Raw genomic sequence first — 144,179 nt, 5'->3', positions numbered from 1 at the left:
TTTTGCTCTTTCAGCAGGTCACTTATCAGGTTGATGTGAGTCCCACTCCAGGGACTCAGGGAAAAGATGGGTCCTTGTTCTAGGGGTCCCAAACATGGGGGAGGCTGGCACACAACTGCAGGGTTCCTTTACCATGGTTAGGTCCTGGGGTGGCCCTGCTGAGCAGCAACTGATGTAGAAGCAGGTCTCTGAACCTCTGTGAGGCCATTAATATCTTTTGGGGTCCAAAATTGCAGAGGGCTGCCAGGAGGCGGGTGTCAGTCAACAAAACAATAGAAGAGTCCAGTAAACTGCTGGCAGAATAGTGCAGCTCGATCCGTAGGAGAGCCCGAGACCTGGTGGTGAATGCTGCAGTAAGGGCAAGTGTATCAAGGCGTGTATTGCAGCTGATGGACGTTCCGAGGGCACTGCTATACATTATAACTTGTAGAGAGACAGCCTGCGAACAACTCATCCATGTTTACAGTGCATACGTGGGGAACAGAAGCAAGAAAACAGTGGAGGACCTGCTCCCCTCGTCTAATTGGGGAGGACCAATACACTGCAGTTCAGAGTCTGATTGGCACAGAGGTGAGGTGGGTGTGCTCCTGGGGCTAGGATTTGGTGACAATCTACAGTGGGGCAGCCCAGAGCAAACAAGGTGAACCCAAGTAGCAGCTGGGGCCCAGTGATTACAGTAGTGTGTGGGGGAGTGCAGTATCTGGCAGAGACTGTTGAGTGGGAAGACCCACATTGGGCAGATGTGATTGCCAGGTAATATCATCCCTGACGGGGGACCGAGAGCATTGGTGGCCACTGACCCTAAGGAGGCAGCCACTGGGTGGTGTACACGAGGAGTGTGGGAATAGATCCTGGCAAGGACAACTAGGGCAGTACAACCTGTGACTCTTGGACTTGATACATGTGCAGGACCAGAGGGCAGAGTGCACCTGGTGGGGACTGGGCACATGTCAAGGAACACTAGCAACAGTGATTTGGCAGTAGGAGCGAAAAAGTCCTCGAACAGCGGTGAAGTGCTATAGTGTGGAACAATCAGGGCAGGGGACGCACATCTGCACCTACGCATCAGTAGACCAGATATCTGGGGTGGAGGGGGAGAAGTGAAGAGTGCTTGGCTAAGGGAGGCCCCCCTCCGATCTACATCATGGCAAAGGAGAAAGGCAAGAAGGTGACACAGCAGAGCAAGATTGACAAATTTGCTGTTAACAGCCCCGCTGTTGGGCAGCTGCACAAGACATTATGGACAATCTGAGACAGGTCAAAGCCATTTCATTAAATGATGTAATGTGTGCCATTGCCGAGTCCCAGTCCTCAGTGGAAGAAATAATTGACAGGCTGGGCTCTGATGATGATAATTTCTGTGGCAGGACTTCGAAGGTAGGAGATGCCGAGCAGCGGATATTGGATATGTATGACACAGTGAAGCAGATGGGAAAACAACTAGCAGAGGTATCCCAATAATTCCATGGCCTAGAGAGCCGAGCAGTAGACAGGGAAGGGAGGTTGAGGCTGAAAATTCCTCTGGATGCTGGTGTTTCCGGAAAAAGTTGAGAGTCCCAGTATGGAGCTATTCCTAGAACAGTGGCTCACATAGCTCATGGCACTAAACACATTTTCCAACTTCTTTTGGATCGAAAGGGCGCACAGGATGCCCACGGGTTGCCCTACGCCAAGAGCAAACCCACACACAGTCATTGCAAGACTATTGAACTTCAGAGATAGAGATGCCCTGCTGTAGATGTCAAGGGCCGCAGGCCTGATCACGCACAACTGCTCCTACATAAGTCTTTTCCCTGACAATACAAGGGAGGTGCAGCAGTGTAAATTGGCATCCAGCAGCAGTAAATACACCCTTTTTTTGACCCTCACAAATGAAAGTGTATTATGGGGCAAATTCACTCCTTTTTAACACTCCACCGGAGGTGTGGGAGTGGTAAGGCATCAACATCCAGTAGATGGCTGTGGGTACACAGCAAAGAGAGATGCTGCACCCCGAGCCGGACCCAGGGCACTCGTCGGCCGCCTTGTACTCGCAGGATCTGGTGTCCCTGTGTGAGACTGGTAATGCCCCAGAATAGGGGGAGGATGGGTGAACACGGGATAGATGGTGATGCCTGGACACTGGTGCATTTGTACATCATTAGTTCCTACAGTGAATCAACCTTACAGACTGACAGGGGTCAAGAGACAGGCCCTGAATTGGGTTTTTCGTTAAGTTGGCAGAGGTTCCTCATATGTTTGTGTTGATGGCCCACGTAGGTTTCATTCAGGGCCATGGCGACAGGTACTTCAGATGGGGGAGAAGTACATGGTGGGGGGAGTTGGGGTGGTTTCTATTGTTATTGGTTTCACTTTGCTTGCTGAAGGTGGGAGGATCTTTTGGTACTGTGGCATGGGTGTTTATACCACGATCAGGCGGAAGTACGGCACTTGGTGAGATCCCCCCGAGGGGCTGGGGCCCTGGACAAAGCACTTGGAGGTCAATGGCTTAAGAGGAAGGGGATAATGGTGTCAACATGGAATGTGAATGGGCTATGCTTAGGGATTAAACGGAGGCTTGTACTGCAATTTCTCAATAGGCACTTACCAGATTTCACCCTCCTCACCGAAACCCACCTGGCGGGGTTGAACTGTAAGCTCTTTATATGATCAAATTATAGAATGGCCTTTCACAACGGCTTCACTAGAGGGATACGAGGGGCCATGGTCCTGGTGCACAAAAATGTGCCTTTCTCAGTTATTGAGCAGAGAGCCATTAGGAAGTTTTGTGTGGATCTGGAGGGAGCTGTGGAGGTTCATATGGGCAATTGTAGTGGTTTATGCCCTCCCCAGGTATAATTTGCTTCAGAAACTTATAGTGCCGGGGGAAGCAGAAGTATAGATCCGGGGGGGGGGGGGTGATGATGTGAACGACACAGGTTTGGATAGGTCGCACATAGGTAGAAGAAACTGAAGCTTCTCACCAGACTCTGGTCCTTTGCTCAAACCATGGGTTGAATGGATGCATGGAGATGCTTGCATGTGGGGTAGGTTGGGTAGTCTCTTTTCTGGGGCCCACTCTACTTTCTCCAGATTAGACTATCTTTTCATCCCACTGGGTGATGGCCTCAGACTGATCTCAGCAAAATTCTTGCCCTGGGGAATCTCAGACCACTCCTGGTTGCTAGTCAGGCTTAAGAGTGGGCACGAGAAAACTGTGTCCGTATGGAGGCTGAACTCATATTATTTGGGGCTCTCTGAGTTCACTGAGGCACTAGCGTACACCACACAGGAATACTTTGTGATCAGTGAGGGGTCCGTATATAGCCCTGTTTCGGTTTGGAAGGTATACAAGACAGTTCTCAGGGGGGAGGCGATTTTGCTCGTCGCAGCACATAGGAAAAAACATGCATTGGCGATAGGGGAGGCAGAGGCTGCCTCAGAGAAGGCAGAAGCAGAATTGGTGGTTACTGGGTCAATGGCAGATCAGCTTAAGCTGAGAACAGCACAGGAAGCACTTCAGAATATGGCCTTGGATTACGCAAAACAGGCATGCTTGCTCAAGCGTGGACAGATCCATGAAGTGGGGGACACGACAGGAAAGTTGCTTGCATGGCTAGAGCATAGGGAATAGGGAAGTGGCTATGTGAGTGCCCTACAGAGTGACACTGGCAAAGTCCTATGAGGGATGTGGATATTGCAGAAGTATTGGTCCACAGCCGGGTGAGGGATAGTGAACACCGGGAAATAGATCCAGTAGTTCTCCTGCAGTTATCTACACAGCAGTGTGAGGGGCTAGAGGAAGATATCTTAGAGGAGGGAATAGCCACAGCAACCTCCCAACTACAGTCTTGGAAAGCCCTGGGCAATAAAGGCTTCCCAGTGGAAGTCTGAAAGTAACTGGGTGGGTTGTGGTTGGTTCTCTCCGCTGGCTATTTCTGCAGTGCAGGAGGGAGGGTATATTTCCTGATGATTTGCGGAAAGCGTGAATAGTGGTCAATCCCAAGCCGAACATGCCACCTGACTGTTGTGCCTCTTATAGGCCAATCTTGCTAATCAACGGGAAAGCAAAAATCCTTGTAAGGGATTTGGCGAATCACTGCTGTGTGTTATAGAATGCCTAGTCCACCCGGATCAGTGTAGGTTTATGCCAACCAAGTCTACTCGCTTGAATTTGCCAAGGGTACAACTGACGTTATGCCAGGCTAATACAATTCCACTAGAACTATTGTCGGTGGAATTTGAACAAGCTTTTGATTCAGTGCACTGGGACTCACTTTGGGGATCTATGGAAAGCATGGGATTTGACGTGACTTGCCTGAGCTCGGTGCACCTACTGTAGAAGTCACTTGTGGCGGAAGTGCCGGTCAATGGGGTCTGATTGAGGGTTTGTCTCCTGTGGCAGGGCACGAGGCAAGGCTGTCCCCTCTCTCCTCTGCTCTTCACCCTGGCAGTGGAACCACTGGCAGTGAGGCTTCGGACAAGTACAGAGAGGGTGGGCTTCAGGTGGCCCTGTGGAGGTGAGGAGAATATTTCTCTATACGCAGATGACATTCTGCTATATATGGGAAACCCATCGGTATCCTGTCCCAAGGTGACAAAGATATTAATCGACTATCAGCGCACCAGTGGCCTGAAGGTCGGTCCTCTTCCCCATAGAAGGCGGAGATGCAGTGCTCCCGCAGGATTGCCTGTACCAGAGATCCACGACTGGCTTCCGTTACCTGGAAATCCAATTGGGCGAACATCTCTCGAGGATTCTCAACCTTAACTTATGCTCAATGGTTGATAGATTCAAGTCTTATGTGGTGCACTGGCAGTGCCTTTCTCTGAGACTGATGGGCAAAGCGGCCCTTTTCAAAATTATAACCTTGCCCAAGTTCCTTTACGTACTGCAGAACGCCCCACTACAGGTCTCTAGGCGGGTGTTTGAAGGGATAGATGGGGTCCACAGGGAACTGCTGTGTCAAGCATTGTAAGTTTTATTTATGCAGGTTTTCGGCCTTTCTGTCTGTTTCCTGTTTTATGTTATGGAAAATATTTTTTTAAACTATAAAAAGAAAACATGTTTCCTGTTTTATGTTATGGAAAATATTTTTTTTAAACTATAAAAAGAAAACATGTTTCCTGTTTTATGTTATGGAAAATGTTTTTTTTAAACTATAAAAAAAAAACTTGTAGCTGGCAGAGAGGCAAGTTTTATTTCAATGCAAGTTCAACCCCCAATGATCCCCAGGGATGGTTAGGGGACAGCGCTCACCTTTGACATGGAACACCTGCCTTCACCTCACAACTGGAGGGCTCTGGAAAGGACTGCTCTTTCAGCAGGGACCAGATTAAATCTTCTTCAACGGTTGGAGTAAAAAAGATGATTCAATAGTGATTCAAAGAAGTGGTGGAAGACCCCTTTGTTTAAAGTTAAAGGTCCGCAGGAAATTAGACTAAAGCTAGGCTGACTTAGTGGTCCAATCCCTGTTCTTGAAAGAAGTGTACTTTGCCCTTCTATCATCAGAAACAAAGTGCTTTGCTCCAGAGGAAATGGAAGGGACAGAAAGGAGAGAGAGCCAGAGGCAAACAAGATGGTGGAAGTCTTCCTCCACTGTACAGAGCCCTCCTGTCTACTCTAACCTCACCCCTTTCTCTTCTCACTAGGAACAAAAACCCTTTAGAAATGCAGCACTGTTTTGTGAGGCTACTGAGAAGGAAGGGGGACGGTGGAGACTGCAAATGGATTGGCGAGTTCCTTGCAGATTTGAACAGTTCAGCTGTGTTATTAGTGGCTACAGAGATGCAGGGTTGAATGTGACCCCTCTTGTTGGAATTACTAGAGAAATGGTACCATCTGGAAGTTCCTGGGAATGAAGGTAAAGCAGGATATTTAAGACCCTATATTTTATATGTTACGAACTTGTATTGAACATGGGAGCTTTAGAAACATTGCTTCCCTTTTGGGACCCGTTACTCTCGAGCGTGATCTACTGTCTGAAATCGATTTCGAGATCAGGAGACCTTTCTTCTTTGCCGACCTTGCAGCAACTTCAAAGATGACCGCCCCTTTCCCCAACATTAAGTGGCTTCTCATTGGCTTGTGCAACTGCATGTGGATAGGCCAGTTGAAGTACAAATCAGGCCTACTTTGGACCGGCAGGCTTTAGCCGGCCCATCCCCAAAGGCCCACTCTCTAAGGCCCTGTCTGCTATCCTGTCTGTTGCCTGGCAGGGTCTGTGGGTCCCCCCTTCTACCCTCCATGTGCAATGGAGGCTGACGAGAACTCCACACGCTGAACACACTGAAATCAATAGAGCATTTAACATTTATTTGAAGGTCAGTTCCCTTAACTAACGTCATCAATCCTTTCCTTCTCACCTGGGACTGTCCCTCCTCTCACTTTATCTCATCTGGAATCCCATTAATCTAGCGATGCCCAGTTGCTGCATGTGTTTTTCACCTGTTCTGTTGAAACTCAAATTTAGTTGTGCCCATTTTTTTAATGTGTTTCATCTGTCCTGCTGAATTTGGAATGTAACGTTGCCCAGATGCTGCATATGTTTTTCACCTGTTCTAATGAAATTCAAATTTAGTTGTGCCCATTTTCTGAAAGTGTTTTTACCTGTCCTGCTGAATTTGGAATGTCAGTTTGCCCAGTTGCTGCATGTGTTTTTCACCTGTTGAAATTCGAATTTAGTTGTGCCCATTTGCTGAATGTGTTTCACCTCTCCTGCTGAATTTTGACTGTAACTTTGCCCAGTTGCTGCATATGTTTTTCACCTGTTCAGTTGTAATTCAAATTTAGTTGTGTTCATTTTCTGAATGTGTCCACCTAGTCCTGCTGAAAACCTAATTTATTTGGGCCTGAGGCTGCTTGTGGCTTTACTGGCTGGTGCACTTCCTTCTGTTCCCCCTCCTTTGTGCCTCCTACCACACCCGAACCGACCCCCTTCCTCAGAGTGCATCAGTACTTCAGACTGGTAAGTATCTCCCCCCTCCATTGCAGCCAACCATGTCACTTTCTATCTCTCCTATCCTCTCCAACTGCTTCACTATCTACTATCCTTCTCCTATCACTAAATCTGGCCGGAGGAAACTTAAGAAGGAAATATTAGGCTCCAACCAAGGCCTTCCTATTGCAGATAGCTTGGTCATGGCTACCACCAGAGAGACTATCACTGACATCCTCTTCTTCGTTAACGCACCTGACCTATGGACTCACTATATTGTGGACTTTCTCTCTCCTATCGCCTCTTTTCCCATTAATGGTCGCACTCGCTGGGATGTTCTCCTTGACCTCTTCACTGACATCCTCTTCTTCGTTAACGCACCTGACCTATGGACTCACTATATTGTGGACTTTCTCTCTCCTATCGCCTCTTTTCCCATTAATGGTCGCACTCGCTGGGATGTTCTCCTTGACCTCTTCGCCATTTCCAAAGTCATTGTTAATGTATATCTCAATGGAACCATCATGGTACAGGGTCCTAAACCCAACCTTCTTCTCTTTGCCAGGCTCCTCCCTCATCTCTCTCTCCATCCATGCTCCCTTGCCTCTTGTGCCCTTCTCTACCTCTGTACAGGTGCAGGTGCCCCTGCCTTACTATGCTATCCTGGCTCTCTTGGCCTAGGCTCCTTCGTCATCCTCCACTATTCCCCTGGCCCACTTGCCACCCTCGGGGGGGAGGGGACCACAGTCTCATGTGCCCCCCAAGGAAGACCTTCAAAGATGGGAAGCTGCTCCACATTGCCACCCTCAACACTCGCTCGGCCTTCAAACACTAGTCCTATATTTGCAGCCTCCTCGAACTCATGGATATTGATGTGCTCGGCATCACAGAGATCTGGTTCAAGGAGAGCTCCCTCTTTGCTTTGACATACTCCTCCCTGAAGGCTGCAAAATCCTCTCTGTGCCTAGGCCTAACACGGCAGGTAGGGGAGTGGCGCTTATCTTCCAGAATGGATAGCTGTTACCATCATCCCTACTCAGGCCTACTCCTCTTTTGAGTGCCTTGTTTGCAGACTCTCACTCTCCCCTAAATCTTCTCTCACTGTGGCCACCTTCTATCGGCCAGTAGGACAGTACACTCTCTACCTCTGGGAATGGGCTGACCTGGCCTCTTCTCGACTATCCTCCTCCTCCTCTAAACTCCTCCTGATGGATGATCTCAACATCCATCTGGACGCTCCTGACTCCTCAGGACCTCTCCGCAACCTATGCAACTCTCTCTCCCAATCTATCCTACCCTCTGGTCCCATGCACACCTCATGCCACACCTTGGATGTTCTCATCTCTTTTGGCATCCCGCTCTCAACCCCTCTCACTACCTCTCTCTCTTGGCCTGACCACTCTCTTCTGTCAAACCACCTGACACTCTCCTCTCCACTCTCCTCTCCTTTTGCAGCAACACAACCAGCACTGCCACTCGGCTTCAAAGTCACCAGACCCATGTCAAAAGTGACAGTGGCTGCCTTTGCCTCCCCCTTCCCTCCTCCTCTCATTCCTACAGCTGACTCTGACCCTGACACAGCCCTCGCTAACCTCAAACTATCTATCACCAACAGTCTTGCCCCTGTCATGAGGGTTTGACTGAAGCCTTTCAAAAAGAGAAACTCTTGCTGCGACTCCGGTCTGGTGGGCCTTAAACGCAAATGTAGGGCAGCTGAGTGGAAATGGTACTCATCGGGAGGATCATCTGACAAACTGGCCTGCAGCCTCCCTTTAAAGGCAATATCGGCTCGGCATCTGCTCCAAAAAAAGAGTCTATATTCAAGGCTGCATCGCCGCAGCATCAAACAAAACATCCAAGCTTTTCAAAGTCTGCAAAAAAGTGGCCAATCCTGAAGCAGCCTCTTCTTCTGTCACACCCACCCAGGACCTTTGCTCGGCCCTGGCTGCACACTTCATCACAAAAACCCAAGACATCCTTTCCTCCCTCTCTTCCACCCCACAGCATACACCTACACCGGAGCCTCCCTTGACCCCCCATCCTCTTACCCTCTCCTCTCTCCGCCGCTCACACCTGATGAGATCAGAAGACAAGTCGGTCTATGAAGGGCTCATCCAAGCAGGTGGACCCTGCCCTTCCAAAACCATCAAGGACAATATTGACTCCCTCACCCTAGCCTTGGCTGATCTCTGCAATCTCTCCTTATCCCCTGGAGTTTTCCCAACTGCCATTAAGCAATCCCTTGTGCACCCCGTGCTAAAGAAACACTCTGCCGACCCCTCCGTTCCTGCAAACTACCGCCTATCTCCATCACTCCTTTCTTGGGCAAACTCCTGGAGAAGTTGGCTATCACTCAGCTGACCCTTCACACCTAATCTATTGGCTGCTTCCATGACCATCAGTCTGGGTTTAGAGCATCCAGAGGCACAGAAACTGTTCTTCTGAACACCTGTGAAGACCTGCTCTGAAATCTTCACACTAACATTCTCCCTCTGTCCTCATTCTCCTTGAGCTCTCCTCTGCCTTGGACACGGTTAACCACAACACCCTGATCGCATGTCTCTGTGACTCCGTGGGAATCACAGGTCATGCCCTGGCGTGGTTAATCTCCTTTCTCCCCGATCGCCCATCCCAGGTGGAACTCGGAGCTCTATCAACCTGTGCCATTCCTCAGTGATATAACCTCTCCCCTTGGTTCTTCAATGTCTATATGACTGCCTTGGCATGTGTGATTGCCACTTTCACCTCTAACCTCCAGTGTTACGCGGATGACACACAACTATCTTACATGCTACCCGCAGCCAACTTCACCTCCTTCTCCTTGCTCATATCTGACTGTCCGCTATTTAGTCATGGTGTGCTGCAAACAACCTCTGCCTCAATGCCAGTAAGACTGAGATCGTTCGATTTGGGACCCCTGCTCCCACTTCCCACTTTCTGTCTGGCCAGCCTCCCTTGGCCCTGCGCCTGCACCCACCTGTGATGCAAAAAACCTTGGGGTTATCTTCGACTCCACTCTCTCCTTCTCCTCTCACATTTCTGCCATCTCTAAAAAGCCTAACTATCAGCTACACCTGTGGGGTACATTTACCCACCCAGCAGAATTCCCCTCCATCACCAATCTGCACTTCAGCAGTTACCAGCAGAATGGTGGCGCTGTCTCCTTTGAGCACCTTTCCCTTGCCTCAAAACTGCATTTGCAGCTACAAAAATGATGGCTGCGCTGTCTTTGCCAAGCACCTATTGGGCAAGATGGAACAGGGAACACACCGATAATGGCTGCCAGTGTGTTTCCTTATGTGCACCAACAAAGAGAATTGAAAAGCAGCGCTGCTTGGTTGCTCGCTCAAAATTTCCAAATGTAAAAGGAAATATGTTGCATTAAAATGATGGAGCATGATGCCCTTTTTCATCTGTTCAACAATACACAGTTCGGATCCAGTGAGACCCAGCTATGCCCAGCCATATTCAGGTTGTGCTCCAGCAAAAGAAAGCATTTCTCACTGAATGACAGGCTGTGTCAAGCAAAATCTGTGAAATCACAAAATACTTTACTCCCAGCGTATGGGAAAAAGGCTTCACTTTGCAATAAAGTATCACAGCTGAACTCTTCAAAAGAAGCCCTATTCCTCTGTGCCTATGTTAATATCAGTGGACCTTTGCCGTGAACAGATTGCTGTGTATGAGAAACTGACTAGGGCTGCAAACAATGTTTAGAATCTAGATGGAAGAAAAAAACGCATTGCGAGGGGACAGAAAAAGGAAAATTCACCACGTGTAAAAAGGGTTGCTTTTGCAAATAAGAAAACGGTCTGTTTTAAACGTGTAATGGTGAATAAGGCCCTGTCCTTGCCCAAAAATGTAAGGGGGGTTTTGTTTTAAAACATATATGAGATGTTTTATTTCAACAGACTTGCTTCTGATTCAGGAAAAAAAATAAGTAAATAAATAAGTGCATTTACTGTGGAAGCCACGGAACAGATTTTCCTGCTTGGCTTCAAAGGACATTTGCTTGTTGGGAACATGATTTGCCTTCCCCCAAAGGGGCCAACCCCTTGAAAACTATGAATGGACCAAGAGGACGCATCTCACTCGCTCGTCAGACTTTGTGACTGGGCTTGAGCCTGTTACAATAGAATTCCAGGTGTGCAATTGCAAATAACACCTCCCCTCAACTTCAACTAGGAGGCTTCAAAGCCACCTCCAGAGCAGCCTTGGAAATGATGTCTTTATTTGGGAGACAATGGTGGCCATCTGGATAAAAAGATTATTTTAATTAATACACTTTAAGACTGTTATTTCTGCTGTTGGACAATGCAGTAATGCAAGAGTTTAACAGTTTAAATGCAATTTTTGTGGCTTTAAATTAAGACGTGGTAGCCTTCACTAGCATGTTGGGGACAGAAATGACGGAATATTGTATATTCTGAGGAAAGTGTATATGGAGCCACTTTGAAATTCAACACTAACATGCCTTATGACAATATGTACACATGTCTTAAGTTATAGGGTTGTAAGTGAAATATTTCTCACCAAAAAGTGTGAAAGATTATTAGAAGGACGTAACAATGTCATACAGACCTGGGAGTTGGACTGCCAAGCTCTGTATGAAATATGTCATTTGTCTATGTGATTTACAAGAGTGCCACAAATGTAAGAATTTGCAATTTAGGTCAGAACTGATGTTTGGCAAATGTGACTGTGGGACGGCTCTGTGCCTCATGAAAACACACCCCATAAAACTCAGTCCCCTTCTCCAGTCCAATCTGCTTCTACAAAGGAGGCAACATACAAAGGCTAACCTATCCAGTTGTTAGAGGCATGTCCAGCCTAAGCCTGCCCCAACAATAAATCCTGTGATCTCACCCACCTTGTAAAAGGTGGAAACTCACAGAGACACACTCTTCTGAATTTTCCAGCTGTCGCGTATCCAGACATTTCATATTCATCCTGCAGATTCCAGGCCAGAGCATAGCTGACCCTATCCAGGCAGAACCACCCTTCAGAACTAAACCCATATAAAAATCCCACTAATTTAGGAAGAAAGAGGGAAAAGCTGTGATACCCTTTTTGGAGAGTATCCCGTGACCAGAATGGCTTTTTGCCCCACTACCTGCTGCTGTGCTGTGACCAGACAGGCCCTGCTGTTTTCTGCTAAGAGAGTCCTGTCACGGCGCTGTGACCAGATCCCTTGAGTCCAGAAACCCTGTTGGCTGTCCCAAATCCCAAGCTCCAGCGCTGATTGTGAGTATCCTCCCATCCCATGACAAGACATAGCCTACCCTATCTAGATACCTTGTCTTAGTTCCACCCTTTCAGTAATCCCATCCATACCCTGATAACTTGTTTAAGATAATCTGAATCCTCTTCGTATCAGTTTCTTAATTTCATGTGTTGGTGCCATTCTTTCCCATCCCTTTGGTCCATGGCAAAAGTCATATTTGGAGTAAACTAATTAATTTCCACATAAAGAGACGCGGCATGAAAGGGGTTAAGACGGCCGATTAACCTGTTTCATGGTCAGGGTTATCTTCTTGATAATCTAGTTACAAAGATATAGTTGTAGTAGCACTTGTCCTTGCTTTCCAAACAGATTTTCTCTCTCTACTGCTTTTATTTTCTCAAAACCGAATTTCCTTTAACATTGAAAATCTCATCCAGTTATTCAGCTAGAGTCCCTCTTTCACTTCCCTACTATCCCTGTGACATGCATCTATCACCCAGCCTAGAAAAACGCATTCCGGTTCTATCTACTTCACCTGTTTGTTTTCAAAACCGTTTTGACATTCAAAACTGTAAAAAGAGGAAAATGCAACTTTCCAACTGTGTTCTTACTTTCAAGTTGATTTTTGAACTGTATGCCCTTTTTTGATACTTTGCCTGGTAGTTGCTAGTGTTCTTACATCGCTGATACTGTAGCACTCATATTTACCTCATTTATTCAACTGCACATGTAAATTAATTATTTACCAATTCTGAGTGTCATTTATGCAATTGCAAAGGTTTTCAAACCCGATTTTGCCTCCCATTTTGTGAGGGAAGGTTGGGTTCTAATTCTGTTTGCTACCTAGTATCCCCGATTAATTGGGGTTTGGGGGAGAATCGTAGGGGGAAAACTTAACTTGGGTGCTATCTACCCGAACAGTAAAATTGCTCCTATTCATATGTGCCTTGGATATGTTCTAGTAGAAGGTCAACCAAGTGTATTTCATCAGTTCACATTGTAATTGTCACCCCACTGGTGATTGTGCCCAATATAAAAATGTTGTGATGTTCTTTGAATTTCAAATAAAAATTGTATTCCCACCAACTGGCCTGGGTCATGGTCCATTGTGACCCAGGGTATTTGTAAAAGGGGGTGCAAGGCGGGTTGGGTGTCAGCTCAATATGAATTCTAGGAAATAAAAAGAAAGTATTCTAATTGAGCACTACATCCTAGGCTAAGTGCAAGAGTCCTGGTCCGGTTTGTGGAGCTTGGGTGCTCGTCCAGTATTGAGTAAGTGTTGCCACCCATGGCAGCTTAACACAGCAGGCTAACCTTCAAGGTAGTGATACTTTGTCGCTAGAAAGCTGTGGTCATGCTGTAGAAAGCGCCTCCCCAAAACATACACTCTAAGTACCAGGCCTGTGTGTAAAATTAAAGCAAAATCAACCCCAAATTGGACAAAAAGCAACAGAATACAGGTTAGCCTTATATTAATAAATTAATAAAGAAACAACACTTTCCAAAAAGACCACTGATAAATATGGCCAGGGAGCACCTCGTGCACAAATTATTTGTCATAGGGGAATCGCAGCAGCAAGATGAGGCGGTCTGGCCAGAAGAGAAGATGCAACAGGTCACCACCATGGAAATGGATATGTGGCAGGACGGTGGCCTATTACATCAAGCTTTGAGCGAGTTCTACATGACTCCGAAAATTAAAGAGGAGCAGATTAAAATTGTCAGAATCACAGCCTACATGCTTCTCCATATGGGAGTGATGCAGGCAAACCATGAAGAAAACAGAACCCTTGTGCAAAACCAATCTGAATTCTTAACTCAAATCCAGACTGAGCTAAAATTAGCACAGCAAATATTGCAAAAGAGCCAAGATTCTGAGGTCCAGCTTGAAAACTACGTCAAACAGTTAAAAGACGACTTGGCTATACAACAGCAATAATGCAGACCAAGAGGACCACTTAAATGCCTTAAGAGTGGAGTATCAAGAAAAAGTTGACTCTTTGGAAGAGAGTCAACTGAAATTAAAACAACAAGTGAGATATAATAACGCCAGTGTAGAGCAAATGGCCACTTTACAGAAGCAGATAAAAAAATTGGAAGAGGAAAATAATCAATTAATTATGAAAGAACTCCACTCTCAATCAGAATTTGATGAAGAGCGCCAGAAATTTGACACCATAACACAACAAAGGGATGACCTGGCTGAACAAAGGGGCGCTCTGTATCAGGAGAAAGAGGCCCTATACCAGGAAATGTGCAATTTAAAAACCAATCTGGAGAGAAGGGAGTCAGACCTCCCAGGGACTGACTGGCATAAAAGAAGAATGTGATAAATTAATGGGACATATGAGACAAATGGAACTTGAGTTAGAGCAGTCCATAGAGGATCTAAATGTGCAGAAAAAGGAGGTTCACCTCCTGCAACAGAAATTGTCTCAGTGCTCCCAGACCATAAAGGTAGCGCAAAGAGACAATGAGGCCCTCTGTGCGGAGAACAATGGACTCCACAGGCAGGTGACAGCTCAAGAGCGGGTCATAGAGGCCAGTCAAGCCCAGATAGTGGAGCAAAAAGCTCAGACCTTTGCCTATTATCAAGAGGTAGGGGCTGAGAAGGAGAAACTAGGGAGTTTGGAGAAGGAGTATGCTAGGCTAAACCCAAACTTGAGGGACCCTGAACAAGTAGAGAGGGACAGGGCTACCCCTGATACCAGTGGAAAGCCCTCTGTGCTAAGGCACTCAGACACATTTAATACTTTATGACCTCATGTCTGCCTTATGACTTCATGTCTGCTTGTTTACATGAGCCAGAAGCCATGAGGCCTTCAGAATTAAATAAGCCTAGCATGATGGAGCTGGCAGGTCAGCGCCCCTCAGAAATTGATGAACGGGTGTCACTGTATAGATATAATCTTAAAAATCTTAGGGCTGATGTCTCTAACCAGGAAGCCTCCTATGAGGAGAAAGTCAAGGAATTAAATCTGCAAAAGCACTATCTCCAAAGGGACCATTTGGTTTGAGTTGCACAAAAACACCATGAAATAAGGCCCCAAAAAGCATTCGGAAGACCACCACCCAATCAGGGCAGTGAGGGGGATCCTCTGCCAAGAAGACTACTCCCCTGTGCACCACGGGGGGGAGATAGTAGGCCCCACCATTCTGCGAGCCCCTCACAAGCTCAAAGAATCAGGGTACTCCAAAAGATCATGAGCGGACCTCAAACAGTAGCGCCTCTGAGTCAGAGGGCCAGTGGACTCAGGTAACACTGCAAAATAAGGCAAATAAACAGAGGAGAGTTATGGTGAAAGACCCCATTAGGCAGATCACGGCCATTAGGAATTTCATAACACTGTACCATAAAAATACAAAATATTCTGGTAGGGAGCATTTGGAACTCTATGAACAAATGATGGACACTTTTCCCCTTAAAGATAACCAGAATTGGATAGATTATGCCAAATGGACGTTCTCTCCGGCGTACTCCAGCTTCTTTGCTTGACTGGAAGACCAAAACCATTCAAGATGGTCCACCTACAAGGCGGCCATTTTGAAGCTCTTTTCCGCTCATAGAAACCCCCAAGAGGCTCGCAAAGTGGCCTACGATTTGCAATGCGGAGAAGATCAAGCCCCACAAGAATTTGTGCAGGAGCTAAAATGTGCCTCTGCACAAATCACCAGGAGGGTTCGCACGGATAGCAGGGAGTTCATAACTACCTACGTTTATGCACTCCCAAAATACATCATGACCCAGCTGGTGAGGGATTTTCATGACAAAAGGACCATGGACTGGGTAATAGACCAGGCTACCTGGATCTATGAGGTCCAAAAACCTTCAGAAAATAAAAATCAGGTAACAAACCCCAAACCAACCAACACCCCTGCTGCTGCTAATGGGGTGGAGGTAAAGGGTGCCCCCATTTTGGACCTAGAAATGGGGGAGCCTAAAAATGCACCGACCCAAAACCAGCAAAATCAGAGGCAAAGAGGACCTTCTAACCAATCAGCAACAGGTAGCAGTCAGGGGGGTAACCCCACCAATCGGGCCCCCCCAACTCTCCTGATTATATAAGTCCCAGATACAAGGGCAGCTGTCCTATCTTGGGATATGTTTGGACTCCCTCAGCCCAAGGGGGATCCAACCAGGTAAGTACTGCCTCTGGAAACTTACCTCCTAACTTCCCTCAGGAGGGCAGTAATCCCCCAAATCCTGGGTTGAGTTTCTTTCCTCGGTATCCACAAAACCCCAACCTGCAGGACAACCCTCCTTCCTTTCCGAGCTTTCAGGAGCCCAGACTACCCAATCCAGGAGTGGGGAGGCCAAGGTTGGAGGGTTACCAAAATCTCCAATACTCAGGATATTCCTGGAGAAGGGATAGTTACCCTTCCCTTGAACCCCCTACGTATGAACAAAGACCCCCGTACCAGCCAGAACAGGTATCCCAACTGGAGCGCCAGGTCCAGAACCTCACGCAGGACCTGAGTCGCATTTTGAGGGCTCAGTAGAACCCTCAAATTAACATGGCAGCTCAGAACCCTGCAAACCAAGGTTCTGGTACCCCAGAACAAAGACGGGGAGAGAATCCCGACAACTAACCGTTCCAGAGGAGGAGGCAGAGGGGAAAGGGGGTGTAAAGCGCAAGTCAAAGCTTCCTTCCTCACCCGTAAAAAGCCCCTGGACACATCAGAACCGGAACTAAAATCTCTTGCCTCCGAATATCTGCAACCCAGGGAACAGAGGGTGGGTAGGATAAATAAAAACCTCAAGAAGGCCCATTTTGTGGAGGAAGTTAGTGTCCTCCAATTTGAAGGGGAAGAATCCTTAGAGGATTCTGGGAGAAAAATCTTCCTCTTCAGGAATGGGGGAATTCCTCCCAAAGAAAAATGGGTCCGAAGAGATCTGAATGAAGACTGGGTGGGTGTGGGCACTGATTCAGAGCCACCCCTCCCAGAATTCCAGAATTGTCACCCTGAGAGAAAAAATATTAATGGAGGGATCCTCCCCACAAACTGGTTCTAGTCACTGCCTACAGGTAGGAGGGGGGAGCCCAGAGCTAAGGGAAAGAGGGGATTCTGAAATCCCATCTATTTCAGGATGTTAAATTTTTATTACAGATTCCCAGGCTCCGGCACAGAAAATTGTCCAAAACTGAACCATGTCGGAGTCCAAAATAAAGAAATTGAGGGGGCGCTGTTGCGTGTCTTTAGTGATGGCCACAGCCTGAGAGAGCTCCGGCAGAGGCTCCAACATATGGTCATATAATATGCGGTCTTGCTCCATATCATCCAGTGGAAACTTAGTCGTACTGCACCTGAATATTTGTGGCACACTGTGATACAGGTCTGGGCATTCGGGATCGAGTGGATTGCTGGAACTCGCCCTGTCTTCTGTGGGGCCAATGGCTGGGTTGCACGGCAGCCCGCGGCTGCCTGGGGTGGCCTTTCTCGTTCCCTGCCCAGGCCCTCTCATCAGAACCCACAAGGAGCGGGTGTGGGGCAGGCTGGTGTGATTCCTGGAGCCCCGTGGCCCCTGACAGCTTGACATGGAGCAGAGCCCATTGTTGGTTGACTCTCTGGCCTCCTCCGCTTGGCTGGCTTGCCAGCTCCCCGCACCAGACACGATTCGCCTGAGCCTCCCAGTGAGGATCACCCTGACAGCGGCCACCACTCGGGTTTGAGGAGGGGCCCCTTCCCTATACGGGACCACAGATCCATTTCCCGGGCCCCTTCACCCTGCTGCGTGTTCCAGGCCTCTGGGGATCTCTGTGTTGGGCAGTGCAGCTCACTCTTCTGCAGCTCATTCTCATGTCTCCTCCCGGCCCCCGGAAAGAGAGGAGGCACCTTCAGCATATAAATATGGTGAGTCAGGGGCTGGGAGGGAGCAACCCCATCTGCTGCTGGCCTTCTCCAGTACTGCTTCCTTTGAAACTTTTTGGGCATCAGTCACTTCTTCGGGGTCCTGGGCACCCCCCACGTGCATTGTGACACAGGGCCTTGGGGCAGTCATCTCCTGCATAGCAGCGGCCTGCTCCATTAGCCGGCCCTGTCCCCAGCTCTCCGTCAGAAACTACATTTTTTCCAAACCCTGCTTGACTCATCTGGAGAGTCGGTCTTGTTTTCCTGTTCCTTCGTCTTGGTCGGGTCGCGGCCCCATGGTGCACAGCGTGGGAGTGGGAGTGAAGGCCCAGCTCCCATTCCAGAGCCAGTTGCTGGGCTCTGTATGGTGCGGGGGTGGCCCCTGGGCCCCTCCACGGCTGTTCAGCGTCCCCTCCCGGGCACTCTAAACTCACTGTGCTGCTTGCTCTGGGACAATCTTCACACCCGCTGTGTCCCCCTTCTTACGTGTGTGCTCATTCTACCCCTTGGGGTCCAGCCTAACACCATACCCCACGTCCCTCCTCTTTACCACTGGACTACCCGCCTTGGTTACTTGAAAGTCTCCATCCATACGGACCCTACTGGATGCCCCCTGGAGAACTCTGAGATACCCCCCTCATAACCCGCGGCTCCCACGGACTCTGCATCTTATCCAACCATGCTTCCAGAGAAGATCCTAGTAATGGGTAACCCAAAGAAGCAGGCGAAGATGGATCAATACGCCAGATCTGACCAATTGCAGCAGGGGGACGAGCCCAGCACCTCCAAATTTGACATATCAGCGCTTAATCAAACCTTGTTAGCATCACAAAATAGCACAGACAGCCTAGGAGCTAAAATTGAAGTGCTAACATGTAAAGTGGATGTATCTGCAGTCCAAATTGAAAAACTGTGCGGTAGAATGTCGGAGGCGAAGCATTGGATTGGGGACGGAGAGGGAAAAATCACCAAGCTCCAACGGGAGATGGTGTCCCTCCAACAAACGGTCAAAAAAGTGGCCACGAAGAACGATGACTAAGAGGGGCGTTCCAGAAGAAATAATGTAAGGATAACCGGCGTTGCTGAGTCTACACCCATTGATAAAATGGAACTCTTCATGGAGAAATTACTCAAAGAGGTCCTGGACGACCCCCCTGTCTCAGCCTTGTTCATGATGGAACAGGCCCATCGCTCCCTCGCGACCAGACCTCCCTCGGGGGCCCCGAAGAGAGCTATCATTGCTCGGTTATTCAATTACCGGGACCGGGACATCCTGATCTGAGTAGCAAGAGAAAAAAAAAACCTATGGTGGGGCTCAGCAACAATAAGACTTTTCCCCAACTTCAGCCAACAGGTCCAAGATCTGAGGAAACCCTTCCAATCAGTGAAAAACATCCTGAGAAAGAAAGATATTCGATATTCGATGATGTACCCCGCCAAACTCAGGGTTATCTACGAGGGGAAAACTTTATATTTTACCTCGCCTGACTCGAACGATTCCCTTCGGAGGTCCCTGACCCAGGGTCCTCACTCCACCGTCCATCCTGATCAGTCCATGGTGGCTCTTATCTCTTCTCTTGGCTGCAGTCTGGTGGCGGCCCCCTCGTGTCTGGCCTGGGCACCCGCTAGGCACTGTATGGAGCATTTGCTATATTTGGTATTGTCATTAGAGTTAAAATGTGGAGATTGAGCATCTCGCCACTAGGAGTTACGGAAGCCGCCAGCACCCCCCTACGCCCAGTGGCACTTGGATGTGTATTAGTTTAATGGTTGGAGTTCGGCAGGTGGGGGGTGGGCTATAATGGCCGGTAGGTTGGCGTTTCTGGGGTGGGTGGTGGGTGGGAGTGGATATTTGCTGCTCGGCACTAGGAGCTGTTCCATGTTTAGTTGGGTCGCACACTTAATAGTCTCTAAGCACCTAAACTGCCCTGGTCCAGACGGTAGGCTGTCCATTGCACACCTAGCTTTCATGAAGCACCTAAAAGGCCTTAGTCGAGGTGGACCACTCACGCTTCAGCCATTAGGCAATGCCCACTTTCTGGACATAACGTGAAACCCTCTCAGGGGGCACACATTCCTATGAACACAAACATTACTCTTGTCACATGGAATATCCGGGGTTTCAAGAATGGTAAAAAGACACGCCTGATCTCTAACTATGTGAGGAACCACCTTGCAAATGTTCTCTATATGCAGGAAACTCATCTGGGAAGGGGACACATGCTCCCAGTCTTTCCAGGATGGGGCATCCATAGATACGGCTCATCATACAATACTCAGTCACGGGGCGTTGCAATATACATACACCGCTCATTGGAATTTAAATTGCACAAACAAGTACCCGATGTCGAGGGTCATTTTATCATGGTGGCTGGAGAAATAGGGGGTTGGTCCATCCTTTTCATAAACGTATACGGTCCCAACTATGACTCCCCGGAATTCTTTAAGTCGTGCTCCGAACACCTATGTACTTTTCAAGGTTATGAAATCATTTCAGCAGGTGATTTTAATCTCGCTCTATCACTATCATCAGACAGATCCATCACGTCGCAGTCATCCCTCTCCCGAGCGTCCTTAAAATGGAAATCCATTGTAACTGACTATAACCTGGTTGATATTTGGCGTTTGTTCCATCCCAACAATCGTGAGTACGCTCGAGTGTGCATTCCAGCTCCTCTAGAATAGACTATATCCACCTATCTCTGGAGCTAGTTCGGGCCCGCTCCCCGCTCTCTCTCTGACCACTCCCCGGTCTTGGTACAATCCACCGGTCCGACTTCTCCCCCTGGACAGCCTCGTTGGAGGCTTCGGGCCCGGGTATTGGAGGACATAGCATTCTGGAAGATATGCGCCAGGCAATTCTGAATTTTTTCTACTAAATATGGAATTTGTCCTGGACCACGGGATTGTGTGGGAAACTTTTAAGGTATATATTCAGGGCTGGTGTATATCACAAGAGGGTGGGGTCCTCAAAAGTATCCGCAGGGCGATGGCCTCCAAAGAATAAGAAATAAAACACTTGAAGCTTAGGCAGACCCAGCAGGACACCCCCCAGCTTCAATCTACCCTGTTGGCTAGGCACCGTGAGCTGTGCTTGTTAATGGATGATGAGGAAAGATTCCTCAGGAAGCCAGTCGCAGCCTCTAGATACAGGGAGGGTGACCGCCCGAGAAGGGCCCTGGCCAGGACTATCAGGCAGGAACGCCATCTGGACCCTATAATAGAACTGGAGACACCCGAGGGCGAGTTCATTAGGGACTCGGGGAGGATAAACCCAGAGTTCCGACAATACTATGAGACACTGTATACATCCAGGTGTACGGAAGGTCACGACTCCATTGTTCGTTACCTAGATAGGATTGCCTTGGGTTGGCTGGATACGGAGATCGGAGCTCTTCTGAACGACCCCCCTACAAATGAGGAGTTTCTTAAGGTGATGCGCTCACTCCCAAATGGCAAGGCCCCCGGAACAGACGGTATGCTATATAAAGCCTATCCGATCATACTTATTCCCCATTTACGTAACATGTACGAAGTGGCTATCACCTCGGGGGTTCTCCCCGAGTCCACCAGAATGGTTTGGTAACTGTACTGCTTAAACCAAATAAAGACCCTAAGAAATGCCCATCATACCGTTCCCTATTGCTGGTAAATACCGATAATAAGATTCTGGTGAAGCTTCTCACCGACAGACTCCTGCCTCACATGCCCGCTCTGGTCCTCAGGACTTCAGGACCAGAGCGGGCATGTGAGGCAGGAGTCTGTCGGTGAGAAGCTTCGCCAGAATCTTATGCCCTCCCAGAGGACCAGAGCGGGCATGTGAGGCAGGAGTCTGTCGGTGAGACCAGGCAGGCTTCATTCCGGGACGCTCAACACAGAACAACCTTCGGAGACTATTCACCTTGATGTATAATATAAATCCTGAGATTCCGATAGTTGTGGTCACCTTAGACGCTGAAAAGGCATTTGATTCTGTTGAATGGCCTTTTCTGTTTGAGGTCCTCTGGGGTACAGGGGTGGGCAATTCTTTTTTACACTGGATCAAGCTACTTTACACAGCTCCTCGCGCCTTGGTCTACACAAATGGGATCCAATCAGCACCTATCCATCCAACCCGAGGCAACAGGCAGGGTAGCCCCTTTTCACCCATCCTTTTTGCCTTGTCGATCGAGACGATCGTTAATGCACTGAGGGTATTTCACGCTCACAGAGGGGTAACAGTTTGCTCTCACACGTCCATCGTGTCATTGTATGCGGACATGTTATAAAACATCCCCAGACAAATCTAAATCTGGTGATGGAGGAAATCACCAAATTCAGCGCCTTATCTGGCCTACAGATAAATTGGTCCAAGTCTGAAATACTTCCGCTTACACCTGGTGTCTCTCCACAGGATATTGAGGGCACCTTTGCCTGGTCCCCACAAGGGATCCGATATCTGGGAGTCCTGGTGTCGATGTCCCCAGCTCAATTATACAAGGAGAACTATGTTGCAGCCCTGCGGTACCTGGAAGACAGAGTAGACATGTGGGCTTGCCTCCCCATCTCGCAGGCAGCCCGTATCTCTTTATCCAAGATGGTCATTCTCCCGAAGTTGTTGTACATTTTCAACAACGTCCCTACATGGCCCACTGTGACCTTCTAGAACCTTCTGGAACCGTTTAAAGAGTATGTTGGTCAAAATTATTTGGGCTGGTAAGCAACCTCGTATCTCCCTGCACACAATGTCACTCTCCTGTTCTCAGGGGGGATTGGACGTCCCAGATTTTTTCCTGTATTATCTAGTGGCCCAGGTCCAATATGCAGTATGGTGGTGGTCCCCCACAAGTGATCTTCCTCATTCGTGCCTGGAGGCGGCCATAGTCAGACCCGATGACCTTAGGGGCCTCCTCTTGGCAGCTCTGGAGTGTCATGTGTGGGCTGAGGTACAACCCCTAAAGTCGCCCTGAGGGCGTGGAACTGTCTGATGAAGAGAGTGCGCATGGACCATTGGTACTCCCCATCCATGGCTATATATAACGTTCATGGTATCCCCGTCACACATGAATCCATTTTTATACAGCACTTTACTAACCTTCACATTTACACATTGGGGATGTGTGTAAGTGATTTCAATCCGGCACTTCACCTAAGTCAACGCCTAGCGTGTAATGCACAACTGAAATCCTTATTTATTTATTTGTGTCTAACAGTTCTTTTATTCTGAACGATGTACCACTTATATCACGCTCCTCTCTTGGAATGACCCCCCACCGCCCCGGTCACACTGAACCAGGAATCAAGCTGGTTTGCAAAGTTAAAATATTTATTTATTTATTCACAATATAATCACACTATTTTCAATGGGGATACAATAATCACCAATGGGGAGATGTCGCACTAAGCAATCTCTTTAAACACAAGGAGTAAGAATGAGCAAAAACAATGCAGCACAGCAAGAATACATTTGTGGGTGTGTGTTCAAATCAACTAGCAATGTGGATACTCTTTCCCCCTGCACACCCCTTAGCCCCCCAATATGCAATGTAGAGAGATAGGAGGCGAGGGAACAGGTTTCAGGAATGCAGAATTCAAGCAAATATATCAATCCCAATTTCCATCCAGCAAACACAAGAGAGAAACAGAATTGATTGGCAAACTGTCAAAATGGTTTAAAAGTGATCTGGAGGATCAATTGGGTAAAACACTAAATATGGCTTAAATCACTGAAATTGTTTAAATTCTAATGGGAGCTACTTTATCTGGTTGCAGACAAACACTAGCAATGATTTGATAGCGAGAAGCAATGCGAAAACTGAAAATTGAGGTCGCGTGCAATTAAAAGCTGCTTTACACGTTGTAGAAATTTCTTAAGGCAAAATTTGCGGCAAACTTTTCTGTTTGTGGTAATCGCAATCATGGGAGAACTATATGGATTTGGAGTGTCTTTGATTCTATGGAAAGCTGGGAATGTTAGCTACAAGCAGACGTTTAAATTTAATTTCTAGCATATAATTTGAAGAAGTTACGGACGTTTTAGTGGAGGTCATTTTTCTGAGATAGGCGAAAGAAAGCAAAGACAGGGATGCGCTTTCAAAAGACAAACAGGATTTCTTTACACTAGGGAATTACTATGAAGAAGCAAATACTACATGGAAGCACATCCACTAGACCAGGACACCTCTGGATCAAGTTTTTGCCTGCCGAGGAGCTTGCCTTCTTCAGATGAAATATATCAGCGCAAAGATATGTTTAACAATACTATTACAAAAGGAAGGTAGTAGGGATAAGATGAAGAGTTCAGGCAATTCAAAAATATTTCTAACCATGCAGTTCTGAAGACAAGATAGGATGGATTTGGATATGGATTGCTATGGACAGTACTTAGGCTAGTGACAGTCCTATACTATGGATACTCACTATATAGGTTTGAACAGAACAGTCAGGAATTCTGGCAGGTCAGATCAGGGATTCTGCTCAGAAATTCTGCTGGGCACACCGGACTGGGAGAGGCTGCTGGGCACACTGCACAACAGGACTGGGCAGGATTGGCACAGCACGGCACAGGATTGGGTTTAATCTGCCCTTCTCGGATCTGAAGATACTTATTTAGCAGGAAAGCAGTTACAGCACAGCCCAGCTGTTCTTTGGTTCCCCTTAGATGTCTGGGGTAAATTCTGGTTTCTGGAATTTTAAGGCCATCTGAGAATGGTTCAGCTTTAGAGTGGGCCTTTCTGCTTGCCAAGTTTCTGGAGTCTGGAGCAAGGAAGATTTCTGCTCCTATCGCAGAGTGCTCTGCCAGCAATCGGTTAGTGGGTGAATCTGTGTGTCTCTCTAAGACCTTAGCTTTCTCTATTTATGCATTTGGTAAAGGGGTGTGTATGCTGGATTATCCTAAGTGTGCCTCCTTGACTGGCTATAGGTTAGAATCTCCCCTCTCCCTTGATTGGAGGAGAAAACAGGGTGTCACCATGATGATGTGGGTGTATGAGTCAGAGATTCCTCCCCTTGGTCCTTCGAACATGAAATCTACTTTTAGTATAATACATATTTACAATTTTACAAACTTTATAACAATAACATATCTAGATCACATATTTTGTGGAGCAAATGCTCTTCCAAGCCCTGTCATTGTAGGATCTTGTGCCAGCTTTTGACAGAATTCTGCCCTTTTGGGCCGCCGGAACACAATGGCCCTCATTACGACCCTGGCGGAAAGTGACTGACCGGACCGCAACAGCGTAAATAGCGTTTCCGCCATTGCACGAAGGAGCAAAGTGCGGCTAATTACGACCCATCGGGCACGAGCATTACGCCATGGCGGAATCCGAAAGGCTGCGATGGCGTAAATGACCCCAAAACGGCCCTTACCGCCGCCGTACGCTGCACCAGGTGCAATACCGCCACCCATCTTAGCGGTCACCGTAATGAGCGGTCACCGTAACGAGCGGGCACCGCAAATTACGGGCACCGTAAATATACAGAAACGGAAGTAAAAGCATGTGGCCGGAACGGGAAACAGCACGCCGCACAACTATAAAAACCGAATCCCAACACAACCATTAAAAATCCGACCCTGACACACATCCCAACCCGTTAGCAACCCCAGTTAAAAAAATAAATATGGGAAAGGTAGCCAAGAAAGCGTGTGACCGCAAGCGGCAGGTACACTTCTCCCGAGAGGAACTGACCGTGCTCACCGAGACCCTCCAGGAAAATGCCGCCGTCGTCTTCTCCAGTCAAATGACCAGGACGGCCCTTGCCAACAAGAAGGCCATATGGGCCCTGGTGGCACAGCGCGTAAGTGCGGTGGGGACAACACCCCGCACGCCACAGCAATGTCGCAAGCGGTGGGACGACCTGCGGATCCGCGTACGCAGCATACTTTCTGCGAACAGGAACATCGCCACAGCTACCGGGGGGGGTTCAGAGTCGCCCATCAAGTTGACCCCCTGGGAGGATATCTGCGCCTCCACCATAGGAATGGAGAGCATAGAGGGAGTCGGAGGGATGGAGAAAGGAGTGCCGACATCCGGAGAATCAGGTAGGTTGGCCAAGAGAAACAATGCGAAATCCACAAACCACGAACATGTGCAGTACCATGTGACCCCATAGTGCAATACATACTTTGCCCTGACAGCGCCCTCTAAAAGTCAGAATGAATAAACAAATCAATCAAGATGCCATAAACAACCCCTACATGTGCAGCATGCACCCCCTAACTGCAGGCAGCCAAATGAATGCATCCTCAATCCACACGAAAATGAGACCACCTCCAAGGCCCAGTCCCAAATCAGCCTCATGTACCACCCCAATGCATTTGATACGTTGCCATTCCAAATCCGACAGACCCATAACTAACGCTCGCCCCTCTTTACTCCACCACAGGGTCCGATACCAACGACGAGCTGCAGGACACCCCTACCAGCACGCCTGCAAAGAGGGCCAGGACCAACGTCCCAAGAGCCTCCACCTCAGGTGCAAGGATCAAGACACGGCAGCAGCAGGAATCAAGTGGCAGCACACTGGAGGGGACTGCAACAGGCACCCCAGCAGCCAGCAAGTCCACAACCCCAGCACCACAGGTCCCCCCAAAGAACGTATCTGATGGCACTGCCTCTGGTGGTAGCAGCACCATAGGTGACACAGCTGTCATGCCAGCATGCTCCGACACGGAAAACAGTGCTGGCGACGTAGGTACCATCCATGACCTTTCCCAATCCCCCTGCATGTTCCATCCCCTACACCATGACGAAACCACGCAGGGGCACCCTGAAGACGACGACTGGCCAACCCCCACAAGTCCTGTGCCAAGGCAACATGTGATCGAGCAACAGCAGGAAGTGTCCACGCTACTCAAGGACCATGCAAATGAATGCGGGGGTTCCAGGGCAGCCATGGAAACATCCACCGAGACACTCAGGGCACAAATAGAGAAAAGTAGTGAGAGCCTCAGGGGAGAAATGGAGAAAAGCACCGAGAGCCTGAGAGCACAAATGGAGAAAAGCACCGAGAGCCTGAGAGCACAAATGGAGAAAAGCACCGAGAGCCTGAGAGCACAAATGGAGAAAAGCACCGAGAGCCTGAGGGGGGAACTGCATGCGACGTCCAAAGACGTTTGTGCTGAACTTGCTGCTGTGCGCCGTGTGCTCTCGGAGCTCTCACAAACCCTCAGAGACATGCATGGACGCGAGCAGGCAGAGACATCATCCGTGGCAAGTTCCGTCCAGGGCAGCCCCCAACGCAGATCTGGCAGGAACCTGCGCTCCACGGGCAGGGGTGCCCCTGATACCCGTAGAGGGGGCTTGCAATAGCGTCCAACCACGGACAGCATGCATATTTGGACACTGGTGTTGGGGGGGAGGTAGTAGGGTGGAGGGGGTGTGTTGGGCTTCACTGGGTGGCGGGTCCATAGGGTGTATAAATCAAATCACATTAACAATACAGCATCTCATTATCATCCAATGACATGTGTGGACATTGATATTTGCGTACGAGGCCTTCATAGGCGTACAGTCCACAATGTGCCTGTACTACACACACACAGTGCCACAGGTCCCCTTTCCGTGTAATAGGCACCATGCGTGGTTGCTAGAAGCATGCATCTATGATGCTCTGTCGGATTGCACGTGCATCCTGTGCCTCATGGACTCCTTGAGGTGCCTCCACATCCCCACCCTCATCATCATCATCATCTTCAGGTGCATGCAGTACAGCGTCAGGGGGCATGGGCACATTCCTACGTATGCACATGTTGTGCAGCATGACACATGCCATGACCATCTTAGAAACCTTCTCATGGCTGTACATGAGTGCCCCGCCAGACCTGCTGAGGCTGCGGAAACGAGCCTTCAGTAGGCCGAATGCCTGTTCAATGACCACACGGGTACGTGAGTGGGCATGGTTGTAGTCCTCCTCATGCTCGTTCTGTGGGTTCCGGATTGGTGTAAGGAGCCATCTCTTCAGTGGATACCCGGCATCACCTGTATGAGACGAATAAAGGGTGTCAGTGGAATGATAGTGCTAAGTAGCCCCCCCCCCTCCTGCAAGGTCATTGACGCATCAAATGGGCCACGATGTCATGCATGGAATGAGACTCACCGAGTAGCCAGGATCTGTGCCCTGCGTGTCGCTCCATGTAGCGTGGTATTCTTGTGTTCCTCAGGACCATAGAATCATGGGTAGATCCTGGAAATCTGGCACAACAATGCGTAAATATCTTGTTGGAGTCACACACCATTTGCACATTGATTGAATGAAATTGTTTCCGGTTGCGGTACTGGACCTCCATGGCATGTGGGACAACCAATTCAACATGGGTGCAGTCGATGGCACCAATGCAACCCGGGATGCCGCCAAGTGCATGGAATCCCACTTTTGCGTTGGTAATCTCCTGGTACGTGCGTGGTAGTGTGATGTGGTCGTCGGCGTGCTTCAGGAGGGCATCGTGCACTTGGAAGAGTGTCCGTGAGAACAGTGGCTGTGAAATGCCATGCAACTGTCCCACTGTGTGCTGGTAGGTGCCTGTGGCCAGGAAGTGGAGTGCAGACACCACCTTCAGTAGGGGTGGGATGGCGGTTGGGCTATCTATCATGCTCACGAGGTCAGCATGTGTCATGTCCACAATGGCGATTATGGTGTCCCGGTCCAAACGGTAGAGGGTGTGGATCTGCTCAGCAGTGAGGTTGAACGGATCGGCTCGGAGGCGTGGGATTGCGGGCCGCCTGCGTGGTGGTAGTGGCAGTGCTTGTGGGCCTTGCTGACCCTGCCTTGCCCTCCTCCTCCTCCTTCTCCTCCGTCTCCCCTGTGCGCCCGGTTGTTGTACCTGTTGTTGTTCGTCGTCTTCTTGTAGTTGTAGCACTTGCAGTGCTATCTGGTCCCCCAGGCCCAACATCGCTAGTCCTGCCGGTAGCATTTTGGAGTGGGAGTGGTTGTGGGAGGGGTTTGGGTCTGCTATATATGTGCTGTCGGCCTGTATGGCCTCCACCTGTGCTGATTGAATGAATCTGTGGCAGATGCAATCCCTTCTGGCCGAGCACGTCCCGCACGTAAGGCTGCATTTGGCCACATGGCATCTTGGGATTGGAATCATGTATCAAATCCCGATGGCAGTGTGATGTACTTTGACTGATTTTCATGCTATGCTCCCATTGTTACACATGCTATGATTGCAGCCGCTTACATACCTGTGAAGAGTCAGTGGTATGTAGGGCTCGATCGATGGCCGACCCTCATGCAGCACAGTAACGTACTTCACCGACGGGCGTGGCGTCCCATTTGTGATTGCAGCCAGTTAGCATTATGACACACAGCCGCACTACATTGATGTAATTGTGAATGCAAGCGTTCACAGAAGCCTTTTCGACGTAATGTTGCAAGTGAGGAATTCGAAGGCCAGCATTTTTGGTTTTGAAGTAGCGGCGAGGATACGCCCACAGGTCTGGCTGGAAATGTAACGTTCTATTGTAGAATGTCCTTGGGACATGGCCCATAACGAGCAGGCAATGAATGATATGAATTGAATGGGATGCGCAATAGCGTAGTGGACGATAAGGCAGGACGTTCCCAAATCCATCTTGCTTCACAACACTACAGATCCGGCCAGGAGCACAGTGGTTTTTGCAGACTGCATTACGCACAGACGCGATGGAAGTTTCACATATTATGTGAGTGAATATTCATGCGTTTTCATTGCGGGATGAGGGAATGATGAATGGATGCATGGACTGATGATTCCGTTTAGGGTCTGCCATGTACATGGGTTTTTTGAATCACTCCCCTTCCCCTGCGCTATGTGATGCAAGGCTGCCATAGTGGGACTTACGTCTATCTGCCCTTGTCGGATCCTCCCTGTCTCGACGCGCCTTCATACACTTGTGTCTAGGCACGTTACTAATCCCATGTCATGGGTTCTATCTTGACGGACGCATGCACAGTAACCGACGTTGCCAATGGTGTATTTACCTCGATTGATTTCGTTATGATTCGATACTGATTTAGGGGTGTGTATATTCCTTTGGAGTGGGCTAGCATGCATATGGGTGTGGATTTGGTGTGTTGAATGAAGATTGTAATGCATCATGAGTCCCGTAATGCAATCGGTTAATTTGTGTTTCTTTTGGGTGACAGGTATCTCCTGCCCTATTGCAGATGCCATCTCTACGCCACTCCTCCAGATGGTTTTTACTCTCGACTCCTGCAGCTTCGGGTGAATCAGTGGAGCACCATTTCGATCTTATGGGACGATCGCCAATGGGCCACATGCCGTTACGCTGTACTGGTGGCTAGGTGCAACATTTCGGCCTTTCAGCTCGACTAGTGCCTGCCTCATGGGACGGACCTGCGGTTCTTGCCGCTTCCATGTTGCCTTTTGGAACGTTGATGTAGGCCCTGTGTGCCATGATGGTACAGGGCGTCACACAAGTGGAAGCTGGTCAATTATTGCAGATGCAGCCCTCGGTGATGATGGTTGTTTTGGTGTTATTTTGCAAATTGCTGTGGGGCCTTTGTCATTTGGATGTGCATTTAAATTGTATTCCGATATTTGTCGTGTTGCGTTGTTCTTTGCAGGTGATGTGGCGATTTTCGATTTGTGGCGGTATGTATTGCGAGATGATCTGCATTGTGTTCCGCCTTCTGAGTTGAGTTGTGTGGTACAGTACTGGCCGCGTTTGCCTACGTAGCACAGTATGGTCACGGATAGGAGCTGCCATTGTGACTGTTTACATGATGTGCTGTTCAGGGGCGGGGGATTGGCTTTTGGCCGACTGGTGCCTGTCAGCCAGGTCGATTGGTGGAATGATGGGATGTTCAGAATGTGGCTGGTCACAGGTGACTGTGTTTGCGTGCGTTTGTTGGAGGGGGACTGGGGTCATGTCCATTGGAATAGCTTCTGTATTGATGCCATCTGTGCCCTGCAGCTCCCATCGGCCCCTCTTGGGATGAGCCTGGCTGCTCAGTCACTCTGCCAACTTGTGTGGTACATGCTTCTGCTGATGGTTGGTTTGTTTACTGGCAAGAGTACAGGGCTGGTGCAATCCCCCTCAGGATGATGTTTTGGATGTTGCCTTGCGCTGGTGGCAAGCGATGGGGGACTACTGTTGTTTTGTGTCATGTGTTCTTGATTTTCATTTTGATGTATTGTACCTTCACATGCCTGTGCTGCATCAGTACGGCTATGGTGACATGCCGTACATGGATGCCCACTCACGGGGCGCTTTGAGCCCCTGCATGCTTTTCTACGTTGGCATGCATGGGTGAATTGTAGATTTCACTGGTTGCATAGTGTGAGTACATTGCGCCTGCCAGGAGTTGTGCAATGTGGCCAGGGAGTGGAGTACAGGCACTCAGTGGGCCATTTACGGTTGGTTCACGATGCCGTATTTCTCGCCATGGCGGAATGGTACTTTACGACGTGCTTGATGGCGTTCAGTACATGTCCGCTAGGGTCAGAATTCGCGTACCGTTGCGCCATGGCGGTGATTCCGGTTTTGCAAGGCGCGCGTGCGCGTACTTGGTGCAGTTAGCGTTGCCGTTCACTGCGGTGTCGCTAATGGCATCGTACTTTACGGTGACGGGTCATAATCGCAACGAGCGGTGTTCGATGGCGGTATTGCATTTCCGCCATCATTTTTCCATTTCCGCCAGGGTCGTAATGAGGCCCAATATCTAATTTGTCCAAAAATGTGTACAACTGTGCGCATTGTATCTGGGCATAAGCGTGTGAGGTTTCATGCTTTTGACATAAATACATTTGCTGAAAAAACCATAATTTTCATAGTTACTTCCCAGAACATAGCACAGAGTTCTGGCTCCTCTTAAAATGTGCAGCCAAAAATTTGGTTCAGAATTCCGGGGTTTACATATTTTTTACAATTGTACACAGTAAATTATCAGTCTTTTTAGAAATATGCTTTTTGTCCATTGTGAATCAACAAAAGTTGTCTGTCCCCGCCTCCTTCTCCTTCTTACAGCTCAGAAGCAATCTCCGTCCCCTTCCTTCTGGCAGAGGCCATTTATGATCCTTCATGATTAGCATCTCCTTGCCTTGGAGGAAGTCCATTGTGCTCTTTCCACATCAGCCCAAGTTCCCCTCCCCTCTTAATCAACACAAGGGTGTGAGTTCCTGGTTCAGAGAGCAGAAGGGAGGTGCCTGGTCCTGTGGGGGAAGTTGTTTGTGATTTGGCTTGGAGTCAGGCTTAAATTTAAATGTCATTTTGTTGCAATTTTCTTTGTTTAAATAAACTTGTAATTTTAAAACAAGCAGCTAGAGCACTGATTCCAGACTCTAAACCATAATATTTAATTAGTTACAACCTAGGTTACTCTTGATAACAGGTCACTTAGATTTCAGACATTAGATCTTAATGGTACAAGTTTACAGTTTTAATTCAGACTTTTGAAAACAGTCATTCAGGCGGCCGCTGGTACTGCGCCCAGATTTTGACAGCTCCCACAGGCAGGCAAACTTGTGCTGTGGGTGTTTTGATGACCAATTCAGCTTTCCAGGATATTGCAATTTCACAATGATTTCTTGAATTCAGTAAAATGTGACACCCAGCAAGAAGATTGGATGTTTGTGGGTGTTTTGGACCAGCTTCTGTATTTTCAGAAACCAAGAAAAGATTTAAAATGCAAGGTTTCGGATTTCTTTCAGAAAGCACTGCTTTTCATGCGGTCTCCATTTTTACTTGTCGGGCGGCCCAGTGACATGTTTCAGGAGTGCGGTCTCCGCTCCACCACTGACAACATGCATTGTAGATTTTGCAGCCATCTTTTATTGCTTTGTAGAGCGCGATTTCCATAGGTTTTGGCACGCATACGGGTTTTGTGGCCATTTTGATGATTCTGGCACCACCAGGACACAGGGATGCCTCAGGGCAGAGCATAAGTGGGTTAATACATCCCACATGTGGCCCCAGGGGGCAAGTTCATAACATGAGAAGAACTCAAAACCAGGGGCACATGGTCTTCGGGAGGTCTTGAAAACCAGCTGCCCAGATTTCCTGTATGCACCACTCACATCCCCGTTGTTGACGTTCATAACATCGCTGACATCTACCAAGAAATTGATGTCTGCTCTATACGGTCTGACCAGGAACCTAGGACCTACACCCCCAACCCCATACAGGGATAAGTGGGAGGCCTGCATGGAAAGGGCACTCTCAGATGACCAGTGGGGCTTAATTCTGAAACCAGGCCAAAATGATATCTATCAATAACAGATTCCGCCTGATACATTTTACATTTTTGTATCAGATATACTATTCTCCCCAAACCCTACATAAACTATTCCCACTTAGATCCCCTAGATGTAAAAGATGCCTCCAAACCTCAGCATATTTTTGTCATGTGGCTTGGTCCGGCCCCCATATTCAGCCCTTCTGGAGGTGTCTAGCAGAGGTGATGGCCATTATGGTGGATGACCCAATCCGGACCGCCCCTGAGGTCTAGCTACTGGCGCTGGTTAAATTGAAATCTCGTAGCGAGAAGTGCCTAGTCACCATGGCCTCCGTAGTGGCCAGGTCCCTGGTAGCACATTCATGGGGGCCTGCTGGGGCACCCATGGTTCAAAACTGGCGCAATCTTATGTCATTGTGTGAGCGCATGGAGACACAGTACAATTCAACTCTTGCCTCTACCAGTAAACCCAAGGACTACTGGATTTCCTTCAGGAGCTATATTTCTAGGGAGCTGGACTCAGAACCTGATTGATCTGCTCAGAACTCTTCAGGTGGAGCACCCCCGAACCTCCCGGTATTCAACACCCCGGTTAACCCCGGCATGTCTAATTCATGAGATGTTATTATGTTATCGATGAACTCATACCATGTGAACAAGGTTCCTAATACTAGATTGTGTACATCCTGGGTGGCCCTTCATGACAAGGTGTGCACTTTGACTCTGTGAGATGGAGGGAAACTGGGTAGGTGGGGTGGAGGGGTATGTTATCCACATGAGCTTCTTAATGCTTATGTTTGTTGTTCTAAAAATCAATAAAAACACAGTTTCAAAAAACAAAATAAAGAAATTGACCACCCAGCTCGCCCAAAAAATGCCCATTAGCTTTGCCCGCTTCAGGAGAAGGAGGGGAGATTCTATGCCCTGTTTGAGTGCAGGAGCAATGTGCATTTTCAGCACTGGTGGACACTGGATCCCAAGCCGCTCTTCTGATAAAAAGGGCCTTTGAGCAGCTAAATTCAGGAAGGGGGAAGAGACACCAAATCCATCTCACCCCTCTTCCTGGGCAACTCCAGAACTTCGAGGGGAATGAAATTCCTGTTTAGGGGACTGCAGATTTGGAAATAAAAATTGGGTGACGTAAGGTGAAACACCCAGTTATAGTTGAGACTCCAGAAGGTACCCCCTGTCGTGTCAACCATGTTAGTTTAAATGGCAAATGCCACATGTTTGAACAGAAATCTGATCATATGGAGTTTCATTTCCAGAATAATCAAATACCCGACATTACAGTGATTGCTGTAGTACACCAAACTGGTGATGGGAACTCCTCTCCATTCCTGAAAATCATCCTTCCTGAACTTTTGTACTGATTCACAATGCGAAAATCCGAATTCTATAGTCAAAAGTGAAGAGAAACCAGCTCAAAGTTTAGCTGACATTCAGAAAATTTGAGAATAGTTGTTCCTCCCTATTCAGTTAAATGAGGGGAAGGAGTCTGTTCTCGCCAGAGTGTGCGTGAACAACGGAAAGAGCTTTATCAGCGAAGCCATGTTCAGAAAGATCCCATAAGATCGAGCCATTCACGCATTTAAATTAATTGATAATTAGTAAATGGGCCTGGAAACTCCCAATTCCAAACATCTCCTGCCTAGCAGGTGTATGCTGCTCAAAATTTCTATAGGTGACAAAAGCATAGAACATCATTGTTGGGTTGTGCGAGTTGTCCCTGTTGCATTCTATTTAGGCAGTGACATTCTCAATCGGTTTGAAGTTAATTTGGACCTGATCAATTACAAGGCCTGGTCCTGACTAGGGGGCAATCCAATGGGTTTTGATGATTCAGAAAAAGCATTTCAGTCAGCCCAATTGCTGCCGTATGCGGTTGAAGTTCAAAGTGGAGAGGAGGTCACCATCCCAGGATGGACCATGACAATTTGCACCTGAATTAAAAATTAAAAGAGGACAGAACATGTCCATGTACATGAATGTGTACATCTCAATGCCCATCTCCAACAGCAGGTGTTGGGGTTAAACCCAACACCATAAATCAATGTACACCGCAACACCATTCCAATATTAATGTATAACAGCGACCCTAGGAGCATCACTTTGGGCACAGGCACCATTATTGGAATGGCGGTTGATGACCGACATTATTCCATGGATCTAGGAAACAAACTGATAGGACCAATCCCCAATGACTGCTTTGACAATGACAGTGACAATGACATACCTGTCAGACAGGATCTTCACCCGGCAAGGGGGACATTTCCTAGTGTATTCTTCCTGCCCTTATGGGGAGGAGGAGGTGACCTGTGACATCAGGCAGGATGAGGAGATATTCCAGGTCCACAATGACTGCCTATCCTACCTGAATCCTTCTGTCCAGGTCAATACTCTAACCAGAGACCTGTCCACCCAGCTGGAGGAGGTCGCTGAAATAGCAAAACCTGAAGTCTTTCTAGGATTCAGGTAAATGGTTGAAGAGCGAGTCAACCTCGCTGATGCCTGTGAGAGTGAGGAGCAAAGGCAAAAGTTGAAAAAGGTGTTCTTAGATTTTCAAGATCTCTTGCTCTGGACTCGTACGACTGTGGTCGCACTGAGGTCCATACTAAAATAATTCCCACGGACTCTGGAATGATACCTTTGTTTGTGAAGCAAAATCGCTTGCCTCTCGCATCCATGGAGTCCCTGACAGAAATAACCAAAAACCTTCAGTCCCATGGGATAATTCGTCCAGTCCACAGCACCTTTAATAATCCGGTGCATGGGATTTTAAAACCAAATGGCCAATGGAGACTTTGTGAAGACCTTAGGGAGCTGCAAAAACGGGTTCATGTGTCCTGATGGCCTCTTCTCTACATTGACCAAGGGTTGGCCCAAATCCAGGGGTCAAAGGTATACACTGCCATTGACCTGACAAATGGGTACTGGACCGTGCCCGTCAGTAAGGAGGACCAATGCAAGCTGGACTTTACCTTCGGTGGGCAGCAGCACATGTGTGCCCAGACTCCCATCAGATACATAAACTCCAGCAACAAATTCAACATATTCTTACATAAGGGCATGCCCGACTTGGGTCAAAGGTGTAACCTGGCCTATGTGGATGATGTCTTGATAAAAAGTTCAACTGTGGAAGAACACATAGCAGAAATTTGTTATGTTCTGACCCAGTTGAGGGTTGCGGAGGCAAAACTGTCCTTCCAAAAGGCACAGTGGTGCAGGACCCGTGTCAACTTCTTGGGACATGAAATAACTCCTGAGGGTTTCCGTACCCAGAAGAAGAAAGTTGAACTACTTCCAAATCTAAAAGACCCCACAACTCTGCCTGAGCTAAGAAGCCTCCTTGGACTGACTAATTACAGTAGGAAGTTCATTGAGGATTACGCAGCGGTCACAAGACCCCTGATCCATCTGTTGAAGGGGGGGTCAAGTGGGAGTGGGGTCCAGAACAAGCTTAGGCAGTAAAACAACTCAAAAGAAGTCTCTCACAAGCACCTTCTCTAGCTTACCCTGTCAAAAACAAGGAGTTCTTCTTGGAGACAGGGTTCTCTAATACATGCTTGACAGCAGTATTGTATCAAAAGCATGACAAGTTAAATGAAGTAATCTCCTATGCAAGCAAGTTTTTATTCTCTGTGGAGGAAAAATTCAACAATTGTGAGAAGGCACTCCTGGCAATGGTGTGGGCATTGAAGAATTACTGGCCGTTCATCCAAAGAGAACACATTCTGTCAAAGCAAGGCTTTCCTGTGGCAGTCAGATATGGCCAAAACAAGAAGAGTTCCCTCGCGCAAGGTCTGGCTGACTTGCATGATTGTGCCAGAAAAAACTGTCTCAAGGATGAAAGTCTCAAAACCCAGGACAACATGGAGGCGTACCTGAATTCCACGCACAAAGTCGATGAAGAAAACAAGTGCAGGGGATGCCCACGGTTTATGTGGATGGGTGCTCCTACCATGTTGACAACAACGGGGAAAAGGAACTGGTGGCCGGAGTTGGGATTACCTAGGTGATTGAGGCCCCAGAACCCTCTGCTGGTTACAAAATGGGTCCCCACTGTAGTCAGGTGGCAGAGTGGATGGCAGTTCATCAGGCCAACGTGTATGAACAAGCGTGCCACTAAATACAGCTACCCGCCTACACACATGCTAGGTGTGACTAGTTGCACCAAGTGTTAACAGATCGTGTTGGTTTATAAATCCAAACAGGAAAGAGAGATAGAGATAAACATATTTTAATCAGTACATAAGAAAACTCGACATGTTAAAAAAACAACAATGCATTTCGTTTACACAAAACATAAAAACATGGTTTGAAAATCAGCGTGTATCCTAACCAGAAAGACAACAACTGCAAACATCATTTTTAAACAGTGTTGTGAGGTTAGTACAAGTGTGGTATTGACAATTCGCATATCCTCAATGGTTGTTATTATTATTTGTCCTTGATTCTGTCGACACAGAGAAATGTGTTTCTGGGTTCCAGCGGATGTTGTTGGAAAGAAAAACTCTCTAGCTGACGTTAGATTTCTATGAGACGTGTGCTGGACCTGTCTTCAGGACAATACTTTGTAGGGCCACTGGATAAATCTCAGGGGCACAATGGTAATGCTAAAAACCAAAAACACAGAAAAACGTGTTAGTGGTACCTTAAAAACGAATTGAAAATCTCTATGGGTGTACACGTGCAACTGTTAGCACTAACCTTGCAATTGCTTTGTAGCTGTGTGTGTCATCGGATTTGGTGACCATGTAGACCGAATTCGATAGTAGTAACTGTGAGAACTCACAGTGAGAATGACTGAAAAGGAAAAATGAATTTTAGCTGTTTGTTTAAACAACATTTATTTGTATTTTAATTATCACATTCTGTGTGAAAAACTGCACAAACCCTAACTGAGCAACTTGGGCTATTGAATTTTAATTCTTCGTGGACTATCCGTTTGTTTTAGTGATAGTCCTATGATTAAGAAATTGAAAAAGGCCTACATATTGACATGCAGAGTTTTACAATCATGCTGGTAACGATTATTACCTTCATGCACAGGCCAAGGTGTGCCTGTTCGTGGATGTTGATCGACACGGTGTTGGCCGAAATGGTGCGGCTAATACAGAGTGCGCCATGTGGCTATTTCTTTAAAGAGAAAAGGAAAAGCCGATAAATGCCTTGAAGCGCTAGTGTGAGGCCTGGTGAAAGTGTGAATGTTCTGTCCTCTTACCTATTCGGACACCAGAATGAAATGCCGAAGGATTGCAGGCTGTCACAGTGCCGAGTGCTGAGTGAAACACTGGAGGATACAGATTAGGTGAAGCCATATTTGAATGCTTGAGAACTAGACCATGAGTGTGCTACCAGAATGGATTAAATTGGACGCCATCTTGGATGAACAAAAGGCGGATGTTGACGGAACTGAAGTAATCATGTGCCTGGATCCCTCTATGAGGGTGGACTGCATGATTTATTTTTAGTAGACTAGGCGATATGATAAATGTTGAAATGGTCACACTGACACAAAATAGTTGGTTGCATGTGGATAGTGCCTGTGTCCAAACAAAAGAGGTGAATCATTTGTGAAGGAATAGACTCCATTCTATCCCGATGTTTAAGCCAGCTTGGACAGTATTCAGTTGATAAATCCATTTTTGCTCAAGCTGTCTTAATTTTCGGTCTCTATCTCCCCCGCGGCGATGTCGTGGTACTGTTTGAAGTATAACCCACTGGATGTCTTTGACGGTATGTTTGGCTTTGACAAAATGAGCCACTAGTGGTTTTTCAGGCACTGCGTTTTTTACACATGAACGATGTTCGCAGATCCTTTGTTTTATAGGTCTCTTAGTTTTGCCAATGTATATAAGCCCACAAGGGCACGTGATGGCATAAATGGGCCACGGTGTGTTACAATTCGTAAACTTCTTGAGATACCAGGTGAAACCATTTAAATTGACAGATTTTGAATTGTCAGTTAGTTCACATACCGAGCAGTTGCCGCATTTAAAATGCCCAGCTACTGGCGGTAAATGCCATAATGTTGTTTGTGATGTAGTTGAAAGTGTATTTGCAACCTTGTATGTATGTACTAGTTTATCACGTAAATTGGGCATACGTTTAAAGGCAAAGCGTGGTTTCTGTACAAAGAACTCCTCAGTTTCTATTAGAGACCAATTTTTCAAGATGCAACGGCGCAAGTCGTTGCTAATTGGCGAGAAAGTGGACACACAAGTGATCTTGTCCTCTTGTGCCCTATCTTGTTTTTCTAGGCAACGGGATCTGTCGGTGTTCCGGGCCCTTTTCATAGACCGTCTAATGATATGTGGAGGGTATCCTCGTTCTTTTAATCTAAGAGACAGATTTTGACTGTGGCTGTCAAAGTCTTCTTTAGTCGAGCAGTTGCGCCTAATTCGTAGGAATTGGCCAAAAGGGAGACTTTCCCGCAGAGATTGCGGGTGGAAACTTTTGAAAGACAACAAGGTGTTTTTGTCTGTGAGCTTCTTGTATAGAGTGGTGTTCAAGGTACCCAAGGTTGTTTTATACATTTCTAGATCTAGAAACGCTATTTTCTGATCATTGTGATTCATGGTGAAACGTATACATGGGTCTTGTTGGTTTAACCATTCTAGAAAAATAGTCAGAGATGTTGAATCCCCGTGCCAAAGTAAAAACACATCGTCTATATAGCGATGCCACGCGATGATTTCTGTTTTGAAGGGATTGTTGGCGTGATAGACTGATTTTTGTTCTAAGTCATCCATGTATAGGTTGGCTAGATCGGGTGCAAAGGTGGCCCCCATGCTTGTTCCATGTAGCTGTTGAAAAAATGTATTGTCTGCCATGAAAAAGTTGTTGACCAAAGCTATCTTTATGCATTCACATATAAAGCCAGAGGGAACTGACAAATCCACTCTTTTTTCGAGATATGTGTGTATGATCTTAATGCATTCTAACTGGGGGATACTGGTGTATAGAGATTCTACATCCAGAGTGACCAAGATGTCGTCAGGGGAGGTCACAAGGTTATTGACAATTTTTATCATATGGGTGATGTCTTGAACATATGACTTCATTTTGAGCACAAAGGGTCTAAGGAAGGAATCTGTGTAAATGGACAGTGGTTCTAGCAAAGAACCAATGGCAGCCACAATGGGGCGAGCTGGTGGATCAAGGGCATTTTTATGGATTTTCGGGAGGCAGTATAGAGCCGGAATGATGGGGTGACTAGTGGTGAGGAATGACTTTTCCTCGTCATCAATCCACCCTTCGTTGGATGCATTTGACAGAAGACTGCTGATCTCGTCTTGTATGCTGTCAGTTGGATTGCCTTTGAGTTGTTTGTAGAACTTTTTGTTCTCCAATTGTCTCCTAACTTCATTATCGTACTTTTGAGTGTCCCATAAAACCACACCTCCACCCTTATCCGCTGGATTAATTACGAACAGATTGTTGTTTTCCAAATTGGTAAGGGCTAGTTGTTCTTTTTTCGAGAGGTTGCTTATACATCTGTTTTTTGTTTTTATAAGGGTTTTCATTTCTCGGAGCACTTTATTTTCAAAACTAATGATTTCGGGTGAAACCATTGATGACAGCGGTGTAAAGGAGGAGGGAGGTTTTAAACCTGTTGTACTGGATGTTGTTCTAACGTCAAGGGGTTTATCTCAAAAAAAATATTGTAATCTTATGATGCGGAAAAAATTTCGCATTTCGATTTCAGTTTGAAACAGATTGGCACTACTGCTTGGTACGAAAGAGAGACCTTTGCTTTAGAGGTCAGTTTCAACTGGTGTTAAAATGTGTTGGCTCAAATTGAAAATTGGAATTCCCAAAGTGGGAATTACCAAATTGGTGGAGGCGGTTGCCACTGGCGGGTGCGCATTCCATGGTTTCCTGGTTGCCACATTCTGCCTCTTTTGCCCCGTCCTTGAAAAAACTGGCCTCGTGGAGGATGTCCCCCTCTGTTGATGGGTACATTATTCACAGATCCCGAATCACTACTGTTGCTTGAGTTCGAAAAAGAAACACATTTTTTGTAGGGTCTTTGCCAGTTAGTGCCCCGAACAGGGCCGTGGTTGGCATTCATTGTTTGGAAGAAACCGGGAACCAAGTATGGGTAAGTGATCTCCTCTTTATAATTTAGTATGTCTTTTTTCAATTTCCATATTTTTTTGTCTAAGGTGAAGGTTTTAAATTTCACCATTTCTTCGTGTAATTTCTCCAGTAGTGTTTTGGTCTCTGGGATAATGGATTCATCTAGAATCTTTTTTTCTAGGATGGCGAGTTCTTTCTTTTGTATTTTCGCCTCCTCTTCTGCCGTGGAAATCACTAGAATAACCCAGTCTCTGTAGCATTTGTTGCCCACCCCACTGAAACCCACCATGAACTTTGGATTGTCTAAAAACACTCGAGGGATGTTCCTGACATGCAGCCCTTCTGGGATAACTCCCGCCTTGAGGTATTCGACCATTAATTGGCCGTGTGACTCAGTTCGAATGAGTTTCTTTTTCTTTTGTGTGAGCAGGTCCAAGTCATTAGTGGTGGGGGGGGTGTTGTGCAGCAGTAGCACCAGGTGTGGGTGCATCTAGGATTGATGGAAGGTCAAAGCATTTTCTGTATTCGTCATCGGTGAATGATAGACTATTTACATTCTCCATTGTGACTTGTTTTGAGCTCTACCAACCAAAGGCGTTGTCCAAAACTAGTAAATCAAGTGTTTCGAGCTAGAAAAGTCCTCTTTTTTAGGGGGCTGCATGGCTGAGGACAAAATGCAAACGTGTATGAACAAGCGTACCACTAAATACAGCTACCCGCCTACACACATGCTAGGTGTGACTAGTTACACCAAGTGTTAACAGATCGTGTTGGTTTATAAATCCAAACAGGAAAGAGAGATAGAGATAAACATATTTTAATCAGTACATAAGAAAACTCGACATGTTAAAAAAACAACAATGCATTTCGTTTACACAAAACATAAAAACATGGTTTGAAAATCAGCGTGTATCCTAACCAGAAAGACAACAACTGCAAACATCATTTTTAAACAGTGTTGTGAGGTTAGTACAAGTGTGGTATTGACAATTCGCATATCCTCAATGGTTGTTATTATTATTTGTCCTTGATTCTGTCGACAGAGAGAAATGTGTTTCTGGGTTCCAGCGGATGTTGTTGGAAAGAAAAACTCTCTAGCTGACGTTAGATTTCTATGAGACGTGTGCTGGACCCGTGTTCAGGACAATACTTTGTAGGGCCACTGGATAAATCTCAGGGGCACAATGGTAATGCTAAAAACCAAAAACACAGAAAAACGTGTTAGTGGTACCTTAAAAACGAATTGAAAATCTCTGTGGGTGTACACGTGCAACTGTTAGCACTAACCTTGCACTTGCTTTGTAGCTGTGTGTGTCATCGGATTTGGTGACCATGTAGACCGAATTCGATAGTAGTAACTGTGAGAACTCACAGTGAGAATGACTGAAAAGGAAAAATGAATTTTAGCTGTTTGTTTAAACAACATTTATTTGTATTTTAATTATCACATTCTGTGCGAAAAACTGCACAAACCCTAAGTGAGCAACTTGGGCTATTGAATTTTAATTCTTCGTGGACTATCCATTTGTTTTAGTGATAGTCCTATGATTAGAAACTTGAAAAAGGCCTACATATTGACATGCAGAGTTTTACAATCATGCTGGTAACGATTATTACCTTCATGCACAGGCCAAGGTGTGCCTGTTCGTTGATGTCGATCGATACGGTGTTGGCCGAAATGGTGCGGCTAATACAGAGTGCGCCGTGTGGCTATTTCTTTAAAGAGAAAAGGAAAAGCCGATAAATGCCTTGAAGCGCTAGTGTGAGGCCTGGTGAAAGTGTGAATGTTCTGTCCTCTTACCTATTCGGACACCAGAATGAAATGCCGAAGGATTGCAGGCTGTCACAGTGCCGAGTGCTGAGTGAAACACTGGAGGATACAGATTAGGTGAAGCCATATTTGAATGCTTGAGAATGAGACTGTGAGTGTGCTACCAGAATGGATTAAATTGGACGCCATCTTGGATGAACAAAAGGCGGATGTTGACGGAACTGAAGTAATCATGTGCCTGGATCCCTCTATGAGGGTGGACTGCATGATTTATTTTTAGCAGACTAGGCGATATGATAAATGTTGAAATGGTCACACTGACACAAAATAGTTGGTTGCATGTGGATAGCGCCTGTGTCCATACAAAAGAGGTGAATCATTTGTGAAGGAATAAACTCCATTCTATCCCGATGTTTAAGCCAGCTTGGACAGTATTCAGTTGATAAATCCATTTTCGCTCAAGCTGTCTTAATTTTCGGTTTCTATCTCCCCCGCGGCGATGTGGTGGTACTGTTTGAAGTATAACCCACTGGATGTCTTTGACAGTATGTTTGGCTTTGACAAAATGAGCCACTAGTGGTTTTTCAGGCACTGCGTTTTTTACACATGAATGATGTTTGCAGATCCTTGGTTTTATAGGTCTCTTAGTTTTGCCAATGTATATAAGCCCACAAGGGCACGTGATGGCATAAATGGCCCACGGTGTGTTACAATTCGTAAACTTCTTGAGATACCAGGTGAAACCATTTAAATTGACAGATTTTGAATTGTCAGTTAGTTCACATACCGAGCAGTTGCCGCATTTAAAATGCCCAGCTACTGGCGGTAAATGCCATAATGTTGTTTGTGATGTAGTTGAAGGTGTCCTTGCAACCTTGTATGTATGTACTAGTTTATCACGTAAATTGGGCATACGTTTAAAGGCAAAGCGTGGTTTCTGTACAAAGAACTCCTCAGTTTGTATTAGAGACCAATTTTTCAAGATGCAACGGCGCAAGTCGTTGCTAATTGGCGAGAAAGTGGACACACAAGTGATCTTGTCCTCTTGTGCCCTATCTTGTTTTTCTAGGCAATGGGATCTGTCGGTGTTCCGGGCCCTTTTCATAGACCGTCTAATGATATGTGGAGGGTATCCTTGTTCTTTTAATCTAAGCGACAGATTTTGACTGTGGCTGTCAAAGTCTTCTTTAGTCGAGCAGTTGCGGCTAATTCGTAGGAATTGGCCAAAAGGGAGATTTTCCCGTAGAGATTGCGGGTGGAAACTTTTGAAAGACAACAAGGTGTTTTTGTCTGTGGGCTTCTTGTATAGAGTGGTGTTCAAGGTACCCAAGGTTGTTTTATAAATTTCTAGATCTAGAAACGCTATTTTCTGATCATTGTGATTCATGGTGAAACGTATACATGGGTCTTGTTGGTTTAACCATTCTAGAAAAATAGTCAGAGATGTTGAATTCCCGTGCCAAAGTAAAAACACATTGTCTATAGAGCGATGCCACGCGATGATTTCTGTTTTGAAGGGATTGTTGGCGTGATAGACTGATTTTTGTTCTAAGTCATCCATGTATAGGTTGGCTAGATCGGGTGCAAAGGTGGCCCCCATGCTTGTTCCATGTAGCTGTTGAAAAAATGTATTGTCTACCATGAAAAAGTTGTTGACCAAAGCTATCTTTATGCATTCACATATAAAGTCAGAGGGAACTGACAAATCCACTCTTTTTTCGAGATATGTGTGTATGATCTTAATGCATTCTAACTGGGGGATACTGGTGTATAGAGATTCTACATCCAGAGTGACCAAGATGTCGTCAGGGGAGGTCACAAGGTTATTGACAATTTTTATCATATGGGTGGTGTCTTGAACATATGACTTCATTTTGAGCACAAAGGGTCTAAGGAAGGAATCTGTGTAAATGGACATTTCTCGGAGCACTTTATTTTCAAAACTAATGATTTCGGGTGAAACCATTGATGACAGCGGTGTAAAGGAGGAGGGAGGTTTTAAACCTGTTGTACTGGATGTTGTTCAGAGAAATGAAAACCCTTATAAAAACAAAAAACAGATGTATAAGCAACCTCTCGAAAAAAGAACAACTAGCCCTTACCAATTTGGAAAACAACAATCTGTTCGTAATTAAACCAGCGGATAAGGGTGGAGGTGTGGTTTTATGGGACACTCAAAAGTACGATAATGAAGTTAGGAGACAATTGGAGAACAAAAAGTTCTACAAACAACTCAAAGGCAATCCAACTGACAGCATACAAGACGAGATCAGCAGTCTTCTGTCACATGCATCCAACGAAGGGTGGATTGATGACGAGGAAAAGTCATTCCTCACCACTAGTCACCCCATCATTCCGGCTCTATACTGCCTCCCAAAAATCCATAAAAATGCCTTTGATCCACGAGGTCGCCCCATTGTGGCTGCCATTGGTTCTTTGCTAGAACCACTGTCCATTTACACAGATTCCTTCCTTAGACCCTTTGTGCTCAAAATGAAGTCATATGTTCAAGACACCACCCATATGATAAAAATTGTCAATAACCTTGTGACCTCCCCTGACGACATCTTGGTCACTCTGGATGTAGAATCTCTATACACCAGTATCCCCCAGTTAGAATGCATTAAGATCATACACACATATCTCGAAAAAAGAGTGGATTTGTCAGTTCCCTCTGACTTTATATGTGAATGCATAAAGATAGCTTTGGTCAACAACTTTTTCATGGTAGACAATACATTTTTTCAACAGCTACATGGAACAAGCATGGGGGCCACCTTTGCACCCGATCTAGCCAACCTATGCATGGATGACTTAGAACAAAAATCAGTCTATCACGCCAACAATCCCTTCAAAACAGAAATCATTGCGTGGCATCGCTATATAGTCCAGGTGTTTTTACTTTGGCACGGGGATTCAACATCTCTGACTATTTTTCTAGAATGGTTAAACCAACAAGACCCATGTATACGTTTCACCATGAATCACAATGATCAGAAAATAGCGTTTCTAGATCTAGAAATGTATAAAACAACCTTGGGTACCTTGAACACCACTCTATACAAGAAGCCCACAGACAAAAACACCTTGTTGTCTTTCAAAAGTTTCCACCCGCAATCTCTGCGGGAAAATCTCCCTTTTGGCCAATTCTTACGAATTAGGCGCAACTACTCGACTAAAGAAGACTTTGACAGCCACAGTTAAAATCTGTCTCTTAGATTAAAAGAACAAGGATACCCTCCACATATCATTAGACGGTCTATGAAAAGGGCCCGGAACACCGACAGATCCCGTTGCCTAGAAAAACAAGATAGGGCACAAGAGGACAAGATCACTTGTGTGTCCACTTTCTCGCCAATTAGCAACGACTTGCGCCGTTGCATCTTGAAAAATTGGTCTCTAATACAAACTGAGGAGTTCTTTGTACAGAAACCACGCTTTGCCTTTAAACGTATGCCCAATTTACGTGATAAACTAGTACACACATACAAGGTTGCAAAGACACCTTCAACTACATCACAAACAACATTATGGCATTTACTGCCAGTAGCTGGGCATTTTAAATGTGGCAACTGCTCGGTATGTGAACTAACTGACAATTCAAAATCTGTCAATTTAAATGGTTTCACCTGGTACCTCAAGAAGTTTACGAATTGTAACACACCGTGGGCCATTTATGCCATCACGTGCCCTTGTGGGCTTATATACATTGGCAAAACTAAGAGACCTATAAAACAAAGGATCTGCGAACATCGTTCATGTGTAAAAAATGCAGTGCCTGAAAAACCACTAGTGGCTCATTTTGTCAAAGCCAAACATACTGTCAAAGACATCCAGTGGGTTATACTTCAAACAGTACCATCACATCCCCGCGGGGGAGATAGACACCGAAAATTAAGACTGCTTGAGCAAAAATGGATTTATCAACTGAATACTGTCCAAGCTAGCTTAAACATCGGGATAGAATGGAGTCTATTCCTTCACAAATGATTCACCTCTAGTGTTTGGACACAGGCACTATCCACATGCAACCAACTATTTTGTGTCAGTGTGACCATTTCAACATTTATCATATCGCCTAGTCTGCTAAAAATAAATCATGCAGTCCACCCTCATGGAGGGATCCAGGCACATGATTACTTCGGTTACCAGTCAAATGGTCGAAAACATTTGGTCGACAGGACAATTGGTCGACACCATTTGGTCGAATGCCAAATGGTCGAATTTTATTTATTTATTTTTTTTTACCCATTTTTTGGGTTTTTTTGGGGGGGGTCCCCCCCCCAAACCCCTTTTCTATCTTTTTTTTTTTTTTTTCCCCACACGAAAACCCACAAAACACATATATATATATAAAAAAAAAAAATTCGACCATTTGGCATTCGACCAAATGGTGTCGACCAAATTGCAGTCGACCAGTTTGTTGTCGACCAGTTGACTGGACACCGATTACTTCAGTTCCGTCAACATCCGCCTTTTGTTCATCCAAAATGGCGTCCAATTTAATCCATTCTGGTAGCACACTCACGGTCTAGTTCTCAAACATTCAAATATGGCTTCACCTAATCTGTATCCTCCAGTGTTTCACTCAGCACTCGGCACTGTGACAGCCTGCAATCCTTCGGCATTTCATTCTGGTGCCCGAATAGGTAAGAGGACAGAACATTCACACTTTCACCAGGCCTCACACTAGCGCTTCAAGGCATTTATCTGCTTTTCCTTTTCTCTTTAAAGAAATAGCCACACGGTTCACTCTGTATTAGCCCCACCATTTCGGCCAACAGCGTGTCGATCGACATCAACGAACAGGCACACATTGGCCTGTGCATGAAGGTAATAATCGTTACCAGCATGATTGTAAAACTCTGCATGTCAATATGTAGGCCTTTTTCAATTTCTTAATCATAGGACTATCACTAAAACAAACGGATAGTCCACGAAGAATTAAAATTCAATAGCCCAAGTTGCTCACTTAGGGTTTGTGCAGTTTTTCGCACAGAATGTGATAATTAAAATACAAATAAATGTTGTTTAAACAAACAGCTAAAATTCATTTTTCCTTTTCAGTCATTCTCACTGTGAGTTCTCACAGTTACTACTATCGAATTCGGTCTACATGGTCACCAAATCCGATGCCACACACAGCTACAAAGCAATTGCAAGGTTAGTGCTAACAGTTGCCCGTGTACACCCATAGAGATTTTCAATTAGTCTTTAAGGTACCACTAACATGTTTTTCTGTGTTTTTGGTTTTTAGCATTACCATTGTGCCCCTGAGATTTATCCAGTGGCCCTACAAAGTATTGTCCTGAAGACGGGTCCAGCACACGTCTCAGAGCAATCTAACGTCAGCTAGAGAGTTTTTCTTTCCAAAAACATCCGCTGGAACCCAGAAACACATTTCTCTGTGTCGACAGAGTCAAGGACAAATAATAATAACAACCATTGAGGATATGCAAATTGTCAATACCACACTTGTACTAACCTCACAACACTGTTTAAAAATGATGTTTGCAGTTGTTGTCTTTCTGGTTAGGATACACGCTGATTTTCAAACCATGTTTTTATGTTTTGTGTAAACGAAATGCATTGTTGTTTTTTTAACATGTCGAGTTTTCTTATGTACTGATTAAAATATGTTTATCTCTATCTCTCTTTCCTGTTTGGATTTATAAACCAACACGATCTGTTAACACTTGGTGCAACTAGTAACACCTAGCATGTGTGTAGGCGGGTAGCTGTATTTAGTGGCACGCTTGTTCATACACGTTTGCATTTTGTCCTCAGCCACGCAGCCCCATAAAAAAGAGGACTTTTCTAGCTCGAAACGCTTGATTTACTAGTTCATCAGGCCATCCTCATTGCCATCCAACACCAATTCCACAAACTGGTCATAATCACTGATTCAGATTATGTCCAGAACGGGTTCGTGGAGCACCTGGTTAATTAGAAAACCAGAGGCATGCTGTGTGCTAATGACAAACCACTCAAACATGGAAAGCAAATACAAAATATTGATGATCTGGTCACTTCTAATGGGATGACCATCTATTGGAAGAAGATGAAGGGTCATTCCAGGATAGAGGGGCCAGTCAAAACTGGAAATTACCTAGCTGATCAGCTGTTCAAAACCAGAGCCATCCAGGAGGTTCTCCTCGAGATCGAGTCCCTGTTGGGGGAAATCCAAGTCAGTGCTGTCACTAGGTCCCAGACAAATGCTCACAATGAACTCTCAACTGCCCAATGGAGTAAGGAGACCCCAGATGCTAATTTAATCACGGCACAAAAAGGGGATCCAAGTATTGGGAAATGTTATCAACGCATTGAGGACCCTGAAAACTTTCCTCTGACGGATACTGACTACATTGGGAAACAGGGCCTCAGGGTGTTGATGAAGTGTCCAAAACTGTTCCAAATCCAAGATGGTTTGTTGATAAGGAGATGCATCTCTGGTTGTGACCAGTGGGTGGTACCTACCTCATTCTGGAGTCTGATGCTAAGTCACACCCATGACACGGCCAAAGCCGGTCATCGGGGGTTTCACACTACTCTAGAAATCTTGTGGGAGCTTGCATACAGGCCACACATGGGGCAGGATCTCAACCAATATTTGAATGGGTGTCTTGTGTGTGCACAATATCAGCCAACTTCGCTGCTTTAGTCAGATTTACAAGTAGATTTCATCGTGTCCGTCATTCGCTCCTCTAGGGGGAACAAGTACATGTTAACAGTAACATGCTTGTTTACCAAATGAGTGGAATGTCTTCCGGCCCCAAATTGCAAGGCAGAAACAAAAGCTGCCCTGATGATCAACCACATCTTCTCGCGTTTTGTCCTACCCGAAAGGATTGAGTCAGACCGAGGAAGTCACTTCACCAGTGAAGTGATGACAAAGATGTGGGAGATACTTGGGGTAAAAAGGAAACTTCACATTGCATACCACCAGTCCTCTAGTGGGGAGTTGAAAGGTACAATAAAGCAATTGTGAGAATTCTAAAAAAGTTTGTGGAAGATTCTGGGCCAGGTTGGGACATCCGATTACTGCTTGTCCTGATGGCCATCAGATTTACACCATCTTCTGTGACCAAGATGTATCCATTTGAGCTAATGACTGGATGAAGGATGGTGATACCTCAGCACCTGCTCTATAGAACACAAGAGCAGACACTGATAAACGCCTCCACAACACATGTGTATGTTGAGAATCTAAGAAGACACCTTCAACATGCTTTGCATATGCTCAGCTGACTCTGGAAAAATCGGCAGAGGGGATGAAGACTCAATATGACTTAAAAAAAAACAAAAAGGAATCCCAAGTAGGAGACAGGGACTACTTGTACAATTTACAAAGGAACCAGATCAAGGAGTGGAAATTTCTCCCTAGCTGGCACGGTCCTTTTGAAATTGTAGATAACATTTCACCTGTCGCCTACTGAATCCGCATCCCCAAATGAGAGTTGGCAGAAGAGAAATGGCTCCATATTAATCAGTTAAAGAGTTGTCACCCCAGACACACAATGGAGCTGATTGAGGAGCCAATAGAAAGTCAAATACAGGAGACATCTGGAGAATGAGAACAAGAAAAATAAGAACCAGAACGGAACATGTGGGTTTATAGGTATATCTATCAAACAGAGAGTTTTTTTTTCTTTGTCAGTGCAAAAGGATATCACCAAAAGCCCTAGTAAAAATATAAATAGTTATATTTGTCTTGTTAGGAATAATTTGTTGTTATTGTCTGAGTACTTGAGTGACCGTAAGGTATGTGTGTCCCACTGCTGTCAACGTTTCGGGAAGAAAGTTGGTCGGAAAATGTTCTAACCTGTCTTTATTCATCCATTAGATGAGTACTGATTCCACTCCTGATTACCAAGCAGGACTTGCACGGGGACCTGGTAAAAAAAAGACCGAAGGAAAATCTGGGGGTGTTGCTCCAGACTCCAAGGAAAGACTGAAGGAAAATCTGTGAGTGTCGCTCCACACTCCAATGAAAGACAATAGGAGGATTGTGTCGTACCGCCCCTAATGGAAGAAGGAATCCACCTGATGAATCCCACTTTGTCCTACTCTTCCTCAATTAGAAGTCTCAAGAGAGTCAGGGGGAATTTGTGGGGTACGTTTACCCACCCAGCAGAATTCCCCTCCATCCCCAATCTGCACTTCAGCAGTTATCAGCAGCTGGCTCCTTTCAGCGTCATTCCCTTGCATCACAACTGTGTTTGCAGCCACAAAAATGATGGCTGCGCTGCCTTTGCCAAGCACCTATTGGGCAAGATGGAACAGGGAACACACCAAGAAAGGCTGCCAGTGTGTGTCCTTATGCGCACCAAAGAAGAGAATTAAAAAACAGTGCTGCTTGGCTGCTTGCTCAAAATTTCCAAATGAATAAGGAAATATTTTGCATGTCATTTTTCATCTGTTTAACAATACACAGTTCTGATCCAGTGAGACCCAGCTATGCCCAGCCATATTCAGGTTGTGCTCCGGCAAAAGAAAGCATTTCTCACTGAATGACAGGCTGTGTCAGGCAAAATCGGTGAAATCACAAACAACTTTACTCCCAGCCGTTTTGAAAAAAGGCTTCACTTTGTAACAAAGTATCACAGCTGAACTCTTCAAAAGAAGCCCTGTTCCTCTGTGCATATGTTATCAGTGGACCTTTGCCTTGAACAGATTGCTGTGTAAGAGAAACTGACTAGGGCTGCAGACAATGTTTAGAATCTAGATGGGAGAAAAAAACGCATTGCGAGGGGACAGAAAAAGGAAAATTCACCACGTGTAAAAAGGGTTGCTTTTGCAAACAAGAAAAAGGTCTGTTTTGAAAGTGTAAGGTTGAATAAGGCCCCATCGTTGCCTAGAAATGTAAGGGGGGGTTTGTTTGAATACAGATATGGGATGTTTTATTTCAACAGACTTGCTTATGATTCAAAAAAAAAAATAAGTAAATAAATAAGTGCATTTACTGTGGAAGCCACAGAACAGGTTTTCCTGCTTGGCTTCAAAAGACATTTGCTTGGTGGGAACAGGATTTGGCAACTCCCAAAGGGACCAGCTCCTTGAAAACTATGAATTGACCAAGAGGAAGCATCTCACACGCTCGTCAGACTTTGTGACTGGGCTTGAGCCTGTCCTGTTACAATAGAGTTCCTGGAAACTTAGGTGTGGCATTGCAAATAACACCTCCCCTCAACTTCAACTGGGAGGCTTCAAAGCCAACTACAGAGCAGCCTTGGAAATGATGCCCTTATTTGACAGACAATGCTGGAAATCTAGCTCAAAAGACTATTTTAATTAATACACTTTAAGACTGTTATTTCTGCTATTGAACAATGCAGTAATGCAAATGTTTTACAGTTTAAATGCAATTTTTGTAGCTTTAAATTAAGACGTAGTAGCCTTCACTAGCATGTTGGGGACGGGGATGACGGAAAACTGTATATTCTGACGAAAATGTATATGGTGCCACTTTGAAATTCAATACTAACATGGAACAAAGAAATGGCAGAACAAGTCACAAGTCCACAGCACTTGTAAAAGAATATAAGGGATCAAACACAAGGCTGCAGGTATCTGGATGGTGTGGGTACACTGCCAATGTACATCCACAAGGTAAGTTAATGAAGACAAAAGTGGTTCCAGTCTCTCTGCGGGCAATGCCAGGTAAATGTCTCAGACTGCCTCGCGATTGCAGAAGGCGCGACGATCGTACGTATGTGTCTGCTATCGCGCGTACGATCGGCGCGCCGTCCGCAATCGTGAGACAGTCCGAGACATTTACCTGGCATTGCCCAACGTTAAAATTATGAAGACCTTGCTGTAATCCAAGCCTCTGACGAAGAGCTGCACTCAGCTTGAAACACGTGTCTCCCCTTGTATCTCCAATAAATTTCAATTGCTTGGCGCAGAGAGACTGGAACCACTTTTGTCTTCTTCAATACTAACATGCCTTATGACAATATGTACACATGTATACAGTTATAGAATTGTAAATGAAATATTTCTTACCAAAAAGTGCCCCAACAATAAATCATCTCATGTCACCCGTATAAAAGGGCCAAGATCACAGAGACAAAGGACACTCTTCTGAATTTTCCAGCTGCTGCGCATCCAGACATTTCATATTAGTCCTGCAGATTCAAGATCCACTGCCAAGCAAGAGCATAGCTGACCCTATCCAGGCAGAACCACCCTTCAGAACTAAACCCTTTAGGAAAAATTCCACTAACTCAGGGAGATAGGGGAAAACGCTGTGGTACCATTTTGGAGAGTATCCTGTGACCAGACTGGCCTTTTACCCCACTATCTGCATGCCACTGTGCCGTGACCAGACAGGCATAGATGTTTTCTGCTAGGAAGGTCCCGTCATGGCGCAGTGACCAGATCCCTTGAGTCCAGAAACCCAGTTGGCTGTCCCAAATCACAAGCTCCAGCACTGATTGTGGGTATCTGCCCATCCCATAACAACACATAGCCTACCCTATCTCGATACTTTGTCTTGGTTCCACCCTCTAAGTAATCCCACCCATACCATGATAACTTGTTTAAGTTGGCACAATTCTTTCCCATACCTTTAGTCTATGGCATAAAACCTTAGTCATATTTGGAGTAAACTAATTAATTTCCACATAAAGAGACACGCACCATGAAGGGGGTTAAGACGGCTGATTTACCTGTTTCATGGGCAGCGTTATCTTCTTGATAAACTAGTTACAAAGATATAGTTGTAGTAGCACTTGTCCTTGCTTTCCAGACCGATTTTCTCTATAAACTGTTTTTATTTTCCCAAAAATGAATTTCCTTTCACATTGAAACTCATCCAGTTATTCGGCTAGAGTCCCTCTTTCACATTCTTATTATCCCTGTGATATGCATCTATCACCCAGCCTAAAAACCGCATTCTTATTCTGTCCATTTCACCATTTTTATTTCCAAACCAGTTTGACATTTAAAACTGTAAAAAGAGGAAAATGCAACTTTCCAACGTTTGATTTTGGCTGCACTGTGTTCTTACTTTCAAGTTGATATTTGAACTGTATGCCCTTTGTTGATACCTTGCCTGGTAGTTGCTAGTGTTCTTACATCGCTGATACTGTGTCACTCATATTTACCTCATTTATTCAACTGCACATGTAAATTATTTATTTACCAATTCCGAGTGTCATTTATGCAATTGAAAAGGTTTTCAAACCCGATTTTGCCTCCCATTTTGTGAGGGAAGGTCAGATTTAATTCTGTCCGCTGTCTAGTATCGCTGACTCCTTGCTGCTCCTTTCTATCCAACATTCGGTTAATTAGGGTTTGGGGGAGCATTGCAGGGGAAATCTTAATTCGGGTGCTATCTACCCGAACCAAAAAATTGCTCCTATTCAAATGTGCTTTGGATATGTTCTAGTAGAAGGTTAACCGAGTGTATTTCATCAGTTTACATTGTAATTATCACCCCACTGGTGATTGATGCCCAATATTAAAACTTTGTGATTTTTGTTGAATTTCAAATAGATACATATTTTATTCCCACCAACCGGCCTGGTTCATGGTCCATTGTGATCCAGGGTATTTGTACAAAAGGTGTAAGAGACAGGGCGAGGTGCCTGCTCAATCTGAATTCTAGGAAATAATGAAAAAGTATTCTAATTGAGCGCTACATCCTATGCTAATGGCAAGAGTCCTGGTCCGGTGTGTGACGCCCGATTAGAATCCTTAACAAGAGGTACTCTTCCTTTTCTCACTTTCCGCCATTTGCTCACTGTCTCCAGAGCCTTGGTTCTCACTAGGCTGGACTAGTGCAACAGCCTCTTCCTCAACCTCCCTTATTCTGACCTGCACCCTCTGCAACTCATCCAGAACAGAAAAGCAAGCCTTATCCTTGGCCTCCAGCCCAGGGGCCGCATCTTTCCAGCACTGAAATCTCTTCAATTGCCCCCCGTGGCTGCAAGGATGAAGTGTAACACCCTCTGCTACCTCCACAAGGCTTTCTGGGGCCTGGGACCTACCTACCTGCAATGCTGCCTACCCAAATACTGTCCCCCATGAGCCCTCCGCTCATCTACCTCCAACCTTCTGCAGGTGAGATGGTTATCCATGCAGAGATTTGGAGAGAGATCCTTATCCTCAGCATGTGCCTCCCTCGGGAATAGCCTCCCTGCTGCCCTCCATCTTGAGCCTGACCTTCTTTTTTTTAATAACAAATTTTATTGATTTTGTAACAATCGTACAACATACACACAAGTTCCCCACCACCGCCCCCCCATTAGCCTTGAGTAGGCTCATCGAGCCGTTCTTGTTGTGCCACTTCATACTCATCCTTGTAGCTGTATAGTTCTTGCTATTTTCCCTAATACAGTCCCAAACACCCTCCCTCCTCGTGGCTTGGGTTCTCAGTTTGCACCCACTTCCCATTTTCCCCAGATCTTGGCAGCCTTTGTCGGGCACCCCCGTGCTGTATATATTCTGTGTTCATTCACAGCACAAATGTCCATTTCGGCAGACCATTGAGCCAAGGTCGGACACTCCGGGGCTCCCCATTTCTGTGCAATGTCTTGCTTTATCAAACCCAATGCTGTGTATAGGAAGATACCCTCCCACTAGTTTGGGGTGTTTTCATCTGGGACCCCTAATAGCAGTATCGCAGGTTCTAATGACACTGTGCGACCCAGCATCCTTGTCAATGTCTGGCAGCATTGTGTCCAGAAGATATTAATCTGGGGACATTCCCAGAGGAGATAGATGAAGGTGCCCTCTTCTCCCCGGCATCTTAAGCAGTTGGGATCAGTAGCCTGCTCCTAGCCGAACAGGGCCACGTGGGGATAGTACACCCAGTGCAGTATTTTGAGCTGTACCAGAGCCTGACCTTCTTAAGTTCCAGAAACTCCTCAAGACCTTCCTCTTCCTTTGCTCTCCCTCTACCCTGCTAACCTAGCCCTCTGATCTCTCCATCTCTCCCTCCTCTTCCTTACAGCTTTCTAATGGCTGCCTGGTGTACCACAGAGTCTCACCAGTCCCGGGCACCCCACCAGTCCTCTCTCGCACTTGCCTCAGGGCCCTATCCCCACCCACCTCCACTGCACTTAGAATAACCCAAGAGAGCGGCTCTATCTGCGCTTACCCCAGTCTCTGCCGATTGGGTGCACTTGGACCTTCCCGTCCCTGTGACCTCCTATGCAATTGAATGACCCATATGCAACGTGCCTACTGATCGTCTGTCTGTTCTCCCTTCTCTTCTCCCCTTAATTTCACTGGTAAAACTGCAGAATCACGGTCAGGCCTATTTGCTTTGTCTCAACTGTTAAATGTATTCTATGCACTTACTATGACTGTACAGACTATTATCGTCTCAGAAGTTCTAAGGCTCTGAGCGACTTTTGTTTTTCCCCTTGCTCCCACCCTCCTTGAGCGCATTGAAACACTTTCTTGTGTATAGGCTCTATATAAATGAACAATGCAATACAACACAATTGGCCGACCTGCTTCCTTACCAATGGTCCATCCCAGGTGCACCTGGGCCCTTGGTCCTCCCCTACCACTCTCTCCACATGTGGTGTTCCCCAGGGCTCTATCCTTTCGCCTTGCCTTTTAAAACTCTACCTTGCCCCTCTGGCCCACCTGAACTCCTCCTTCTCTCCTCATTTCCAGTGTTACACTGATGACACTCAACTCTCCCTCAAGCTCCCCTCTACCTCTACCTCTTCCTCCTCCCTCATTCCTGATTGCCTGTCTGCTATTCAGTAATGGTGTGCTTCCAACGATCTCTGCATTACTGCCAGTAAGACCAAGAATCTTTCTATTGGGACACCTGCTCCCCATTTCCCTCCAGCTCTCTGATTACCCAATATCGGCCCTCCTACTTCTCCTTCTGCTGAGGACAGAAATATTGGGGTCATCTTTGCCTCCTCTCTCACCTTTATTCCTCACCTGTTGGACCTTGTCAAGAAGGTCCACTTTCAGCTTCACCTTCTCAGAGGCATTCTCCCTTTTCTCGCCTTCCCCCAGAAGCTCAATGTCTCTAGAGTTGTTTTCCTCTCCATGCTGGACTACTACACTAGCCTCTTCCTTTATCTGTCCCTTTCCTCCCTTTGCCCCTTCAACTAATTCAGAACAGGGCTGCAAGACTTATCCTTGGCCTCAAGCACAGGCACCATATCTCACCCAGCACTAACATCTCTCCACCGGCTCAAAGTGCCTGTGAGGATCAAATTCAAGACCCTCTGCATCATCCAAAAGTCTTTCTGGGGCCTGGGACCATGCTATCTACAATGCTTATCTCCAAACACTCTCCTTCTTGATCTCTTCTCTCTTCCAGCTCCAACTCTCTGCTGATCAAACATTTCTCCAAGCAGAGAGCTGGAGGCAGATCTCTCTCCTCGGCTGGTGCCTCCCTCTGGAGCAGCTTCCCTCCCCTTCTCTATCTGGAACCAGAACACCTCAGGTTTCATAAACTTTTCCAAAAAATGTTTTCTCTACCTCCTTCCTTCTCCTCCTCCCCTGCTAACCTCCCAACAGCCGCTAAGATTGGTGGCCTGGTCCCACATGAGCTTTACCTGTTATCAGGCCCTCTGAACAGTCGCCACCAGCACCTCCCTCAGCACTGCCCTCCGAGCCTACACTTGACTCCTGGGTGACAGACATCTCTACCCTAGCAATTAACCTGTGGCCTCCTCCATGGGCTCCCATTTGGCACCCTGTCCTGCCCCCCCTCTGCCCATTTCCTGTCTCTCCTGCACCCCCCCTTCATTGCACTTGCACGTTCCAATTTTCACAAGGACTAGTAGGACAGTTATTGTTTTGTATTCTTATTAATCCATTGTATTGTTATTGTTACTGTTTTATTTATTCCCCTGTTACCTTTCCTTTTTCATTTTGGCACCTGGAAACACTGTCTTTTTGTACAGGCACCATACAAATACCCAATACATAAATAAAATATGTGGATGATTATATAGCCTCCAGTAACCTTAAGCATTCAAATCACTCGAACCAAGTTGACTAATGGCACTGTATACCAATACATCTAGCAGCTAGGGACGGGATCTGTAACAACAGATGTGACCATCTAATATTCAAATACCCATATGTATGTATCCATAGAGAATATTTATGTTATGAGAGACGGAGCTCCAACTCACTGGTTGCTCACTTGAAGTGTAGCTATCTCTCCTAGCAAAGTAACACGGGTAATGTTGAACATTTCCACTGTAACCTTCATTTCTGGGTCTCCACTACCCTTGATTCTGGTATTTATTGACCTGGAACCTAGGAGGAGGATGCGTGTTTTAGAAATGCTAATATGGAGGGGGTGCTGGATGCATTTCCCATGAGAACTCTTGATTAGGATTTCCGCCGGGAACGGTTCCTTGATTCCTCCCTATTGTGGGGGAATGTATCAGTCTAGAAACCATGTACCATGGACTTATATATGTACTGGCATCAGACATTCTCTATTTTGGAGCATTGGTTGAGCATTGCTCGATTGGGACTGCTATTCTGTTTTGTAGAAGGAGGAGCATTCTTCGACCCCACTAACTCCAGATCCAAAGGAGGACCGCTCTTTGACTATGTTGGCTGCTAGAGCCCTTACTTTCTGTACTATAATCAGCAGTGCTTTTAATAGTTTCACTTATGGAGTGAACTTCCTTTCTGGCATCATGTAGACATGTGGAATATATACCATTTTCTAGGTCCAATCGAAATATTGAGTATGCAAATACATTCTGACCTGGAAGTAATGTTATTCTAAATCTTCATCAGTATTCCTGTCCTGACGAGAAGTGCTTTGAGTAATTGTATTGAGAATGTGTTCAATAATGTGTGTATCCTATGTTTACAAGTCTGATGGATAGAAATTCATTTTATATTAATGTATAAAGTTGTTTTTACCAAGGCTGCATAGTTTGTTACATATGCAGGAGCATTATGTAACCATTCCAGAAATGCTGAATGAGTTTCTGTGTGTAAGGATTCTGTAAGTGTGCAATGTTCTAGAAATTGGGAGGAGAAACCCCTCCCTTCATCTGGAAATTATAACTCTAAAAATGTAACCTGTGTTAGTGCGATCGTTGAGTTTTGAAATTTAATGCATATCCCTTTGAAACTGATTTTTCTATGATTAGATCCACCTCCTCTGAGTGAGTTTTCAAATAATCTTCTGTACAGTAGATATTCTTTATATACTGCCAACAACTTGGAATGCCTTCAAATAGCTTATGTATTTACCTTGAGACTGATCCTGGGCAAATTCGTGTAGTGCAGTGGAATTTCTATAAATCAATATTGTGCCATTGGTAGGTGAATGTAATGTGTATGCCTGTCTGTATAAATGATCCTTCATATCTAGACCAGTTTTGTATTTACACCTCTCACTCAAAATGCCAGATCTGTGTAGATTGTCAAATGCCTCCGCACAAGTGTGTTCATTGAATACTCTGTAGTCTAGAACATAATGATATGTACCACCTGAATTATGGGCATAATGCATGGACCTGCATGTTCTATTTTAACTCGTGAGTTCAACAATTGATCTACTACCTTATGAGTGGCATGGCTTGTGCTTTGATGGGATATTGCTTCTGAAGAATTGATGTTGTGTAATCTAGTATTTTATATTGCATGAGTTCAATCTGATGCCCTAAACGGTTTTTAAATGGTGGAATGGCTGCTGGAATACCTCAAAAGTCTACACAAGTATCCACCAAGTGTTCTTGAACTTCTTTTGGAAAAGCTGGGTTAATAACATTCCCTTTCCTAGAAATGTCTCTAATATCAAGTGGGTGCCAACCTTTAGTTGGCACACAACCATCCTGTTTTATATGCAACATTGGATAATAAAGTACTTTAATTTATTTTGGTTGTCCCCCCCACCATAGGTGAAATTTGACTAAACAAATTCCATTGCTTTTTTACTAACATCCTTGTGGGAGTTGTTATTTCTACTAGCCTCTGTGCTGATATATTAATTCAATGTTGTTTGTTTATTTACTATTTTTTTTAATTGTCTCACTTAGAATCTACCAAGACCCCAATCCAGTCACTGGGTTCCTTAAGTACTTGAATTATCCTCTGGGCCTGGTACTTGTGCATTGCTTTCTTGTAGAACTGTTGTCTGTTTTTTTATCCCTTCTTTTCTGCCTTTCTCTAGGGTTTCCAATCCAACTTGGATGATGTGTCCTGTCTGTCTGTGGGTGAGAGAAAGTGTAATATTCATCTCTGTAACTTTATGATTCTCTTTGCTTTGTTCTATCTCCAATATTATATAACATTTTAACTCTAGTTTGTTATTTTCCCCATGTACGTTATTCAAACTTGCTCCTTGTTTAGGAATGGAGATTTCTCTTTCAGCAGATTTTGGACTGTCACAGTTAGTTGCACGAGGCCTATAATCATCCTTTGCTATATTTAGCAGGCTTGAATTTTGCTGCCTTTCCCTTAGAGGTGTTTCTGGTTTTATCAGATTTCCTAAAAGATGTTCCTGCGTTATCCTGATTATTCACTTTTGGTTCTTTTCAAGATCCTTCTCCTGGATGTATACCAAGATGGTCTCTACCTAGAGGATTGTTTGTGGATGATTTGGTTTCCACATTAGACGTTTCTCTCGTGTTCATTGGATAGTAAAGATACTATCCTGGAAACATCTAGTCTGACAGGATCTTCTTTAAGTTATGACATGATTGCCCCTCCATCATTCAATGGTTCCGCTCAGTAATGATTAATCTTAAATTCATTGCTAAGGTTGCTCCTTCAGTGTTTCTTATTCCTTCCAGAATATTGGTTATTGTTGTGATTGATGGAGGGCTTAGCCATTTGTAATGGAACCCTAGCTATCACAGTTTTACATTGAGCAGTTTTGCACCTTGCATACATGTTCATGGTGAGCCATCTATGCTGTAGTGACCTGGGGAAATGCTGCCTCAAGTTTATTTAATTTAATGGAGTACCTCTTTGGTATCTCCTCTTGCTTTGCTGTGTATGTACCCATCAGAGCTTTGAGGGAACAGAGTGGGAGCCCTCTTCCTCTCTTTCTTAACCTGGATCTGGTGCTGACACAGCTCATAATACTGCTTTCTCCACAGCTCACGCTCTGACGGCATCGAAGTGTCTCCTTAAGATCACATCATGTGATTTAATGTAGGGTCAAGTACGTCTCTATTTGGAGGAAACATTATTATGTGTTCCAGTGGCATCTCTTCTAATATGCAAAGGTCAATATCTAGAAGCGAATGCAGGATGTGGAATTGTCCCCAAAACAACATTGATGTTCACTGTTATGTAATAATATCTCAGAATATCTATTGTTCTAAGCACTTCTTCTGTGAAGGCTTTCAAATAGGCCCCCTAGATGTCTTAATTGTTAAATTTGTCACCGTTTATTACATGGCACACGCAAGCCAGGGATCTCCTTCCCCTACAATGAGTGTGGTGCACAATAAAAAAGGCTTGCATTTTTTATACATCAGATCCTTTTTTTGAAAAGACCTCCAACCCTTCTTGCACCCAACCTCCCCAAACACCCTGTGTCACAATGGACTAGGAACCAGGCCGATGTGTATCATAATAATATTCATGAATTTATTATTTAATGTCAAATGAGAATAAACAGGTTACATTAGCCAACAATATTGTGGCAACACAAAAACTAAATATCCTGTTTGATGAAGCAGTGCACTGAGATAACTCAAAATATAAAATGACAAGGATTTACTTTGACTTCTTTCACCACTACAATCAGAGAACACTTCAAAACCCACCAAGACAATGAATGCAAACAAACAGGGAAGTGCATGCATGCAAAAGGATTCTTGAGTCCCAGCATCCTTCACCCCCTCTACATCCAGTAGACTTGTCAGTTTTAGATGGAAGGCAGTGGCAAGGAGTGGAAATTCAAAGGTAAAATCGGATTTGGGATATAGTTCACAGAAACAATATGGGGAGCAAGCAAATAATGGGACAATTTATTTTTAGAGCACAATGGAAGAATGTTTTTTAATTATTTATCACAACTGCTATGGGAAAGAATAGAATGGCAGGGACATTATTTTGCTTATGCTTAGAAAGACAGGAAGGGCTTTTAGAGAATACTAGTCAGCAGACAGGGGGAAAATCGGTTTTAGGATATTCAACAGATGGCCAATGTGAAAGAAAATGAAAATGGAAATTTGTTTTGACCTCACAATGGGGAAAGAGGAACGGAATGGGAAAATCGTATTTTGGGATGTTGAGCACAATCTCGATGGGAAAGAAAATGACAGGCAAGCTAAGGGAAATGGGGTAGTTTACAAGAGGAACATTGGTTTTGGGTTAGAATGACAGATGCAATGGGAAAACACAGTTGCAGATGGAAATTCGTTTAGCAGGGCACAATTGAAACACAGGGACAAATTCGTTTCTCAGGTCACAATGGGATTAATTTTTTTTGGCAACACTTTATGACTATACAGTTCCCGATACACTGGGAAAATTTGGTTGGTTTTGAATTCCAACAATACAAATCCTGTGAAATAAATGGAGAAATTAATTGATTTGTTTAGAAAAGTACACTGAGGATTTACACAGGAAAATGTGGATTCATCAATGGGGCAATGACTGCAATACATAGGCAAACAGGGGAGGGGTTTTTCAATGGGATCATCTCTAATACAATGCTGAAAGAATATAGGGTGTACACAATCTATGGCTTGGGCTATTTCTACTTACAGGAGAGGTCTGGACTGGACATCATGGATCGTCAGAGCACCACTGTTGGGACAGCCAATGGGGTCAGTCAATGATTCCCTCTTTCCTCCAAGCGGTCCCAAGTCAGCCTGCAAGTACTGGGATTTTCCTCCAGATTTCTGACACAGCTCCGCTCAGGGGTTAGTGGAGAGAGACCTAATCTGAGGTGGGGTTACTTAGTTATAGGGCAAATGACATCATAAATTTGTCATAGTTCCCGCAGAAGGGATTGGTGGAGTGTCATTAGTCCAGTCCCATCTGTGTGCTGATAGGTCCCGAAAATGTGGGAGTGCTTTGGGACACCAGGGGAGGAGACCCATCCATCATCTTACTTCGACGGGGGGGCTTGGTTAGGTTCATGGACATAGAAATTTCACTGCATGAAAAGTGCCCTTAATCTCCATATTTTGACAAATATGAAGGCTTTTTTAACACTATATTTTTTCAGTGAATCACCGAAGCCTCTTCAGGTGTTTGTAGGTCATTCCTTTGCGGAGCCAGTTTTTCCTCATTAACTCCAAAATTATATCAGTGAAAACTATGGCCGTTGGTGGGCAGTATATGAATCATATTTTGCATGTTTCAATCAGCTTTTCATAGCCATCAGCTACACAAGTAGGGCCATATTATGTTTTCCTAAATAACTTGGGTTGTGTAGGTCCCACAAAAATTGTTTTGGGACGCCCATATGGAGTTAGCAGACACCTTTCCAAAAATCCCACAATGACTAATGTGGGGTAAATACAATTGATTTTACGCAATGAAAACCATTTCTCCCATTTTACACAAAGGACAGCCACAACCACTCCCTAGCCTTGGCCCCCAACTTCCCGGAGCACACGACATCATCAGATAGGTCTGTATTAGGTTAGCCTGCACATTCCAAAGGCAAATGACCAGCTCAAGCATATTTGACTGCGGCTTGTGGGACCTGGGCCATAAAACTGGAGAGCAGACCTGCCCTTATCTTGTCCACAGCGTGAATTCGATTTCTGAGCCTCCTATTCTTTGTGTAATTAAGTTACATGTTCTCTAGGTTTCCAGGACAACCAAAGAAGGAATTCATTTTCACATTTGAAGAAATCACAAGCAAAAAAGGACCCATGGCCTTCCCCCACTTAGCCAAAATTGACTTTTAACTCACATTTCACTTTAAAATGACTCTTGAAACGCGCACAATTTTAACATGTACTGGTGTCACTGCAAAGTTGTTCCCTGCATACAGGGTTTAAATGAGGGCATCACATTACAATTTTAAAGGCTTTTGTGCACATCTGGCTTTGCAGCTTGTCAATTTGGAGGCAATATCAAAATGTCATCTTGGTTGATTTCAGCCTTGAAAGGCTTTCATTCTGCTGCAGTGGTTTAACCCAGTTTAGCATCCCCAGTATTAACCCTGTGCATAGTTGTTTTCATATGTGATGGGCTCATGATAGACAGCAACCGAGTTCATATTTTGAAAGTCATGTTAACAATTTGATGAGAATTGTTTTAGTTTAAAGGGAAAAACGGATATTCATGCATTTATTCTTTCACAGTAAAAATGCCTAATTTTGCTGCGGAGGCTTGAAACACAATCTCTGCATTTCATTTAACATTCTGGACACTGCTGTTTCTGAGAAAGTTACTTCAGCTCTGCAATAGTTTTTTCAAACCTTGCCATGTGCCTTTCCTTTAAACCAGGCAGTTGGCATTTTTAAGTATCTTTAGGTTTTGAGGCCCAATTTCACTCCTTTTTGCTTTAATTTCCTAGGCCTCATTATTTCAGGGCAGTCCTTTTTACTTAGGGGCATGTCCCCCATTGACTCTGGCATTTTTCTTATGGCCTCTGGGCTATTTCACCCTACATATCCCCCTATTGGCTCTTTGATGTATTTATGCAGAGAGAAGAGCTGGGAGAGAGTCGGGTGTCCATTTCACATTGTCTAGGTTTGTCCCAGGAATTTCCTTTAGAGAGCGCCTGCTCTTGGGTTTGTTCCAGGACTCGCCTTCTGTGCATGTCTGCTCTTTTCCTGGTCCTGATGGAGTGGTGCTATGGTCGGTCCTCCACTCTTTTCAGATTTTTATTTTCCCCTTAGGTTTTTTTTGTCCTGGGTCTCTCCCATTCCGGCTGCTCCCCACTGGCCTGTAGAGGCCATGAGTTATTTAATCTGCCAAGAAGAAAGGAGAGATTAAGTATTTCATACAATACTATTTTCCCAGGTAGGGATGTGAAAATTGACAACAAAAGAAGAAGAGACACCTCACAATATATACATTACAAACATTTTTGTTACATGCCAATCACTCGTGATCACTTCAAAATAAGGATAATTGTTCTACTCTCTGTAAATGTATTAGTTTCTTCATCCGGGTTCCAATTATTTTACCTTTACTTTTCAGATGGTTCCTGGGCTCTACCCTCACTGGGTTCTTCAATCAGTCGCAAGCTCTGCCTGGGATGACAGCTCTTCAACTGATTGATGTGAGACCATTTCACTTGCATTTGTTCTCCTTTAAGGATGCAGATCTTACAGGCAACATGTGAGATTGTATCTACAATTTCAAAGGTGCCACACCATGAGGGGAGGAACTTCCGCTCTTTGGTCTAGTTCCTTTGAAAATTGTACAAGTAGACCCAGTCTTTGGGGGCAGAAGACATTGCACCCACCTGGTAAACAAGCATGTCATGGTCAGCATGTACTTGTTTTCTCGAGAAGAGCGAATCACTGGATGAAATCTACTTGCACATCTCACCAAGGCAGTGTCATTCCCTGTTTCTGTAGGGGAGCTCTGTGTGTGATGGAACTTGGCTGAAATTGCTTACACACAAGACACCACTTCAAGTATTGGTCGAGGTCCTGACCCATCTTTGGCCAGTATGCGACCTCTCGCAAGATTTCCAAAGTTGTATGAAATACCCTATGAACGGCAATGGCCATGTCATAGCCGTTACTTAACATCAGGCTTTGGAATGAGGTAGTTACCACCCACTGGTCACATCCAGAGATGGATCTCCGTACCAACAAACCGTCTTGGATTCAGAACATTTTGGAAAACTTCATCAACACCCGGATATCCACTTTCCCGATGTAATCGGATTCAGTCAGAGGAAATTGACAGGGTCTTCAATGTGTTGATAATATTTCCCAATAATTGGATTCCCTTTTTGTGCTGTAATCACATCAGCATCTGGGGTTTCCTTACTCAACTGGGCAGTTGAGAGTTCATTTTGGGACCAGGTGACAACAGTCCCAACAGGGAGTCGATCTTTATGAGATCCCTGTGGATTGCTTTGGTTTTGGCCAACTGGTCAGCTAAGTCATTTCTGGTTTTGTCTGGTCTCTCGATTCTGGAGTGACCTTTAATCTTTTTCCAGTAGATGGTCATCTCATTAGAGGTGACCAGATCATCAATTGATTGTTTTAAATTCCCATGCTTGGGCAGTTTGTTATTTGCACACAGCATGCCTCGGTTTTTCACATGAATCAGGTGCTTCACAAACCCATTCCTGACATAATCTGAATCAGTGATTATGACCAGTTCATGGAGATGGTGTTGCACGGCAGTGAGAATGGCTTGATGGACCACCATCAACTCTGCAACCTGACTACTTTGGGGACCGATCTTGTACCCAGCAGATGGCTCTAGGGCATCATTCACCCAGGCATTCTCAATGCCAGCCACCAGTTCTTTTTCCCTGTGGTTATCAACATGGTAGGAGCACCCATCTGCATAAACTGTGGGTATCCCCTGGCACGTGTCTTCCTCATAGACTTTGTGTGGGGAAGTAAGGTACGCCTCTATGTTGTCTTTAGTTTTAAGACTTTCATCCTCGAGACAGTTTTCTTGAGCACAATCATGCAAGTCAGCCAAACCTTGCGCGAGGGGACTCTTCTTGTTTTGGCCATATCTGACCTCCACAGGAAAGCCTTGCATGGACACAAACCAGGAAGTAATTGTAGAATTAATCACGTTCCCTGTTTGGATTCGGTCACTTTGAAGATATTTCAAGGGGTGTTGAGGAGTCTCAACAATGATGTGCTCACACAGGATGAACTGGCGGTAATTCTTCAATACACACACACCGTTGCCAGGAGCGCCTTTTCACAATCGTTGAATTTTTCCTCTACAGAAGCCAAAGTGATGCTCACATACGAGCTGACTTTGTTGACCTTGTTGTGCTTCTGGTATAATACTGCTGTTAAGCAAGTATTTGAGAACCCTGTCTCCAAGAATAACTCCTTGTTTTTGATGGGGTAAGCCAAGCAAGGCACTTGGGAAAGGGTTCTCTTGAGTTGTTTCACTGCCTCTGCTTGTTCTGGACCCCACTCCCACTTTACCCCAGCCTTTAGAAAATGAACCTAGGGTCTTGTGACCTCTGCATAGTCCTCTATGAACTTCCTACTATATAATTACTAAGTCCAAGAAGGCTTCTTAGTTCACGCAGAGTCGTAGGGTCTTTTAATTTCAATAAGGTTTCCACCTGTTTTGCCTGAGGACTGAGGCCCTCATGGGTGATTTCATGCCCTCAGAAGGTCACCCGGGTCCTAGACCACTGCGCCTTCTGGAAGGACAGTTTTGCTCCAGCTTTCTTCAACTGGGTCAGAACATAGCGTATTTCAGCTATGTGTTCCTCCGCGGTTGAACTTTTGATCAGGACATCATAGGCCAGGTTTCCCCTTTCGCCCAAGTCTGGCATCACCGTATGCAGGAAGATGTTAAATTTGTTCCTGGAGTTTATGTATCCAAAGGGGGTTTGGGTCCATGTGTATTGCTGCCCCCAGAAGGTAAAGGCAAGCTTGTGCTGGTCTTCCCTACTCACGGGTACTGTGCAGTAACCGTTGGTAAGGTCAATGGCGGTATGTACCTTTGACCCTTGGATCTGGGCCAGTCCCTAATTGATGTAGGGAAGAGGCCATCGGGACATGTGTACCTGTTTGTTTAACTCCCTATGGTCTGTGCAAAGTCTCCATTGGCCATTGGGTTTGAATATCCCCAGTACCAGGTTATTAAAGGTGCTGTGGACTGCGCAAATTATCCCATGGGATTCTAAGTTCTTTATAATCTCTGTGAGTGACTCCATAGATGTAGGAGGAAAGGGATATTGCTGCATGAATTTGGGAGACATCCCAGGGTCCATTGGTATGAGGTGGAATGTATCTCGGTGTGACCACAGTCGTACGAGTCGATGGCAAAGATGTCTTGAAAATCCCAAAATACCTGTTTCAACTTCCGCTTTAGCACCTCAATCTAACAGGCATCAGGGAGGTTGATTCATTCCTTAAACATCTGCCTGAAGCCTGGAAATACCTCAGGTTTTTCAATGTCTTCGGTATACTCCAGTTGAGCGCAGAGATCGCTTGTTAATTAATTAATTAATTAGAACCAAATTAATTGCGAATCGATTGAGAATGCCACTGCCTAAGTAAAAGGCAGAGGGGACATCTCTCACAACCGAACAAGTATGATCTATGCTTTTGTCGCCAATGGACATTTTTAGCATGTACCTGCTAGGCAGGAGATGTTTGGAGTTTGGAGTTTTCAGTCCCACTTCCCACTTATCAATCAACTTAAATGTGGGAATGGTCTGATCTTTTGGGAGTTTCCTGAATAACGCTTTGCTGATTAAGCTTTTTCCATTATTCAGGCATACTTTGGTGAGAACACGCCCCATCCCTCATTTACCTGAATGGGGAGGAACAACTGTTCCCCCTTTTTCAGGATGTCAGTCAAAGTCTGAGCTGGTTTTTGGGGTTTGGGTTTTCTTCAGATTGTGGATCAGTATAGAATTTCAGGGTATTTCCTTCCAGTGTGGATTGCCACTTAAAACTGGGAGGAAGGTTGATTCTCAAAAATGAAGAAGGGATCCCATCACTAGTTGGTTCTCCTACAGAGATGACTGTGATGTCAGGGACCTGATTGTTCCTAAAGTGAAATTCAATTTGGTCAGATCGTTGTTCAATCATGTGTCATGTGCCATTTAAACGTACATAATTTGTGCTTTGTTTCAATTTTATTGGCCGGTTAGTCTGCGTTCAGAGGACCTCGTTCACACAGTCAATCAGGGGTGATAACCTCTGGAGGAGGTAATTCCCCAGGAGACAAGGTGTGCCTTCTGGAGTGATGACTATCACCAGGTGTTTCACCGTATGTCACCCAATATTGATCTCCAGATCCGCAGTCCCCTCGATCGAAATGCCATTTCCGTTAAAGTTTTGGAGTCAGAAAGAGGTGTGAGGGGAATTTGGTGACTCTCCCCACTTCCTGAATTCATTTGGTCAAATGCCTTTTTGGACAGAAGGGTGGCTTGGGATCCTGTATCCACCAGTGCTGAACATGCACCTTGGTTCTGTACCTTGACAGAGGCATAAAATCTCTCCTCAAGGGGGCAAAGGAAATGTGCATTTTGGGCCAGCTTGGCAGTTCATTTCTTTATTTTGAACTCCAACACTATGTGATCTTGGCAGTTTTCTGTGTCAGAGTCTGGGAATCTGTGAAGACAATTTGGCACCCGGATATCTGTGGGAATGTGGAACCCCCCTTTTCTCCTGATTCTCTGCTGTCCCCCTTTTCCTGGAGACAGTCATTTGAACCGATTTGGGGAAGGATCCCTCATTTATTTCAGAGTCCTCTGGTTGACATTTTTGGGGTTCAGGATTTGGTGGGTCTGGGTTAGTCCCCATACTTACCCAGTCTAGGTTAGGGTCTTTTGGGACCCATTTTTCCTTAGGAGGTATCTCCCAATCCCTGAAAGAGAAGATTGCATTCCCTGAATCCTCCAGGGATTCTTCCCCTTCAAACAAGATGACGTGGACTTCCTCCACAAAATGGGTTTTAGTTGTCCCTTGGTTTTTCCTACTCCTCTGTTCCCTAGGTTGCAGCTTTTTTGCAGGCAGGAGATTTGGGTTCAGAGGTTTCTACGGGTTTTTCATGGGTGGAAAAGGAAGTTTCCTCTAGGGCTTTGCATCTCTCTTCCCCCTGGGCCTCCTCCTCTGGAACCTGTTGGTTGTCAGGGTTTTCTCCCCATCATTGGTCCGGCGCACCAGACCCTGGGTTTGAGCTCTTCTGGGCAGCCATGTCCATTTGAGCATTCCAGTTGCAACATCCTTTCTGGTTGGTATGGGGGTCTGGAGTCATACCTTTTCTGCTCTCGGGAAGGCTAGCTCTCTGTTCTGCCAGAGTAGCTCAAGTATTGAGGGTTCCCCTGGTAGCCCTCCATTCTTGGTCCCCCTCCTCCCTGATTTGTGGTTATGGAGTCCTGAAAGCGGGGAGAGAGAGGAGGATTGTTCTGAAAGTTAGGGTTTGGAAGGTACCTGGGAAAGAAACTTAAGTTGTAAGGTGGAATGTTTCTTCCCTCCAGAGGGAAGTTTTGTGGGAAGTTTGGAGGGGACTTTCCTAGGGCCATACTTACCTGATTGGACCCCCCCAAGCTCAGGAAGGCCTTTATTGCCTCTGTGGACCAGCTGAAACGTCATTTTTTTTTCATAGAAGAGATGTGATTGGATAAACAATCTGAGAAAATCCAGGTATGAAATGGCGATAGAAGTTCACAAACCTGAGAACACTCTGGACTCCTTTAACGGATGATGGTGATGACCAGTTGAGAATTGCGTCCACCTTTCGAGTATCCATTCGAATGCCTTGTGGGGTGAGTATGAAACCCAGAAATTCAACTTCCGTAGCATGGAAAGAACATTTTTCCAGTTTGGCATATAGCCAATGTCGTCGCAGTTTCTCAAGGACAGCACAAACAGGGGCGACATGGTCTTGTTTTGTGGCGGAGTATACCAGGATGTCGTCGATGTATACCAGTGCACAGACATCCAGCAGCTCCCGCAATACATCGTTCATAAAAAAACTGTAACGCAGCAGGGGCATTGCAGAGCCCAAATGGCATAACCTGATACTCATATTGGCCATACTTTGCGCGAAAGGCAGTTTTCCATTCGTCCCCCTTTTCAACTTGTACCAGGTGGTACGCTCCCCCTGAGATCCAGTTTGGCGTAGATCTGGACATCCTTGACTTGGTCCAAGAGGTCCGGAATGAGTGGTAAGGGGTATCGGTTCTTAACCATTATCTGATTTAGTGGCTGATGGTTAATTCAGGTCCTCAGATTCCCCTGCTTCTTTGGCACGAAAAAGAGGGGCGAGGCTGAGGGAGATTTGGATGGGCGGATAAACCCATTTGCCAGATACTGGTCGAGGTAGGTTTTCAGGTGGATGTTTTCTTGCTCAGTTAGCGCGTAAATCCAGCTGCAGGGAATCTGAGCACCTGGCATGAGGTCTATTTGACAGTCGTAGGGCCTGTGTAGGGGAAGAGTATTCATCTGTTCTTTGTGAAAAACATCCTGATAATCGAGGTACTCCGGTGGTAATGTACCTGTTAGACCCAGCCCTACACCTCCTTCTGCAACAGGTTTTCCTTGTACTCTGGGGAAGGATCTTACACTATAGCAAGAACGAGCACACTCATTTGAGAAGGTTAGAGCTCTTGTGCGCTAGTCGATCTGAGGATTATGGGCCCTCAGCCAAGACATCCCCAATATCATCCGGGAATGGGGGGCACTAATGAGGTCAAATTTTCGTTCTCCATGGTCTACTCTCATCATCAAATCCTTCGAGCATGGCCAATTCCCCTCGTACTATGGCTGCCTGCAGCTGTAAGGGAAACGTGTCATAGGACCTGATGATAGCTGGGTGCCATCGACTGCCGTGAAATGTTCTGTTGTCATCTTTTGACGGAGGTGAAGGCCTAGCCTGCTTGCCAGGTTCTGGTCTCTGTAGTTACCAATCGCTCCACTGTCTATGTACGCCTCCAAGGCATGCATCTTAGATGGTTGTTGATGGCCGATCAAGATTACTGGTACAACTAGGTGCGAGGTCTGTGTTAACTTCTCTATGCTCGTCAAGCGGACCCCTACGCTTGCCGGGTGTTGGAGTTTACGAGTTCAGATCAGTGTTCTCCTTATCCACCGCTCCTACCATTTTCCTTAGCAGTTTTACGGGACACTCACGGAGGAAGTGACCAGACTTGCTACAATACAAGCATAGGTGCTGTTGCCTTCTCTTTTCTCTCTCGGCTTTAGTGAGCGGCTCCGCAAGCCCCCGATCTGCACCGGCTCAGAGTGGTTCTCTGGTTGTCTAAACTGGTTTTCTTTTGTACGTACATAAACAGTCCTTCCTTCTGATCGAGCTTGGTCTGTCTTTCGGTCCTGCAGCGCATGGTCTAGCTGGACAGCCAAGTCGATGAACTCTGCAGAGCCTTCAGGAGGGTTCACCACTTGGGCTAAGATGTCCCTCAGCTCCCCTCGCAAGCCGCGGTAAAAAAGTGTGGTCCTCTTTTCCTCCGGCCAATTAGCTTCAGCAACCAGCTGGTTAAAGTTGGCTATGTATGTCAGTAGGTCCTGATTGCCCTGTCGGAGCGATAAAAGCTTGTTATCCAGGGCCTGACTTCGGGTGTGACAGGCGAACAACTTCTTGAGTTCTCGCTGAAATCCCCGGAAATCTCGAAGCAAGGGGTCATCCCGGTTTACCAAGGGAATTGACCAATCTGCAGTGCTACCTCCAAGATAATATAACACAAATGCGACCCTTGACTGGTCATTGTGGAATGCCCCAGGTCTACAGAGAAAGTGTGAATGGTACTGGTTCATAAAAATAACATATTTGTTTGGATCACCAGAGAAACATTCGGGCGGGCCCAACGGGACCGCTCCGGGCAGAACTACCTGCACGGGGGTGGACTGTGGGGCAGCAAGAGGTGGGTTGCTGCCGGGCAGCTGTGCTTGACTTGCTTGCGTCTGAAGTAGCTGTCTTGCCAGCTCGTCAGTACGATATTTGTTCTCGATTAGCTCTCTCTGCAGGGCATTGGTCTCCTGCCGGGTGGCATGCAGCTAGGCTTGTAACTCTCCCAATAGTTGGGCTAACTGATCAGTATCTTAAGTCTCCAAGACGCCCAGGCAGAGGTTCAAATAAGGGATTCACGTTCTGTTACATTCACCTTTTCTCTGCTAAGGCGTCTGGTGCTGTTGTGCGTGGGCATCTGCTCAGGGCTTGGATCAGCAGTGACGCTGCTTGATCTGCTCCGGGACTGCACATATAATGAGAAGATTGCATTATATGAGGATTGGCTATGCTCCTCAACTCCCCCTTCCCTGTGTTCCAGTTCTACCGGTGTGTTGGGTTTTCTTTTCCCTCCCCGGACTGCTCCTCACCTTATGTGCTTTGTGGGTAAGCTATTCGTCCTGCTTGCTCTCAGCAGGGACGCAGTTTCCGTATGAAGAACCAAGTTTCTCCACTGGTTCATAGAGTTCAAGCCCAGACCAGCTACGGCAGTGACTCGGTCTGTCCTTTTGTTTGCTTTCTTGCCTTGCACTGTTTAAAGTCTTTCCTTGCCAGGTTAACAGTCTTGTTTGAATGCAGTTCCATTCTTGCTTTGTTGTGTTTCCCTGGTTCGAGTAATTGTCTTCTCTTTGTTTTGCAGGTTTCGGAGTTGGCTTTACAATGGTGGTTGATGTGCGTGCCCCCGGCGCGGATGATAAGCACAGGAGGATACAGTGTGCTGGATTGCCATAAGTATGCGTGCGCTCGATCTTGTAGCAGTTAGAGTCCGATGTCTCAGAGCACTCCCTTATCATGCTTACTTTTTTTTCTTGTTTATAGGTTGCTGGCTGCTCTGTGGTGCCATGGGCCGATGTTGGGGGTTGCTGAAGATTACACTGCGGCGGATCAGAACAGTTCAGGTAAGTAGATTCTTGGCTGTGGTTAAGCAGTAGCAAGTCCTAACACTTCTGCTTCTTGTCTCTTTTGCAGGTTGCAGTTCATGGATCGTTGCAGGTCGCAGATCATGTCCGAGATAGTTGCAGGCTGCTGATCCCGATGGTGAGCATTCCTCTGCTATAGGCAGAACAACGCAAAGCACGTGGCAAGGCAGGGGTGTGGCTTATATATCCACAGCCACCCCAATGGACCAGCCACACCCATACACTGGTCTGCATGTGCAGATAGAGACAATGACTCAATGCTCCACCATGTTGAGTTACCAGGAAGTCAATGTTCTTTATACTTTCCATGAGCCTGGTGCACCCGATGCCAAAGGTGCCAGGACAAGGTACAAGTAGCCTTTCTCTGCATTCGATGGGGTCAGTAGGGGTGGTGCCCAGGGCACACATTTTATGTATTAACCCCACAACAGTATGGGAGTGGATAGCCCATGTTTGCATGTGTCTGTGTGTTCCCGGGCTACTGACTGTGACAGCTACACAGCAGTATTACGCAGTGACTTACACAGTGACTCTGATGTCACCAAGATGCCCTGTTCCATCATAGCTGATATAGTCTTAAAAATGCCCTCATCTGCCTCTTGAGACATTGAGTACTGCCTTGCTTGAGGTAAAATGGCTCCTGGTTAAATCTTAATCTTATCTTCTCCCCCCACACTCTATAGGCCTGCGTCATAAGGGGGGCCTGTAGTCCATAAAGAGGTTGGCACTTTTTCCATGTCTTCATCAAAAAATGCAGGGAGCTACAGCACTATCACCATTCGCTGTGTTATTTCCCTTCTCTCTATTGTGATCCAATATGTAATACTCATCTCATATATCAATTTGTCTGATGGATCATCCTTAAACACATCTTTGGCTGTGACGTCAGTCAATCTATACCCTTCCCTAATGGCAATTACCGTTCTCCATGGTCTACTCTCATCATCAAATCCTACGAGCATGGCCAAATCCCCTCGTACTATGGCTGCCTGCAGCTGTAAGGGAAAATTCTGTCCCCCCTCTTCGTCCATGGGTATCTGTGGCCTGAACAAAAATGCATCAGGTATTCTCATAATCTTTCCCACTGAGCCGGTTAGCCACATTAACAGAATGTGTACCCCATAAAGAAAGACTTCTGGCTCTAATGGCATTCCTCACAGAGCTATCTGCCCCGTAAACACCATGATAAATTCACCCACGTTAAAATAATGTATCCATGGCGTGGAACACACCATGCCTTTGTCAGTAAAAGAACTCATCATGTTTAGCTTTGTCATAAAGTCTTAACCCAGAATATTAACCGGTGTCTGCGTTTATTACAATAATGGTAAAGGCATATCACAATTCTCCTATAGAGACTGGTAACTCATCAGTAAAAAGAACTCTACTTGTAGCTCCAGGGAAGCCTTGCACATTCATGGAATTTCCTGATAACGAAAATGTTCCCTCTCGTATACATGAGCGTGTTGCCCCAGTGTCTACTAAAAAAGAAGAAAATGTGCCTCCTATGGTCACATCAACCCTTGGTTCCCCTTGAGGATTTGGTGTCACAGATAGTACTGAACACATCAAGTCACCCTGTGAGCTGTCCTATTGTGGATACATGCTTATTCCCGTGCCTGTAAAAGGACTTCCTCCCGTGAAAGTGACACCCCCTACTCTAGGAGTCAACAAGTGTCCCGTGTTTGCACTCTGCTGTATCTGCATGGGTGTGTGCTGTGACTGCCCTTGTGGCAGATTCAATGGTGCTTGCAGTTGTTGCAAAGCCTATTGCGTTTGCGGCGCTTGTGCTTGATACACTGTCTGATCTTGAACAAACCCATCGCTACTTTGTGAACTATATGCTCGAGGATAAGTTGTTCCCCTCTTGAGAATCGCCCATTCTGTACATACCCTTGGCTCACCCAGGTTCGCACCATGTGCCCTGTCATACGACATGTCCAACATATAGGAGGGAGTCTTCTCATTTGCCCTCCTTGCGTATTCTGATTGTCATTCTGCATATTCTGAAACCAGCCTTATTATTCTGGAAGCCACCTCTTACCCTGAAACCCGTTCCTCTGCCTCTTTGCACAAACCCATTCCCGCCTTGATCCGATTGGCATTGATTATTCGCCTGTGGCATAACCACTGCTTGCGTTCCTAGCCCTTCTCCGCTTGTTAGTACTGCATCCTCCATGGTGTACTTTGACAATTTCTTCTGAACTAACTTAGCCTCCTCAAGCTTCTTAGCATCCTCCTTCTTCTTATTTTCTCTTGCTGCAATTGGCAATGATGCGCGATAGTCAACTGTATTTCTGCCCATGGCTTTGCTTCCATTCCTGCTAGTTTCGTCAGCTGTCTCTGTACCCATTCTGCCAATCCCTGACACAAAATGTGGTACAATAGTTGCACTCATTTCCCCCACGGCTCTCGAGGTTCCAAGGTCAACCGTTCCTGAAAATGTTCAATTCATGCAAGCAGATCCTCATCATCCTTCCTCTTAAGTGCCATAATTGCACCCATATCAGATGTATCAGGATAATGTACCTTGAGCACTTTCGAAACAGCCACCCTACAATTATTAAATGGCGCTCTGTCATGAGCTGTGTTCTGTGCCGTGACACTCAAGTAGCCTGCTCTTGTCCAAATGTCATCAGCTCTTTCCCCAAGAATGGCTTCTAGGAGACCCGTAATGTCCCCTATAGCTAATGTATTTCCTCCTGTCATATTTTCTAGCTCATAAATCAATTTTCCCGCACCTGCCATTAAACTAGGAAGTTTATATCCTAAATTATCCTTGACCTTCTGGGGCTAAGGGATATACTGCGGTCTGACCCATCCTTTCTCTAATAAGGTGAACTGCAGGCGCCCAAATCTGCAATTGGCTCCCATCGTCTGCCTCTACATAGTGGAGACAATGGTTCCTGATTGCCTTCTACCTGGCAATGATCTCAACCTGTCCACATGTCAGTCCCAAACAAATCTACCTTGGGGGTTGTGGATCGCTATGCCCCCCCTGCTCGTGTATCTCAGGGCAATTGTGCACTGTGTTACTCCTAAATTACTCCTAAATTACTATACTATGGACACACTAACATAAGACACAAATAAAACAGATGAATTGATTCAACAATAGAAACACTTTTATTCATACACACCAATGCATTATGCCAACACTACTATAATGCAAATCTCGAATTTGCACCTTTTATACTCTGGGTGCAAATCTACTAGCATCTGTTAGTAACTTATCCAGTCCTGCTGGATCTATCATGTCTAATACAACCTAATACAAGTGTCAGCACTCAGAATTCCTCTCCAATCCACACCAATCCTTCACACTCTCTCTCTAAGTCAATCCCTGTCTGATTACCCCATCTATCATGTCAGCCAAAGCTCTGTGTGAGTGTCTGTCCTAATTCCCCATGCATGTCTTATTCAGATCAATACTCTCCTTCTTGCCATGTGCAAGCTTCCCACTCTGCAACCAGCCAGTCAGTGAAGGCCATGCCTCTCAAAGGTCTGGTCTTCCTGCCAACTCGCCAAATCGATCTGCATCAGCTCTCATTAGAATGCTTCCCCTCTAAGAGTGATCTCCATCTAAAACACCTCTCCTACGCCACCACCAAACATCTCTCTTCAATCTCAGAGAGAAGCTCCATCCAAAATGCCATCTAGAACTTCATCTAGAGCTAGAAACTCCAAAAGCCTCACCTCTGGTTATACTGCTCAATGACGTACATACATATCTATGGTTACATGTCTCTATCTAAGCTAAATTGCCTCTCTGTCTATCTGTCAGCATTTCTAAATCCGAGCAGTGCCTAAAAGCATGTGATGCATATACTTGTACTTGTTCAATTTCAGCGTGTTCTTGTCATCATGACATTTCAGCCAATCTTGTTCATACTATCAGTGTTACGTGTTACCATACCATCCTTCTCTCTCCATATTCCTCTGTTCACTCCACTAAAATCCCTCTCTTCTTGCATGTCTCTCTGTGCAAAACTCCTCTCGCTCTCTGCTGCCTGCCCTCACCTTTTCTGTCTGCAAACACCAGCCAGGCAGGCCTGATAAGCCAGCCCTTCTCCGTGTACTCGGACAAGGGTCACGTTATCTGTGTCTGAACAACCAAACTGTTTACGCATTCCAATCTTTCACAGTGTACCATAACCAATTCGAACAGAACCAAGTGGCGCTTCTCTTCTGTCTGTCTCATTCAGGATGGCTTCAAAATGCCATAGGCCTCATGCTTTCTATTCTCGAATGTAGTGCCTAACAGATTCATTCATACCAAGCACTATACTCAAAGCTCAATGCATATTCTAAGTGCACACTCATGCGTGCTGTCTATACAATGCATACATAATACATATAACATATATCTCTACATGCTCCTACATGTCTCTACAAATATAACATGTGTAAGGCACTTCAAATATAACAGGCCTCATTCTATAGCAAATGCAAATGCATACAAAGTGGATGATGGATAACTAATATCACACTAATTAGAATGATGGATAATGAAATCCCTAAATGGGTAATGATTCTCTAATGATAACAAACCAAGCTTCTCCATACAATATGGTTTCACACACATATGGTGGCGATTCCCCACTCTCACTATGCAATCGTCCTTTAGGTCACTCTGGGTGCACCATGGGGTCTGGCGTCCCATCTTTAGGTTGGTCTAAATCTAACCATCTCACTTCCTTGTCCGTCTGCAGACATCCCTCAGGACCTCATGCACTCTCTCCCTCTTCCCCAAGGAAGGTTTCTGTGTCTTCGTCTCACATATCTATTCACCAACTAGTGTTGCTTTCATCTTTCTCATCTCTGTTTAAAGTCAGCCTGTCTAAAGACAAAGCTCTATGCTCGAGACTAAACAGGCTTCCTTCTTTGCCTCGTGACTGAACACCTATGGATCGATCTTCTTTTCCCTTGCTTGTCGATTCACTTTTTGTCCTCCTCTTCTGATAAACTTTATCAATCCTATCACTGATGCTTCCTATCTCAAAATTCTCATCTAGGTTTACCCTAGAAGGTCCTGTGTTGTTCTGTCATGATCTCTGCTTCCAAAAGGTCAGGGTTTTCCCAACTCCCTTGGAAGCAGATCCATAACCCAGGTTCCGAGGGCCAACCAGTCCCAATTGGGACCTTTTGGACCCAGTCCTGGCGCCAGTGGCACCAGGCTCATAAATATGCCCAGTCCCAGCGCTGGAAGCGCCGGGCTCATAATGCTTGGGTGGATTTACCTGCAGCAGACCATGCTGCTTACTTGCCTGCCAGCTGAGCCTCTGATCCTCTTCTGTTTGGAACTACTTTTCCTGTTGGGTGGGGCAGGAGCCACTCCCTAGATTCAGAACACTGGAACTCTTCTGGAAAGCAGGAACTCTTTTCTTACCAAGGCGTGGCTGTGGAAGGAGACACCTAAGCACTACAGGAGGCTATTTAAACCACACCCGGTGGATGAATCTTGCTTTGCGTTATTCTGCATCCTCTGCAGCAGAACGCTCATCGTGTCTTCTGCATCGGACCTTGGGCCTAAGGAAAAAGGCTTACCATCCTGAATCCAGTCTTCAGCAACACCTATAAAGACAAGAAAGAACAGGTTAGCATTCCGGCATCTGAAAGACAAAGGCTTACCTACTCTTCGTGCGCTCCGGAGGTCTTCACACTGCATTCCGGCATCTGAAAGACAAAAGCTTACCAACTCTTCGCACGCTCCGGAGGCCTTCGGCGCTGCATCCTGCATCTGAAAGACAAAACAAGGTGCGTTTAAAGACATTGGGGAACTTTAATACTCACGTGCCATTACTCTAACCCAGTGGGTATTCCGGCACCCTGCAGCCGCTCCAAACTCGTACCTGCAAAATAAAAGACAGTTAGAGCGCATCGTGAAGCAGGCAACAAGCGCTTACTTACGTGCTTCCAGGCGCTTCTGTTCATCACACGGACTCCATCTTCAACTCACTTCAGCCCGTCATCCGCCATCGCCGGAACCTGCAAAACAAGAGACATCATTACTAAAGACTTTAAAGACAATAGAATTACTCGAAACTTACTGTTCGTGCAGTAACCGACGGACAGCAGTCCTCTGAAGTCAAGAGGCCTGCGCTACCGATCCAGTGAAGAAACTGGTTACAGCACCCTGCCCCGAGGCAGATGGAGAGCTCGGCATTCACTTACCTAAGGTGAGAGCGTTAACCTTTGGGGGTCTACAGGAGAGCAAAAAGGAAAGAGATAGGGACACCCCAATAACCCCAGTTCATTAATCCCATATTTTTTATCTGCAGACATCTTACTCTTGAAGTCAGGCATACAGTGCACAGAGGTCCAGCCCAAAGAGCCAACTGGGTGCTACACATCACCTTTGAAGATACGGTAGTCGCCCAGTCAAGACCGGCGCCTCTGCGAGAATCAGGTGAGCGTTACAGAACGCAAAGCCTACCGCAAAACTCTCGCCCAGGCGCTATGGAAACCTCAGATACTGACCACCTAGCCCGGTTACTTGGGGAACTAAGGGCGGAAGTACATGCAGCTCGTCAGGAAACGAATGCTCTAAGAAGGGAACTAATTATTTCCAAGGAGAGAACAGACGGTCTTGCTAGACAATTGCTACAGTCACAAGCCGGACAAACCCCGTTACCCGCATCAGGGGCAAATCTTCCTTCAACATCCTCTATGAATCCAGTGCAGATCAACCTACCTGGGAATGTACCTCTGGCTCCGCCCGAACGATTTTCTGGTGACCCAAAGAGGTTTGCAGTATTTATCAATCAGTGCCGGTTGCACTTCTTATGCCGGCCAGCAGCCTTTCCAACTGATCAAGCTAAAGTAGCTTTTGTACTTTCGTACCTTAGTGGCAATGCGGCAGACTGGTCGATCCCTCTAGTTAATCAAGATGATCCGGTTCTCCATGATTTTCAAGCCTTTCAGCTTAGTATGGAAAAACTGTTCGCAAGACATTCACAGGGGCAGGCCTTGGACAATGAGCTTCTTTCGTTGCGACAGGGTAATCAAGACCTTTTGGCCTATATTGCATCTTTCAATAGACTAATAGTGGAAACTCAATGGCCTGAGGACAAAAGGATTACGCTGTTTTATAGAGGTCTACGTGGAGAGCTCAAAGACGTTTTAGCCCAAGTAGTGAATCCCCCACAAGACTGTTCGGATTATATAGACTTGGTCGTTCAAATAGATCATAGACTGCAGAACAGGAAGGCCGACCGTTCCAAGTTTGATGCTCGAGTATTTTCCAAACCGCCAACTCCTTCCAAAGGAGTAGACTCCGGGGAACCCATGCAAATAGGGGGTCTGAAAGGTCCTCTAACACAAAAGGAGCGGGAAAGGAGAAAACAGTTGCAATTATGCCTATATTGCGGAAACTCAGGGCACTTTCTTCGAGACTGTCCGGTGAAACCTGCCAAGAAGGCAGTAGGAGCTGCAGTTACCAAAGTTACAAACTCTGAGCAGGGAAACGACCTCGCCCGACAAGAATAGAGGTCCTCTTGCCGAGCGTGAAAACCAGTTCCGTGACCTCGCATTTCGTGATACCTATGGTCCTCATTAGCCCTGATAATCCGGATCGATTACATGCAATTGAAGCTTACGTCGACAGCGGTGCCATCGGCAATTATGTGGATCATGAAATGGTTTTGAGGATGAATCTAACTCTTTGTCCCAAGGCTGTAAAGGACGTCATTACTACAGTGGATGGTACGGAGATAGCCTCCGGGCCTGTAACGCATACCACTCAAGAGGTGACGCTAGTAAGTCAAGATGGACACCATGAGAAGATCGTGTTCGATGTGATCAAAGCCCCTCAGTTTCAGATTATTCTAGGAATACCTTGGTTAGAGAAACACAATCCTCTGATCGATTGGTGAGCAAGAACGGTCCAGTTTCCAGAATGTGTCTCTACTTGTCACCCTCCACCTGGTGTTGCACTGGCAGCAATTTCTTCAGAGACTCCCCAGTTACCTACCGAATACCTTGAATACCAAGATGTTTTTACGGAAGGATCAGGCTAACACTCTACCTCCTCATAGGTCTTATGACTGCCAGATAGACCTGATACCTGGATCTACTCCTCCTTGTAGTAGAATTTATGCCCTCACCGAGCCTGAGAACCTTCACCTTCGACAATACCTGGATCAATACCTGGCGAATGGGTTTATTCATCCTTCCAAGTCCCCTGCTTCTTCAGCTTTGTTCTTCGTTCCAAAAAAGGAAGGAGACCTTAGAACTTGTATCGATTATCGCTCCCTGAACCAGATCACCGTTAAGAATAGATATCCGTTACCTTTGATCCCTGAACTCCTGGACCAAGTCAGAAAAGCATGCATATATACAAAGCTGGATCTTAGAGGAGCTTACCACTTGGTACGAGTAAAAGAGGGCGATGAATGGAAGACTGCCTTCCGCACCAAGTATGGGCTATTTGAATATCAGGTCATGCCCTTCGGACTTTGCAATGCCCCGGCCGCCTTTCAATATTTTATGAACGATGTCCTCAGAGAGCTCATAGATGTGTGTGTTGTTGTTTACATTGACGACATCCTCGTTTATTCTTCATCGGAATCTGAACATCGAAAACACGTGAAAATGGTCCTCGAAAGATTGCGTCAACACAAACTTTTCGCTAAATTGGAAAAATGTGTTTTCAACGTGACTGAAGTTGAATTCTTGGGATTCATATTATCACCTGGCGGAGTACGTATGGATTCAAAGAAGGTCGATGCAGTTCTCAAATGGCCATCACCATCCTCCGTAAAAGGTGTGCAAAGCATGTTAGGCTTCGCTAACTTTTACCGCAGGTTTATCCCCGAATTCTCTCGAATAGTCCAGCCCATCACTGCCTTGTTAAAGAAAAACAAACTTTTTGAATGGTCTACCGAGGCGGAGCAAGCTTTCCAGGATTTGAAGACTAAATTCATCTCCGCACCAATCTTAAAGCACCCTCGCCCCGAACTCCCCTACATCGTGGAAACTGATGCTTCAAGCCTTGCCATGGGGGCAGTTCTATCACAAAAGGACCCGGTAACCAATCAGTTGCATCCCGTGGCATTTTGGTCCCGCAAATTCTCGCCTCCTGAAATCAATTACACGATTACTGACAAGGAACTTCTGGCTATCAAGTCTGCCTTTAAGGCTTGGCGGCATTATCTGCTGGGGGCCCGACACACCGTTACTGTGATTACGGATCACCGAAACCTGCAATATTTGAAAACCGCAAAAGCCCAATCCTCTAGACAACTCCGTTGGGCATTATTCTTTGCCGAGTTTGACTTCATAATTACCTATCGACCTGGTACAAAGAACGGTAAAGCTGATGCCCTTTCTCGGATGGGAGTGGAAGAACACTTGATCAACCCTAAACCTGTACCAATCATTCCCGAACAAAGAATTCTGGGTGTAATCGCCACAGAATCCATAGAGGAAGTTAAGGATAAAGCCAGGCAATTTGTAACTCCAGCAGACATACAGAATTGGCATCTGCAGGGAAAGGACTTTGCAGTAAAGGACAACTTATTGTATTTCCAAGAACGATTATACCTACCCAGCACAGATTTACAGAAAAAAGTAACCTCCTGTTATCACGATTCTTTAATGGAAGGTCATCCCGGTATGGCCAAGACCTCAGAAAAGATCAAGCGCTACTTCTGGTGGCCGTCTTGGAAAAAAGATATCAGAGACTTTATAATGTCCTGTGGAGTATGCGCCCAAAACAAGAGTCAAAAGGAAAGACCAGCAGGCCTCTTACGCCCTATTGACATCCCACCTCGCCCTTGGCATACGCTTTCTATGGACTTCATCACCGATCTACCTCCATGCTCCGGATACAATACGATTCTAGTAATCGTGGACTTATTCTCCAAGATGGCGCATTTCATTCCGCTCAAAGGCTTGCCAACAGCAGCAACTCTGGCCCGAGAATTTCTCGAAAACATCGTCCGACTACACGGTTTTCCTTCGGTTCTAATTTCGGATCGAGGTAGTCAATTTATTTCTCATTTTTCGCGAAGTTGCTGTCGGTCGGCTCAAATTGATGTGAGACTATCGACCAGTCACCACCCTCAGACCGACGGACAAACCGAGAGGACCAATAAAACTCTGGAACAGTATTTACGCTGCATGCTGCAACAAACTGAAAAAACTTGGAAAGACATCCTTTGGATAGCCGAATATGCCTACAATAACTCTGTCCATTCGGGAACTGGGAAAACACCTTTTTTTTCTTTTGTACGGCAGTCACCCTCGAACCTCGGAGTTGGATCCCCTCCAGGATCTTGAAACACCAGCAGTAGACTACCTGCATTCTACAATCACCCAAGCCTTTAAGGAAGCTGTTTCTCACCTTCAAAGGGCTAAAGAACAATACAAGAAAGGAGCAGATCAACATCGGAAGGAAGCCCCTCAATATCAAGTAGGGGACCAAGTCTGGTTATCCACCAAATATCTACCTCTAAAAGGGCCACGCACATTCAACCCAAGATACCTTGGTCCCTATTCCATCACTACCATAGTAAACCCAGTAGCGGTCAAGTTGGACTTGCCCCCGCACATGAAGATACATCCGGTCTTCCACGTCTCTCTATTAAAACCCGTGCAACCTCAAACCCGACTAACTAAATCTCCAAAACCCATCCTAGTTGATGGAGAACTCGAGTTTGAAGTCAAAAGCATTCTGGACTCCAAGATCTCCAAATCTAAACTATTTTACCTAATTGACTGGAAAGGCTACGGCCCCCAAGAGAGATCCTGGGAACCTGCTGAATATGTCCACGCTCCTCGCCTAATCAAAAGATTTCACCGAACATTTCCTGACAAGCCAAAACCCCCGGAGAAGCCCGGTTTGGGAGGGCCCTTGAGGGGGGGTACTGTCATGATCTCTGCTTCCAAAAGGTCAGGGTTTTCCCAACTCCCTTGGAAGCAGATCCATAACCCAGGTTCCGAGGGCCAACCAGTCCCAATTGGGACCTTTTGGACCCAGTTCTGGCGCCAGTGGCACCAGGCTCATAAATATGCCCAGTCCCAGCGCTGGAAGCGCCGGGCTCATAATGCTTGGGTGGACTTACCTGCAGCAGACCATGCTGCTTACTTGCCTGCCAGCTGAGCCTCTGATCCTCTTCTGTTTGGAACTACTTTTCCTGTTGGGTGGGGCAGGAGCCACTCCCTAGATTCAGAACACTGGAACTCTTCTGGAAAGCAGGAACTCTTTTCTTACCAAGGCGTGGCTGTGGAAGGAGACACCTAAGCACTACAGGAGGCTATTTAAACCACACCCGGTGGATGAATCTTGCTTTGCGTTATTCTGCATCCTCTGCAGCAGAACGCTCATCGTGTCTTCTGCATCGGACCCTGGGCCTAAGGAAAAAGGCTTACCATCCTGAATCCAGTCTTCAGCAACACCTATAAAGACAAGAAAGAACAGGTTAGCATTCCGGCATCTGAAAGACAAAGGCTTACCTACTCTTCGTGCGCTCCGGAGGTCTTCACACTGCATTCCGGCATCTGAAAGACAAAAGCTTACCAACTCTTCGCACGCTCCGGAGGCCTTCGGCGCTGCATCCTGCATCTGAAAGACAAAACAAGGTGCATTTAAAGACATTGGGGAACTTTAATACTCACGTGCCATTACTCTAACCCAGTGGGTATTCCGGCACCCTGCAGCCGCTCCGAACTCATACCTGCAAAATAAAAGACAGTTAGAGCGCATCGTGAAGCAGGCAACAAGCGCTTACTTACGTGCTTCCAGGCGCTTCTATTCATCACACGGACTCCATCTTCAACTCACTTCAGCCCGTCATCCGCCATCGCCGGAACCTGCAAAACAAGAGACATCATTACTAAAGACTTTAAAGACAATAGAATTACTCGAAACTTACCGTTCGTGCAGTAAACGACGGACAGCAGTCCTCTGAAGTCAAGAGGCCTGCGCTACCGATCCAGTGAAGAAACTGGTTACAGCACCCTGCCCCGAGGCAGATGGAGAGCTCGGCATTCACTCACCTAAGGTGAGAGCGTTAACCTTTGGGGGTCTACAGGAGAGCAAAAAGGAAAGAGATAGGGACACCCCAATAACCCCAGTTCATTAATCCCATATTTTTTATCTGCAGACATCTTACTCTTGAAGTCAGGCATACAGTGCACAGAGGTCCAGCCCAAAGAGCCAACCGGGTGCTACACATCACCTTTGAAGATACGGTAGTCGCCCAGTCAAGACCGGCGCCTCTGCGAGAATCAGGTGAGCGTTACAGAGTTCCTTGCGATGGAAGAAACTTCTCTATGTCGCCCAATGTTATTACTGGACTCAATTCCATCAGCTCTTTCTGAATGTAATCAATGTCGCCTACCCTCTGTCTCCTTTTTTTCCGCTCCATTTCTACATATAATTCCCTTTGCTTCTTCACTTCCCATCTAAATCTATCCTCCTCCTGTCTTTTCTCTTCCCTTTTTTGTTTGCTCTACGCACTTCTTCATCTCTTCGTCTTTGCATTCTTTTACCTCATAATTTCTGTTCTTCTTCCTCTTCTATCTTGTTTTGTAACCTTTCTCGTTTTTCAATTGCTCTCTGTCTGCTGTCATACTTTCTCTGTTATTCTGCCCTTTTTTCCTTTCTTAGTTTCTCCTCCTGATACTTCTGTTCTCGCCTTGCTCTACTCTTCTATTTAGGTTCATCCTCTTTCAATCGTTTCTCTCGTTCCCTGTCTTTTCTACCCTGTTCATCTTGATCTTCTGTTGCCTTACTTCCTCGATGCTTTTCCCATCAAGCTTGAGCATTGTCTGCCCACCCATCCATTCGATCTGTACGAGATCAACCTCGTCAGCTTTCTCCTTTTCTCCTTTCCATCTCTTAATCTCCCATTCTATATATAAAGATACATTTGGTCGTTCGCTCTTCTCCTCTTTGTCTCGTAGGACCTTAAAGGTCTCCCCCTTTCCTTTATCCCTTTCTCATTCTGAGCTCTCGTCACTGATATAAGCAGGTGGTTCATGTATCGGATTACTATATCCTGTTACTTCTTTTAGTACCCTTATTGGATACAATCCTTCATCTTTTGTACTATCACCATTTACTTCAGATGTGGTAGGGGGAGCAGAGGCTCAACACCTTCCTCCCTGCACTGATTAAGCATTCAATACTCAGGAGGTGGCTCTTCTCATTTCTCCTGGTACATTTTCCAAAGCTCTAAGCTAGCTAACCTTTTCTCCAATTTCTTCCCTGTGTATGCAGCATGCACGTATGTGGTCATGTGTTTCAAAAACTCTTTTGACAATTATTCGCCCTTGTGGCCCTGGCATGAAAATGTTGTCTGCAGTACCCTTAACCCATTCCGCACTATATTGTTTAAGCTTCGGTGCATGTTTTGGCAGTTGCTTGCAAAGATGCATCAGTGGAGTAACATTCCCCATTGTGACAAGTCTTAATTGACTGTCAATACTTACCATTGCTTTATATGAGCACACACCAACAGTCGCAGCTCAAAGCCTCTACTTCAAAACTTACTCCAATCTACCTTTTTCAGCCAGTGCCGACAATGACTGAACAGATAAAAATACCTTTTAGCGCTAATCAACAAAACCTATCCTTGTCGCTCTTCGACACTTCACTTTTTTTACTACATAAAATACACAAACAGACAAAGTAGTCGACTTCGACATGTACTTCCTCAGCGCTCTTCGCTGCTATTTCTTGCCCCTAAACTACTCGGATGGGAGTTTCAGTTATTCCCTCTAACTCACATTGTCTTTGTGCCACCTAAGTACCAATTTTGGGTTTTGGAAAAACTCCTTCTAGATGCTCCTTGAGCGTAGGACTCTGGGCTCATCTAGACACATCTCGTCTTGATGCTCCTCATCATATATTTACTAAACCAATCCTCTGTTACTCTTCACTATTACCACAATCCCCTGTTCCCATATTATTTGCCATTCTCCTCAATCCACTCACCATTCACCTTTGGGCTCCTGACACTCGCGATAATCTCCTCCTCCAAACGGCCACCTCCACCTTCGGTCCACTCAGTACCTGTAGAAACCAGGAGGGATTTTGTGATAGAGGGGCACGTCCCACCTGTATCTTCTTTACTTGCACGTTTTCTATATTGGCTGCTCTCCAAAGGATGCTTCGCGATCCTTCAGCTAAATGGCGGAGGATGTCCGATGTTCTGTAATCTCTAAAAGCCTACCGGGTCGAAGGGTCTTTCAGTAACCATCATCTCTCTGCTACCAAGTGAACTCGGGGATCGGGTCCTTTAAGACGAGGTAACAGTATCTGAGAAGGATGGGAATGCAGATATTACTCATACATCAATAATCAGACCGACTCAGGAAGTTTGACAAAAGTCAAAGCTGTTTTAATAACAAGTCTTTAAAACAGGGAGTACAACAGACATCAACGGACACCGCACAGCTCGCTCAATGAGTTCTCAAAAACATATCATAAAAAACATTATTTTATACTAAAAACTGTCAGCTATGTGGGAATTAGGAAAACCTACTAGGGGTTGTGGTTGGTCAACAGGGAACATCTAAGTATACTTTCTATGGGATACAGGGACATTATTGGGTCTCTAAAATCAGTGGACACTTAAGCCCACCCAAGTGCAAGTTATCTCTGTGTCAGACTAATGAACAACATAGTATTGGCTTCTCAAACCAAAGGGCTCCTTAATACATGGCATTCTATAATTGGTTGGCACGCTTGTACCCTTCTGGAATATTCCACTTGCTAGCAGCATGCAAGCTGGTATGCCAGATGCTGGGGGTTTGGCCTGGTCATGCCTCCCCACCCAATTAGCCCAACCTCCATCATCACTCATGTGGACTGCCATTCAATTAGTTTCATTTTTGCTGAGGCTCACTGTGCCTGAGAATAAAAGGGAGTGTGGCTTGGCCTCATCTTCCGGTCTCGGTGTAGCTCTCTGCAAAGTCTATTTTCATCTGACCATGTGACTGGAGACCACGTTTTTGAGCTCTTTGTTGTATTTAATACTATTAAATGAAGAAATATTGGCACCCTCAGTGGTTTTCATTAGACCTCAAACAGGTGCTTTTCACATTATTGTATCATCTCAAGTAGATAACTAGGCTCTCAGCGGCCCCGACTCTTGACATTGGGCCAGGCAAGCCTTTCTCGAATCTTCCTTCACCGTCAGCTATTCTGCTGCGCCACACTTCAAGCCCTTTATTCACAGGGTTCAAGTTTGCTAAAATGCATTGTGGAACATCCAGATTCTGTACATTCCTATATATATATATATATATATATATATATATATATATATATATATACATTGGCGCATCACCTATCACCTACAATCTATTCACTACATAGCCATCCTCATTTGTAAAATGGTTTTGCATTTTCTTCAATGCTTCTCCGCACGTGCAATCTTCATTTCGCCCCCGAAATGTTCACTTCACTACTTCGTCATCAGATTCTATAAGGTCTATATTCTTTCTTCATTGGCACCTCTTCTGGGCACTCATATCTGCTTCATGTGACGTCACCCTGCCTCTCTTTCATTCGTTTTCACACTTCTTCTGGAATTTCCTTCAGGAAACCGTCATTTCTTTGTGGATACATGCAGGGTTTTCTCAATGGATACCTTGTTTCAAGGGCTTTTCGCAAATAAAGGCACCATTATTTGCTATGCGCATGTCGCAATTTCGGGTTGCCAACATACAGACAGAATAAGGGCCAATCTTCCGGTAGAGGTACTTGGCTCCCGCTCTACACTTGTATTCAGCAAAAGGATATATAACCATACTTCTCTCCCTATGAATTGACTACATCTATGAAAGAAAACCGAACATATGAAACTTATTTTCTAAAAGAAAGCTCTGGAAAACCTTTGCCTTGAAAATAGAAGAGGACAGAAATTGAAATAGTGTAATTGTAATGGGTTATTTATAGCGTGCTTAATACCCAGAGGTTTCTAAGCGTGGGCCCGGGGATCAAACCTGTGATGCTCTGCGTCATCTTGCTTCCAAGACAAGCACATTGCCCCTGAGCTATCCTCCCGAGACAAAAGGATTGAAAAGAAAAATGAAATCCAAAAGTAATAACACCAAATAAATTATTCAGACAGAAGAGACTGGGAAAAATATTTTGCAAAATAAATGATCCCATGTAAATGGAAGAATTGTTGTTTCTAATGTGGTCATGGGCATCAACATCCTGCGAACGCACTATTTTTAAGCAGTTTATTTTAAATGTGTTCACTGATCTTTCTTTTTTTACAATGAAAATTTACGGTTTGAAAAAGGGAGCTGCAGCTATCGCAAGACGTACATGTGAGCAGAATGTAATGGACATAATTGGTATAGTCTGTAACTCAAATAAAAGCAGAGGGGCACATTTACAAAAGAGACGTTCCCATCGGTACAGAATGATAGAAACTCATTAGAGTTAGTATTCTAAGTAGGAAAAATGGTCCTTCCCATAGGCACACAGTGTGAAATTCTTCTTATGATCCCTTACAACCTTTTCAAGTGTTTAAGTGCCACAGTCTGCAGCATCAACTTTTGATTAAGTTTCCAGTAATTATTACATGGTTTTGGTTTAATTCCAGCTGAGGTTTTAATGGGAGTCATTCTGACAAGATATAGGATTGCATCCCAATAGATGCTCATTTGGAAAAGGGCCACTTGCAATTACCAGTGTGCAGAGCTGTGCAAGATTAAAAGCCCAGGCAGTGTAATTCCACCTTGTGTCCCAGGCTCTGCGGATTTGTTACTCATCCAGGCTGTCCATCTGGGGAGCAAACAGCATGTACTCCTTGATGAGAAACTCTGGCCAACCGACCAGCTGTGAAAAAATAGATTACTCTTGTCATTTTTTCTCTGAGGTAATTTGCTGGGAGTAAAAATATAATTTCTTTGAAGGTGTGCAGTTAAAAGGAAATTCTAGGGATGTGTCTGATTTATTTTCAAAAGTTCACCACGCTTTTATTTGCCAAGGCTCATTTTAAAACCATGCTGCTGTTATATGATAATAGTATTTCTTGTCACATTGGGGGCGCAAAGGTGAATTTCTCCTCTTTCAAAATTTACCAAGTGATGGGAAAAACATGTTCTCAAAGACATAGTTCCCTCCAAATGCTCTGGTGCACTCTATAAAAAAAATTACTTTATTAAAGGGTTATTAACAAAAAGCTAGGGAAATAGATGTTCTTTGCCACAGAAAACCGTGAAGGGTTCTTTCCTGTTAATCTAGGAGCATTAGGCTGCTGGCGAGACATGTAGTTAATCCGGAATTATAGGTTAATCGTAGGTCAATGGCCAACAGCTACTTTGAAAATTCCAGTGCTGCTGGCATCCCACGTAGGTGTAAAATGATAATGTTCTAACTGGGATGCTGTCTTTATTAAGGGGTCAAATAATTAAGCCTTATCCTGGTCATTGATTTGACAATTACAAAACCTTTTAAATGCAAGTGCGGGGTAAAAGAGGCATACATAAATGCAGTTTTACATTTTAAAGCTCCACGTGGCAAACTGAATTGATGCCTAAAACTTGAAGATAGTGGATAAGTAGACAAAGCACATGGACTCTACCATCTGGCAACCCCATCCCTCTTTTCAAGTGCAATTTAAACCTGCATAGGTCAAATCATTAATGTACCACCCACTGAGAAAATAGAACATATATAGCAATTTCCCCCCCTTTCTTTGAATGCTGACTCTAAATTAAAGCTAATTAGCTCATGTACTCGGGTAGAGAGTAGAAGATCAAGTGATATCTCCAATATTGTATTAGACGATTACAGTTACATTCCGGATTCAATCCCCACCGGACTCTCTGATTCCCCATTACTCATCATTAAACTGGCTTAAAACAGTTCTCGGGTCCACATTAGACCTCAGCAACTGTGCTTAAGGCATCTTGTGGGTCAATTTATTTATTTGTTTATACCGCACCACAGCCCGTAGGCATCATGGTGCCAATACCAGACTGCAGAGTTTCTTATAATCATATGTTGCATCAGCATTCAGTACCACAAGTATTCTTAGCACTCAGTCAGACGCGTTGAACCACTGAGGGTACACTATAGTGCAGTCAATCAGAGACAAATAAAATCAGAGAGTGGTGGTTGGTTTCAGGTTCTTTTAAGGGCCCATTGCAGTTTCTGGTCCTTTGCGGGTATTGCAAGGCTTATGGAGGGTACAACAGGATTATTCTGTTCCTGCATGTTTTAGCACATACTGCACCCATATTTATTCTTTTTTTCCCTCAAGTTCACTTTTTTCTTTTCTTGGGGCAGCCTTAATGTTGTTTATGTCTTACTTTTGTATTTGAGATTGCAGAAGTTGGGAGTAGGTAGGGAGATAGAATGTGATGTTTTTTCTCCTTCTGGGATCTGTTTAGCTCTTTCGCTTTTTGTTGACAGAGGCACAATTTGGATCAGAGGATGGATGATGTGATGAAGATTTAACCAGCCATATCATTGAGACTGTGAGCTCAGTGCAGGTGTGAGATATGTATGAGCTGCTGAAGAAGGAGGCTGCAGTGGAGGTTCATGTTGAGAAGGCATGTCTTTTTTCTTGTAGGGTAAGGTTGGTTACTCTCAGAACATCACCAGAAGAAGAAGACGAAGGGGAAGGGTCTGGTTATCCAGGAAGTGGTGACATAGGATGGTCTGCTTTAGGTGGCGGGGGTTAACTGAGGTGCTGCTTCAAATGGATTTTGGGTGAGGAAAAGGGATTGAGGTGATGGGTGTGTGGCTGCAATGGATCTGTGGTGAAAAAGCAGAATGCAGTTCTAAAATGGTAGGAGGAAGTTACTGCTCCCTTTCCTTTGTACCATGTGCCGCTGTTCACCTTCTGCCTCTTCCTCCCCTCTTTCGCTTTTTTACTCCTGCAATGTATGAACATCATTGAAGGGGAGTCTGCCAGGGGTACGATCAGAGCAGGGTTGTAGAGCGTTACAAGTGCACACACCTCCCCATTTTGGTGGCAGCTGGGTGTAGTGTCTGGACCCAGAGGCCCATCAGTAATCCATCACTACCGCCATCTCTTTCTGCAATGACATGATGCTTATGATCTTCCCGCAGCCAGTGTTCATCCCCATTATGATTGTCCCTGTTGCTCTGAAACATAAGGAAAGTTGTTTGAGTGGCTTTATACACATAAAGTGAACCATTGCTTCTTTTGATCCCCCTCCTTTCCAATCTTGCTAATCCCGAATGTGTATCATGGATGTGACGTAAGCAGAATCTGAAAATATATTAGCTGCATGCCCTTCCATGATATTTAGCACACTAATTACAGCCACTAGCTCTGCTGCCTGTGCAAAATATTGTGATGGTTATCCTCTGCTGGGATGCAACTACTCAATCCCGTAGCATACAACTGCCACCCCAGAATGTCGTCTCTCAGTATGGGGATCTGTACTTGACAATCAGTCAATGAAGACCATGTCAGCTCCCTCTATTGCTTCCTCTTTTACTGTGATGTTCCTTTCCATTCTGACCATATGGGCTGCACAGTCATGCATGTCATTCCGTTCCTCTGCAGGTTTTGCTGTGAATGTTGCTCGGTTGTCCACATGGCACCTCCCTACCTTGATGGCTGTGTTTGTCAGTATAATCTCATATCTGGAACCCCTCTGTGCCATCAGTGTACTCTTATTTTTATAAAATGGCAAATAGTGAATGCTCCACATACAGTACTACTGGACAACCAATTGAAATTGTCACTGCCTTCTCTATTGGAAATGCTGCAGCCGCAAGCGCTTGTTTGCCGGGGAAGTGCCCCTGCATCCCATGAACTAGGACACCGCTAAAGTAAGCCAATGCTTCTTTTAGCTTAGCAAAATTCTCCTTAATTTCTAATGTCCATTTTATCTCCCTTTTCTCCTTTTGGGCTTCTTTAAGGGACCATAGTAGAGGCTTCATAAATGGGGAGTAGTCAAAAACACACGCCCTATAGTAGTTGCATCTCTTTCACTGTGTATGCGCACTCAGTCATATGAATCACCTCTACCCTCTCCTGGGTTATTCTGCACCCTTGGATGGATATCATTTTCCCCAAGTAGACTTCTTCTCATCATTATTCTAATTTCTCCTTGTCTACCTTTTACCCTTTCTCTGCTAGTAGTGTCAATATATGCACTGAATCATTCCTGCACTGTTCCTCAGTTTTGATGCACACCAGAAAATCACCAACGTACTGTTTGTACAGTGCTGGTCATTGTCCATCTGTATCACTCTGTTAAATATACTGGGTGATTCACAATACCCCTGGGCAACCTAGTGTGTTCAAATCGGGTTCCCAGGTATGTAAAGGCTGTCAAATATCCAGAAAAGAAGGCATTTTTCAGGTCAATGACCGTGACGTATCTTACCTTCTCTAGAATATTTCATAGCATTGTATCAGGGTTCAGTACCAGAGGGAACTCTGCATCAACCACATCATTAAAAGGACGCAAATTGGGTAAAAATCTTCACATCTCTCCCTTTGATTTAATTATCAGGTATATGGTCGTGTAGAGGAGCAGCTGAATGCCTCTGCAGGAAGTCCGGCCCCCCATCCTTCCTATATGTTGGAAGCCAGAGATTATGACATGCACAACTCCAGTGATGGTGCCTATTCCATGGAGAGACTTTGAGAAAATGTATTAATTGAGAAGAGCCTATATAATGTATCCCCGCACAGATGACAATCTCTTGGAGGAGATCACTGAAGGAATATGAAGATGAGAGAAAGAGAAGTTGGTGATGTCACAAGAAGTGTGACACACTGAGAAGAGAGCCCGAAGAAGAGTATGTATGGACTGTATAGAATCTGATGACGAGATAAAGAATCAAAGGAACTTTCATATGCAGAATGAAGATTGCACGTGTGAAGAGCGCGATAAAGTGCAAACCATTTCATAACTGTACAGATGCAGCAACGCAAGTAGACTAAGTGATCCTAAAGCTAGCTATACGTAGTGAATAGACTGCAGGTGTGCTGCCATTATATAGAATTCTGGACATCAATGTTACATATTTAGTAAGCTCAGACCCATGGAGAAGGAAAGATCGGAAAGCTGTGTCGCAGCAAACATGAAGCTAAGAGCATGGAAAGGCCTGAAAGAGCTGTCTGGCCTGTGTCAAAGGATGGACAGGCCAATAGCTAGTTATCTATCCTTAAAGAACAGTGAATGTGAGAATCTGAATCATTCCTTGTTAAGGTACAAAGAAAGAATACCATGGGTGCCAAGTTTATTAATTCAAGATAATTAAATGCTGCAAAATAGGCCAAAATACGGTCTCCTCTAAGGTGGGAGTTGGATGGAAATAGAAACTGTGCATGTGGCACCAGACTTGAGATAAGCGCAGGCTCACACTCCCATATATTCTCAGGAGCAAGGATACTTTGCAAGGTCAAGTTCAAAGACATTCTGAATGGCAGAAGGCATGTGCGATGAGAGATGTTGGGTTAACTGGGTGGGGAGACACAGTCAAATCCACCCACTGACAGTTGGGGTTCCAGCATATGTGCTGCTAGTTTGAGAGCCAATGATATACTTTGTACTTAATAACTGTTTAAGGTGACTTGCACTAGAGGTTGGCATAAGTCGTCCACCTGACTGTAGCGACCCAATCACAACCCGTTCCTATATAGAAAGTATACTTATATGTTCCCCTTAAGTCAACTGTGCGACGTCCGTTGATGTCCATTGTAACCTCCCTGTTTTAGACAATTGATAATTAAACAGTCGGATAAGAATTATGTTGAGTCAGTATTATCATTTGGTGTGAGAGTTATTCTGCATCCCATCCATGCATGATGTCTTACTGATTTAAGAACCGCTGGGTTCAGTAATGTTGTATGGTGATGTGAAGGTCTGTATTATGCCCTGCTGCAACAAAGCATGTAGCGTTGAATATAACCCCTCATCTACTACTGTTACGCTCACCTGGCTCCACCAGGGGCGTCAGTCGGTCCCAGACTGTTGCGGCCTCCACCCACGTGATGCGTAGTGCAGCGATGACTGACTGGATCTGCCCTCCAATTCTTGTCTGCCTGACCCATAGAAATATTCTCCTATAAGTGGAGAGATGGATTTAGCCACTTGTGGATTCAAGTGATAGCACCCCCACTGTCCTCCCCTCTAATCACCTCTGAAGTGCCCTCTCAGCAATCTCACCTTATATTCTTGAAGGATGAACCCTCCATCCTGCGAAGTATGCAGGGGCGTGTTGATGACCAGTTACTTCACTGGCCTGAAGATATTGGAAGAGTTGTAGACGAATCCTGACTCCAAAAGGTCCTGGCGAAGAGCCGTAAGTATATAGTTAGTAAGAGTTCAAAATGTCTGGAATTCACTCCTGTCCAATTCCTCTTTTATCTTGCAGCTTTGACCCAATAAGAAGATTGACAACTGAAAGCGCTCCGGTAAAAGTCTGAGTTACCCAACACTGTCTGGTAAATAATGCCCAGGGTTAAACTTGCTGCTTTCTCCTTTTCTCACAGGTGCGCCATAAGAAGAGGTGGCGTGCTGATGAATAATACCTCCGGCGGTAAAATCAGGTAAGCATATGGCGGCTAAAGAGATTGTCTCTGTCTGTTCTCTCTGCTCACCTTGTTGTTTCTTCTCCCCCTTAGGTGCCGGAATTCGGCGATGTAAAGATGGAGACAGCACCGGATCGAAGTGATGCTGCGTGGAACGGTGAGTATGAGTATGGTGCAGCGCTGCTGTTGGCGATGCGGCGCGTTTAAAACAAAGTCCTAACATTACTGCATTTTCTGCAGCTGTTGCATGTGTTTGCATTACACTTGTGAGTGCCACTTCTCCATCCATCAGCCCCCTTGGGTTAGTCGCAAACCATGGAACAGGGGTGGGCGCCCCTGCTGCAAGTGTGCTGTTTGAGTCTGCACCAGCTGTGACTGCAGCTGCGCCACAACAAACCCTTGCTGCTTTGCCATTTGTATGGCCCATGCCTGAGCCTGCTTTCTGAAAGAGCAAGTGTGTGCAAAATACCCTATGTTCCCACATATAAACCATTGGCCATTTCCCTGTAGCCTACTCCCCTATATCCTCCTTCTCTTGCTCGGTGTGGGTAACCTCTCCCCATCAAAAAGAGCCCCCGGGGCATATAATTTCCCTGCTGTGGAGTTCCCCATTGTGATGTATATAATAGTGGCATGTTTCCCCATGTGGGAGCATGTTCCCCACAGGAAACCCTCCCTGTTGAGCTGGCACCATGGCAGCAGCATCGGGTACAAGCATTGCCCCTCCAGGTGTATCGTGCTAGTTTCTTTTGCACCCGTTTATTTTCATCCTTTGCAGCATTTTCAGCTACTTGCCTCTCGCTCTCGTGCTTCCTTTAACAGTGGTGCACTATCATCACCGGTATCTCAGTCCATCCCTTCACTTCTATTCCTACAATCTTGTCTAATGACGCCTGGACTTCGGCTGGTAATTCTTTTACTAATATATGATGAAACAGAGGTATACCTTAATTACAGGGCTTTTGCGTCTCCAACATCCAAAGGTCTTGGACCGGCTTTAAATATTCTGCTGGGTCCTCGTCAGGATTCATCTTGTGTGCTATGAATGCCCTTAAATCTGAACTATCCGAGGTACATGTCTCTCAGGACCTTCCAAACGTTGGATCGGCGGTGGTTGAATGGAGCCCCATCATGTGCTTTGGTACTCAATTTCACCCCGTAGTACCAAACCTGCTCCCATATTTTATCTCCTCTTTCTCCTATTATGGCCACAAATAAGCTTTTCATGTCCCCTATCACCATGTCACCCCAGCTGTCTCTTTCTAGAATGCATATATCCACTTGCTGGCCCCTGCCACGAGGGAGGGCAAGCTGCATATCAGGTTGTCCCGGTCCATTATCTGCCATGGTACATAGTGTGCATCCCTTGTCCCCTTCTGTAACAGTGGCATCTGCGTCGCTATGGGTCCCATCTCCCCTCACATGTGCCAGTCCTATTTTTACCTTCTCCTTCCTATTACAAAGGGAGGTCGACCAGTCCCTCCTGGGCTCCTTGTGTTGCCCCCGTCTCCTTTCCTTTCCTCCCCTTTGTTTCTCCCTGTCAGGGATCCATTGCTTGTATTTCAATCACATATATCCTCACCTACTTCTTCTTCTTCCTCCTCCAATGCTGTACTACCCTTGTGCTCTCCTTCTGTCTCTTCCTCTCCCTTTTCCTCATTCTCTGAATTGTATCGTTCTCAACAGCCATTCCTTTCTGTCCTTCTTTCCCCCTCTCGACCTGTCTTTTCTCTGCACCTCTTGTTCAATCACTCTCTCTGATTCGTTAAATAATGCATCTACCTACTGGTGTGTGCTCTTCTCAATGTCTGCTAAATATTTCCTCTCTCCCTTTATGTGTGTTCTTCTCTATCTCTCTTCTTCTCTGTCGCCCTTCCCTCCCCCTTTGGCCATTCCTGCTATGGGTTGGTATAACCTATGCGGGTCGTAAGGAGTGGGCGATGCACTTGGCTGGTCCCCTTCCTCAGCACCTTCTCCTTCATTCTTCAGGGGTTCCCCCTTCTTCTCCTCATACAGCCTCCAGAGTCCCAATATATTTTGCCTACTCTTTAGCTTGGACCCTTTATATCTCATTAATAGATGTAAGAACATGTTCTCTATTATTTTACTATCAAACGTTCCCTCCCTGGTCCATGCATGGAAACACTGACCTACAGTCGCCTGGACCCATTCAAATTTATATTTAAATATTTTATTGAAATACTGGGGCAATTTTTGAAACATGTGGTTGAGGGAACTGTCTCGATAAACCACTATCTCCCTGTTTTTTAGCTATTCCTTTCCTATACCCTAACTACCCCAGACTTCTACTCCCACCCCTCTTTTCACCCTCCCCCTTATACCCTTTTCCACTCACACACTGGCCACACTCACTCTCTCTCTCCCTATCTATCTCTCTCTCTCTCTCTCTCTCTCTCTCTCTCTCTCTCTCTCTCTCTCTCTCTCTCTCTCTCTCTCTCTCTTCCATTCTGGCTTTCTCCACAGGCCCACCCACCCACTCCAGGTTAGTAATGTAACAGCCCTCTCCACGGGCTCACCTCTTCTTTATATTAGTGCAGGTAGGTTCCAATCCACCTCTACTCCTCTTGCCCACCTCTAGAATGCCAAGTGCGTTATTATACACCACACTCTTCCACCTTGGTCAATACAGCAAAAAAACCAGCACTTATTGCCACACGTGGGTCTCACCTCTCTCCTTCAGAGAACATCTTCAATGACAACATATTAAAATGACACCCTTTACCACTAAATGATGCAACTATATAATCACTGGTACTACGCACAACACCTGTCTAACAGTGTTCACCTCTCACTACGAACCTTACCTGCTCTGAAGCAGGCGTGCCCACACGCACACACATCCAATCCCTATGGGGTGGCATGTACTAAAACCTACTACTACTATGGCCATTCATCCTCCTACCTTGAGGATGCATCCCAAACACCATAAAACACAATCCCACCCTCTAACATGGGCATGCAACCACAATACAACAGTTCTTGACAGGTTTCACTCGCGTGTCCTGGAAATCCTCAATTCCACCCGGCACTGAGCCTCTCCTGTGGGCTCACTCTTCCCCTGAGCACGTGCAGCGCTCGGTACCAGGAATACCTTTGTGAATTCAGCATCTGCAGGACCTCATTGGTGTTGCGTGTGTAGCTGGTCTGCAGACGCCAGACCCGTGCCTCCAGGCAGATCCGCCGGAATACCCTCAGCTGCCCAAGCGAACTGAGAATCTCGCTGGGGCTTCCAAAAATGTATTAGAGATCCTCTAACAGCATGCAATCAACAAGTAATCTAGAGTAGCCCAAGAAGGAGCAGCAGTCAATAAGTAACGCTGTTTATTATAGCTGGACAAGCACAAATCAAACAGTACAGTGGAATAGAACTGGTTGGTGAGAGCTGACAAATTGGCTCACCATGAACAATACTTTTTATAATACTAATACAATGGGCCTCATTACGAGGTATGTCGGTAGCTTCCGGCAAAACCGCATCCGTGTCCGTGTCCTCGGAATGAGGACTTACTGGACCATTCCGAGTTCAGATGGCCCGGTAATTCCTCACTCAAGGACACAGACACGGTTCATCCCCATTCCCATTTCAGCCCCCATAGGGCTGAATGGGAATGGGAGAGGGAGCAAACAACGGGCCATAACGAGATGGCCCGTTGTTTGCTCCCTCTTCCCCTCGCGGGACCCGGTATGCACGCCTGGTTTTCCCAGGCGTGCTTAACGTGTCCCGCGAGGGGACCTCGTAATGTGGCAGAACGGGTTGAACGGCGCCGCAGCCTTTTACGGCGCCGTTTCACCCGTTGCGCCAGGGTCGTAATGAGGCCCAATGTGTGTAAAGTTAGAAACAGTTGCACTACAAACTTCATGTCTTCGCTGTTCTCACAAACCTGATTGGTTAGACTACATCTTTCCCCTGAAGCTAGACATATGTTAGTTATGAAATGATATGATATGGCATTTATAACGTGCCTATGCACAAGTGTTTCGAGGCATGACAGGGCAACAGAGGGGGAACAGAGGGAAGACAGACAAGCGATCCTACTAGGCCAGGTGTCATTCAGATCATGCAAGTGCATGGAAAGGCAAAGGAGGGAAGTGCAGAGGGGGAGCGGAGAGGGGACAGTGCAGTACATGGGATAATAAGATAAATAACAAGTAAAAGTACAGCCAGAAGGTGGCAAGTGCAAGGGTAAGTGCAGAGAAAAGGTGTCAAGTGCTGGTAAGGGACTGTAGCGATACAGAAACAGTCACCAAGTGCAGGGGATGCCAGGAGGGCAGTGCAGGAGTGCGACTGGTGGGGAGGGGGCCTGGGCACGAGATCAGCGGGAGGCCAGGTAACCAGTGCAGTATCAGTGTCCGCAAGGAAGTCAGCAGAGGAGAGGAGGAGAAAAAGCAGAAGCAAAGGGAAAGGTTTTGAGGTACGTCCAGAACCAGAGATGATTCTCCTCAAGTTTCATGGAGGCAGGGAGGCTGTTCCAGAGGGAGTCCCTAGCCGAAGAAATAGATCTAACACCAACTCGTTGCTTGGAAAAGTGTCTGACCCAGAGCGAGTTGGAGGTGGATGATCGAAGAGCTTGAGAAGAAAGATATTTAGGAAGGGAGAGTTGAAGGTATTGAGGCCCCAGGCCACAGAAGGCCTTGTGGACAATGCAATGAAAATAATTGGAGAAAAACAAACCTACCCTCTCCCAGTTTGTTCCCCCCTCTCTGAGGCACCAGATTGCCTCCCGCTCTACTCCACAAAATATCTTTGATTAGTTAGAACATAATTACGCTGACCTCTGGAAGTCTATTCATCTGCTATTGGTCAGTGCCAGAGAGGAAGAAACACGAGGCATCACAATCTAGTGGGAAGGGGAACATTCACACGGCACCCACTCAGTGAGAACCCTCGCAAACATTGTTGCAGTCATACTTGTGCATTTGTTGCTTTTCAGGGACACCAAAATGTACTGTCTGTTTGGCTCTTCTCTGAGCGCCCCTTTACTCCACATCCTGGTTCCCATCCTTACCAACCAAAGGGCGGTTTGAAACCTCCTTTGGTCTTATGCAAGTGCTTCCCCGGATAAGGTCAATTTCTCCAGCTGCCACAAGTTACCATGGGTCTGGCTCCCCAACCTTGATTGTATTGTCTGCTGCTGCTCCCAGCTATAGCAGTCTGCTCAGGACAAGCTACCAGAGTTCAGCTTCCCCCACCCGTCAGCCACAGTGTATTTGTGGTGTGTTCACTCTGGCCTGCTGCGATAGTGTCCCTCTATGGTGCGCTTACCTGTACTGCGGCCTATTCTGCACGTACACCTCAAGATTCATGTGTTCATAGTGAAAAGTATACAGAGTGTCCCCCCTTGATACCGCCCAGACTTGGTCCCTGAGGCTGGCTGCAACATTCAGTGATTTTGTGTCCCTCTCTTGGGGGTGCCCCTGTCTGTCCCTGTTAATCACGCAGTTGGTAGGTGCGCCCCTCTGTTTGGTGCTGAATCAGCACCTTAATTACAGCTTGATGGGCTGACCAAACTTTTTAGCAAAATCATAAATGTGTCCAAATTCATAGTCAGTTTTATCACATTAAAACTTGTTTTGTTTATTTAAACATACCTCGCTTTCTTATCCTTCAAAGTTCTCCTCCATTCTGGGTACTCTCTTTTTACATTCATCCCCATCTGTAGAATTGTACAGTGCCTCTCGTTAAGTTTTTCAATATCTTTAACCAGTATTGCTCGATACAAACTGGCACATTTTATAAGTGTCTCTATCATCTTGATGGAAGACAAATTAGTGTGTTCAGTCCATTCAGCTATAAGCAATGGGTAAATGTCTTCATAAATTGGAATTGTTAATATATGTAGACCTCTGGGGATTCACTTGACCTCCAGATACATCTGTAGAGTCATAGCCTCTCACCATTTGCTTATCTCTTTTTAATCTTCTCCAGGTTTTCCATTCTTTGTTGTACTGTTAATACTGCTAAAGAGATGTGGGGTAGTGACGTGCCATCATCCCTTTCTAATCATTTAAAATGGACCTGTGCCGGCATTCTTGGCTTGCTCTGCATTGCTTCCGCCATATTCTCAAATAGCGCAGTGTTAAATAGAACAGCTACCAATATAACACACCTTTTAAGCAAGGGATACACTTATAGAATTCCCTGCTCTCTCATGAATCTGTAAAAGACTCAAAAATGAAACAGATTCATGTACCAGTTCCCGCTGGGTAAATTATAAACAAAATTAAAAAAATAACATTGGGCGCTGTAAGGTGAGTTTTTCTGTGCACAGGCTGGTTCCCCATGCACAAAGAGGTGCTTAGCTCAGCAATAAATAAAATGTCAATCTATACCAAATGGATAGTGCTCACACAAACGCAGTGAGGCAGCAATCCATAATGATCCATAATGAATAGTGCTGTGGTCGGCTATAGTCAAGGTACATAGGAAACCCAAAAAATGAATTGCTAACAACCTTTGACCCGCATGATGGATTTGGCTGAAATTGTGCAAACAAAAGGGCTGTCATATTCCCCCCTCCACCCACAAATCCCCACCCCCAGACTGGAAATTTTGAGAACTATCTATTAAAAAAAATAAAAAGATTATTAAGAAAGTTAAAAAATGCTGTTTCACTGTAGTCCCAATTAATTTTTTGCATAGAGAAAAAGTCAACATTTTTCTCCAGCACACAGCCAAAACCACTGGACGGATTTGGACCAGGTATGAAACAACCCCAGATTCTATTGTAAATAACTTTTGACTTGCTGGATGGTTTTGCATGAAATTCTCAAAACGGGTGACAAGCCACACCACCGCCAAATGCAAATTTTGGTAACAATACATTATAAAATGAAAAAGTTATTAAGAAAACAAAATACCACAAGTTCACAATTGTAAGTCCCTTCAGATTCCCATAGAGAAAAAGTGCAGTTTCGGAACAGCCGCAGTACAAAAAATGCTGGGTAGATTTGGAACAAATAAGAAACAACGTGAGCAAAAAGCATTGACATACATTTCATGACTAGTTTAGCGGTAAATCCATCCAGTAGTTTTTAAAATATTTGACAAAGACGGGGGTACCCCATGTTTCTTAAAAGCTTTATATCAGCATTAGTGCTTTTTATAGCAGAGAGGCTGAGTGAGGCTAATGACTTTTGACTTGCTGGATGGATTTGGATGACATTTTCCCAAAAACACTTTATCAAGAGCCCCACTAAACTGGATGGTTTGGGAGTGATTTGTTGTAAAATGGAAAAGATATTAAGAAAACAAAAACAGCTGTTTTCAGACTACTCACATTCATGCTCCCATAGAGAAGAAGTGCAGTTTTTGAATAGCCATAGCATGAATACCACATGGCACATTTGGACCAATTAAGAAACAATTCGGGCAGACAATGTTGACTTAAATTCCTTTAGCAGTTTGTGGTAAATGGATTCAGATGTTTTTAAAGTATTCAATGAAGAACAGGGTTTCTCCTGTGCCTTAAAACCTTTATATTGGTATTAGTGCTTTGCAGCAGAGAGGCTGAGAGAGGCTAATAACTTTTGACTTGCTGGATGGTGAAACTTTCTAAACCAAGAGATTGTCAAGCGCCCCCCCCCCACCCAACTGGAAATCTGGAAATTGTGGGAGCAATTTATCATTAAATAAACAAGTTACTAAGAAAACCTGAAAACACTTTTTTCAACCTTCTCACATTAATTTTCCCATTGTGAAAATTGTGTACAGCTATAGCATGAAAACCAATTGGCAGATTTGGACCAAATAAAAAACAATTTGGTCACAAAGCATTGATTTCATTTCTTTCACTGGTTTTTCTTAATTTCCATCCAGTAGTTTCTAAAATATTCAAAAGAGACATGGGGGTTACCAACTGTTCCTTAAAACCTTTATATATATATATATCAGCCTTAGTGTTTTAGTGTTTTGAGAGACTTTTCAGAAATGAAAAGCGGCCTTTGTTTTTTTTTGCTTGATGTGAGTAATTCCAATGATACTACCACGGGAAGCCACAAATGAAACAAGTAAAAACGCTATTTGTATCAGGAAAAGGGTTGCCATCAAACTTTGTAATTAACTCCCCCAATCCCCCACTACCTTACAGAGTCTAATAATGTTCTCTACTTGTAGTCACCCCTATGGCAACACTCATTGTTTTGAACCACAGCACTTACATGACCTTGCAGTAGGTGCTATATAAATACCAACAGCAATAGCAATCACATCAGGCTAGAGGTTGGGAGTGAAAAAGAAGACACCATGTGATTTACAGATTTGGGTGTGGGTTGGGGAATCAGTTATGGGTAGAACAATTTTGGTTTATCAGGGGAAGACCGTGGGAATCTTAAGAAATTGCAGCAGCAACACTGCAAGACATGCTCAGAATAAATGTGCATTACATCAAAGATGATTGATAGGGCTAATGGGAGAGGGCTAGGGATGGAAAAAACAAGGGGACACATGTTGAGTGCATGTGAGGACACCAAATAATTTTGAACTCTGAGCAATTTTACACGTTATCACTGGAATCAGCAAACTGCTAATCTACTGCAGGAATTTCTGTTATTGGAAATTATTACAGTGAAATTATCATGGGAATAAGGGGTAAGAAAAGATTAACATCTACAGTGCTTACATCTGCTGGGCACGGGGCAATGTGAGTTTGGTAACAAAGTAATGGTTTGCTATGGCTAGTTGCCAGTGGGCCAGAAATACATGTAAAGTTGGCCGTGGCAGCCTAGTGCATCCAAAAGAAAACATACTGGGGGAATAAGACCAGAGGACATGGCTAGTGGGTGGCCCAGTAATGTTTTAAAATATACAATGGGCACGGCTGAAAGCCATGCTCACAGGCCAGGGACGAAGGCCCAGGGCAGTGGTCCGAAGAGCATATAGCGTGGCCACGGCCAAAGGTTGTGGCCACCTAGTGGGTCCAAAAGAAACATATTGGGAAACATGTACAGTGGCACAGTAGCGTTTTAAAATATACACAGTGGACACGGCTGAAGTCCATGGCTTGTGGCCCAGTAGCATTTCAAAATATACAAAGTCATGTATAATGGCCAAAATCGAAGGCTGTTGCAAGCTAGGGACTTCAAAAGTGGACCAGACTGAAAGCGATGGCTAGTGGCCCATTAAAAAGACTATGGTATAACAAAACCCTTGAAATTCACTGAAAAAAAAAACTTAGTTATAGTGCAGTTAAGTTGCACAGATTTGACAAAACATAACCCCTGAAATTCAGCAGGTGTGGGAAGCCCATAAGCTCATACATGTTATAAGAGAAGGGATTAACAATGACATACAAAATGGCATTATGGGGGACAAAGGATTATGTGGGACATCAACGGGAGTGCGCAGAGTGAAGTTGGTCATGACTTCCCACATCTGCTGAATTTCAAGTGCTTTGTTGTGTTAAATATGTGCAACTTAACTGCACCTTAACTAAGGTTTTTTCAGAGAATATGCATATTCACATATATGCACATATCATTGGAGTGTGTGTCATGGGAGCGTGCATAATAACAGTGTCACTGAATCACAGGAGTGCTGTAAGAGTATGCCATTGGAGTGAGTTGTAGAGGCCCGTATCAGAGGCACCCATGTTGCAGGTGGTCATGTCGGAAGTGTGAGTTCCGTAGGTGTGCGTCCCATACGTATGCATGTCATAGGTACACATGTTTTAGGAGTGTGTTTCATAAGAGCATGGGCCTCATTATGGGTCCAGCGGTAACCCTGCCAGTGCTACAGTGCTACATCTTAACCTGAACTATACTTAGCATATAAGCTTTCCCTGACTACTTTCCTAGCCCCTGACTACTTTCCTAGCCCCTGAAATGCCTATAAATGAAACCCCAGTTTTATACCTTCATACACAACAAATAGATCTGAGAGGCAGAGCTGAAGATGGTTTGCTCTCTGCCTCATATCAATGACAATGGGTTTGCCAAATTATTATTTATTATTATTTTGTTTATTTGTTTAGTTTTAAAAAAAACTTTACAATATTTTTTATCAAAAGATAACCCTTATTAAAACACATTAGAAGATGTCAAAACACATACTAAAATCTCTTATAAAACACATGTAACTTATATCTTTAGCGAATAGATTGATTTTACAATTTCTATTGCGTACATCATTGAGCTACTACGAGTGCCTCGTCAAATATTTCATCCGTTGCACTGAAAAACATTTGAATCATTTAAAAGAAGTATTTTAAAACCTTGAGTTTATAAAATGAAGACTAAGTTTCTCACCACACATTTACTGTGTATTCGACATCCTCTCGTTTCATATTTTCTAACCTATCTATTATCTCTCTTATTCTCAAGTCTTTATTATAGCAACTTTTGCGTTCTCAAGTTTTGTTTTGATACATTTCCACACTTGGTTTAGACTTATATGTACTACCTGTGATTCCGTATTAAGGCAGTATGTCCAAAAGGAAAGGTGGAATTGAGCATGAACATGTTGAAAGCTTTGCAATCACTACAATTTAGAGAGACTGGGGGTACTTATTTACCGGCCACTTATAAACAACCCTCCATTAGGCTATAGTTTGAACAAAAAACATTATGTTTAAAGGGTCACTTGCTTCCCCACTATCCCTTCTTGGTTGTACCTCTTATATATGCTTTCTGATCATTATATTGTCATATATCAGACCAGACCAGTTTGTATCAAAAATAGTCATGTATTATTCTTTCTTTGAACACATTATGTAAAAAACACTTTTTAACAATTTTCTTTTTTTTAATTTATTTTTTATATGCAATTGTCAGATAGCTCCATACAGTTCATTGTCTAAACAAATATTGCGATGATTTTCAATTTCACTATGCGCATCAAATGATCCTTAGTAATACATTCTTTCACAATTTTCTTCAAGATAAAAATTTCATCAAGATCTGTAGTTTGCTCTCCTCTCTCATAGAGAAGTACATCCCAGTCTATAAAATATTTCACTCTATGTTCATATCACCCATGCTTACCCTCATACTGCATTCAAACCATACCCTGCAATCTACAGCCTAAAATCCACACAACTATAAACAGGTGAGTACATGGAATGCTTCAAAACATGGATAAGTTTACACTCAGCCTTGGCTGGAGGGGTTGTGGAGGGGTGGGCACATATCTTCGAATTTGATGGCAATGCCCCATTTTGCAAATTACTTTCATGGGCAAACCTCTCTGGGAATAACCTGATGTATGCTTTTCAGGAAGACTGGTGTGGCACTTTTTCTTTTCGTGATCAGGCAGGCAGGCAGTCTCAGTGCTTTGGTGTACGGAACACATGATGTAACTCAGAAATTCGGTTTAAAATATTTGGATCATTCTCATATTTGAGAAATCAACATACATGTTTAAAACTTCTTTGTCAAAGTTGTTTCTGTATTGTGTGTGCCTTTTGGGGTTATCATTCAGCTGCTAGTAAAGACATGCTCCACAGGGGTGCAACCACTGATCCTCATTGTCTGTAATGTGCTCTGTGCCATTGTTGGGAGAGGTGACTGTGATACTTCCCATGCCTTCTGTAATCTGGGAACATGTCATTGGGAAAACATGTGAGCAATAGCTTAATACCATTGGAAACGTTATACCGTGTGGTGTGATCTAAAAGGGTGTGTGGTCTAAATTTATTTTGAAAGGAAATCTAAACATAATACACGTTTTTATACTATTTAATGGTTTAACTGAAAATATTATGCTAAGATTTTAAAATGCATACGTTTTCAAAATGAGCAACGGAAAAACACACATAGAGCTTGACATAACTTCTACATAATAAAAGACACTCTTTCACTTTAAGTTAAATAGGCTGCCGAAAAAGGTATGCAATGAATTCAGTGCTCAGATAACCATATACAAAAAAACAACATACAGAAAGAAATACCTGCACAGGACAGGTTTCCACCTAAGCCTCCAAAAACAATCTACTATGTACAACAAGACTACTTCATACCAACATTTATGCTCAAACTGGAAGACAGGAGACAATCAATTCAGGGTCACACAGCCAGAAAAATTGACAGAATTTGATTGGTTATGAAGAAGGACCAGGGATGACCGGCTCTAATACAGCAATAGCGAACCTATGGAATGAATACCCTTGGATTTTGGATATCATCCAGCACTGACACAAACATGGCACTGATAAGGACATGCCATCAATATTCAAAAGAGAAACGAGGAGTTAAGAAACCAGATTAAGTAAACCCCTTTAATTGCCTATAAGAAAAAGTCAAATCTAGCATGGTCCCTTGCCAGAAGTACATTTCTACCTGATCCAGAGAAAATATCTGTGAAATGTTAGGAGATGGAAATCCTGTCAACACATCTGCATGGGAACAGTCATAACAACCCTACAGATACAAGAGACATACAACTGCAAATCATCCGATGTTGTATTCTTCACCCAATGCAAGAAATGCACACATGGAAAGTATGTGGGTGAGACTTTCTATGTGAAAGTATTAACCTGCATAGCTACAGTATCTTGAACCAGAAAACAGAAATGTCAGTGGAGCAACACTTGATGCGAATGAGTACACATGGCAGAACCTGTCAGTGACGGTACTGAATGCTGTCCTCTCAAATACCACACAAATAGGAGCTAGCAAATGGTGGTCTGTGCATAGGTTTATGAGACACTATGAACACTTTTGATCATGGAACTATGGTGGCGACCAGATTGAAGGTGTTAAAAGACAAGCTGTCGGTACCATCTGTCATGTACAGGCGTTGTACACATTGTTATAGAACGTCAAATAAGAAAGCACACCAGTATCACAAATTGCAACCTTAAATATCTGAGCTGAAATAACTGGTTGCCATTTTAAAAGCATGAGTTCGGTATTTTTTATATTTTTCACTTTGCAAGTAACGTAAGGCAATGTCAATCATAAACCATGGTAAGGTAAACCGTCACATAAACTTTGTGAACAGGTGTGCATTTAATTCATCATATGCAGGCTGGTAGGAATAAGCAACTCTGATTGACCTGCTGTACGACCCTAGCACAGCAGGGAGACTGAAAAAACATGCACTAAGCTCTAAATTGTTTAGTTTCAACACACTGTTGCACTGTGTGATTCTTCAGCGGCCAGTTTGGACATTGCAATAACTAAGGTGATTGGGTGTGCCAAGAAGATGCATACACACGTATTTGGAAAAACGGAAAGCTGTTTGAAGCATGCGCTTTTTAAACCTAGCAAGAAAAGAGAGAAAAAGCAGAGGAGCAGCAGGACCGCACTCCAAGGACTTAAGGACACAAAAATAGAGGCAAGTCTGTGAATGGATTGTAACACAGAAGTTGACAACGCAGGGTACAAAGGGTAAACAAAGGATGACGCTTTTGCACTTCCTGAGTGTTCGTTCACACTGAGCTCATGTGACCCAAGGGGCTATTTGAAACTGGATAGTCCCTCTTAACTGTTGTCAACAACCATATTGGGTAATGTGAAACATGCAAGGCAGGCAGACATATTGGAATAGGCAACGGACTATAGTGAAAAAGCCACATTACGAACAATTACGGAATTGTGTGTAAAACCAAACTGAAAATTATGTTACTTTGAGAATTGATTTTCAATTCATGCAAATATGAAGTAAATTGACAATTAAACAACCAAAGTGGTTAAAATGACTAATATCCTGCCTCAGTGGAAAAAGAGAGAACATGATGGATCCTAAAGTGCAAATCAAATACTTGGAATGACAATAATACAGCCATGAGACTGAGCATGCTATAGTGCAAAAGTTAAAGTGCTAATGCAATAAATACCAATCACATGCTGTGCAAATGGGCACCGAATATGATAAATACCAATTGCATGCTGTGCAAATGAGCACCGAACATGGACTGAATTAACCCAAAATGGGGAAAATAGGTCTATTGCACAGAATTAAACATAGAAAACATCACAATTTGAATGGTTAATACGCAAAATAAAAGTATTCAAGAATGTAAAACAGACACGATCCATCATACATGTGAATTAAATATATAACACGGTCCAAATAGAGATGATGAAGTGCAAATGTTCATAGTTGCCTAAGTATACATAATGAAGTGCAAATGCTCATCTCTGTCTAAGAAAAAATTATGGATCCTAACGTGCAAAGACTTGAAATGGCAGCAATACACCCATAAGGCTAGGCATGCCAAAGTGCAGAATTTAAAGTGCTAATGCAATAAATACCAATCACATGCTGTGCCAATGGGCACTGAATATGGACTAAATGAACACAAAATAGGGAAAATAAGTCTATTGCACATAATGAAACATAGAAAACATCACAATAGCAACATGCAATACTCATAATTATGGTATTCAAGAATGTAAAACAGACAAGATCCCTCATACATGTGAATTAAATACACAACATGGTCCAAATAGACATGATAAAGTGCAAATGCTCATGGCTGCCTAAGTATACATAATACAATGCAAATGCGCATAGCTGCCCAAGAATAAAGTGCTATTGCCAAAAACACTCATGAGACCACTTCAGAAAAGTTAGTGGCAATTATATCAAAAGCATGTTAATGGAAATTGACAAGCAATTGACCAGAATAAAAAAGAAGAGGCAGGATGAAAAAAGGAACTTCAACATACAGTATGAATAACACAATCCTCAAACAAAAAAAATTAAGCAAACGCAGTAACCAAACATGATGTAAATACAAAACGTGAAGAAAGGTTTCACCTAAAGAATATTCAAGCAAATAAAAAATGAGCAGCAAAAATGACCAACAATCAATTACAGGATGAGAGGTGGGAACCTGTAGGAAAAAAAGTCACAGATGGTAAAACAGGTGCATTTAGACCCCAATAAAAGTGCATAACTCCTCATCAATGTTATGACCAAGCAGCACTTTAGTGTCAAAGTCCAGAATGAACGTGGTCTCCAGCTGGCACAGTCTTAAGGTTCTATCTCCACCTCAACGATGAATGGCAATGTGTGCAACTCCAAAACAAGTTAACAGCTGTGCATTGTTATCATGAAATAAAATGCTTTGCCATCAGATAAAATGAATCTGGAGTTTGTATAGCTCTCAAATGCTGTAAAATCAGAATATTTAACTTATATGTAGTGCTGTCCACGTACCATTTGTTGCATGGACAGCACAATACATATACAACAAAAGTATTGTCCCATGTAATCAGGTGTTGAATCATCCAGGGTAAGGCAGTAATAGAATGTTCAGATGTTTTCCATGCGGTAGCATGTAAACAAACCTTCCACTTAAAACATTTCATAAAACCGACAGGCAATATAGATAACTAGGAGGCCTGAGTCAATGTTTTCACCTTAGGCTGAAGAAAACTCAACACCAATTTATCCTTATGGGAGGATGTTCATCTAAAAATTAGTGTGAGTCGCGATGAAAGCAATGGCATTAAGGTCCTGATTCACAGAGCATTTTCCAATGGGGTTTTGCCATTATAAAAAGCTTCTGTGAATTAGGCCTTAGGTCTTTATCCATCCGAAGTACATGCAAGTACTTTTGAATGATCTTCCTAATATTGCATGAGGAAGGACCAAAAACGTGGATCATCATCAGTCTTTTCAATGAAGGATCTGTTGCTGTTGGCCTTAACATATGCATTCTCTATGATACCTTTGCATAGCCACGGAATAAGGAATTGTGAGATGCTTGTGAGCGCAGCATTTCGCAAATTTGACCAAACCAGAGCAATTTCTGCGGTCACGCACAAACCCACTGTAAGGAATGCTCCTCTTGCAAATATTGGGATGACTACTTTTAGAAAGTAATGGAAGACTTGAATTGGTGTTTTTTGTAGACAGTGGTGTGTAGCCCATTTTTGTCCAAATTGACTTTAACATCATTTCCGAAGTGCTATGACATTCAGTAAAAGCCAAATGAACACTATTTTTCTTGATCCTTCTGACAAAATCAACCAAACTCAACTAAGACACTTTCCATAAAACAAAGACATTATGAATATAGCCGCACCAAACAACAATCTGATCATTAAAAAACTCAGATATGATTTTAGATAAAATGGTTGCTTCCCACCTTCCCACCGTCCCATTGTAAGGTTGGCATAAGAGCGGGAAAAGCAATACACATGGCGGATCCTCGCACTTGATGGACAAACATTTCTTCAAACAGAAACACATTGTCAGTTAAACAAACGTCCAACATTTCCAAAATCATAATGCTGTGCAACAACAATTTTAAACCTACTCTACATAGTGTACATATTTAGAAAGTTTGGGAAATGCGTGAAACTTTTTAAACTTTGTCTTTAGATGTTATATTGTGGAATTTCACTTCAATACCATCAATGCTTTTTGCTGAGTCCTACTTATTTGACTCGTTTTACTTATGTTTTTGGATAAATTAAACATTAGTTGAAAAACAATGGGAGAGTTACATGCACCTGCTTAAAATGTAATTTACCAGCACTGGTTTTCAGAACTTGTTTCTCTTCCCAAATGTTTTGACCTCTAGATAAAGGGATCATTCAAGTACCAAACTGCTTGGATAACTTTTACTGCAATCAATGGAGGTTAAAGAGAACGATACACTTTTCCTTTATGTAAAAGAATATGTGAAGCTCGATGGGTGTTTTCTGTGTTGCTAATGTTATCATGTGGCCACCATCTATTAAGGAAATTTATGGGACTTTGAAAGCTCATGCATTTTAGCACTCAGGATAATATTTCAGTTAGTCTAATAAAAGACTGATTGATTTAAAAACTGGTTTAACATGGGATCAAACTTTTTTATGTACATTATAATGACAACAACTAGAATAATATGATTTAATCACAGGCTGGACTCATGGGATGTAATTGTCTTCCAAGGTGTAAATTGCTTGCAGGGGACCACTTACATTGTGTGCAAACAGGTCCCCTTCTGGTACTTTTTCAGGGACGTTATTTAGGGGTCACTAGAGATCGCAAGTGCGACCTCTGTGGTCTCCCTTGCGACCTCTATGGTCTCCCGTTCGACCTCTAAAAAAAAAGTTTTTTTTTCTTTTTTTTTGTAATGTAAGCTCCATGTGGCTCTTTACTTCTGCAGTGGCTGGCTTTCTTGTTCAGGCCCTTTCAAAAAAAGAAGTAAAATAAGAACAGGAGCGCCACAAGTGTAACACTTTCAGCACTGACCCTAAATAACAAAAATTAGGAATACCAAATAATGCGTCTTTCTGGAATTCTATACAATAATTGCTAGACTCATTAAAGGTTTATTTCCGGCACACTTCAGGGGGTGAATCACTGATTTAGTCTTTTCTTAAATGCCTCAACTCAGCCTTTCATCCTTCTGAGGTCGATAAATGGGTACCAACCCAGGTTGGGTGATATCTGGTGTATATTTTTCTATATAAAGCGCTTAAGCGTAAGTGCTATATAATAACACATCATTGTCATTTGGTCATGGACGTCTGCTTGCATTCACAGTAATTTGGTAATATGGGCCTATACACACTGATCTTAACGATACATATGGCGATCCATTCTTGTATGAAATGTACATCACATTATTGTGATATTGTAACCATATTTTTCGTAGTGTACAATTCTATGTGATGCCTCCTTTTTCTTTCAACGGGTGAAATGTCATGTTCCATCCCTTCCTGCGATATCACTTTGGGGTGGGGTCAAATGACATCACTCCCTGTGATGTCATCAGGGGTCATGGGTTGTGTGATGTCACTTCCACTACCCTTGGCATTTTGGTGAAATGACGTCCCTGCACTTTTTGTCATTTGCACCGCAGAGTGTAAAGAGACCACCTCTTTACACATCCCCTTTGCCCTTGATAGAGCAAAATGAGTAAACACTACCTGCCATGTTTGCAGGGAAGGCAGATTTTACAATGCTTCCCCGTGTAATCTGCCTGCTTTTTTTCTGGTGTAAAGCAGGCGGATTACATAGTAAATCATAGGTTTTACAGTAGCAAGAAAATATCATGTGAAATCTGTTCATGTAAAAGGGAGGCAGTCTGCCCCGTCCTCCACCTTCAAAAACAACGAAAATGCAATGGAGCATAAATGGAGGTGTTAGGGCAAGTGTAACACTGTTAAGTCACTTTCATTCACGCTCTAGGGACTTTGAAAATTATCTCCATGATAGGAAACATTGTGTGGTATTCGAAACTCTGGCTATGAAAAAGTCAAAGTTCATCAATAGAAGCTCTGGTTTTCAGCTGTTCTACTAGGGTTCCTCAGGTAATAATCCTCAGGTAATAAGGATGACACAATTCCCACAGGAAAAGGTGCTGAACCAGAGAAATTCAAACTATTGAACCTACGGTTTGGTGCTGTATTGCTGTTTGATGTTGGTACTTTTATGGTACCAGTAACATGAGGTTAGTGGCCAGAGGTAATAGTTCAGGTAAGGACCTCTGGTCTCTTGAGAAGTTGAATATCTGCAGATGATGGCAGAGCTTCACCTGTGGACTGGTCTTGGCAAGATGCAGCAGTATGGTGGTCTCACTGGTCTACTTGGGTTGGTGTAATTTTCTTATGCTTTGGGATTCATTCAAACGTTAGTCAATTAAGGGTTTTAAGATACATTTTGATTAGCATGTTAATATTCAGGTTCTTCATTAGGTGGACACCCCAATGTCATATTCCCTTAAAGGTGGTTTGCTTAAAAGTCAAATTTATTTAAAGTAAGAAATAGGTTCAATCACAGCAAAGTGGGTATCCAGCGTTATGCAGAGGAAGACACAACAATGCTACAGAATCACAAACAGCTGAAAACGAAAACTACCTACTGCATTTATAAACACACATTAGTCATTGCCATGATCAATAATAAAATTATATTTAGTTCTGAATAACACAAGACATACTAATTCTTCTATGGTTAACTTTGCCTTCCCCAATGACACCAGTACATCCTAGAATCAAACAACCGTTTCAGGTTTCCTACTTCTCACATACATGTGGTTCTGTGGGCTCTTAACATGTGTGCATTTTACACAATGCTTACAATAACTTGAATCTTCAGGTTTTGGATTATAGAAGTTAGGTTTACAAATTAGAATGGCCAGTGTATGTTGGCTCACCAACCCTACCTGAGCCAATGTTTCTTAGATTGTATTGAACAGTTATAACCACCCCTTCCTTCATGATTCATATGCTTTTGAAGCATGAATGATCTCTTGTTTTTCGAACAAATCTAAATTTGTATTGTTTTCCATGTCTCACCTTTTTTCTCTAAATGGTTAGTGGACGCTAAGATTCCTGCAGCTTTTGCTAATACTGCTACATATTTAGGGTTTGTGTTGGACCCATACTTATCTTTTAACCCCCTAATCAAGATGAAAGTGAACTCTCTTAACTTTGATTGGCTCTAAGATCAGGGAACCGTTTTTTTTTTATGAATGTTCATTTTAGACTTTTAGTGCAATCCCGTTTCTTTTTCACGGTCTGAGTATGGGATGTTTATCTTTATGAGCCTTCCTCAATCCACTCTGGAGCCTTTGAAAGCTGTGCTCCATACTGTTTACCGTTTGGTTTTTGGAGCAATGGCATTCGATCATGTTACCCTGGTTTTAGTGGCTCTTCATTGGCTTCATAATGTACACATTTTATTCACGTGACTATATATAACTTGCAAAGCTGTCCATGCAAACCCCCCTTTATTTGGCCCAAGAATTGAAGATCTCTGTGGTTCTGTGTTCTTCGAAGTCATGACTTATCGCACCTAGAATGTCCCCACTTCTGTTTTTTCTGCTAAACAATCCTTTTCTGGCCCTGCTGTGGCATCCTGGAACAGCCTACCTACTAACATATGCAAGAGTCATGATTACCTTCATTTTAAGGTAACCCCGGAAGCATGGTTATGGAATTCTATATTTAAATACTTTGTTAAGCTCCAGTTTGTGGTGCTATTTAGGTGTTGTTTTCCTCGGTATATTTGGTATTTTTTTTTAGGTTTCATGGATATTTAACTTTTTGATTAGATATGTTTCAGACTTGTTTTTATTTGCATGAACGGATAGTGTACTGTTTTTATGTATTTAGTGAAATCAAACTTGTTAAAGGGACGTTATGGTTAAGTTGCACTAATCAAAATTTATGAAGTTAATTGAAAGACACTTTGTTAAAGGGATTTTATGGTTGTAAGGTAAAATAAAAACAAAACCCAGATATCTGCCAGTTGTGGTAAGCTCTACAAGCATAACCTTTGCCACTGATATACACTGCTCACACAAACACTCAGGACATCAACGTTGATATCACGGATGACATCACATACACAGGGAAGTTATTTTTGTTCAGTGACAGTCAGAATTTTAAGCACAGGACTTGATCTGCTCTTTGTGCCTTGAAAACATGATACACATACTGTAAAGGTGCTGTATATTTAGACCATAAGCTTGTGCTACGTTCTTAAGTTACTTTTCTTAGGGTTTGTCGTGAGCTCATGGTGAACAATAAGTAGGCCCCAGATAGACAATACCATTTGTATACATGATGATGAACTCTCTTCCGATGAACTCTCTTCTTAGTGTCGTTGGGACTCATTACAAGTCCGGCAGTAACCCTGCCGGTGCAGATGGCGGGTTGCCCCCGGACTTGCAATATTTACCGGCGCCTGGCTTCAGGGAATCACTGGGGGATTATGACCCTGGTATTCTGGGAAGTCAGGTGCTGGTAAAAGTTAATCCCCATTCCCATTTGAGTCCCGTATGACTGAATGGCAATGGGGACCACGGAAGCACCGGCACTGTTAATAACGGTGCCAGTGCTTCTGTAAAAATCTGCGGGCAGGTGCCACTCCGCCCGCCAGGTCTGACCCTGGCAGGTGGGACGGCACCGGCCTGCAGATTCATAGTGTGCCAGTCCGGTAACAATGACGCCGGTAGGCTTACCGGCACCGTTGTTACTGGACTGGCACACTTGTAATGAGGCCCATTGTCTGGTCTTAGTATTTGTTTCCTCCTTACGAGAGTTTTCCATGTAGGGACGGACCTCTAATCACCTTTACCCAAAGCAGGCCCACCACTTAAGAAGCGAGTGCATGTTTGTAAATAAAGGAAGTTTATTGTACAATTGTCCGGGGAGGAGCTAGAGGATGCTGTAGAGTCAAACTAACCCGAGTCTCTCCGCACCACGCAAGTTGACTCAGTAGATACATTTTTGCTACAGTTAAAACACTCCCATATATTTTATTACAAGCCACCATCTCATGTGATTGGTCAAAACCTATGCTAAAGAAATCCACTCTTTCTCCAATTCCCCATTCTCATTGGTCACAATAATCTTAACTACCATCTTCAGACCATGTGTACAACACATCCGATTTTAGGATTTGTCAGTGGTAGGTCATGTCATCATCACATAGTTACACTTTGACATACAAACATGATTTATTACAAGTCCCAGCTGGTCTGAGACCCCCTAACCCTAACCGTAAATGCACATGGTTTGCATGAATACTTCAAACAAAATTGAGGCAGGGAAGAATAAACAGGTTCCCTTTGAACTGGTGATAAGCATCACATCCACTCTGACTTGTTCGTGTCTTTGGAAAACTCTAATCTAAATGACTACCAATATAACATGCATGGCCTCTTGTCACATCCTGAGAAAACAATCGAAACCCACAAAGTATCAGTCACTCTGGCCTCCAATGTCACTTCACCCCAAGTTTATTGTTGGTCAAAACCAAATGGCCATATCTCTGTGAACAATAAACAACAAGATTCCATGCACTTAAAAAGATTACATATTTCTTCTGCGATACTGCCAATCCATAAAAACCCTGGCCAGTTTGGCTGACCAACTGTTTAATGTGGCTGTTAATCATTGCCTCTTCTTTGACCTCCAACCCTGCAAAACCAGTTTTTCCCAGTCACTCAAAATACACCTTGCAAAACCTGACTGCAGAGTCTAACTAATTTATAAAAAGAGCATACTGTGTTTAGATTTGTATATTCCCCATGCGTGTACATCATTGCATGCATGTTTAATAACTATTGTGTGTCTTCTTCACAGTGGGTTCTCCATGATGAGCCCACTTCCTCGCATGTGCATTATTAAACTCCTTGTGGCCCAGCTTCTAGGAACTTCATAGCACTGCATGTCCAGATCATGCTTATATTTCATTGGTGATTTTGACATTTATCTTACTGCATGCATGCAAATATAAAATTTCAATATTATTAATATAGTTACAGCACAATAGCTTTGTATATACAACATAAATCACAAAATAGTCACAACACCAATACACATCAAATATTTCATCCAGTTAAAAACAGTGATTTGTTAAGAATAATACAATTCTATATACATACATTCACATCATTTCATCAGATACTACCGGAAATAGAGCTAGGTCAAGACCAAAAAAATGTGCACTTCGTAGTTGATAAATTTCAAATATTTCAATAAATTTCCTATAAAATCTGATCATATAAAACATACAATTCACATCATTACCATCCATAAACATTTTCCACAAGAGTTTGGGATCAGCACAGTTAAAACTGTTACAGTAGGTTTTCATGCATTGATTTCTAATGAGATGCAAGCTAGAGCATTCAGTCATTATGTGCTCAAGAGTTTCACGCGTTTTTTCTCCACATAACCTGCAATTACATCTGTAACAAGGCCGGTGGGCAAATATAAAATGTATCAACTTAAACACAAGTTAACATTTAAAGTAACACATCCCATTCATATTAACTATGCTGGATACATATAACATTGCAACATGGTGCAGCTTCACCACACCGATTGTCACAAATATGGCGTGAACAGCGTGAACCCCTCTTTCTCATTGGGACCTTTCCTGACCACCCCAACACCCTATATGTGCCTCAGATGTGTATGCATTATTGTTCTACACCTCACTGATGAGGCCCAACAAGGCTGAAACACATGTATGGGGTTGCTGTTGGTGCTCTTGTTCAGAGAGGAATTGCCATAGCATTTTGGTGCTGGACTGCCCATGTGGGCGGGACAAAGAATGATATGCAAATGGATATTTCCCATCTGTGAAAGGTACAGTGTGCAAAAAGTGTGTGCTGGAAACTCTCATCTCAGAACAGGTTATCATACGATGTTGTTTAGCATTAGTCAAGATTCTGATAGACATGAATGTATAATTCTACTGTCCAAATATACTAGATTTTTTATTTTTTTTATTTTATTATTTGTTTTGGTTTATACATACCTTTACAAAATTCCAAATACAAAATGTATAGCATATACAGCAGTAAAGAAATGTCAATAAAACAATGTACACATCGTTTCTAGCTAATTGAATATAAAACATACTATTTACATTAGAGGGAGCTGTACCAATACCCCATTACAAAGAAAGAGGTTTGCATCAAACAACCAGTTTCTATACATATACAAAATGTTTTGCCTGGAACCCTATGACATTGCAATATTGATCCTTCCCGACATTGTAACAAAATATGTCTACCATATAATTGTAAACAGCACCATACACTGGGATTGTTGGTGATCTTCCAATAGCTTTAAATCACCCTGCTGCATGCGCACTTTACTCCCTTTAGTCTTTTAGATATGGATCTCCTTACAGGATTCATGTAAGAGAGCATACTTTTTGTAAACATTAATTCACTTTCAATTTTAGTGTTAAGGACTTTCCGTGAAGCATTTCATACCAAAGTTTATCACTGTCGACATTTGATGTGTCATTTACAAACTTTGCAAAACTATCTATTCGTTTATACAATAGATTGGGGCAGTCTAATAGTAGATTTCAGAGATTCCGTCACTCCAGTTTGATTACAGAACCTGCATTCATTGTTACCCCTAATGCAGTTCCCACGAATAGTTAATATCTCATTCGTATTCAAGACATTGAGGGGCCGATTCATGGAACAAATGTGCGGCGAAAATCAGGGCACACGCTGGCACAAGCGTGAAAAAGCAAGTGCACGTGCATGCGTGCGATTCATGCAAGTGCCTGCGCGTGTTTACTGCGGGATGTTTGTCAAATCCTTGCGTGGCGCACACAGGCGCACACGTCATTCTAACACCCAGAACGCTGTGCGTGACGCTCACAGCGATAGTGCACTACAACGGCACACACACCAAAAAGGCGGCGGGACACGGGGCGTAACACGCGGAATGGGAAACAACGCATGAAAAAGAAGGCGTAACTGGGGAAGTACTGCAAGGAAATACACGGAACACCCACACGCACACGAATAACACGTATTCATGGAACGAATACGGGAAACCCGAGCACGTGAAAAGATGCGCACAGGCGTCAACACGTCCGCCACACGAAGGCAGGCGGAAGCGTCCCCGCGCACAGTATAAAAGTGCACGCAGCAACAAACACATATATACAGCTACGATGAATGCCCCATTTGTCGCAGCACTGGTCATGGGACACCGCATGAGGAGGAGAATAGCCAGGCCCTGCATATTTTTGCCCCAGACCAGCCTTTTTGGGATGCCTGATGACCAGGTCTATGGCAGGTATAGGTTTCCACCTCATATCATCCTAGACCTGGTCAGGGAGTGGGAAGATGACCTTACATCCCCCACCCTGTGCTCCCAAGCATTGAGCCCCTTGGAGAAGGTGCTCAATGGCCTGAATTTTTTGGCCACTGGGTCATTTCAGCGGACAACTGCCATAGTGGGGGGGATCTAACAGGCCACGCAGACATGCTGCCTACACCAGGTGTTGGCAATCATGACTGCACGCCCCTCAGTCCGCAGGCACATATACATGCCCAGAACACCCGCAGAAAGGCAGGCCGTGGTGCAGGACTTCTACAGGGTGGCACACTTCCCCAAAGTGCTCGGTGCCATAGATTGCACCCATGTGGCCCTACGTCCACCTAGGGCCACTGAGCACATCTATCGAAACCACAAACACTGGCATTCCATCAACGTGAAGGTTGTATGCGATGCAAAGGGAATCATCACCTCTGTCTATGCAAACTACCCTGGATCAACCCATGACAGTTTCATATACAGAATGTCCACCCTGAGCCCTGGAAGATGGGAAGCATGGCGACACATGGCCCCTAGGTGAGTACAAATGCCTGTGATCATGCATGCATGTCACACACAGACAAATACACAAACCCAACTAATCACAACCATTACGACCTCCCCAGGGGACAGTGCCTACCCTCTGAGCAACCACATGATGACGCCAATCCGAAACCCCACCACACCACCCCAGGTAAGATACAACGCTAGCCATATTGCAACCAGGGCCATAGTGGAGCGCACATTCGGAGTGCTCAAGTCACGCTTCTGCTCCCTTGACCGCTCTGGCGGCCAGCTACTATATGCACCCCCAGTAGTGTGCAGGAACATTCTGGCAGCATGTGTCCTGCACGGCAGGGAGTACCGGTGGACATGGTGGTGCCCCCACATCCCCAACCACAGGCACAGGCGCTGCCCAAGGGAGGGGAAAGGGCATGTGGCGAGGCAGCCCGGACCCAACTTGTGGCCACATTTTTCACCTAAACTCCCACCCCTGCAGAGTGCACACAGGCCTGCCACATACCAGGTGACAATCGATGATGACAAAGAGACAGTCAACTGTCATAACCTTACCACCCTGAGGATGTTGCCATGGGAGGGCTACATTGTGTGCATACCTAGCTACTTAAACATAACCAATCCCGTGTGACCAAAAGGAACACATGCACGCTGTGTATCACACACGCCCGCAAAACAGGCCATGACAATCCCTGGCATGTCCCCCAAACCCTCCCAAAACACATCACCCTTGTCTGCCACACCATGGCATTGCATGCAACAGCAAAAGGCCAACACATGACCAATAACATACAAAATGACATGTGATGAATGGAAAGTGGCCCAAGACAATGATGCCTGACATGGAATCAGATGAAATGACTGACAACAACCTCCCACACATACCAAGTCATACACAAATGCTGTACACCAGTGGTAGCTTCAACACAGCACTGAATGCCTGTTCACATGCACATTGGGCAAGTAAAAATTGCCACTCCCAAACCCGTGTGCTGTGTGTGTCTCCTGCTACACACTGCTCAGCACAGAGCACAGTGAGCAGCCATTGTGTTGGGGGTACACCTTGATCATCACATCACATGGACAAAATAACACATTTTCCCATTGACGCATGTCCAGGATCCCCAAATGGTAATTGATCATGCGCTGTAGGGACACAGCGTGCCTGAGAAGGCAATATTTGTGCAACTGTGAGCATGGAAGGGTGGTTGTATGTGTGGTGGAGCATTGTGCAACTGTGTGTGTCAGTAGGGACATGCACTCAATATATGCATGCCAAATCAAGTGACCCTCAGTGCCCTATCCATATCACATGTGAACATAGCCCATGTGTACGCCCCAGCATCTCAAACCACAAAAATCCCCTGACACCTGAAAAGTAAATCCAACACAGGAACAGCCATTGACCAGCAGAACACATCATGTACGTAGTACCCCACAATGACATTGTCAGAGAGTGCCCAAACACCGTAGTCCAGGCTTACTGTCCAACAACAAAAGTCCCTCCCTCATTTACACATCACCATGACCTTCAGAACAACTGTGTCTGGGGTATGTAGCTTTCTCCATTTTAGTCTACCTGGCTACAGGATCCCCCTACCCCTTGGTCTTCATATTCCAACTTGCGTGTAAATAAGGTACAGCACCCTCAGAGGCCTCCTTGACTGGAAAAAATACCAAATCGCAGAGAACTCCAAGGAGCCAAACCCCAAACCATGGAAAAAGCCTCTCGGCACAAATAAACCCTGGAAGAGTCTCCAGTAGATTACTCAAAGTGGAAAAAAAAGTCATGGCACATGTACAAGCAGAATGATCGAATTACCAAGGTAGCACAGTACAACAATGGTTCAACAGGAAGGGTACCTTTTTCCGGAAACAACATACAATGAGAAGCAACAACTGATGGGTAGTGTCACAGCTCTGGTCTCCAGGCGCAGGAGTGGCACGAACCAACCACCCCCTCCGTGGTTTGGGCGCCTCCAAGGTAAAACTTACACAGGCCTCCGAGACCGCGGCGGGGAAAGAGGGTCAGGGATCCGTTGGTTGGACAGGCATTGGTATTCATGATAATCGGAATGAGGGGCAGGAGAGGGGAGTTGGATTTGCAAGGGAAAGTAGGCAAAATACAAAATACAACTATTGACAATATCACATACTCAATCAGAGAAACCATGTTCTACATGCACATAGTACGAAATGAGTGAAATGCAAGACAAAGAGAGACTTATCTCTGGGGTGAGTGCTGGCCTCCTGCCTGCGCACTCTCAGGTCCGGTAACAGGATCAGTTCAATGCTACAAAGAGAGCGTTAGTTACTAATCTGTGTGTGTTTACAACACACACACAACAACATTCCTGCCCCAAAGTAAGTGATTTCTCCACAAACAAACACCCTTGTCTGCTGCTATGTACGTATATGTTAGCTTGCCCCTGTGATGGTTCACACACTGTCAATGCAGTAAGGCAGGCGCATGTGGGTACGTGGTAAATGGAAGACCAATGTGTCAAGAATCACACATGAAAGAATGGTCACCTGGGTGACCTGCTAGATGCGTATAGCGAGGTGCGACTTCAGTACAAGTCGTGTCCTGGCTGCCGTGGATTACAATAGGTAGTGCAAGTGGCAATTTCCACATGAAAATTATATGCACTGCACACAAGTCTGTGCCTCGCTGGGAGTCCCTGTGCGCTGTATACGTTTTTTTGGCTCGGAAAGCTACTGCGCTAATTACTCAGCTTCTATGGAGCAGGGGGGTCTGGAGGATATGTGCGAAGGCCCCTGTGTGTGCCCCTGACAACTTGTAAAGCTACTTGGCATTTGTCTCTCAACGCATCTTAGTTCTACTGTGCGCTTCTACAACAATATCTGGCCAAGCTCCCCATCAGTGGCGCTACTTAGCATGCATGTGCAAGTGGCCTGGTGGAATGATGTCTGCGGTATGGCCCCCTTGTGCTGCTCACCTTGCTTGGATCTCCTGGAAACACGTCTGCTTCTGTTGGACGTCAAAGCACAAGCCCTGTGCTACTGCTTGCGCACACATGCGCATGTCTGCACCACCGAAAGTAGCCAGGTTTCTGTAGTGCTTCGCCCTGTGTCTACTGGCGAAGGTGGTCTGGAGGCTCATTGTCCTGCAGAAAGGGCATAAAACATATAAATAATGCTTGAAAGTTCCCTGTGTGTTTGTCTTCATGCTGGTTGTCACTGGGCCATGTTAGAGACCTACATCAGAACTCCTCCCACCATCAGTGTGACTTTGACAGGCAAAGGGTGCAGGCTACTGTCTACAGCATGAAGTGCATCAAGCACATATACAAGAAAAAAAAATAACATACATCACAATCTAGATCAATTAATGGACACATCAATCATGAACCCACTCAAATTGATCACAGACATGCCGTGGCTAAACCCCCCCCAGTACCCATTAGGGGTTGTTAACACAAGTAGTACAGCAGGAGACAGGCCACAGATATGAGAGTCCAAAGCCCTTGTGTAAATGTTTTTACACCAAACCATCCTTGCAAGCCCATGGATAAGGGAAGCAGGAGTGGCCCATGTGAGTCAGGACCCCAAGCTGCACACACATGCAAGAGAGAAGCTTGAAGGGCCCAGCTGGAACAGACGGTGGATGCTTTCAAAAGCCACAAAGCACTACACCGTCACATGAATGCATAAAAAACCTACATTACCTAATAAACTAACTATCAAAAACCACATTAACTAACTAAACTAAGAAGAAAAATCAGAAATGGCCACATACGACCCGGGGGTAGCAGGGAGGCATCCAGGAGGGGGGAGGTACACACATGCGATGATGTTGAGACAAAAAAAAAATCCTTCATGGGCTCAACGCCTGCACAGCTCGACCTGTATGGGAGATATCTCGTCGTCCGAATCACCCTCTGGCTGAAAAGGTTGATGTGACACAGTACCCTGACTACGCCTAGGCACAGCTTGCCCCTCATCGGCAGCAAGTCTGCGTGACGGGTGAGCCTGGTTCTGTGCGGCGATGACACGTAGGTCAGCATGTAGAACCTCCCGTGATATGCGTTCTTCCTCTTGCAAGGTAGCACGTGTAACACGGAGTTCTTCCTGCATGGCCTGGCTGGACAACTGGTATACCTCCCAGCAAGCACGTAGCTCAGCCGAGATGGTACTCTCTAGCTGATCCAACCTCTCCTCTGACCGCTTCCTCTGGCACATCAAGAGCACACCCAGAGTAGATCTGAGGGAATCATACTCAACCCTCATGGCATCCATGTGTGCCTGTGCGTGAGCAGCAATTGCTTGACACAAAGACACCATTTCCGCCCGGCGTGCCCTGTCTGAGGCTGCCATGCCCAGCCTGAGCGAGCGGGCCATCGACTGTGCCGCCCTCTGCTGGAGTTCCACCTGCCTAGCAGGGGGTAGCACAGATTGGGCCACACGCTCCATGCTTTCAGCGATGTTATCAATTGCTGCCCCCTGATGTTCTGAATTGGCAACCATGGCTTGCTCCCACTCAGTATACCCCAGTGGCACGCGGCCACCGCGTTGCTGGACTTGACAGCTGCGGGGCCCAACGAGCCGATGTCCTTGTTTGGTTGGCACCGCCCGCGGCTGCAGGACTACATTCCTCCGTCGACCTGATGCCCCAGGCACATCAGCAACTTGAGTGGAGGGTGACCCTGCGTCCAGATCCACCACAGGCGGAGGTCCCACCACCATCTGTCCCCTCAGTGCAGGTGTCACAGACCGAGGAGCGTCCACATCAGAATCACTCACCCCTGACGAATCGACCCGATGCACATCCAACTCAACATTGTCGTCAGAGTGATCATCCGAGCTAGACTCATTGCCAGCCCTAGACAAGATGGTCTCCAACACAAGTGGGTTCTCGTGGCCTACCACCCCACGACCCCCATTTCTGCTGGATTGCTGGTGTGATTGCAACACCATCCTCTGGCTCCATTGTGTCATCATCTGGAAAGGGGAGAAAAGATGAACATTAGTACACATGTCAGAAGCACATGTAACACACATACATAGACATCACATGCACAGCCAACACATGAAGCATCATGTCGCACACAAATGAGAACCTGGCATGCATCCAGTGGCCTTGATAGGCAAACACACCCCAAAAGCAGAAATGGATGTGTGTAAATAGCAAAGCCAACACTATTACAAAATGTAGTATATGAACTCCATCAGACACCACCTCTGTCCGGCACATGTCACAGGGAGAAAAGACAGATGGCAACTAAGAGATGCAATACACCATAAGCATGCCTGAACTGCAAATTGACCACTGCTGCAAGTGAATCCAAACACACAATGACACAGGTAACATGCATGTAGCCATGCATCACTGAAGCATCATCATCAATATAGCTACATCCATCTGCAGCTCGCCCCGTACTGGGTGGCATGGGCCATGTAGAAATAGTGAATGTCAAAAGGAAATCAAGGGCCTGCAACCAGGCATGAGGGACCATAACACCCTGTACTGTCCGAGCTGCAGGACATGAGGCCACCAAAACACCCCTCAGGTCCTGATTGTCCACATTGGGCTATTAATGCGCCATCTTACATCATTCCCTGTGGAAATCTACACACCCAGGAACCACCATAGTAGGTAAGTGGGCCTGGGCATACACATACAGCACAACAGTGAACCTTTGGGATCATGCCAGTTCCACATAACGTGCGCAATGCAGAAATCTCACCAGCATAAACGTCTATCAACTACATATTACTCTGTCAACAGTAAAGCTGCGGAAGACACATGTGTAAATGGACACTTTCACAAACACATGAGTGAGTACTCGCAATGTTGCACCACACAACATTGAAGCTGCTTGCATATGTGCATGTGAAAGCGTTCAAAAACACCCATTTCCCCATATACCTGTATTGTGAACATGACCAGCATCCAATACACCAAAGCAAGCAGCTATGACGCCCACTGCCAGTCACCAGAGTCATGTTGTAATTAGAGGCACGCTTCACCTTAGTGCTGCGTTTGAGGTCATGCCAATGATTTTTGCACTCTTGAGCTGTGCGCACCTCATGGCCGAATGCACTCACATGATCCGCAACTTGCTTCCAGTGGGTATTACGATGGGCAGCCATAGTTTGACAATTCGGCCCCACTAGAATGTCACGATTGTGTTCCCGCTCCTAGTCCACAAGGAAGTCCAGTTCCTGCACACAGAAAGGCTTCTTCCTCGATGTGCTGGAGGCCGTAGCTGTGTGTGGGGTCCCAGCCTGTATTGCAGGTGCAACCTTCCTCCTCTTGGACAGACCCTGGCTGGCAAATGCCGCCCTATTCAGTATGGGCAGTGGCGCTGCTGGAATGAGCCGAGGGAGTGGCAGGTGGAAAATGGAGTGAAGCCCTGACTTCTATCAGTGGCTGCTGGGTGCCCTGGAATGGACCCTGCGCAGCAACATCCGCTGTGCCAGGGTCATTGACCGGGACCGTCCTGGTTGGTAGACTCACAACCAGGGTAGTGTCGGCTACATCTGCCCCTGCACTTGCCAACACCCGGCTGGTCGGGGCAGCAGATGACATTACTGCCCCAGGGACACATGCCTCAGTCAGGGCAGCCCTGCGTGCACCTACAGTGCACCTCCTGACCTCCTGGAAATCTTCCATGGACTCTTCAAGTGCTAACGCAGCCTGCGCTGGCATACCCTGAGCCTGGGTGGTTGTGTCCACAGCTGCACCTGCAGCTACCACTACCCTTGGGCCGGTGGCAGTCGATGAAACGGACTGCCGGGTCACATGGGCGCCAGTGCCAGATGCGAGAACTGCATCTCCCGGAGCCGCAGGGGGTGGTGGCATGACTGCACCAACACGTGGCACAACATCGTGCCGAGCTGGCGCACCCCTGCCTCTTCCCCCTCTGCAGCCACCCTGGACACCCTGGAGTCCCCCTATTCCCTGGTCACCCCGGCTATGTCCCTGACCACGCCCGCCACGTGGAGTATGCCCAGCGGAGGCGCCCCTCACCTTTCGTGGCCACCCAGCCATGGCACAGATGGAGTAGTGCCGGCACAGATGGAGTAGTGCCAATGGGAGGTGTACACGACAATTGTCCTGGGCAATTGGGATGAAGGGGATGGGATACAAGATGTTAACAGCACCCCTGCACCTGCAAAACTGTATGTGACCACGGTTATAAAGTGACGGGTCACGCAATGCTCAGGCACCCCAAAACTGCAGTAAAACCGTGCACGCAACCCCCGGTAGCCCACGTGTGTGGAATTAACCTCCCGCAGTACACGGTGGCACCCAGGGACTCAAAAAACACATACGTGTGGGGCACACAGGCTACTATGACCTCAAAAACAGGTATGCGATACACAGGGGCACCCGCAGTGGGAAAAATAGCATGCGCGACTCACCGTCAGACTAGCCTGATAATGAAAAACATGCGTAGCCAATACCCATGCCAAAAGAAGAGATATGTCCTTGATCCGCTGTGAAGTTGTGATGGTGCGTGAAACAACACGAAGTAGCAACACACACATCAGTCTCCACGAAAGGCACATACAGCAAACTGCTGGCCCCACTCACCTTTAACCTGTGCTGAGGGAAACGCCCCCGCACGTCATGTCACTTACGCGCTTAGGCCCTTTCCTCGGATCACACGCATTAACACGCGGAGGTGCTGTTTTTTCACGTGTTGAATCACTATGCACCCGTCATGAGGGAAATGCCCGCGTGCATAACGTCACAGACGTGCTTACGTGCTAAGGGCCTTTCCTCGAATTACACGCTGACATGCAGTTTTTTCACGTGCCAAATCACTCTGTATCAAGCTGGCCACGCAACAACACACGGAAGACCACGCTCCTGCCCAGAAGGCCATTTTCCTGCCCCCCAGAACCCCGAGCACGCTCCAACCTGCCATCTGCTGATGCCTACCTGCCTGCTGGCCACATGCCCTGCTATTTGGTGCCTGCACGTTAGCCATCTGCAGGGGTCCAGTTGCTGTGACCACCCCTGCTGGAACAAAAGACTCCCTATTGGTATTTCATCGCTCCACATCCCAGCCCCAGGACCCAGTTGCCCACCCACACCTGCCTCTGGGGTTGCCATGTTGGACACAACATCATCTGGTACCACTGGCAACCCCCAGCCAGAGAGGCAAAGGGTTACCAGCTTCAGTGTAATGAAGTTGGTATCCTGGTGGAGCAAGTCATGGGGCAGTATGATGCCCTCTTTGGAGGTTCACGTGCCGACAATGAGGGACGGAAGAGGATCTGGATGGACATTGTGGCTGCCATCAACGTGGAGGGGGTGGCAGCCTGTGACATTCAACACGTCCGGAAGCGCTGGGTGGACTTCAGGTCCAGGACCCTCAACAAGGCCCGGCACCTCTTGAAGGCAGCGGATGCTGAGGGGTTCGGGGTCCACCTTACCAACAACCAGATGAGGGTCCTAGCATGTACACGCCCAGCGCTCCACCTCCAGGTCCTTGAGAGGCAGACTTGTCCGGAGTTGAGCGGTAAGTGTACATGCGTACTGATTAGACGCTGTGCATGTTGAGGTGTGCCAGGAGTGTGCAGGTTGGACATATGTCTTTATTGGCCCATATATGACCGCATGTGATTCTTGTCATGAGTGAGGCACATCAATGGTGTAAGTGTTCAAATGCATGCTGGCTGAATGCAGGTGTGGGTACACACATGTTTCAATTTCTGTGTATGTACTGTGGCATGTTTGTGGTGTCACACATGGATGCTGGTTCCACCTGCATGTATCTGCACTATGTACATGTGCATGTGTGTGTATTTGACAAGTGTGCAACTGTGATACACCATGTAGAAGGCTGATTGGCAGATGTGACATGGATGGCGATGTTATCACTGCGACAGGTGGTGGAGATGTACAGATGCATGTATGTCTGGTGGCGTTTGTGCATGTGTTCTGCACTCCCCGTGTTGCATGTGATGTCAGGCTAACCTTCGGCTGCTCATGCTGTTGTATGTGTATGGATGGTGCCGCCTGCTGCAACATTCCTGTTGATTTGCGCATGTCTGTGATTTGAAATGATATGTGTGTTGGGGAGTGTGATGCCATGTGTGAAGTTTGACACTGCCACTCATGTGCAACTGTCATGTGTGTATCAGACCATTGTACAGTGCCCCGATGCCTGTGTTCTGTCTCTCCCTGCCTGCAGCATCAACTGATGAAGAGGGCGGAGACGGTGCTGTGGAGCACAGCGGCATGGTCGCACCGCCAGCCGGAGACGCAAGGCTCGGCTCACCTCCCAGGTTGTCATCTCGTCGGGGAGTGAGGAGTCTGGTGTCGCATCTGTGGCTGCAGCTGCCGAGGGTAGGTCCAAGAGGCGGAGGTCAGAGTTCGACTCCTTGCAAGCAGAAGGGATCCGATGGAGGAAGATGGCATGGAGTCATCCAGGTTGGTGGTGGGTTTGGTTGAGGAGGAGGGCATGGAAGGGACACACATAGGGTCTGGAGTGGGGCATTCCACTGGTGCTAGTGGTGCAGTCCTGGGGCAGGGACAGGAGGCAGCACAGGCCGCCACGGAGGTGCCTGTGTGTAATCCTTCCCCCGATCCTGTGACTGCATCATCCTACACCAGCAGGGATGCCTTCGTCCAGACCCGTTTTCAGGGCGGGGATGCGCGCACACCAACTGGCCTTCCTCTCCCAGCGGACGTGGCAATTTGGGACCCTGTTGAGCCTGCCCTGGTTGGGATGGCGTTGCGTCAATGGGGCATCCGAGATGACCTGCAAGGTTTTCGTGAAGACTCTGCACGTTATCTGGGATGCCTCTTTGACCGCGTCGACCTACTAGGACGGGTCACCAGTGCTGGATTCCTCCATCTGCTGGACCTTGTACCGACCCCCTCCTCAACTGAACCCCCTATGCTCCAGTCGTCCTCAATGCCATCTTCCGGCCCAAGTATCACCTGGGTACGTTGTGGATCTGCCTCTGACCCAGCGGCCAGGTTGGTGGAGGACACATCCCTGCCACAGTCGGGAGTCGGAGGTCCAGCAGGGATGGCCACCCCAACAACTGGACCCCAGCAAGAGAAGGACATGCAGGCATCAAGAGGCAGGGCACATGCACGGCAGCAGCAGGCTCAAGGTGGGAGAGATGATGGCTCGGGGCCATCAACATCAGAGGGGCAGGCATCGGCCGGAGGGCAGGAGGTCCCTGGATTGGGAGTGTCTTCCGTGTGGCAGTGATTGGGCCAGCAAATAGATGCGGAGTGGCGGCGGGTGGAAGAGGCACGGCTCATTATGGTCAGGGCAGAGAACTCCATGCGCAGGGCCCTGAGGCGGGCTGAGTGCCTCGAGGAAATTCGCAGGGAGTTGGAGCTGGACATGGCATTATCCCTGCGAAACCTCGGGCCAGGGAACAGGCCCGCCTACAGAACTTAGAACAGGAGTTCGATGATGCCCTGGCCCGGGAAATCAACAAGTGAGCCATAGGACTTGCCCGCCGCCATTGTATATAGTTAATTAGTGTTAGGTTTCCTTTGTATTTTCATTTCATTTGGGGTGCATGGACTATGCCCCACCTTTTTGTATATAGTTGTTAATTACATAGGGTTTTAGGTAGGTGTCATTTGGATCGTTGGGCTCATGGACCCTGGATTTGGAAATTGTATATAGTTGAAGACTGGATTGGACTTAATTTTTTTCATTTTTTTCCATGGAGATATGGATTTATTTTTTCATTTGGATTTTGTTTGACGGAAAAACCCTTTGGAGACATTTTCATTTGGATTTATTTTGATGCAACATTCATATATTTGATATCATTTATATTGGACATGCAGCCTTTTGTTTATTATTTCTATTATTGTGTGATTTTCTTTCATTCCCTTGCTTTTTATTTAATACATTTTGGTTTCATACTTCATTTGTGTGGTATTCTGTCATAGGTTTCATGCATGTCATGATGTGGGTTTTCTCATTCACTTGCACCCATTGTGTGTGTGTGACGGACATGTATTGATGAGCATACTTGCCATTTGGGATCTATCATGACATGGGGATTTCAATGTGGGGTGGATGGAATACTTGTTTGGGTGTTTGGACTGTGGTGGCATGGGGTGGGATTTGGGTGGCCATAAGGGCCATGAGTGTGGATCGGGATGACGTGTTGGGGTGGGGACATGAGTCAGGGCCTGCTGGCAGGTGCCCGTCACTGCTGGGTGGGTGAGTGGGTGGGGGGACATGAGTCGGGGCCTGCTGGCAGGTGCCCGTCACTGCTGGGTGGGTGGGGATTCAGGGGGACATGAGTCAGGGCCTGCTGGCAGGAGCCCGCCACTGCTGGGTGGGTGGGAGTTCAGGGGGACATGAGTCGGGGCCTGCTGGAAAATGCCAGTCACTGCTGGGTGGGTGAGTGGGTGGGGGGACATGAGTCAAGGCCTGCTGGCAGGTGCCCCTCACTGCTGGGTGGGTTGGGGTTCAGGGGGACATGAGTCGGGCCTGCTGGCAGGTGCCCGTCACTGCTGGGTGGGTGAGTGGGGGGACATGAGTCAGGGCCTTCTGGCAGGTGCCCGTCACTGCTGGGTGGGTGGGGGTGCAGGGGACATGAGTCGGGGCCTGCTGGCAGGTGCCCGTCACTGCTGGGTGGGTTGGGGTTCAGGGGGACATGAGTCGGGGCCTGCTGGCAGGTGCCCATCACTGCTGGGTGGGTGAGTGGGGGGACATGAGTCAGGGCCTGCTGGCAGGTGCCCGTCACTGCTGGGTGGGTGAGTGGGTGGGGGGACATGAGTTGGGGCCTGCTGGCAGGTGCCCGACACTGCTGGGTGGGTGGGGGTGCAGGGGGACATGAGTCAGGGCTCACAAGTGTGCTCACAAGTGCATGGTGCCATATGGGCTGCCTGCAGGGCATGGGGAGGGTTGTTGGGTAGTCCCCTGTGGTGTGGGATGCCTGCAGGGCATGTGGAGGGTCTTAGGGTAGTCCCCTGTGGTGTGGGCTGCCTGCAGAGCATGAGGATGGGGGAAACTGCACACCCAGGAGGGCCCATGATGCCAAATCGCATCTGAAACTTCCCGCGCACCCCCCAAATACACGTACCCCGCGCACACAGGGCCCATCGTGTGTGCAACTTCCTGCACACCCCCCAAATACACGTACCCCGCTCCCACAAGGCATATCGCATGTGAAACTTCCCACGTACTCCCCAAATACACGTACCCCGCTCCCACAAGGTCTATCGCGTGTGAAACTTTCCATGCACCCCCCAAATACACGTACCCCGCTCCCACAAGGCCTATCGCGTGTGAAACCTCCCATGCACCCCCCAAATACACGTACCCCGCTTGCGCAGGGCCTATCGCGTCTGAAACTTCCCACTTACCCCCAAATACACGTACCCCACTCCCACAAGGCCTATCGCATGTGAAACGTCTCGCACACCCCCCAAATACACATACCCCGACGCACAAGGCCTATCGCGTGTGAAACTTACCGCACCCCCCCAAAATACACATACCCCGCTCCCACAAGGCCTATCGTGTGTGAAACTTCCCACGCATCCCCCAAATACACGTACCCCACTCGCACAAGGCCTATCGCATGTGAAACTTCCTGCGCATCCCCCAAATACATGTACCCTGCTCGCACAGGGCCGATCGCGTGTGAAACTTCCCGCGCATCCCCCAAATACACGTACCCCGCTCCCACAAGGCCTATCGTGTGTGAAACTTCCTGCGCACCCCTCCAAATACACGTACCCCCCTCCCATAAGGCCTATCGCATGTGAAACTTCCCGTGCACCCCCCAAATACCCGTACCCTGCTCGCACAAGGTCTATCACGTGTGAAACTTCCCACGCACCCCCCAAATACATGTACCCCACTCACACAAGGTCTTTCGCGTGTGAAAATTCCCGCGCACCACCCAAATACACATACCCCGCTCCCGCAAGGCCTATCGCATGTGAAACTTCCCACGCACCCCCCAAATACACGTACCCCGCTCCCACAGGGCCTATCGCATGTGAAACTTCCCGCACACCCCCCAAATACACATACCCTGCTCCCACAAGGCCTATCGTGTGTGAAACCTCCCGCACACACCCCCAAATACATGTACTCCACTCCCACAAGGCCTATCGCGTGTGAAACTTCGTGCGCACTCCCCAAATACATGCAGGCAACCCATCCACCCTGGGCATGCCCCACAGGCAGACCACGCCATGGGGGGTGCTTTTTCTACGCAAATTACCTGGCACGAGCGGGGTACGTGTATTCTGGGGCATGCGCTGGGAGTTTTACATGTGTTGTCGTGCTTGGGGGGCTGTATGCTGGTCCACTGTCCTTTGCACCATGTACTGGATTTGTGCGCTGTTCATGGCGCACGGGGAGGTGTTGGGGGCGTAACTGCTGCTGCTGCAGGGTCGCTGCGCCACTCTGCACCACGGCTGGTTATGGATGTTGAAATCCATGAATACGCTGTGCGCTGAAATGGTTTTTGGCGCACGCGGCTGGCGCAGACTGCCGCACGCACACACTGTGCGCCAGCCGCATGTGCCACTTGTACGCTGATTTCTATGAATTACCCCCTGAATCCAAAACACATGGTTAGATTTTTAAATTCTCTTGAAGGGTATTTCACAAGGTAGTCTTCAGGTTTTGGGGAAAATGTCCAAAATTAGATACATTCACAGTTTGGAGTTTAACACAATTACATTATTTTCGAACCAATCAAAGGCTTCTACAATCTCTTTGATCTTCACTGGGTTTCTTAGCAGGGTCGACAGTGACAACCCAAGATCTGACAATTTTTTCTCACATCACATTTTCAAGTTGTGCATAAAGTTACCTTTAACTTTAAAGTTACCTTTAGAATCATCTTTCATATGATAATATAATGAGTCACTCTCGGCAATCATGCATTTCCTTAATAAAGATAGTTTTTTGTTGTACAAAATGCTGGTGCGCAAATATATGTCCAGTTCATAGCGAAACACCGCTAGAGCTATGCACTTAGGTATATAGAATAGTATTCTTCGCCAAATCATACCTTCCAATTGCCGCAGTAAAGGTATTATTGCTACAGGAAAAAAATTCTATCCCTTAAGTTAATCTGGAAATAACTTTTAACCTGTAAAATTCGATACATGGAGCTAGTGTAAATTTCCCACATTTTCTTTCCATTGCCCTTGTTTCGTTCAGTACTCCTTTCACTTTTAGGATTAAGTTGTTTTTTGTTAGAACACTTGAGTTACTAACAAATACATAACCTAAAAAACATAATACTGTTTGACTTTTGATTTTCACACCACATCAGTAACAGGAAGAAAAGAAAGGAGTCACACTTTTACTACCAGATTGAAAAATAATGGTTTTACCGGGATTGATTTTTAACTTTCTTTCCTCTATAAAGTTACCACAATCTTAAATCAATCTCTGAAAACCTGTTTTTGTGCAATCCAGTAGTAAAAAATTGGCCGCGTAGGCGACCCACCTGATGGTAACTCCTCCTATCTTAGTTCCAATAAAGCCACTTGTGTTTAGAATCTTGCCTGCTTCCAAAACATAAAGGTTAAAGAGGATGGCTGCCAGCCTACACCCTTGCTTCAATCCATTGCCAGTTGCTATCGTGTTGGATAAAAGACCTGTATTGTTCAGCCTAACCTTCATAGTTGTTTCTGAATAGAGATGAATAAGTACATCCAAAAGCCCTCTTTCAATACCTAACAAGGACAGTGTTTTCCACAATGTTGGTCTATCTACAAGGTCAAACGCTGAGGTCAAATCCATCGACGCAATATACAGATGTTTTAAAGATTTTGATTTAACTTAACTCAATAATTGCGCAACCAAGAGCCCAACAGCATCAGTCCCAATTGCTTTAAGAAAACCTATCTGTCCATAATCTAGGATGGAATTTTCATCCATCCATGTGTTAAGTTTTTCCAATATGATGGCTGCAAAAATGTTTCATTCAACATTCAATAGCGTAATTGGCCATTAGTTTTTAGGACCTAATCGATTACCTTTTTTAAAAAGTAGCAATACATAAGACATTTTCCATGAATCAGGTATCTTTTTTTTCCACAAATGTCCCTAAAGAGTATATGCAGCAGTTCTGACCATATATCAACGTGACTTTTGAGGTTTGCAAAGGATAAATGGTTGGGTCCCGTGTGGAGGTTGATTTGGCTTTTTTAATTGTTCTTTTAATCTTAGGAATAGATATATCCAGGGACCACCCGGCTTCTATAATTTCCTCTTGTATCCATTCAACATCAGAGTTCCTATATAGGGAACCAAAGTAAGTCGACCATTCGGAAGAATCGATCGGATTCACATGCAGTTGTTGTTGAGAAGTTTGAATACTATTTAGTAGTGACCAAAACCTACAAGAGTTGGTTCCCCTCATTGCACTAATCATGGACTCACCATCATTTTCGGCAATTACACCTTTGACATTTTTTATCCAATTTTTATGTTTGTTTACATTGTTTAATTTTTAACCTTCTGTCCAGGTCACCCATGTTCAATTCTTTTATACACCAAATAGCTTTTCTAAGATTCGCTTTTGCATTTTTTCTGACTTGGGCAAAGGTATGCTTACGTACTTGGTTCTTTTCTTGGAATACAATTGATAACACTTTACTACGCTCTAGAATGCATTCTATGTACTCTGCAAATGAATCCACAGAGCACCTAGCAAGCTTAATTTCAAAAGTGGAGCGTGCATAGTCCTGTATCAAAGTGTAGTTGACGTGTGCCAATTTGCCCGGCATCCACCTTACTCGACTTCCGCCATTGCTAACTTCAATTTGGTTGCAAAGTATGTACCACCATCACTGGCCCTGGTCCTGGTCCAGGGCAGATCAAGACTTAGTAAGGCATGGTCACTATTCATGTTACTCAGTATTCTGAGTAACATGAATAGTGACAAAGCAATTATTGTTTGGGAGGGCCCAGGCCATACTGGGACAGGGACCTCCTTCTGGGCAAGACCTCTGTAGGACAGTGAAGGCTGGACTGCTCTAATGTGACTTTGGCACTCTCATTTATCATTTTCCCCAGTGACTTACAGCATTCATTTTTTTGTGCTTCCAGCAGGCCCTTCCAAGAGGGCCGCCCTGTTTGCACCAGCCCACTCTCCCAAGATGGCCACAGAAAGCCCCATAGCCTTCAAGCAGGCATCTTGCGCTAGTCCCCTACTTAAGCCACGCCCTGCAATTTACCCTTGCTTCGTACTTCTACTGTTCAGGCAGCAGAACGCTTACCACAAGCTCAATTTTCCACACTCACCTTACTGCACCCGGACCTGCCTTGATCCCGTTTTCAGCATTTTAGTCTTGTCTGTCTTTATCTGTAAGGAAAGGAAAAAAGGTATTACAAACTTACACACGCAGGTACAATGGAGAAAATAGCCTTACTGGTCTGCACAGGCAAGCAAACAGGCAGTAAGGCAAATAATGCATTAGCAACCGCACAGCTAGCAGCAGCACCCACAGCATAGCAAAATAAAACAGAGCCAGCAAAGGGAGTACAAGCTGCAGCAGCAAGCAGTGACAGATAAGGAAAAGCAAGCCAAAAGATACAGCAAAGCACCTAGGACGCATTAGGACTTCTCAAATGACACCACAAGGTGTAGACGTTGCAGGACCAAGTGTACCCGGCAGTCACAACTGGCCTGGACTCAAAACCACCAGTGAAGCAACTAGCAACAGCTGCTACTGGCCCCTTCCTTGCCATGTGTGTTCCTCCATCTTCCACACCCTCAGGTGAGACCAGCCTCCCTGGGGACGGGGAGTACCAGGGATTGTGGTAGGTGAGGGAAGGGTTGGAGAGTCTACTGACACCAGGTTTCTCTCTTATAGGTACCCAAACACTGCTCAAACCACATCAGCACCAAAGCAGTCATGACACCATGACAGCACAATACCAGTCACAAAGCCTTGAGGGTACAAAGTACAAAGTAACCAACAACCCCACCTTCATGAAGATAAAATAAATCAATCAGCAACAAGAAAGTGAGGATATCCCTTAAAGTCAGACTCGCCAATGACCGCGCTGAGGAGGCTGATGAGGGATGATATGCCAGTGGGAGAGGACAGAGAGGCAAGAGAGACAAATGCTGAGATAACCATGGGAATCCCCCCTGTCGGTAAGAGAACTGAAGAAGTCAGGACTGTCACAGAATGCGGAGCCCGCGTAAGCCAGAGCAGCTCTGATGCAGAGGGAGAAACTATGAGAATGTTAGAGCAAAAGAAATCCAAGTCTGGTGGGAGAGAGACCACAAAGCATTCATGGTGGGCAGTCTGCCTATAAAAAACACCTACACTACGAGTGGGAAGAAATCAGTCCCCATCCACGTTACGGCACTAGTGACAATTAGAAAAGAGAGCAAGGCACCGAAGAAAAAGACACCGCAGAAAGTAAGCCTCTGAGTTACAAAGCAGACGAAAGAAAATCAGATGTCCACCAAGTATCAGCACCGTTGCCCCTGAACACAGAAAGTAATACCAAAAGTACAAGAGGGACTCAATGTAAAACAATGTAAAACAAACATAACCTGTCTCAGTATTGGTGTTAATGGAAATTGGAAATGAAGTAAGAAACCAGAACTGTGTTAATGAACTAGAAAGAAACACCAATACTTCTAAGTGGGTGGAAAGAAAAGTTGGAAACCTCTCACTTTGGGAAAAGAGAAAAGACGGCCCATATCCTGATGGTAAAAAGTAGAATATAAGATAAAAGTGCACTTGGGGAATACAGTCTTCTTGATGGCAAGAAGATAAACCTCAACATAACTAAAGAGATAGTATGAGACTATTTGCATTTGGTCTGCTGAGTGGAACAGGAGAATCAAAACAGAAACCTTATGAAGAACACAGTAACCAGGAGAAGGCAGTCATTATCCTCGTCTAAGTTAGTTATATTGGAGAGTGGATGGACTTGCTTTGGACAGTTAAACTGACTGAGGCGACCACCATAGTTAGCAAAATAGGTAGGTAATACCCTATAGTCATTGGGGAAAGGTAGGCCTTATTTTATTTTAAATAAAACTCACAGTAATAATGTCTTTGCCACGTCTGCGTTCTTCTTCTGATCTGCCACAGTATGTGATATTAGATTGGTGTACGAAAAACAAAACTTCAGTAGAACGTTTCTGTTTCAATAACTACATTTTGTAATACAAACCACCGACACCTCTGTCTCAGCGCACAAGTGTGACATCACCCGGGTACGCTAACATTTACAAATGCCATGATGTGGCTATGCACGTGTGACTTGATGTCATGCCTGTGGTCACTGTCCATGCTTTGTGTACATTCTAAAATCCATGTTATGCCCAACCTATCAACTCTCAAGTTTAAACTTCAGCCTTCCACAACTGCTACCAGCATCTAACATTCATTGTTGTTCTCTGAACTTTGTACAATCTTTTAACCCCCTTTTGTGGCATCTGTCATGTGCGGAAAGTACAGAAGACCATGGGCGGTTCTTCCAAGGGAAAGTACCCATTTCTTATAGTGATTCCAAAATTGGCACAGGACAGGAGGACATCTAACTCTCTGGGAGTTGCAAGACATGGGAGCGTTTGTACCATAGCAAACTATGGCATCAGTCATGGCCATCCCTCCCCCTCAGGGGCCAACACCACCCGCTGGAGGACCTGTAGAAGGGAAGATGGGCACTGCAGCAGATGAGCTGCAGAAGGAAGAGGAGGAGGAGGAGGGTACAGTAGAAGTGGTACCTTCTATGTCTGGTGGTCAGAGAGAATTCTGGGTGTTGAGGTCTTTTTCCACCAATGGGGGAGTACGGAAGGGTCATGCTGCCTGTGTGCACTTCACTGAGAATTGTAGCAAGAAGCGGCTGTACTCCTTCGGATGCCACCAGTATGCGTCGACGTAACTCAAAATCTTCCACATGCACCATCCTCTTTCACTCCTGCCCATACAAGGACCACCATAGTTAGGCAGATGATTCCTCTGGCTTAATCACACCTTATACAATAGGCAGTTGACCCTAAATTCAGAGGACAATTGTCCTCTGTGTATGCCCTGATGCATTCATATGTCATGAAGAGCAATTCTGCAGTGCCTTAGAGGGCACTGTGAAGGTGCATGAAAAAAATGCCCACCTTCAAGTTACATCACCAGTACCCTTCTTCACTTGTCCCTCCTTTATGCTGGTTGGTTGGTGTTCATCCCCTCCCCCATCCTACCTCCTTCGTCCTCTTCCACCTGCAAACAAAAAAAAAAACAAGGAAAATTATAGTTTTCATGAGGAACCACCTTTCAAAGTCTTAATGTAGCTTTAAAAAATACAAAAATGTACAGTGCATCCCTAAGGAGTCTGTCTGCTGTTTCATAAAGCAGGCAGACTCCATAAGAATCTCAAAAATTTCCGATGTCATGAAAATCTATGCCAGTGCAAATACTAGAGCATTTGCATGGTACAGAGAAAAAAAGTGGCAGAAACGATGTTGTGTTCCACCCCTCTTCTCAGCCATACAAACAATTGAAAATATAGCGTGCCGTGAATGGAAGACGTTAAAGCCCTACTCAAAGCTGTTATGCCTTCCATTCACATTACACCACTGAAGAACATGAGCTTCATCCATATGACCCAAAAATGTGGAATGAAAGCTGTATCACCTCGACTCTTTTTTTTGTTTTTGGTACTCTTTTATGTTGACTCTTAAAAAACTCTATTTGTTCTTGTAAGAGTGTGACCTTAACATGTACACATACAATGGGCCTAATTATAACTGTGCCAGCCTGGTAATAACGGTGCCGGTAAGCCTACTGGCACCATTGTTACCGGACTGGCACAGTACAACCCTGCGTCGCATGCCGTTCCGCCCGCCAGGGTCAGACCTGGCAGGTGGAAAGGCACCTGCCTGCAGAGTTTCACAGAAGCACCGGCACCGTTATTAACGGTGCCGGTGCTTCTGTGGTCTCCATTCACATTGAGTCCTATTAGACTCAATGGGAATAGGGATTTACAATTACCGGCGCCTGACTTCCCGGAAGCCAGGGTTGTAATCCCACAGTGTTACCGGCAATCCAGGCATCAGTAAATCTTGCAATTCTGGCGGCAACACACAGGTAGCACTGGCAGGATTACCACCGGACTTGTAATGTGGCCCAATGTGTAGTCATGTACATTTTCATTACATGCTCCTGTTCTTCCAATGTAACTTATTTCATAAAAAATGTTCCATGCATTCTGAATATTGGAAAGAAAATGCTCATTTCCAAGATTTGTAAGATGTACTCCATCTTTTCTAAACATGTTTGCTCCTTCATGTCCTATATATTATGTTATATAGATGACATTCCAAAATCTCGAAGAAATGCACATACAACTTTGTTCACATTCCACCTTGATTTTTCTATTTGTGGACAAAACAGCATGGATCTTTTCCATAATTGTTTCTGTGTATTTCGTGAAAAAATAAACATAGTTTGTAAAAAAACTTTAATGAGACTTGTGAAAGTATATTTCATAGAAATTTGCAAAGATATACCAGTTACATACCCTACACTGTTACCTCCGTCATGTATTATAATCATTCGTGGATGTTTCAAATTCAACATACTTGCATGCATGGGTATATACCAATAACTCTATACCAAAGTACCTCCAATTTTTCAAAGCCATGATTAGATGACATACCAAGCTGCTCTGCATATATCTGCAGCCAATGAACCCATGATTCTCCTTTAATCCAAAGAGAGTTGTTGTTGAGATCCATGCTTTCACCAATTCAAACAAGAAATGAAGCATGTGTAGCCCTGTTCTCTTCTGCGTTTCAAGTTCTGCACAAAGGGAAGGTCTGATTGGTTGAGCCAAGATGTCTGCGGTCTCTGGAGTCCTCTTTCCCTGCTAGGCATGTTAAAAGTGCCTGGATGGAATGTGCAGTCTGCCTGCGAACAGTCACATATACCTGCGGACATGGGGGCACACAGCAGCCCTTCTTCCATGTTTACCCTTATCTCTGCAACACTCCATGATTGGCTACATTCAAACAGCCAAAGTCCATTGCACCAACTACATCCTAAAACCCTACATCTAATCCTGTTACATTAGTTCAACAGTTCAGATACATCTTTCAACTCTGAGAGCGCATTTGTATGGTTATTCAGAGCCTGCATATCACACCCTAAAATGTTTTACATAGTTCTATTTCCAGAATCTACAGGAGCTACATTCCCAATTCTACCTCTAAGAAAACATACAGATATGGTCTAAGTTACAAAAGAAATATTCTATACCATTTTTTTGTATATAATTTAACTTTAAGAATGGCAGTTTATTGTCCTGCATAACATGCTTCAATGCAGCACCTATCCCAGTAGTTCATTAGTTCTTTTAAAAGTACTTCTGTGGGGCGTGGCCGAGCGCAGGAGAAGATGGCCGCCTAGACTTGCCGCTCCGCGTTACCCAAATATAAATATGCATTAAGTTACTATTTTTTTCGACCGCCATCCCACCTATTTACTTACTGTTCCTTCTGTCTTGCCACTCTGCACAATATTGTGTGGAATTGGATGAAGTTTGGCATTCCTTGAAGCAGTGCCGCTCTGTAACGCGGAACTCCGTGGACTGCTCTGAAGCGCACTGCCCCTCATGTGGGGAGGAGCGGTGTCGCATTTCACGTGACGCGCCGGCTTTGGGGCCCTACGCTACGGAACTCCTTCAACAAACGATGACACCTACGGTGACACAGGGCAGAGGCAGAGAAAAAAAAGGAAAAAAAGAAGAGAATAATAATCAAATAACACTACATACAAGGAGGAGAGGAATGTAGTGGAGACAAACGTGAGCAGAGGAGAAGCGGAAAAGAAGGTGAGAGGAAGGGAAGGAGGAGAGTGGAGATAAAATAAAGAGAAAAAAGAAAAAAGGAAAGAAAAACAATATAGTAAATAATTAAGTAAAGAAAGAAAGAGGGTAGGAAGAGGAAAAAGGAAGGAAGAATAAAGATAAATAAGGAGGGAAAGAAGAAGAGAAGGAAGGAGAAGAAAGTAAAAATAAGTAAAGAAGGGACAAACAAGTATTTGTGTGAAAAGAATTGACAAAAACTGTTAGAACTAAACTGCTTAACATTATCTCCCTCTGCACATCCCAACGTACGTAAATAGCATTGTGCTAAAATATTTATCTCCTCTAAGAATTGCATCTACATGCCATGGCAACATTATCATTAAATCTACAATACCTCCCTCTTGTTCTAGGTTATAGTGTGTTTGCCAATTTTTTATTTTTTCTACAGCCTTAATTGCCGGCTCCTTTCCTCTTCACCTCATTACCAACAAGATTAGCAGCTCTCATCTGACCATTACAACTCCATTATTTTACCTGCTTGCTTTTTTCTTCATTATCAACGGTATCAACAGCATTCTTCTGGACACTACTGCACCATTATCAATATCTGTTTAGCTCTTTTTAAAGTGCAGGATTGCAACAGGAGTGCACAAGAGCAGTATCATGCCTCTTCACTTTAATTAGTGATATCACCATACTGTCTACTATCTATAGTCTGCTCCTTATTATTTTCTGTTTATTCATTTTGACCTCTCATAGTAAGAGGACGGCAGTTCACATAATATGGATGTAATAATTACTTAAAACCTAATAGAGGAACCACTAAACCTCTCTAAGGTGAGAACATCACTTCAAACCACAAGTAAAGAGAAAAGAAAAAAGAGAAAAAAAAGAGGTGTCAAGGCCACTGTCTGCAAGACTAACATTGAAGTCATCTACACCCAGTGCTCCAGATAAGATTTTGAGGTGGGAGTATTTTACGCATGTTTTTTCAAATTAGAGCGTAAATGCAATTTCAAGAGAGTAAAAATTAGTTTTCTCCTCTGCAAGAGAGTAAAACTTATCCAACACATACGTTATGGGTATGAACACATTTTAAAAGGGTGCGTGCTTTATTGTGTTGCTCGCTTAGCTGTCACAGATTGTCTTTCAGTTGGGAATTCACCATCATGCATAAGAAGACTATGCTGCTGACAAAAGAAATGCTACATTGCCATCTAGTGGTGGAAAGTATGTTTTTTTAATGAATAAATCAAAGCGTACACGGTACGCAGTACAAAATTAAATGGTCCGTATTTGCCACATTTACATGCGTAAAAGGGCAAGATATGCACGTTAACTGGTAGGCTGTCTACACCTATCTCTGGATCTTTATCTCAGCAACTGCTCTGCTATCAAAGCTTCAACAATATTAGTCAAAATAGCCACTAGTAAGACCAATCAAAAA

The sequence above is a fragment of the Ambystoma mexicanum genome, chromosome 2p (assembly GCF_040938575.1).
Source record: "Ambystoma mexicanum isolate Mex_15411 chromosome 2p, UKY_AmexF1_1, whole genome shotgun sequence".
Lineage (NCBI taxonomy): Eukaryota > Metazoa > Chordata > Amphibia > Caudata > Ambystomatidae > Ambystoma > Ambystoma mexicanum.
The sequence above is the reverse complement of the archived record's forward strand: the minus strand, read 5'-3'. Positions refer to the sequence as shown.